Here is a 144,179-nt window from a genome sequence, read left to right as displayed (position 1 = left end):
TGGTTTTCTAACTCAATCAGCCACCACTACATATCCACCTGCTTGCTGCCCTCCTCCATCTACTATCTTAGAAGGCATCACTCTTCCTCCCCATGCTTCTTCACCACTTCCTCCATGTTGGAAACTCCCAAGATTTCTGTTCCTCTCCTTGATGTCCCCCTTCCCTGTAGTTAAGCTTCAACTGCAAAGTCCCATAATGGAACTCTTTTCTAACTATCTAGGAGAAGGACACCCACCCCTTTACTTATCTAGTCCCCAGAGACCCTTTATCTACCCAGTCCCAGTGTATGTATGAGTTTACACCTCCCTCTCCCTGCTTTTGGTACTGGGAACCTAACGCAGGCCTCGTGCAGGCTAAGTGTATGCCCTACTACTCAGAGTATGCTCTACTACTCCTCCCTTTGTGAAGGGAGGTTTTTTGACGTGTCCTCTTCAGCATTTATATGTGCCAGTGTTTAACATAGTATAAATTTTCAGCAAATATTTAGTGAAATGAACACATAGAAACAAATAAGCTAATCACTGGAGTAAACCAGTGAATCCAAGGCCAGCCTTGGAATAAGCTAGTCATTGGAATAAACTTGTGAGTCCAAGGTCAGCCTTGGAATAAACTAGTCACTGGAATAAACTTGTGAGTCCAAGGTCAGCCTTGGCTGCGCACAGTGGCACACACTTTTTTTTTTTTTTTTTTTTTTTTTTTTTGGTTTTTTCGAGACAGGGTTTCTCTGTGTAGCTTTGCGCCTTTCCTGGAACTCGCTTTGGAGACCAGGCTGGCCTCGAACTCACAGAGATCCGCCTGGCTCTGCCTCCCGAGTGCTGGGATTAAAGGCGTGCGCCACCACCGCCCGGCTGGCACACACTTTTAATCCCAGTATTCTAGAGGCCAAGACAGATAGGACAGACACTACTACTGTGAGTTCTAGGACAGCCTAGTCTATATAGCTAGTTCTAGGCAGCCAGAGCTGCACAGTGAGAACCTGGTTAAAAATAATAATAATAATAACAGCCTGGACTATACAGTAGGACCTTATTTTTAACAAACAAAACAGGGGCCACTGGGGTAAGGACACTTACTCCCAAGCCAGACAACCTGAGTTGGATCCCAGGAACCTACATAGTGGAAGAAGAGAACCAACTCCTGAAAGCTGTCCTCGGTTCTTTCAATTATGCATGTGCATGCATGCATGTGTGTGCACACGCGCACGCACACACACACAAATAAATAAATGTAATTTTGAATATTAAATTTAAAAGCCATTATTAAAAGTCATAAGGAGAGCAAGACCCTAATTCCAGGAGGAAAGGGACATAAAAGGAGCACATTTATCGAACACAAGCACAGCAAGGACCTCAGGAATCACGGTCTTTGTCCAACTCATCTTGCACACAAAGAGTAAAAACAGTTCGCTTCACACCACGCAGATCAGTGAAGAGCCGGGAAGCCAACCTCATCCTGCCATGCAGGGACGTCGAGGGGAGGAGGACCAGAATGAACTGGAGTTCCGTACAGCAAGGGTGCTGGGCACTTAGTCACTTCTTCTCCATTTGGGTTTCAAGGTGAGACATAAGAGCCAGAGGGACGCCCTTCTCCTTCATTGTTCCTGGGCCTGCGCCCATTCAACTTGCATCTGAGTAATAATGTCTCCTATGTGCTGTCACTCTCCAGGAGTCCTTGACTCTTCGCAGCAGATTTGTGGGAAATGGAGGGTGAGGGGTTGCTTTTTCTTAGAAGATGCAGAGGAGCTAATTTCCCTCTCTCCTCCCCCACACACATTTCAAACTCATCCATCAGATCTCGGCAAAGTACAACACTCAAACAACATGAATAAAAGCCTTTATATTAAATTCCTGTGGGCGAACCCTGCAGATGGAGCAGAACAATCTGATCCTAGCAAGTTAAATGGTTTGCAAATCACAATGTGCTGCACCCTTCAGATGTACCCTTCCCTAAAATAAATCACCTAGTATTATCATAACAGTATTTAGGAAATTTGCAAGTACATCGGCATGAAAGGGGTTCGGTTCAGAACAATCTGCATAGATATTTACATCTGTATGAATTCATTTCTTGGGTCTCCAGCCACTGGGAAACATGCAACTAATTTTTCATTTGCCTTGGGCCATAATAGATTGATAGGAACACCGTGAGTCAGGAGACGAAAGACAGGAGTGTGAAGGAAGGAGGAAGAGAGACAAAGGACCAGAGTCAAGACCAGTAAGGAGATGGCCTGTGCTGTGCCCTTCAGGAAGTAAGAGGGCATACAAAGGTCACAGGGCCAGGTATAAGATATCCTGACTGATAGTAATCACAGGAGAGAGAGAGAGAGAAAGAGAGAAAGAGAGAGAGAGAGAGAGAGAGAGAGAGAGAGAGAGAGAGAGAGCATGCGCTTCATATCTGCAGGTTCCAGTGGAAACTTGGAGGGCCACCATAGGAATTTGATCATCTGCAATTTTTTTTTTTTTTTTTTTTTTTTTTTTTGGTTTTTCGAGACAGGGTTTCTCTGTGTAGCTTTGCGCCTTTCCTGGGACTCACTTGGTAGCCCAGGCTGGCCTCGAACTCACAGAGATCCGCCTGGCTCTGCCTCCCGAGTGCTGGGATTAAAGGCGTGCGCCACCACCGCCCGGCCATCTGCAAGTTTTGTTATTTGGAGTAATCTTGCATGGATACAGGAAGGGAAAACGTATAGGCACAGGCATATACTACATGTACACTCATTGACACAAAAACACATCTCTTACCTCAAAAGGAGTAAGAGATTGTTCATTCTGGATAACAATTCAAGTTACCCCACATTCCAACTTCCAACATGATAACTGTTTCAGGAAGGTTTACAATAACAAAACAGAGGAAGTCATCAATCAAGGCACATTTTGGATACATTGGTGGAAACATCGGGTTCAAGTTAAAGCAGAGCAGGGTCTCTACTGAGAGGCCTCGGACACTATCTGACCGGCATTCTTCGGCTTTGGTTGGTGGTCTGTGAATGGAACACATTGCAGAAGTTCTGACTTGTTGTTAGTCCCAAGAGTGTCAGACCAGACACAAAGTAGAGGGGGGAGGAATGGCCATTAACAGGCGACAAATAGTCCGAGAGGAATTGTTAGACTCTGGACCTGCAACACGCCACCAGTATCTCCATAATGATGGAACTTCCAGTCAGCATTGCAGAAAGTGTGGTGTAAAGTGTGGCTCTTTCCAGGAATTTCTGTTCCCCATACCTACACACGTGTCTACATGTATAGCCATCCACACATTTATTGTTACGTCCATGCATTATGTATGTTCACATGTATGTGTACGTTCCTCTATACTTGTGTACATGCATATGGATACAGGTGTATGCATTTGTGTCTACACACACATACAGGTTATTACCAAGCAAAAGCTGCTAGTAGCTTGCTCTTATTTGCACACCATTTTCTTTCGTCTCAGGCCTCCGTACCACTTTGTATTGTTTTCCTGTCGTTGCTACGCATTTGAAAACAATCTGCCCAGATGAGAACTTAAAATTGGCACAACCTAACTCCTATGACAATTGACTCTCCCATCCAAATTCCTATGTGAATGTTTGTCTAGGTGTGAGATTTAGAAAATCACAAGCTATTGGCCTACCCAGCACTAGGTCAACCGTAGGCTCAGCTGCTGCCCCTTGCTAAGAGAGTGAACCATCTGTGCAAGACTTCTGGTAAGAGCAGCCACAACACACATGCCCTTCCAAGTGCAGCCTGCTGCTCTTACCCAGCCTGCCCACTGGCTCCCCCTCCATCATTCCACCCTATGCCTAATCCAGAACCACAGAGGAAAGGGGACTCTGTGGACCAGCGTGCCAACCTAGCTAACCAGCAGAGTGCCAGCCTATGACTCCATGGTGGCATTTTCCCCTCTCACTTTTGTTTCCTTTCTGCTCCTGCTAATTCTGAGCCATATCAAGGAACCATGATAGACGAGCTGGGAAGATTTCTCTCTAGTTTGGCAATATAGATAAAGTCGATGATTTTTATTTCCAACTCCCAAATTAAATGGGAAAAAAATGGGTTGAGTTCATGGTGCTGCTGTATTTCAGCCAAAGGTTGTTTCTCTAGTAAATATAATAGCTATGCATTTCTCAAGCCTTGAAAATTCCAAGAGCAAATCCTTCATTCTCCAGAAGCAAAGGGGACGAAAGGCAGCAGTTCAGCTTAGTACACTAGAGACCATTTAAATCTTCATTGTCACCCCTGGAACCAAAAACGTGCCTTCTATACATAGAACTATTTACTGTAACTGAACTTCATTAGTGTGAAAGATATTATTTCATCTTAAATGTTGAGGTCTTACAAATATAAAGGACTTGGAAATGGATGACTGCTTCTCTTGTCAAGCACATTAAACTCATCTCTATTTGATTTTTTTCGAGATTGTGAAGCACAAATTACCCAGAAGGTATCACTCTGAGTCTCTTCTCCAGCCTGTAAAGTCAACAGTTACAGTGCTAAAGTTTAATCAGCCCCATAAAATGTGACTCAGAAAGTGACCTAGTGTTGTGCCTGAAGTACAGCTCCTACATTAAAAGCACTCTCCGCTGCAGCCAGAGCAGTGTTATTGGAAGAGGCAACTAATAGATACCCGGACAAAGATGAGGAAAGGAGAGATGGGGGAGCGGGGGGAAGAGCCAAATGGGAGAGAAGGCCACACAGATCCCATCTCCCAGCATTCCCCTAAGGGGATGCAGTTGTATAGATCAATGCATAGGTTAAATAATAAAGGACTTTTCTATTATTTCAAGCAGAGGGTGCCATGAATTTCACAGTGAAACCAGACAGAGCATTTCCTTCCTTCTGGCACACACCAAGGATTCCAGTAGACAGAGAGGGTGATAAGGCCTAATCAGAGGTCAGTGGCAAATTTCAGCACTGCACCCACAAACTATTTATCAATAAACGAAACTTTGAATGGTCATCACACATACCAGGAATATAGATAGCCTCACCTGAACTCACACAGATTCGCCTTACATGTACATCAATGGTTTTCTCATTGTTGCTGTTCATGGTTTGGGTGGGGTGGATTGGTTTCGGTTTTGCTTAGCTTTGCTTTGACAAGCTCTCACCATGTAGCTCTGACTGGGCTGGAACTCACTGTGTAGCCCAGGCTAGCCTTGAATTCACAGAGATCTTCTTGCATCCACCTTCTGAGTGCTAAGATTAACGGTGTGCGCCACTACACCTGGCTTGTTTGCTCATTAGTAATAACTTTACACAAGTAAGAAGTTGCCACTGGTTAGAACTGAAGAGGCAAACTTAGAAAGCTAAGTTAAACCAGGCGTGATAATTTTATAACATAGAGGATGACTAACTAGTTCAAAGCCAGCCTGGGCCATATAACAAATGAAAAGGTGAAGTTAGTTAAAACACTGCCATTTTCATGGAATCATGCACAGTAAAATGCACCAATATCCATCTTTCTGTATCTAAGAGCGCCTGTGAACAATCGGAGATTCGTCTTGGGGGATATTTTTCTAGCCTTCCACACATCTATGCAACCAGTGCAGCATCCTTATATCCTCTGGACCTGTATAAAAACTTAAATGGGCACCAATCTAGTCTCTCTTAGACCATTTCATATCCCTGTTAAATCTTCCCTCCCCTTATCTACATATGTAGTTGTGTGGGCGCGCACGTATACATGTGCGTGGGGGGTGGGGGATGGCCCCATTCAGTTCATAGGAAATACACGTCTTAGAACCGAGATCAGTTAAAGCTTACCCATGGGCTCTGCTGGCAGCTACTTCCCCCCGGCCATTTCTCAGACGGAAGTCAGACATCAGCCCACCATGTTCCCCACACATCCATCGTTTCCAAGCGTCCCCACTGAAAACACCACTCACCAAGTACGAGGTGAGAGGCAAGCACACTCCACTCTCGTCTGTCTGGAGGAAGAACGGGAGTGGAAAGCACATCAGCGGTTCTCCTCAGACACCATTTGGTAGTCTCCACCCTGGAATTCTCTTACATCTTCAAGGTATGACGGTGTTTAAGAATCATCCACCTAGTTCTTGGCTATCTTTGCAAGTCTTACAAGGTAGTCAGTCTTGTCCTACCAATCTGTTTCTGACATCTACCAACACAGACTCTTGACTGAAACCACATCTCTAACATGGTCTTGTGCATTTGCATGTGTGTGCATATGTGAGTGTGCCCCACATTATCCATATAAATACGATCATTTCTTAAATGCATACTCCGATTTTACAGAATGTTTAGTAAATAAGCATTCTAGCTAATCTGAAAATTATTTTTCAATATAACTGTTAAAATATAACTATTCAGGACTGGAGAGAGGACCTAGTGGTTAAGAGCACTTGCTACGCTTACAGAAGACCCGTATACAAGTACCAGCACCCATATGGTGACTCACAACTATCTGTGACCCCAGTTCCAGAGGATGCAACAGGCATGCATGCGGTACAGGCAAAACATTCATAAACAAAGTAAAATAAACTAATTAAATTAAAAATATTCTAAAGTGTAATTATTTAAGTGACTTGATTCAAATAAGGTAACAGCTTAAATATGCTTTTGATCATCTCTCTTTTTAGTTTAACACAAACTGGGAAGAATCTAGGCAATCAGAAGTAGAAATCGCCGGGCGGTGGTGGCGCACGCCTTTAATCCCAGCACTCGGGAGGCAGAGGCAGGCGGATCTCTGCGAGTTCGAGGCCAGCCAGGAAAGGCGCAAAGCTACAGAGAAACCCTGTCTCGAAAAACCAAAAAAAAAAAAAAAAGAAGTAGAAATCAACCAAGCTGAGTCAATACAGGTTTTAAATCCATTATATGCTTCCTCTCTTAGAAACCTTAATTTTCCTTTTTCTGAGCGAAAAACAGTATTTTCTCAACTTTTAAGAAATCCCATCTACTGCTCCATCTTCATCATGGGAGATAAGTGCACTTCCTTCTTAGCAAGTCAGTTCAGAGATCTCCACACAGTGATCATTCATGCCTTTTAAGGTAAAGGGAGAGCAGCTTTCTTCCTCTACACCAGGAACAGACGGCTGAGGAAGTGGCCCATATCATATTCTGTACAAGAATATTTTAAGATACCTAAAGGAAACATTCTCCAATGGTCTGTTTTTATGTGTTCAATAGCCATATGCTCCTTTGTATGTGTATAACGTATGGCATAACAGATACCTACAATGATTCCAAGAGAAGGCAATTATCAGCACAAGGGGCTTTTACTGATTAGACTCGGAATGGCTCAAACCTGACCAGAACTCCAATTGGGCATTATTAAGAGTTTGATTTGGTCCCTGGGTATTTGTTCCTTTATATACAAGTTTCTGGAAAACATACATGCTCTCCCATGTTCAAGGGGATGCTGCAGTAGGCAAGGCACAAAACCAGTTTACATTAAAAAAAAAAATCTTCCTAAACTTGTTCTCATCCAAGAACTTTTCATACATTAAATAAAAACCTTCATTCAAACTAAATCCTCTAAGATATTTACAGGGCAGTAAATGTGACTCTCGTGAGTGGACAAGTTAAAAATAAAGAAAGCAATCTTACACTATAGATGGAGAAAGGGAACTTGAAAACAAAATAGGAGGAAAATTATTCTACCCTAAAGAGAAAAGGAAAAAAATAAATCATCCAACAATAAAAATCTCCACAATTATTATCTGAAAAAAAAATTGTCTTACTTGACTCTCATGCACACCAATATAGCCACAGGTGCAGGAGATGTGGGGAATTATTAAGCACAGAATAAAGCTACTGATGTCTAGAAAGCTTACCTTTCCCTCAAGGTCACATAACTACTAAGATGCCTTCATTTAATGTGTATTTGTGTGCTGAACCCCTCATTGAAAACAATGTGAGATCATAAAAAAATGAATGTATAATTACTGTGTGTTGAGTGATCAGTGAAAGTCTCACTACAGTGGTAACATTTAAATTTAGATCTATACAGGGTGAGCCAAGCAAAAATCAATAGAAAGGCAGAGGCAATGAATGTAGAGGCCTTGTGATGGGACAGAATTGTGTGTATTCAAGAACCAATGGGTATTGGGTTGGAGGTGTTCTGTAAGGAGTTCTGTGATGGGCAGCCTCCAAGATGGAGTCCAACGGCATGTGTCTGGTCCTGTCATTTTTGTGTTGTCTTCTCCACTGAAGTCTCCAAACTGTCGTCCTAGAATAGCAATGGAACACAGCATAAAAGGTGGTATATCACTCCTGAGATGAGGTTATTAAAAATTGTCATTTCTACCTTAGGTGCACTGGCTTTCTCTGTACACTGCATCATTTGCTAGATAAAACCATCTGTCCCCTCATGCGGGCCCCAGGCAGCCTAGGAAAAAGATGATGCAACTACCAACTATGTGGGTGAACTTAGAAGCAGATGATTTGGCCCAGTCAAGCCCAGGGTGGCTATAGCCCTAACCAACGCCTTGATTGTGATCCCATAAGAAACTTGCTAGCCAAACTCTTCCAGGATTCTTGTGAGATAATAAATATTTGTTGCTGTAACCCAGTAATTTATAATAATTTTATATAATAATAACTAATAGAAATTCTAAATCATGGGTGGATTCACTATCCTGTACTACTAAGTCATCTCAGAGATTCTTCTGTATGTCACTGATCCTTCATTTAAAATTCTATCATAATAAATTACCATTATACTGACATACATGGTTAAGCTATGTATAACATTTTCAGGACCTGGAACAAAAACGCAGATGGAATTTCACATATTTATGAATATTTAAAAGTTCTAAATGAAGCTATCTAGACATCTCTTAAAATGTACTTGATTTTATGTCTTGACAGATAAATATGTCCTAAGATCCTAGAAAACCAGTTTTCCAAAATTTGAAACTATCAGACATTTAGGAGATTAATATATCATTGAGGCAGGTCCAGGCCCCCTGTTTGCGGAGCACAGCAAAGTGTTCAGGGAAGGAATTGAGTCTTAGAAAAAGAACTTGCTCATTTGTTGATTTTATCATAACTAACTGATGGTATAGAATCATTGTTTTGTTTTTCCATTTGTAAAAAAAGTAGCCCAGCCCTTCCAATTTTCTAGTTGTTTATAGCCTGTATATTTTGGATGAATGTATCAAAATGAGCACTATTCAAATTATATGCTAATTTACATTTACACAAAGCTACATGTGGTCTTTTTCCATGTTAGCCTGAAGCAGAACGAGTATATCAATTTTTTTATTTTATTTTATTTTATTTTACAATACAATTCAGTTCTACATATCAGCCATAGATTCCCTTGTTCTCCCCCCTCCCGCCCCCCTCCTCTTCCCCCCAGCCCACCCCCCATTCCAACCTCCTCCAGGGAAAAGCCTCCCCCGAGGACTGAGATCAACCTGGTAGACTCAGTCCAGGCAGGTCCTGTCCCCTCCTCCCAGGCCGAGCCAAGCAATCCTGCATAAGCCCCAGGTTTCAAACAGCCAACTCATGCAATGAGCACAGGACCAGGTCCCACTGCCTGGATGCCTCCCAAACAGATCAAGCCAATCAACAATAGACTGCTGGCAATGGTCGAGAGACAGCCCGAAATGACCTACTCTGGTGATGGGATGGCCAAACACCCTAATTGTCGTGCTAGAAACCCCATCTAATGACTGAGGGATCTGGATGCAGAGATCCACGGACTAGGCCCCGGGTGGAGCTCCGGGAGTCCAATTAGTGAGAAAGAGGAGGGTTTATATGAGCAAGAATTGTTGAGACCAAGGTTGGATAAAGCACAGGGACAAATAGCCAAACGAATGGAAACACATGAACTATGAACCAATGGCTGAGGGGTCCCCAACTGGATCAGGCCCTCCGAATGGGTGAGACAGTTGATTGGCTTGATTTGTTTGGGAGGCAAACGAGTATATCGATTTAAATGAGTTTCTGAGAAACAACCTGTCTACCATCCCTTTGGCCTTATTCGGAGAAAAGGAGAGGTGTCCTGAGAGGAAATGTATTGGTTCCTGTGATCAAGCTCCAGGTGGATGTAATCCCCTCACTAAATCTCACTGGGAAATCAAGGTGATTCACACAAAACATTGGCTTCCCATGAAGTCCAGGGAAAGCTTGCATATTTCCAAGAATTATAACATGTAAATTTGGCCTATTCTCCTGAGGATTTTAACTATATATTCTCAAACTGTTCAGTGCAAACTCCCTCAGTGGGAACCCCAGTCAAGTAAGAAACAATCAAGAATTTAAATATAACAACAACAATAACGCTTTCTTTTTGCTGCAAATAACCTCTGATACAACCCTCCCGTATGTATCACAGTTTGAAAGGTCTTGTGCTCCAACTTGTGATTATTTAATATTATTTGTCTAGTCAGTGATTATCACTGTCAATCTGAATTTCAAATTTATCATATAATAAGATTATATGAACAACCTCATCAAGGGCCATTATACAATATCTCATATATTTTTGAAAATAATTCATTGATGGTTATTTTTTATAAGTTAAACCTGTTGTGGAATATTATTTTAACTATGTAAGGATGTGTTATGCTTGTTTATGCTGCAGAATGTTACTTTAACTGTGTAATGGTGTATTACTTTTGTTTATGCTGCATCTGTTTAATGATGTAAGGATGTGTGTTTAATTATGTAAAGATGTGTTGCATCTGTTTCACCTTGCCTGCCTAAGGCACCTGATTGGTCTAATAGAGATCTGAACAGCCAATAGCTAGGAAGAAAAAGGATAGGTGGGGCTGGCGGGCATGCAGGGAGAATAAACAGAAGGAGGAATGAGAGAAGCAGGAGGAGAGAAGGAGGGACACACCAGGGCAAGAAGCCAGGCAGCTGCCAGACACACAGACATGAGAAGCAGTGAAAGGAGACACACAGACAGACAGACAATAAGAAAGGTAAAAAGCCCTGAGGCAAAACAGAGATAAAGAGAAACAGGTTAATTTAAAAGAGTTAGCCAGAAGTGAGCCCAAGCTAGGCCAAGCATTCAAAACTAACAATCAGTCTCCATGTCGTGATTTGGGAGCTGGTTAGTGGCACAAAATTAAAAAGCCTGGTACATAATCTGAACCCAATAATCTTTAGAACTTGTAAGTAGACATCAAAATTTTAAGATCATCATAAACTTAATTTGCCTTCCCAAACATAGCACAATAGAGTAAAATACATTTTAATTGCATATTGAAAATATTCAGGATAGAAACCATAATGCAGTATCTGAAACATCAAATTTTTATATTGTTAGCCACAAAAGAAGATAGATGATGATGATGATGATGAAGAAGAAGAAGATAGATAGATAGATAGATAGATAGATAGATAGATAGATAGATAGATAGATAGAAGACAAATTGATAGATTACTGATAGATGTGTGTTTTTCAAAAATCCTTGGTAGGCAAGAAAAATAAGTCTCTTAGTGGACTTATGACACTGGGAATATTACAGCATCTATTCATTCAGTTAATCAGCAAGCAGACAGGCAATAAGCATGACTTGCTCACCAGGCTTAACTTTTTTTTTTTTTACTGATGGCTCTTTAATTAATTAATTAAATTTTTCCCAGCCCGATCACAGTTACCCCTTCACCCCTCCTCTCCTCCTAGTCCCTTCCCCAACCTTCCTTCTCCCCCCTCCATCCACTCCTCCTCCGTTTCTCTTCAGAAAAAGGCAGGCCACCCATGAATATCAGTCAGCCATGGCATATCAAGTTGCAGTAAAACTAGGCACCTCCTCTCCTATTAAGGCTGAACAAGGCAACCTAGTAGGAGGAAAGGGTCCCAAAAGCAGGTACCAGAGTCAGAGACAGCCTCTGCTCCCACTGTTAGCAGTCCCACAAGAGGACCACTGTAACATATGTACAGAGAGCCTAGGTCAGTCCCATACAAGCTCTCTGGTTGGCGGTTCAGTGCAATGGAAATTTCCAGGAATCTATGAAGGTGACCCTAAGACTCCTAGCAATGGAGGATATGGAGCCTGAACCAACCATCTCCTGTAACCAGGCAAGACTTCCAGTAGAGGGATTGGAGCACCAACCCAGCCACATAACCTTTGACCTACAATTTTCCCTGTCTATAAGATATGCTGGGGTAAAGGTGGCACAGAAATTATGGGAGCGGCCAACCAATGGCTGGTCCAACTTGAGACCCATACCATGAGAAGGAGCCCACCCCTGACACTTCCTGGATAGCCAGGACCCAGAGGCTGAACAGCCCAGAGACCTAGGATAGAACCAAACATGACTAGCAGGGGAAAAAAAGTCAATGAAATGATTCCTAGTGATATTCTGCTGTACTCGTAGATTGGTGCCTAGTCCAACTGTCATCAGAGGGGCTTCAACCAGCAACTGATGGAAACAGATGCAGAGACTCACAGCCAAATACTAGGCAGACGTCAGGGATCCTGTGGAAAAGGAGGAGGAGGGATTGTGGGAGCCAGAAGGGTCGAGGACACCACGGGAAAACCCAGTGTCAATAACCTGGGCTCACAGAGGTTCATGGGGACTTAAAGGACTTTTAACTTAAAGACATGGCTCTCCAAGTACTTTCTAACCACTGCAAGGGGAAAGTAAGTGTTACAACAGAATCAATACAGAAAACAGTGAAGGTACAAGGCAAAAATGATTGGCAACCTGGAGTTGGAGAATATTCTCTATGAGGCAGGAACATGAACACTGAGCCCAGAAAGGCATTAGAAATGTACAGAATTGAAATAAAATATTTCTAGAAGTAGGACAAAAGCCAATGAAGAATCGGAAGATTAGAATTGCTTGGCATACTCAGGAATCTGCAAGCAGATTGAGTAGGAAGTTAGGCCTGGAGATCAAGGTAGAAGAACATGTATAGCACATACAGTGCACACAGGAACAGACACACAGGTCATATAGTGCACACAGACACGCATACCAAGATCATATAGTACACATGCATAATAATAACAATGAAATAATAATAATAAATTGACTTTTTAATTCACAGGAATTAAAAATGTGAACTAAGAATTGCATATGCAACAAAGCTGATTACCAGGAACACACAACAAAGACAAAATGTTAACATCAAGAGTAAAGAGAGTGGGTTTCTCACAAGTCCTTCCTGAAGACCTACTGGACGATGAAGTTTAGAATATCAGGGTAGCCAGAGGACTGTTTCCATGCACCTGGGTAGAGTACATTCCAGTGGCTCTAAATAACACAAGAAGTACCTGATGTCACTTGTGTACCTTCTAAGACCATCATACCATCAATATTGTTATCAAGGGAATAGCTGTAGTGTTATGAAGATCAGGATTCAGTTGACACTTGCAGAGAACAGGGGTCACCAAACAATGGCAGAGCCAGGCAAAGGGAAAGCAGAGGTCATGGCGCTCACACTTGCTCTAATGATTTAATTTTAAATTAAAAAAATAAAAGGAGAATAAATTTTAAAATTTGAAATTTCCTGACAGAAATTTTAGGGGTTGCTTTTGTAGTTTTGAGACAGGATTTTTACCACATTGGCCTCAAATTCATAATCCTCTTACCGCAATCCCCTGATGCTGGAATTACATGTATAGGCCAACAAGCCTAGCTAAACTCATAACAAATACTTTGAATGCAAGCTAAAAGTGTAGGACTTCTAAAGCTTGCTAGAATGGCAAAACCGTAAAGAGTTCAGTGAACAATTATGATGAAATTAGGATGATGATTGCTCCCGAGGTTAAGGAGGCAGTTACGATGATAGCAGAACTATAACATGACTCTGTCGGTCAAAGGGAGACCTTTGTGGTCTATCTCCATTAAAAAAACACTGACGTTCTTATATTGTACAATTATACTGGTTAAAGATGAATACATGCATATATTCATGTATTAATATTGTATATTTAAACATTATTAAAAGAAAAAAGTATTTTCAAAGGTCACTAAAGTAAATAAAAACTCTTAGGCTTAAGGTAACTGATGAAGTTCTATTTCCTTACCTGGGTAGTAGATATTTGCCTTATTCGGTGTGTGTGTGTGTGTGTGTGTGTGTGTGTGTGTAACAGTTGAGACTGGTGGACATCCACTTTGGGTTCTAGCAAATGATGAAGGCATTGAAGAACTTAAAGATGAAAGGGGGAAATTGCTGAGCAAGGATTAAGTCAGAGATCCAAAGAAAAGATCCAGGTGGTCTGTGGTCATACCACCCTTTTTTAATATTTAAAAAAAATTATTCATTTTACATACCAACCACAGATCCCCCTCACATCCTTCCTCCTGCTTCCCTCCATCACTCCCCCCTCCTCCACAAGGGTAAGTCCTTGGACACTGTGACCAAGGCAACTCTTATGAAAGAAAACATTTAATTGGGGGCTGGCTTACAGTTTCAGAGGTTTAGTCCATGATCACCACAGTGGAGACTGTGGTGGGAGCATGGTGGCACACACGTGGCTAGAGCGGTAGCTGAGAGCTAACTCTCAGGCAGCAGACAGAGAGAAGCAACGGGCCCTGTGTGAGCTTTTCGAAACCTCCAAGCCCACTCCCATCGACACACCTCCAACAAGTCCATGCCTCCTAATCCTTCTAATCCTCAAACAGTTCCATTCGCCCCACCCCACCCCCGTGACTAAGCATTCAAATATATGAGCCTGTGGTGGCCATTCAAGTTTCCTATCTGTAACTGGCTAAAACCTTTGAAATGCTGTAGAAGATAAAATGTTTCTGGTACCAAAAGTTTGGACAGAACAAAAACAGAATGAAAACTTGAGCGTGGAAATGTGGACAGAAATCTGCTGAAAGCAGAGCAAGCTCTCGACTTCTCGTGGAGTGGAGGGAGATCCGTGTTTTATAGAAACCTCACACACATGGGCCTTCAGTGAGTGACGGGTTCACAGGCCCCCATCCTCCTCTCTCACCACCTCCTCCTTCTCCTCCACCTTCTCTTCCACCCCCTCCTCTTTGTCCCTCCTACAACCCAAAGCACTGGAGGACTGTCTTAAGAAACATAAGCTTCACTGAAGATGACAATGCTGTTTTCATGTTGGGTTTTCTCATGCAGGCTTCTCTCATGAAGCAATTCTGTGCTCAGAACATTTGGTAAAAAAAAATCTTACCAACACTCTCTCTGATTTAACTTTAATTTCCATTCCTAATGCTGCACTTAGCATGTAGTAGGAGCTCAGGAAACAGTTGTTGTAGTAAATAAATCCATGGACTATTATTAATATCTTTTCCACAATGCACACTGCCACTGTTCTTGGTAGACAGTTGGTATTCATAAAAGCAGACAGAACTAAAGCTTTCCAAACTTGTTAGAATATAAACATACCACTTTAGAAATTGCTTGTTCCTGGGATAATATTTTTAAATAATTATCACTGAGGGCATGGAGTAGGGAGGCTCTGATATTGTACGTGAAAAGATTACTCACTGAAGAAATGAATGCTTTGCAGTACGCACGCTTGCATAGGACTGAATTCCAGAAATTGAGAAGGCCCCTTCCCCCTTCTTCTCACTAAATTAACATAATTAATGTAAAGCATATACATGAGATGACTGGAAGAGGAAGAGGTTGGGTGAGTCACTGCATAAGGGCACCGGAAACACATCGTATACTTTACAAGAGGAAAAATTAACTAAGAAGAAAGTGGCTTCTACCTCTCCTGTGTTAAACAGATAAAGTTTGTTCTATCTGAGATGTTTGTGTGGTGAAGCACATTAATTGTTAAAGAGAAATAAAATATAAATAAATACTAAGGGTTCATTTCAAAAAGCCATTTCCTGGTATAGGAGGAGAGAATGTATAACTTCACAGTTTTATAAAGAGGAAACATGACTTTAGAACTCATGAGAGAATTTGAGTCTGGGAGTAGGGAGACAGGGCAGTGCCTTGGGAAGGAGGGAAGGAGAGAGATGGGAAGAGGAAAGAACAGGAAGATGGGAAGAACCGAGTGCTGCCAGGGACTCCAGTCTTGCAACATGCCATGTGCCAAACACATCTACAGTTACTCCTAAATGCTAACAAAACGTTGACCAAAGAAAGTTGATTCCTATGCCCTGAGGTCTGACAAGGGACCACTGAAATGAAGTGAACTGTATGCTGGGATGTCAAAGTATTGTTTTCAACAAGTTCTCTCAACTTCTCATTAACACATGACTTATTCGACCTAAAACTGAGAGCTAGCAGGATGGAAAATGTCCAAACACCTAAGTATCTAGAGCCATGTCAGAAAGTATTAGAACAATACTGTAAGATTAAAAACAAAAATAGTTAGTATCCAGGATGGTGATTTAAAAAAAAAAATGTTTCCTAAAGATAAATAATACTCACATTCCTACCAGGAAAAAAAAAGCCAAAAGTTAACACAAATGTCACAACCTGAAGTTTTAATAATAGTGAATAATATTCCCAAAAAGATCCATCCCATTTGGGGGCCAGGAGGGTTGCAAGTTATGACCTGTAGGCTTGCCACTTCGCCTTATAAATAAAGCTTTATTGGCACACAACCATACTCATTTGCTTAAACAATGGGTGCCTTCAAGCTGTAGTAGCAGAGATGAATCATTGTGACAGAAATTTTGTGTCCTAAAAATCTAAAATATTTTCTATGTGTCCTTTCAAGGAAATGCTTGCCAGACACAACCTAGATGACTTTAAAATAAAATTACTAAGAATGTCCATAAACAGACACCAAAAGGACATGCCATGGTGACAGTCCTTTGCTTGTTTCAATTGTTCCTTTATTTATTTATTATATTTCATCAGGGAATGTTTGGTTTTTTGTTTGTTGGGTTTTGTCTTTGTTTTTTGTTTGTTTGTTTGTTTGTTTGTTTGTTTGGGGTCTCACTATATAGTCCTACATGGCCTGAAACTCACTGAGCTCTGCCTGCCTATGCCTCCAAAGTGCTGGGATTAAAGTCATGATCTACTACACGGCATTATTTGTTTATTTTTAACTATGTATATATGTATGTATTTGAGTGTGAGTTTGTACGCATGAGTACAATGCCTTTAGGGGCCCAAAGAGGAGCTGGAGTTATAGGTATTTGTGAGCCACAAGACGTGGGTGCTAGGAATTGAACTCAGAGCTCTTAACCACTGAATCATCTCTTTAGCCCCTTGTTTCAAACTTTGAAACAATTTCTCATCCTAAAGTTAGAACTAGAGGTAAAGTTTTCATGCTTGTAAGACCCAGGCCTCCCAAGTGCTGGGATTAAAGATCTCTGTGAGTTCGAGGCCAGCCTGGTCTACAGAGCGAGGTCCAGGACAGGTACCAAACTACACGGAGAAACCCTGTCTCTAAATACCAAAAAAATAAATAAATAAAAAATAAACCCAGGCCTCAAGAGTAGAAATCCTTGGAAGCAGCCAGAATCAGGAGGAGCTCTGACAGGACCCACAATTCAGCTGCCCTGTTAAGAACAAGATTGCTACAGATGGCTGAAGGCTATTCAACAGCTACACAGTAGAGGCAGCACGAAGCCCACCAGATACTCTAGTCTTTCCCTTTCTAAAGCACAGTGATGACGTCATAGAACTAGTCAGCCCTAGGGTGCGTGGCAGTCACAAAGCCCAGCATTGGAGTCATGAAATCTGAAGTTGTTCAGCATAGTCTCAGTACTCTGAATGCCCCCTGGATCTGAATCTCTGCAAAATCATCATGTCTGTGGCAGGGACTTTCAAGCTGAGGATGCAAAGGAAGGCAGAAGCAGGCTGTAGATGTCCACAGCTGGGACACCCTGCCCCTCCTCTCCTCTTTAATCCCAGCAGCTGTCTTTCACCGATTACAAAATTAGTAATAAAATAAATAATAAAAAAACAAGTGTCCATCTCAATTGAAGGCCTACATGGGGAGGAAGTTTTCTTCTGGAGGGTGCCATGGTAGACGACCCATCCTCCAGGGCAGCACTAGCCAGACTTGGGGGTGGGAGAGCAGCAGCATGAAGCTAGGAGGAGAGTCTGTTGGGGGTGGGTGGCTGGAGTTGGGGGGAAGGAGTAGGAGGTGGATAGTACCAAAACACACCTATTAATTTCTCAAAGAATAAATAAATATTTTAAAAACCTATGTACATAATTGCCATATGGCCCAGCAACTCAGCATTTGTCCCATAGATAAGAAAATCCTGCACAAACATATCCATTGTGGTTTTATCCATAATAGTTGGAAACTAGAAACTACCATTCATCCTTCCAGAGGTGAGAGATGAAGAGCATAGTACTCCACATAAAAAAGGAATGTTATTGACATACACAACCTATAGGAATCTTGAGAGAATTGTACCAATGGGAAAGCCAAGCCTCACGTGGCACATACGATGATTACATTCTTTTTGAGGGCTGGGGGTTTTCAAGACAGGATCTCTTTCTGTAGCCCTGGCTGCCCTGGAACTCATCTGTAGACCAGGCTGACCTCAAACTCACAGAGACCCACCTGTCTCTGCCTCCCAAGAGCTAGGATTAAAGGTGTGCGCCACCACTGCCACCACTGCCCCCACTGCCCCCACCTGACAATATGATTGCATTCTTATCACATCTGTAAATAACACAAGACAGAGAGTAGACTAGTGGTCACCCGGGGTCAGGAATGGAGAGCCAGCTAGACTTGGTAGCAGAGGGAGATCCTTGAATGACAAAACAGTTAAGTATCTGGGTTACAATGATTGTTACATTAAGCTATAATCATGACAATGACTGAGTTACACACACACACACACACACACACACACACACACACACACACACAAACTGTGTGCATGCTTGTACCAATGTCAGTCTCCTGGTTCTGATATTGTGCTTTGATTATTTATGATGTTAATAGTGTGGTATACTGAGTCAAAATGCACATAATAGCCTTATTCATTTTTCAACTTCCTCTGTATGTACAATCATTTCAAAGTAGAAAAAAATTTAAATGCCCCCCAAATAACGTACATTTGTCTAAGATGTGGCAATACTCAAAATTTATCCCTTCCTGGGAAAATGAAGATTTGGTGTGACACCTTATTAGACAGATCTCCTTGACATTTATCACTTAAATTTAAATTCACTGTTTTCTTTTAGATTTTAACTCCAGGATCAAGTTGGAAAAAAAAACCCTACATGTAAATCCCAAAGTATTCTCTTTTTTTCCTGAAACAGGGTTTCTCTGTCCTGACTCACTTTGCAGACCAGGCTGGCCTCAGACTTACAGAGATCCACCTGCCCCTGCCTCCCAAGTGCTGGGATTAAAGGTCGGTGCTACCACGCCCAGTTAAAGTATTCTTTTATATGGCACAGAATATTTTAAGCAATAAATGTATATGTAATCTACCTGTCCATACTGAAAATGGATAGAGTGTAAAATATGGTACTTATGGGGAAAACTCTGGGCTATGCCACCTACTTTCTGTGTAACATAAAATAATTATCTTATAGACCAATTACTCATCTACAGAATTTTCACAATAACCATCTTTACAACATAGGGTACAATTGCACCATTAAATGGATTAACACATACACGGGTTCTAGAAAAGTGCCTGGCATACAGGAAGCATGTGGTAAATGGTGACTATTGCTATTTCTCATTGTTACCATACACCTGTGAACAGGTAGGTTTTAATCATTTTACATAATGGTCACATGACTTGCCTAAGACAGAAAAGAGAAGCATCTTGCTTCCATCCCAAACCTTTGCTGATATTCCTTGTATCCTTCCCCATCATTGACAATAATAACAATAACAGGTGACACCCTACTACATGAGGAAATTGTAGTAGGTAATTGGGTCAAAACCGTCCAACTAATAAGCAGTAAGATCAAAAGCCATTCCTGACCTGGGAGCGGCATCCAGGCTCTTACGGGCCACACTATAAATGGGAGGTGATTTTATTCACTCGTGCTGTACACAGTTCCTAGACCTGCTGTTTCCCAGATGGAGTGTCAGATTTGACAACAACAAAAGGCACGAACCAACCCGCGATGCCCGGTAGTTTGCAATCTAGGCAAGACAAGGAACTGCACAATCCCGTCAGTGTTGCCTGAGTGGCATGAAATAGGCACCCCAAAGCCATAGAGCAACTAACACAGTCTGCCCAACCAAACAGGCTATATGCAGGGCCACCCCTCCAGGTGAAGACAGAGAGGGAGGGATGGTCCAGGCAAAAGGCACACCTGTGTAGACATATGGGATCCAGTGAGAAGTTTGGTGGGGAGAGACTGTAATGTCCATGACAGAAGAATCGGGAAGCTGGCGAGGAGGACAGAAATTAAACCAAGGAAGGCCTATATGTTAAATCAAGAAGTCTGAATTTTAGCCTGTAACTGAGAGAAAGAAGCAAGGTTTCAATGCTATTTCAGTCTTCCTTGATGTCTTGAGCTGTGCTTCTAACCTCTTCAGAATGAGAGCCCAAGCTAAAGACACACTGTGATCAGGAAGCACAATTAGCAAATGACTCGCAGGCTGTAAGAAAGGCATTTCTCGATACAAGAGGTCACCTGAACAGCCATGAGAAGTGGTGTTTAAACATGACTCCTCACCAAGCAGGGCGGTACACACCTGTAATCTCAACACTCAGGAGGCCGAAGCAAGAGGATTCTGAATTTGAGGGCAGTCTAGACTACATACTGAAATACTGTCTCACAAATAAATTTTAAAGTAAACTCAAAATCAAATGAGTCCCATCAGCAAGGGGCAGTGTAGAGGATCTATGTTTCTGGGTATGCATGCAGTGTGTGTGTGTGTGTGTGTGTGTGTGTGTGTGTGTGTGTGTGTGTGTGTGAGAGAGAGAGAGAGAGAGAGAGAGAGAGAGAGAGAGAGAGAGAGAGAGAGAAGGAGATGGAGATGAGTATGCATGCAGTGTGTGTGTGTGTGTGTGAGTGTGTGTGTGTGATGAAGATGAGCCTAAATCAGGAACCACTGAGATGAAAAGAGATGCAGTCTTAGAACCATCAGGACTTGGAGACCAAGGTTGGTGCAGGATAGTCATGTGTCCTAGGAAAGATGAGGGAACAGCATGCCTCTTGGGAGTCAGAAAAAGACAGGAGAGGCAAGGCAACCGATGTGTGTGGAAGCCATCGCCAAACTGAAATGTACATGTACAGATCTGAACAAAGAAATCAGCATCCCCTAACACTGCTCGGCTCTTCTGCCCTCTCCTCCTCCTCCACAGTCAGAAATCGATGCTCCTCATAAGACTCAAATATTGCCACTGAAATATCACTGTGCCATTAAAAGTTATTTTCCCAGGCTTGGTGGTTTTAAGATTCTGAAGTGGAATGAATGTATTGTCCCGGTAAATTAGCTGCTGACTCTTCCCTGCCCTGTTTTCCCTCCTGCTGTCTCATTTGATTATTCCAGGCAGACCCATCTGTTTTCCTCCTTTGGCAAGCAGACAAGGAAGGAGGGATAGGAGTGATATTAAGAAAAAGGTAAAAGTGCTACAGTGCATCCTTGAAAGCCTTTCTGTGATAAAAGGACGGAACTTGGCCTAGGGAAGTCACAGAGTCAAGTTTAACTGCTTTCCTACCGGTGTGCTTTAGGAAGGGAGGGGGCAACGCATAACCTGGAAAGCTAGTTAGGCAATTATATTACTGCCAGAGAGTTTTATGAGACAATATCAGAGGGGAAGTAGAACGCAGCTATGTTAAACCACAAGCACGGGAGGAAAAAAAGATGGAGTCTGTGGAGGTAGGGGCAAATAAAGTGGGCAATGAGGAAGGCATTACTGTAATTGATGCCTAACCTTTCCCCTCTGCTGCATCTGAATGGGAGCAGAATGTCCCGTCCAACCTCAAGCCACCTGGAGCTTAGCAGGTAGACAGGGTCCTAGAGACAATGCCAGACAGGAGAGAGAGAACTGCTTCGCGACGGAAAAGTCGGGGCCAGTCAGTAACGGGTGACATGCTGTATAACCCCTCAAATGATGTATTTCAGCCTTCCACCGCGTCTGAAATGGCAGGTGGCAAAGCTCTGACCCCAAAAGAAAACAATTTGCACTGTTTGCACCCATGGGGGAATTCATGGAAGGTTACTTTTTCTTCACGCCTGGCAAGCACCAGTAGAGGTCACTGGGAGTAGGCACTTGGGGAAGAGAAATTTGTGTCTGCTGGGCCGCTCAGCTCAGTGGAGCCTTAGACACTCACAGGCTGTGAATTCTAATTCTGACTCTGCTGTTAATTTCCCATGGGATCTTGAAAAGATGCACTTCTCCAATTTCCTTCTTGGAGACATAGTCCTTACCAATAAATGATTAGGAAGTGGGCATGTCTCATTCCTCCCAACCAGCTCACCACATGGGGCCAATCCCCCAAATAATAAGTTAAGAATGTTTCTAAGTACAATTAAACTAGAAAATTAAAATACTGACATTTTCACTTCGACCCTAAGAGATTGATGTATTTTTCAAAAATAATAAGCATCAATGGAGTACAATGTCACAGTTCTTTGAGTGAAGAAATATGAAACAGTGTTCAAATGCCAGGCTTTATCTTATTCTTACTAAACTAAGAGAAGAAATGTTTTGTTGTGGTATGGTTTGGCTATTTCACACAGGGTTTCACAGAGCATAGCATGGCCCTAACTCCCATATTAGCCAAGGCTGGCCCTGACCTAATTGTCCTACCTCTGCCTTCCAAGTTCTGGAATTATAAGCATTCAATAACATGCCTGGCACAAGAAAATATTTCTCACTTATCTTTTTAATTCATGAGGGGTGTGTGCATGCCATAGTGTATATAAGGATGCCATAGTGTACATACAGAGGTCTGGGGACCACATGTAGGAATTGGTCTTATTTTTCCACCATGAGGGTTCTAAGAATCCACCCCATGTCATCAGCTTAAGGACCATCTCACTGATCCTCAAGAAAAATTTTAACATGTTAAGTCCTGAAGATACATGCACTGAAATTCTTCTCTTCCCCTGTTGTGACTTTCATTTATTTCATATTTATCAATACCTTCCATGCCTGACATTCACTGGGCACTCAAAATGCAAAGTGAACTAACTGTGATCAGACCAAAAACCCAAACAAAAGAGCCAGCAGCAACCATGGCCTGATTCCCTTTGCAGGAGATACCCAGAGTGGCAGACCCACTGGAACCCTGTGTAATCCTGACTACCTGCAGCCAGGAATAAGGATTGGGAATTACATCTAAATTTTCAGGCAATAAAAGCCAAGTTGAAAACCTTGTGTGGTGGTTATGTAACATTGAGAATGTACTTGCTGCCACTAAATGGTTAACGTGATTGACCTCATTTACTCTTTTCCAATTAACCCAGAACAGTCCGAGGATCTGTGTCTTGGGGTGGCAGGAAGGGGGCTCTCAGTACTCTGTACCCCTCAGGAAATCTCCTCTACATTCTTCATCATCTTACATTCTGACAATAAGAAGCTACTTGAGTCAGAGTACTGCCAGAATATTCAGCATCACCAGGCAGTGGTGGCACATGCCTTTCTTTAATCCCAACACTCGGGAAGCAGAGCCAGGCGGATCTCTGTGAGTTCAAGGCCAGCCTGGTCTACAGAGCAAGATCCAGGACAGGCACCAAAACTACACAGAGAAACCCCATCTCAAAAAAAAACAGAATATTCAGTATTGTCAAACATTCATTAGCTTGGGTGTTCACCAATGCCCTTTCCCACAGCTCAATTTCCCACATGAAACCCAATAGAGGAATTGTCTTGGCTCTGAAGTGTATTTTTCCACCAAAGTGCAGACAAGTGTGGCAGTTTCCAGCTCTACGCTCCTCTTGTGTAGTCTAGCACAGCAGAGTTTCCTTCAATTCCCTCACCTTCAGGACGCTCTTTCCCAAAGACAATTTGTCACTGATGGAGACACCATCCTCACAAGTGGGAGCAACGGCCTGGCCTGAGAAGAGAAAGGTGTCCTGACTGGATAAACAATCAGTGGCCTCAAGAAAGCTGAATTCTGCTTCTGCTTCTCACTGGATCACGAGACCAAGGTTTACCCTCCCAGCATCTCTCCATGTGAAAGGACAGATTGCAACATCCCCCATCCCCCAAGAACCTCACTGAAATTTAACAGATGAATTCCTGAGGGGACACACTATCAAAAAGATTTAAGCACAGCCACAGTATTTGGGTACTTCAGGAATTCAACCACTCTGGTTGGGATCCAAGACTAATCCAATGTATACAGCACTTTCCTTAAGTTTTTAGTGTTAGAGTCAAGTTGTTTATTTTAGGGTTCACTTGGCATCAAACTGACCCACAGGTTTCTTGTACCACTTTAAGAATGTAATCTAGGAGGCTGGAGAAATCAGAGTTTGGTTCCCAGCACCCTGTGGTAGCTTACAACCACCTGTAATGCCCACACTCAGGCACACACATTAAATAAATAAATAAATCTCTTTAAAGAATGTAATTTAGATGGTGATACACGTCAGCTTTGTAACTCACCTTAAGCTTCCTCTCCACTGGCTCACCAAGTTCACCGATGTCCATTCTTTAACCACGTGCCTTACGGGTCAAGTAGCGTCCATTCTTTAACCACGTGCCTTATGGTCAAGTAGCGCTCGCAGCCTCACCTCTAGTGACAGTTTGAAATGGGGGACTTCAGATCATTGCTTTTTGTGACAGCCCATCTATACACTGTGGTGAGTCTGGCAACATCCTGGCCTAGCCCATACTGCCAGAAACAATACTCCAAAACTATGACAGACAAAAGGCCTCTGGCCAGTGGCAAATGTCTCCTGGAAGGCGTAGCCCTCCCTTCCCCATCAAGAACCATAGCTGGGCTAGAGAGATGGCTCAGCCGTTAGAGGCTCGGCTCACAACCAAAAGTGTAAGAACCAAAGCATGGGACAACTGGTTTCTAGCTGCACAGTGAACACTGAATAACTCTTGCATCAGCACCATCATTTGAAGCTCCAAAATGACCATAGTCCCTCTTGCCTCCTCCATTTCAGGGTGCCCTCCCTCCCTTGAGGGATAGCATAACTCTTACCCAGAAGTCTGTTCTCCTATGGAGCCCATGCATGTGGTATTCTAAAAATTATCTGACTCAGTCCCTTAAACACGCCATCGTTGCTGAAAAGATCAAGCTATAAGTACTCAAATCAAGCTTGAGGGAGAGCTTGAAGATGATGAGGTTTAGATAAAATCAAAACTGACTAGAAACCTTCAATACATAGTGAATCTACAGAAACCCTTCCAGAAAACTCAGAGCAGAGAGAAATAAAGTGTACAATCTTTTCAGAAACTGTCACTGACTTCACATGGTCTCAACCCAAGGTCAGGGGACTCAAAGGCACTGCCCATGTGTCACATCCCATATCAAAGCCCCTAAGCTTTTACAGGAAAAAAAAAAAAAGATTCTTTCCAAAGCCATTCCTGTCTGTGTGGCCAGTTTGTCTCATTTCAGTCTGGATGGAACTCTTTCCCACCTCCTTCCTCCCTGACCAGATTCATAATCCTTGCAAAATGATGATGTGATTAAAATCCTCGAAAGCCTGGGGTTTCAGGAAGCTGACGCAACCTGTTTGTCTCTCGCCTTCACATTTCCCAGACCCTCTGATGAGTTTGGGGGAGTATTTCTTCCCAAATGCCAAAGAAAACATGGCTTTAGAGAGAAAGCCATTTCCCCACTTCCGGGTGCTCTCCACCCCTGCCATATTATTAGGCCTACAAATGAGGATGTTCATTTTAGGTTAAGATAAATCTATTTTCAAGTACCTGGAGCATGATCTGAGGAAGGTCAATTTTACGATAAATTAACAGCTCTATACATTCTCTTAATTGAGTAAGTAGCCATTGTGTTTTCCAAGGTAAGAGGCAGGTAAAGTCCAGGGAGTAAAATTTCAGTTCTTCCATCTCAACCACCACAGAGCATTGAGAACAGGAGCTGAAACCATGTGCTTAAGCCCAGACGAGTATTGTTAAATGTGACATGCTCAATTTATCATTAGTTATGAAGTGAGAACGGATGAATACACATTCAATTTAGTTCAGCTGCTTTCTTCATTTATCACACTCTTTCATCATCCATCATCCTCCCCTACCCTTTTGATTTGAACAAATAACACACTTTCATAAGTTTAATCTAATTAATCATAATTGTAAGGTAATGTTCCCTTAATGAACCATACATCTGATTTTATAAAGTTTGCTGCAATTTTAATAAAATGTGTTTCAGATAAAAATCTGCAACTGTTCTCTTTGAAGTCAGACCACCTACCTCATCATTTCTCTTCCTCTACTCCCTGTGGATGTATGTACACACACGCGCGCACACACACACACACACACACACACACACACACACACACACACACACACACTGTTTTCTAGGGCTGATGAAGATACAACACCCCTGCGAACCATCAGAGCGTGTGGTCTTTTATAGAACAACTTCTTTGGTAAATTGCAAAGCATTCATGGTTTTATGAGGTAATGTAGAACGTTAAGAAAATTAATAGAAGAACAGAGGGGAAAGTAACAGGGCTGAAAAGGACTCCTCTCCACCCTTACTACAAATCTGAAGTCAGGTCTTGATGGTCACTATAATGATAAAAACTCAGCCGTGCTTGCCTGGCCTGTGTGAAGCACGGGGTTCCATCCCTAGCGTGTGTAAACAGGGAGTGTGGGTGCAGCACTTGGGAGGTGGAGACAAGAGGATCAGGAGTTCAAGGTCATCCTTGAACTATAAATGAGTAACCAATTCAAAGCCAGCCTGGGCTGCATGAGACTCTGGGGGTGGCGGGGAAACTATACACTGGAGAAGCGGTCACCTGCGCGTGGGACAGTTGCTGTTGTCGCCTGCGAGTTATGGTACAGCTCTCAGAACCACTCTCTCTGGTGAAGCTCAGAAAAACAGCTCATGGGAGCGATGCAGACTAGATCTGCTAAGTCTTTGTTATTCCCTGCGTTTGTGTGGGAAGAATGCATTGCACCTTCACTGAGCCTGTGCAAGCTTTGGTTACGGTGATGAGAGCATAAGAGAATGCCTAAAGCCAAAGGACCCATTTGTAACACGAGTTGTTAGAAGGTCTTATTAATAAAAACAAACCCAGAGCCAGGTATTGGGGTGAACGCTGGAAGATCAGAGGAACAGAACAAGCCACAGCTAAGTTCACCTTGCCAATTCCTCAGCTGATCCTGTTTCCTCAAACTGGAAGCCTCTGTGTCCTCATCCGAATGGATCTCAGCTGAACTGCTGCAAAAAGCCTCAAAGCTTAACCAGCTCTAGTTCCTGGTCCTCACGCCTTATATACCTTTCTGTTTCCTGCCATCACTTCCTGGGATTAAAGGCGTGTGTCACCATGCCTGGCTGTTTCCAGTGTGACTTTGAACTCACAGAGATCCGGATGGATCTCTGCCTTCGGAATGCTAGGATTAAAGGTGTGTGTGCCACCATTTTTTGGCCCCTATATCTAGTGACTGTTCTGTTCTCTGATCGCAGATAAGTTTATTAGGGTGCATAATATATTGGGAACACATTATCACCACACCCATTGAAGCCCTTGCCTTCAAACCTCTCACTTTAAAGTGGAGCAGCTGAGTCAGCAGAGGTCAGGGGTCTAGCTCGTGGTAGGGGGCAGTGGGATCAAGGATAGACTCCCGGCAGGCATTCTAGTGCTATTTCCCATCAGGTCTTCATGTAGTCCCCTCCACACCACAGCCACCTCCCAGGTCTCTTAGCTGTTTGATCCACTGCCTCTCGTTAGGAAGAAAAACAGAAATTTCTTAGAGCCTGGGCCATAAATTTCATAAGCAGTAGCTATAGTATAGCACTTTATGAGTTGCGTGTCACACTGGCACTCACAGCCGCTCATGCCCGCTTGCAAAACCTAGGCAGGCTGCAGTGAGCATGTGCCTCCTGCCTAGCAATGCTGCCTTTGACTGAGTGCTGCTCTTTACACTCCCTCCCCTGGGCCCAGGGACCACTTCCCCTTTACAATCTCATTAGTGACACTGGGACCATTTGCCCTAGCTCTCTCCTTGCGTTCCTGACATTCTCAGGCCAGGATTTTTCTTAAATGCCCTTTCTCCGTGTGACGGCAGGACAAGATACTGGCCAAACTGAAGAATCAATTAACATAAATATAAAGAATAGGACCTATTAGTCATCCCCTCACTTTATGGTTTAAGGGCTGAAACCATCCAATAGTCCTGACATCCACCTTGGCAAAATGCTTCTCTGGCCTAGCACTGATTACAAATTTCATTCATTATCTACTGTGGAGCGGGTCTCATTAGAGATCAATGCATAAGAAATGACCACATCCTCACCAGCAAAAACACATGGCCCAGGTTAATTCTTTTCCAAACAAAAACCAAATCAATCTGCTGACACTACACTTCTCACACACTGATCAGTGTGAACCTCCAGTCTTTGGGTGGACTGTGATGGCAACTTAGCCACACCCATGAGAGAGTGGTTTTTACAAATCCTTGATGAAAAAAATTCCATGGCCAGCAATTTGCTCTCAGTTCATAATCAATGTATCTCAGCTGGAAAATTTGAGCCATTATAAGAACAAGGCATTATTAGTTAATAAAAATAATGCTATAGAATACTACTACCAAATATATCACTTTTTCTAAGCCAAGCTAGAAGACAGTATTGTGGCATTACATTATTTGGAAATTCATACGGCTATATTGCCTTTAAGACTAAATTGCAGGGACCAGAGAGATGGCTTGGGGTTGAGAGTGAGAGACCGGAACTCAGTTCCCAGTACTCACAGGCAGCTCACAACTACCTGTAGTCCCAGCTCCAGTAATTCTGACACATCTGGCCTCTAAGGACACCTGTTCTCAGCATAGCAAGGCCTTGTTTGTTTCTTTGTGTGTGTGTGTGTGTGTGTGTGTGTGTACACGAACACATACACACACACACACACACACACAAATTTTAAATTACAAAAACAAATCTTTTTAAAAATAGATGGTATATATATAGATAGATAGATCAAAATGTTAGCACTGTGTGCAGTAACTATGGGGATAATAACTCATTTATTCCATGAACCACTAGCACTCATTTGCTGTCACTATGTCAGACTTGGCCTGCACTATTTGCTATTGTCTTTGGTGCTTCCCGTGTACCCAGAGAGAACTACAGCTCAAATAGATACCTTCGGACAAGTGAAATTGAGTTTTCTTTATTTTCATTCTATTCATTTATAGTTGCAGTTCCCTACAAGGAGTGATTATTCCTTTGTGATAAGAAAAGCAGCAGTAAGTGTATTTCCACGTGTTATCTCATCAAGAAGTCTTGACTTTGGAATGTTCTCCTAAGAAACAGTCACAGCTAATGCCTTAAAGAGCCTGGTGAAGAGTTCATTCATCTGGGAAGTCACTGGAAATTAGATAAGAAACTTACATAATGCAAATCAGATATCACTGCTGCTCAGCATGCAAGCAGGTGTCTCTCTCCCAATCAATAGCTAATTGAACAGGTGCTGCGTACCAAGCATGCTAAAGTTCCTTGGGATGGAGGGAGAGGGATACAGTGAGAATAACATGAAAAAGAGCCTCTGGCTCCGAGGAAATGACACATTTTATTGGCGGAACGGAGCCCATGCACATGTGAGTCCATCTGCAATGCAATGAAATGTGAGGCAACACCTGTAAGTTAAGTGCAGTGGGAGCCGGAAGACGAGAATGAAATGCAATTAGTGTGGGGGAGGTCAGGGGAGGCTGCAAAGGGAGCTGACACCCTTAGAAGATCCATAGTTGAATTTTGATAGATGGAAGAAGTAGGAGGTCTTTTCTACATTTAACCTTGAATTAAAATAAAACTAATTCCCAATAGGCTGGCATTTAATCACTGCAGAATCAAAAGGCCAAGCAGGCTCGCTAAACATTCAGGGACAGATTTTTTTTTTTTCCTAAGCCAGAGGGCATGCAGCAGCAACAACAAATTACAAACTTTGCCCCAGAGTCCGCTGCTTGCTCAAGCCTCCCCTGCCTGGCCTGCAGAGGAGCGGCGACAGGTTCTGGGCATTCAATTTGCTTTTCTCCAAAGTGCATTCCACCACCTGACTTGCATACCCATACGTGATTATTTGCTTATTGTCTGTTTCTCCCAACCAGAAGGAAAGCTACAAAAAGGCCAGGTCTTTTGTCTGTTTCATTCCCATTTGTATCTTCCACACCTGGGACAGTTCCTAGTCTATGATAGACATTCAATAAGTCTTGTTAAATAAGTGAATGCCCCCCCCCCCCTACCGCGGGTGTAGCTCATCGCAAGGTATTCTACACTGGAGAAACATCCATAATACCAGAACAGTCCCACAAGACACATGACCCCTGTGAGCATGTGGATTTGGATCAACAAATTCTGAATATGCCACACGAATGTTCAGAGGTCCCCACATTCATTACCCTAAGAAGGATATTAGGAAGCCTGGGTCAAACCCTGCAGAAATTCCATCAACATCATCATATTTCCACAGTCCTTCATCATGTTTCCACTTAAATGCTGATTTATCCTTGTCCTGTTTAAAGCACTGTTCTACAATAAAGAAAATGTTCTCATCCCAGGTTCACAGGAGGACATTCCCACACCTTAGCAATTCTCCTATAGCTGGAAATGTCCCTGTGGGTCCTGGTGCATCTGTGTATCCTGTCTGACTTCATGCTAGGATGGGGCCTGGTTATAAGCCAGAAAGGCCAACTGTGTGACCAGAGAGCAGAAGTTTTGATCCAAGGGAGTCCATGCGATCTGCAGTGAGGGAAGGACAGATAGAACTACAGCCAATAGGGAATCAATGGGAGACCATTGAGGGCGGGGACACAATAGGACAGATAGAATTACAGCCAATAGGGACTCAATGGGAGACCAGTGAGGGCGGGGACAAACATACTCTTAGGAGATCATTTCTTAGCTGATGTGGGGCCCCAGGTTTAAGCTCCCGCAGCAGAAGGTGGAGGGGGTTCAGCACAAACACTGGGTACTGAGGCTTGGGTGAGCTTCCTAGTCTGTGCAACCACTGAGGAGCTGGAAGAGGGGTCTACCATGATTTCACATGTGAAGTACATGGAAGGCTGTGTATTCCAGACCCTCTAGATCTCACCAAGGTGTGTCCTTTATAACGAAACTGTCATTGTAAGTGGGCTATCCTGGACAAGGTGTGGAAGCCCCTGTATTTGTAGCGCATTGGTCAGAAGCACATCTGCAGCTAGCACTTAAAGTGAGAGTCACCCTCGTGGACCCTGTGCCCTTTTTTCCCTTTTCTTTTTTCTTTTCTTTTTTTTTTTTTTTTTTTTTTTTTTTTTTTTTTTTTTTTTTTTTTTTTTGGTTTTTCGAGACAGGGTTTCTCTGTGTAGCTTTGTGCCTTTCCTGGAACTCACTTGGTAGCCCAGGCTGGCCTCGAACTCACAGAGATCCGCCTGGCTCTGCCTCCCAAGTGCTGGGATTAAAGGCGTGGGCCACCACTGCCCGGCTTTTTTCTGTTTTTTAAGACAGGGTTTCACTGCACAGCTTATGGAACTCCCTATGTAGACCAGGCTGGCCTCGAACTCAGAGATCCACCTGCCTCTCAAGTGCTGGGATTAAAGGCCTGTGCTACCACCATCCAGAGGACACTGCACCTTTATCCTGTGAGGTCTGCACTAACTGTCGGTGGTCGGCATCGAACTTTATTACAGTGTCCAAGCCTGGGGCACAGTTACTCATCTGTAAAATGTCACATAAATGATAGTAAGAATTTAGTTAAATAACATATCACCTTTGGATAACTATTGCTTTAAAACCCCCCAATCAACATCCTTGCCAGAAATTATGATATGTATACTGTCATAGATTGTGTAGGTAGGAAAGCAATTTTTATATTAATTTCTTAACAGTACTTTAGAATAACACTCATTTTCTTGTCTCTAAAATGGGGATGAAAATCTATACCCCATGTGCCTTAAAGTACCATTGTAAATAAGTGGCAGGACAGTGGTGGCCCACACCTTTAATCGGGAAGCAGAAGCAGGCAGATATCTGAGTTTGAAGCCAGCCTGGTCTACAGAGTGAGTTCCAGGATGGTCAGGGCTACACAGAGAAACTCTGTCTCCAAAAGACAATAAATAAAGAAAGGAGACTGTCTTTGAAGTGTGTGCTCACTGTCAGATATGGATTGTTACGATAATGCATCCTAAGAAGCTATTGGATTTGAGTCTATTATACAAAATAGTTGTTCCGTATCATATCCACTCACAAAGCCTTTCCCACTACCTGGTCAAAATTTATAACGTGTTAGAAGCCAGTAGAGAAGACTGGGATTCTGATCCTGGGAAACCTTCACAGAAGAAAGCTGGGTCAATTTAAGACAGAAATAATTGAACAATCCCTTAATGTCTATCTCCTTTGCTAGGATATTTTGATAGAATGTTCAAGGAAAACTAGAAATTGAGTTAATAACAAGGTTGTTTAATGAGCAATTTTATACTAAGATGCTAAATATACTAATATACTAAATAAGTTTAATTAATTATTTCATTTCATAATGAGTATGTTATTTTTGGCTTTCCACAATACTCTAGACTTTTTAATGCTGCAGTCCAGAGATGCTAACAATTTTCCCAGGGTCATGGAGCTATCAAGGCCACCTGCAAACAACAATCTGGTCACAGACAAAAGTAGCTCATATTTACTTAGCGCTTCTGTGGGTCAAAGCCTCTCAGCATTTCACGTGCTTCCTTCCTCTCCTCCTCCCCCAAACTCTGTGAGGTCATAATGCTCACCAGTTGAGGATCTGGGAAACAAAGATGCCACAGAGCTCTTCACAGTCACTAAGAAGTGATAGAGCTAGAGGTCAAGCCAAGAGACACACGTGAACTCACCACGTACCCCAGCAACTAAGTGAGCTCAATGATACTTACCTTGCTGGGTCGGTGTGGAGATCCTGAAGGGGGCTCCAGGCAGAAGTGCTGAACTCCATGTGTGGCAGAATCTAAGAAATATGAATTGAATTTGCTCTTAAAGAGCCAGCTCTTAATTCTTGATCAGACTCTTTGCCTGACCCTGATGGGATAAATGAGGCTCAGAGTCTGTTATGGTTTCAATGTGAAATGTCTGCCACAGTTCACAGGGTTGAGCACTGAGCACCCTGCTGATGGCACCATTTTGGAGAGTTGAAGAATCTTCAGGAAGTGCAGTCTAGGGAGAGGAAGTAGATTGTTGTGGGGAGGTCATGAGAGCTGTAACCCAGACCTGCTTCTGGTCCCTGTCCCTCGCTTCTGCTCCACATGGGGAGTCACAGCCACTTGCTCCAAACACTGCAAATGCCTTTTACTCTGCCACGCCTTACTATCATGATAGACTGGAGCCTCAAACTGTGAACTTCCCTTAATGTATGCCGTGTGTCTAGTCACAACAAGGGAAAAGAGACTAATAAAGATTGTAATATCTATTTATCAGAATGTCAGTAAAAATCACTAAGTTAGAGTGTGGTTGAGATCTTGGGACAAGTTTGGCCTTATAGGGCTTAAGGATTATGTGATCTAAGGCATACCCATAAACAAGTAGTCACCTCACCTAGTCTTGGTCCTGTCAACCCAGGGCATCTGGTCACCTTATCTATATAACCTCCCTTTTAAGTCAAATATTCAGAATAAAATACTGTAGTCTTCCACTACATCTTAAAGTGAAGGGACTATTTTAGAGAGTCAAACTCACTGTCAAGTATGAGAACTACAATGCCTGAAATATAGGAAACATTCTGTACACATGCATCAAGTTGAACTGACAAATGAAAGAGGCGAAAATTATCATCCTTTGTCATTTTTGTTGTTATTTCTCCATATATGGAAATTGACTAGGTTTCTCTTGAAACTAGATTACTTTAAATTTTTTAATTCTTTGATATTAGGACACATCCCATCTAGATGAGCTCAAATTCATGGATGTCAGTGCATAGTTAGTATAAACATATGAACTCTTTCTAAAACCTGTCCTAGTAGCTGAGGAAACAGATCATCTTTGCCTTTGGTCCTTGCACTTCTCAGCAAATGGTCATGTACCAATGTCAAATCTAAATAGTCAAAGTACTGAGTATTGCTTCCCCACATGGTGATGGCGATCCGTGATTAGTCTGCGCTGTATAACTTAGTAAAGCACACTGTTTACATACGTGTGAAGTTGAGCTGTTACAAAGTGCCCAGTTGTGTGGAGCAGAAGTAGAGGAACCAAGTTCACATAATTCAACCAAATGCTTGAGAGTTTTGAGGGTTTAGCAATCAACTATGTTATATTGTCTGCACAGTTTCAAATTGCTGACTCACAGATGGACTTGTGACAAATACTTCTGTCCACTTTATAAAAGACTTTCCAAGCAGCTACAGTGTTTCATCCTCTTTTTGAACCTTACCACAGTGTTTCACACATTGAGCCAAGTATAAATGTCATTAGATTGAAACATGGTTATTTACTTAGATCTATAATATATGTCTGTATCTGTTCCCCAAAGGATAGAAAGCCTCAGTTTAGTGAATGGAACTCATTTCAATAGTGACAAATTAGATCCAACATTGGCACGGTTGTTACAAACGAAATCTTAAAAGAGAAAGACTGACATGAAACTAAGCCAGTTCAAAACATTTTGATTATAATCAGTTCAAATTTCCAAGCGATCTTTCCTATGGAGGATGGCCTACCAAGCAACTTTATGCTCAAGTGAACCACAGTTGAGGATAATCAGAGCAGGCAGAGATTTCCCTTCCTGAAACCCTAGTGTTAGGGCCAACCTGAATCAACTCCCAGCTCCACAAACTGAAAGACAATGGTGAGAAGCACCATTTGCCCACTCTGAATTAACTCATAAAGAATATCACAAAATGTTGAAAGATGAGTAAATGGATTCAAAGATGCAGAGGGCAGATGGAGCTAGACTAACAGGCAACAGGTTCATGTGAGGAAGAAATGAAGAGCAGAGAGACACAATTCCTGTGTGTCAATCTCTACAAGTATGTAGAGATGGTCTCTGCTCAGCACAAACCTGTCCTTTAAAAATAATAAGTATTATCTACCTCCTTGTGAAGGGTATCACATCATTTTCATAAAAATAGTAAGTAGGATAGCCATTTGCTGGCCGAGGGTATCTATTTTAAAGCATTCCTGCTTTGGCAAAGTTTGATTCTGCTGGGCACACTCTGCTACAAAGAAACCGACCAAACCTTGATGATTACTAAATAAGAACATAATTAATTATTTCTTCAACTGAATAGTCCTGAATTCTACCACAAATCAATCAGTTCTTCTAGCCTAAGAAGCTCTGACTCTATTTTAGCTCAATGAAAACAAAATCAATGAAGGCCAATTATAGCTCATCTCGTTAGAGTATGCAAATGGTATGCCATACAAATGTGCAGGAGAGGCTGGAGGAACAGACTGTGGGCTGCTACTGGCCCCTAGCTGCCCAGGACTCACAGAACAGCCGTACCTAGAACCTTCCAGCGAAGGCCAAAGTAGCCTGCCTGCCCGCCTTTCTTCCCACCTTCCTCCCTTCCCTGACTATGTCTTTGGAAGCTCCCATGCAGAAAGCTCCAAACTGGATGATGGAGGCTCTGGTGCAGGTCGGAGAGCAGATATCTGATATTCTGGGCTATTGATCTTTAGTCTAGCATAATATCTCAAAGCTCTTTTTTCTTATCATTCATAAGCCTACAGCCTGATTATGTGGTGCCTGGAAATTTCTAAACAAGGATAATGTATATGTCACAAAAGGCCAAGCAGGCCTCAGGGACAGACACAGGGTTGATATGCAATGAACACTAAAGAAATACAAAGTAAGACTAAGAGACCCACATCCCAGGGATTCCCTGGCATCTGCTGTAGCCTGCTCACGGATTTGAAATTCTTACCAACCGGACCTCTCTAAGGGTTATGGATTGAGACACTACATCTGTAGAGGGTCCCTACTGAAATGCAAAGCAACAGATGAGAAGAATGGGCCCCTCAACAATTAGTTCCCAAACATCAGGTATTTACACCCCACATCTCCCCCACCACACCCCACTGGAGTACTGCCCTGTAGTATCAATTATTCACTTGTATCTCTGAGTCTGAAGTACTCTGAAGTTGACCTCTCTCAATTTCCCCAGGAATGTCAGCTGCAGTTGGGACACACACACACCCAAGCACACTGCTGTGCCTAGTTCATGGGTGTCCTAGGAGTGCATAATTTGTGCAATGTATCATGATTTCAGAGAATATTAATACCAGGGAGATGTGAACCTTTAGATTCTGGAAAACAAAGTAATATTTTTCCCTATAAATCAGCTCACATATTTTACTTAATAAATTTCTTTTTTAAAGAAAATGTAAACACTGCCCTGGAAACCAGTATCTTTGGCATAAACAACAAAGATGTATAAATAATTGCAAGTAGAATAAAGGAATAAATTTAAATTCTAGCTAATATAATTAATCATGGTATATATTTTTATTTATGCCCCCCTCTTGTGTGTATATTATACTTATATCAAAAAAAAGCCCAAGAAATGATTTTAGTTCCAAGGGCTTTGAACCCAAAGCCTATACTTGCTTTAAAATGGAAAAATAGCCAGATATGGTAGTTTCTACCTGTAATCCCACATCTCAGGAGGCTAAGACGGAATAATCTTGAGCTTGAATGCAACCTAAGCTAGCTTGTAAGACCCTTCCTCAAAAAAAGAAAGAAGAAGAAAAAGGAAAGAAAATAAGAAAAAAAAGTTGAGGCTGGAGAAATGGCTCAGTAGTTAGGAGCACTTACTGATATCCAGAGGACCCGGGTTCAGTTCCCGAGACCCCACCAAGTGGCTCACAAGACTATATATAACTCCATCTACCTCCTGGGGCTTAATACCCTCTTCTGCAGTCTGAGGGCCTGCACACATGTGACATACGTTCCTACAGACATACAAACATACACATAAATAAAAACTATAAAAATAAAATGTTTAAACGCCAATAAATAATGAGAATTAGTAGTTTCAGAGAATTAGAAGAACTCTAGCAAGAAAGGAAAAGGAAAGGAGCTCTCTCCAGCAGCAAACCTGGAGGATTTGGGGGGCAATTCAGCAGGAACTCATTCATCAGGAAATCATTTTCGCTCTGTGTATCCATGTTTACTAGCGCCCAGTCATATATCCTGGGCCAGCATTCCACGGTGTCACTCTGTAAGCACCATTAACCTTTTTAGAATAGGTTTGTAGGAAGTCAGACTGTCCTTTTGGAAAACCACATAAAGGATAGTAGGTAATGAGACAGGAAAGGTGGGCTTTGGTGGCTGTGTTGGGAAGAAGCCTAAAGGGCCAGAAAGCCATTGGGGGGACGTCAGCATGAGCTAAGAGGGTCCTAGACTTCAAGAGGCAACACAAACTCCCCCAAACCTGGACAAGAGGTGTCCTGGGATGCTCCTGTAGGAACAGGAGCTTATCAGATTTTGGGAAGAATTAGAAATGAGCCTTATGGATCTATCAGTTTGGGTATCAAACTAAAAGTATCAATGAAAGGAATACCAGTCTCTTGCTGATTTGTGGGATTGTTGCTTTTTTTCATTTTTTTAAAATGAGTGTTTTGCTAATTCCTGAGTCTGACCCAGGAAAGGCTTTGCCACTGTCAAGGGTCTGAGGCCTTGGGGTCCTTGACATGGCACTGCCCACATCACCAGCACATGTTTACTCAGGACTTCATTCCTTACACATTCACTTAGGGCTTCCTCCACTCCCCACAGGATCTCACGACACTGCCCAGGCTGCTCTTGGAATTGTCCTGGAGTCCAGGTTGGCTTTGAACTTATAATTCTCTTGCCTCAGCTTCTCAAGTACCTGAAACAACAGGCCTGAGCTACAAAGCCTGGCTGGCCTTATTCTTTTATCTTTTAAGATGTGTGTGTGTGTGTGTGTGTGTGTGTGTGTGTGTGTGTGTGTGTGTGTCATGTGAGTGCAGGTGTCTGGAGGTCAGAAGCCAAAAGGAGGGTGTTGGGCCCCTGTAGAGCTAGAGTTAAAGGGGTTGTGATTAAAGGTTAAAGGTAAAGCCTCCTGATATGAGTGCTGGGAACTGAACTCAAGTCCTCTGGAAAAGCAGTAAATGCTCAAATCCTGAGCCATCTCTCCATGGCCTCTAATTCTCTTTCCTTTTACGGGGTGAGGTGATTGCCATATTTGTTGGTTTCGTTTTGTTTGTTTTTCAAGAGAGGTTTTCTCTGTGTAGCCCTGGCTGTCTTGGAACTCATTCTGTAGACCAGGCTGGCCTTGAAATCAAAGATCCTCCTGCCCCTTCCTCCTGAGTTCTGGGCTTAAAGGCGTGTGCTGCCACTCCCGGCTCGCCTGTGATTTTCTTACTATCAGTATATACAAACTCCATCGTGCTCCTCTCTGGGAAACAGGAAGGACAACTAGCCAGAACAGTCTTCACAATAACCTTTCTTAGACATCTCTCTTGTGATATCTCTTTCTTAAAACAAAACAACCCACAACCCACTTCTTTTAGCTGACATTACGGCTACACAGACAGAATTGAAGAAGCGAAGGCAGGCCAGGGGCAGCTTGCTCTACAAGCTGGTATTCCTGATCAAAATAGCAAAAGGATAGGAAAACGCAGAGTTCAGCCGGTTGTCCTGGGACTTTCTGGGTGTTGTTGTGCCATTCGTCACTTTCTGGTCATTTGCGTCTCCTTAGTGCTCCCTTCTATCACACAGCAAACAAAATCCGTAAGTACACTCTAACTACCAGCTGATCCCCACCGAGTGCCAGAGCGTGAGTCCTTGCCCTTTTCCTGCTGTACTCCTGTTAACACATCCCTCACTCATGTTCCCCTTTATAATAATAGCATTACATTTTGCTGACTCATATTCAGTCTGTGGTCCACCACGTTTCAGCCAATTCTTTCAGTACCGTGGATGTGAACCATCGGGGCCGCACACTTAGATACAGACTCTGATTTAAATCACCTGCCTCCTGCCTGCCTTTCACCTTTTCATTCTCCTCAGGTCTGCTTTACCTGTTCCCACAGCCCCGCTCCGCTCGCCCAATCATGCAGAAAGGTTTTTCAAAAGGCACTGAGTGCCCTGTGACCTTCTGATGTCATCTGTGAGCCTCCTCCTTTCCTATCTAATTAAAGGACAACACTCCAGTCTTCTTACACTCCTGGTGGAGAAGAAATGTTCTATTTCGCCTTTGGAAGTTGCGTGTCATTTCCTGCTTTAGTAATTCCAACCTTTCTTCCCTGAACTTTCCACAGATATTTGTCCTTGAAGTGCCCGCTCCCCCGGGCTCTTTCCTATGTCAGATGCAGTGCCATTCTTTCGGTAAACAAACTCGATTTTTTTTTTTTTTTTTTTTTTTTTTTTGCCTACCTCCCCAAATTCTGTAGATGTGTATGTGAGTCTGTTCCTCCCTTGGCCCTTGACAAAGTTCTGCTGATGCCCTTTGAGAACGCTCATGATTCGGTCACTAGGTGACAAGGAACACAGAAAGAGCCTAGAGATCATGGTAGAAAGCCCATCGTTGCAACGCTAAGCATGAACCCTACAGTGAGCTCTGGTCTGGAGTGCTGACATGTCAAGGGACGGTTATGATCCTAACAAAGGTACCATTTGGGGGTAACTGCTGTCAGGGTTGGTTAGGCATTCAGGTGCAGGGAGTGTATAAGAGATCCCAGGCCCATGGTGCAGCTCAGTGGGAGAGAGCATTCCCTTCCCACATAAGCCCTTGTTTGACATTGCTGGGGTGGGGCGTTTCTTTCAATTTTCCTAAGGATTTGTGAGAAAACAGGCCCAGCTTTTCAAAGTCTCTTTTAAAAAGTCCAAGTCTCACCAGGCATGGTAGCACAAGCCTTTAATCCCAGCACTTGGGGGCAGAGGTGGGCAGAGCTCTGTGAGATTGAAGCCAGCTTGGTCTACCTAGTGAGTTCCAGGACAGCCAGAACTACATAGTGAGACCATGTCTCAAAAAAGAAGGAAGGAAGGAAGGAAGGAAGGAAGGAAGGAAGGAAGGAAGGAAGGAAGGAAGGAAAAAAAGAAAGAAATCCAAAGTCTCTCAACTGTGGGCTCCTATAAAATAGTAAATAAATAAATGAGTGAATAAATAAGTAAGTAAATAAGAAAGAAAAGAAAAAAAGTTTAATACTTTCTTACTTCAAGAGGGAAGAACCAGGACACAGTCACAATTTGAACAAAGCAAAATCAAACCACAACAGCACAAATAATTCAATGCCCAGTGTCTGGGATTCACTCACGATCTGCTGGGCTCCTCCACGGGGCCTGGGTCACTTCTCAGGCTCCACCCTCAGCAGCACACACAGCTTGTCTTATAGACTCAGACCAGCTCCACTCTACTGCTGCTGCTGTTCTCAGAAGTCACCTCATAGTACTGCCATCTCCAAAATGCTGGCGTCTCTTCCTCCACCTGGGCTGCACTTCCACCAATAGCCTCTTTGGGGCTCTCTTTATGATGCAAAGCCTCAACTTTGCTCTATAGCCTCTTCAGTCTCGGGGGTTTCCACTGCTACTCCAGCCGTGTTGCTTGAGTTTTCCTGCCTGGCCCACAGTCAGGGCAAATCTCTCTCACCTGCCAGTCCCACAGCCGTCAGACCCGACCAAGTAAACACAGAGACTTGTATTGGTTTCAAACTGTATGGCCATGGCAGGCTTCTTGCTAACTGTTCTTTCAGCTTAAATTAATCCATTTTTATAAATCTATACCTTGCCACGTGGCTCGTGGCTTACCGGCATCTTCACATGCTGTTTCTCATCTTGGCGGCTGGCAGTGTCTCTCTGACTCAGCCTTCCACTTCCCAGCTTTATTCTCCTCCTTGTCCCGCCTACACTTCCTGCCTAGCCAATGGCCAATCAGTGTTTTAATTATTGACTAATCAGCAACACATTTGACATACAGAACATCCCACAGCACAGCCGCACCATTTCCAATGGTCTTGGTACATTGGCGTCTCACAGCCAAGCCTCAGCTGCTCTCCATGACCCCTTCATGCCTTCGAAACCACCTGAGAAACTCTTACACTTGACCAAGTATGGCTGCCAGCACAAGGTACAACCTGGGCCACCTCCAAACACAGATTCTCTGTGTTCTCAGGAAACATTTCCCAGATTTCACTTCAGTGATACTGGTCTCTTCTTAACCACAGCTGATTCTTCAGCCCCAGCTGACCAGCATCCATTTTTTCAGCAAAACAAGGTTTTACTTTAGAGATCCTGGTCTCTTTTTAACCACAGCTGAGATTCTTCAGCCCCAGCTGACCAGATACCACAGATTCTTTACACAGATGGCCCAGTGAAGTGCCCAGTAGAGTCTTTGCTTGCCTCTGAAATGTCACAAGCCAGGCCTCCACTGTCTGCACTGCTCTCAACATTCTAATCTTCTAAGCTCCTACAGAACAGTCTACTGCGCTCTCAATACTCAACGGTTCTTCTAGTCCAAAGTTCCAAAGTCCTTAAATAACTCTCCCCAAAGCAACATAATCAGACTTCTATCCAAGTCTCACCATGCTTCTGCTTCCAGAGATTTCACTGCTCAACCCAGAATGACTTCCAATGGCATTCCACTCAAGTTAAGTTCCTGGGAAGAATGCTGGTCTTCATAAAAGTCCAAATAATTCCAATCCTATAATAGAAATTCATCATGGGCATTTTTGTTGTTCTGATGGGTGAGTATATTAGTAAGGGTTCTCTAGAGGAATAGAACTTACAGAATGAATATATATATATACATATATATGGGGTTTATTAGAGTAGCTTACAGGCTGTGGTCCAGCTAATCCAATAATTGTTGTTTACCAATGGAAGATCCAAGAATCCAGTAGTTGTTCAGTCCACGAGGCTGGATGTCTCAGCTGGTCTTCAGTGTATGCCAGAATCCCAAAGAAGTAGGCTCTAATGCCAGTGAAGGAATAGACTTGCCCGAGAGAGCAAGCAGGAAAAGAGAGCAAGCTTCTTTCTCCCACATCCTTTATGTAGGCTGTCAGTGGAAGGTGTGACCCAGATTAAAGGTGGATCTTGCCACCTCAAAAGATCTGTATTAAAACTGAGTCTCCCCACTTCAAATAATTTAACTAAGAAAAAAATCCCTCACAGGTGTGCCCAGCTGCTCTGGCACAGATATAGTCAAGTTAAATACCAAGAATAGCCACCACCACAGGGGCATTGCTTGTGTGTGTGTTTGCTTTAGACAGATATCACTATGTAGCCCAGACTGACCTCAAACACATGGAAATCCTCCTGTTTCTGCCTCCCACGTGCTGGGATGACAGGCCTGAGCCCCCATGCCCAGACTTCCTGCTGCTCTTTCTATGAATACAAATAAAAAAAAAAAAAAAAAGAGAGAGTACACACCCTGCTTTCCTCAACTAAACTTCCATGGCAACAAAAGGCCATAGATCCCCTCAGCTTCTGCTCCAACCTGTCTGCCCAGCCGTCTTGCACTGCTGAAGTTGGGCCAATAAAAGCCACATATCTCAGACTCCTTTGCAAACATGTTCGGTGAGACTCAAATTCCAGCCTGTGTTGTGTGGAAGGGAGACACATCCAGCAGGTGCAGATTCAGGGAGCAGATCACAGCCCAAGCTAGTGAGGCTGAAGCCAGAATCCAGACTCCAGATCTTAGCCCCAGATGGATGTCTCTGGGGTTTGCATTAAAGGCAATGGCTTCCTGACCTCAGACTCACAGCTAAAGTAGCATGACCCTGTGACTAACAATAGGTCCTGGGGCCTGCTGGTTCTCCAAGGGCCTGCCTATGCCAAGTCACCTTGGGCTGTCTTTTGGGAAGCCACTATACCTCAGCTCTGATCCACATACACTCCCTCTGCTGCCTTTCTCTTTGTCAAAGGACTGAAGTGATTTTCGTTACATGCAACTGAACGCTGAGAACTCAACCCAGGAGTTAACTGCCAAAACTGAGTGCCCTCTGCCTTGCCACAGACAGAGTCCTATCTAAACAAGACATGTATTTCAAGGATTCTTATTTTATGCTACTTTAATGACTCCTTAAAAAGAACATAAAATTCCTTTTATGTCTCTTTGTCCTCTCTCCCCCATTTTTAGTCAGCCTCCATTTCCTGGGTCATGGTAAGCTCCTTGAAGTAGACGTGTTAATGCAAGGGCAATAAAAAACAAGACGTGCCTTGAAAATATTGGAAGAGGTCTGAGTGAGGCTGGGTGGAAGCAGGAAATTCCATTATTTTACTTTGGTACAAAGTATTTTGTTTAAAGATCTCTGCCTACTCCCAGATGGTGCCAAACATCAGAATCTATCAGTCCAGCCTTCATGAAGACAGACCACGAGGTGTTGGAGACGGGCCTTCCAAAGTTGCCTGAAAGAATGCAATACCTAGTCCCCTCTTTTTGGTTTTGATTTGCCATTTTTCTTATAGATAGACCAAGCTGAACTCAGATTCATAATCCTCCAGGCCCAGCTTCACAGATTGGGATTACAAGTGCATGCCACCATTCCCCGATCCTTTCTCTGCAGTTAAGCCAACTATCATCTTCCAGCATGTAGGGCAAAGTGGTTAATAATAGCAATGATAATGCCCCTCTTGGTTGAGAGCAATACCATACAATAGTTCGGTGGTTGTTTCCAAACCTCACATCGCCCTGATACATCTTTTCTGAGAGAAGCATGGCATAAAACCTAAAAAGGAAACAACATAATTAAAAAAAAAAAAAAGAGATGCAGAGTAATTATTTTATCTCCAGAATTGCTCATCCTTCCAGCCCTTATTTGGTTCTTAACACAAAGAAACCACACCCCTCAAGGGACTACACCTCGGGGGAGATCAGAGACTTGTTTGTGTATGGATCGGACACAGTTCTACAGAAGATGGCCCACCATGCCGTGACCCACACTATTATTCCAAGAACCCTGTCTGAACAGCTCTCAAGATGCCAGAGCCTACCTCTTTTAAAGTATGCCTCGCCTTGTTCTGGTCTCCCTGTTGCCTGGATCTGCAGTTCACCACTGCTAATTGTTAGCCATGCATCCTCACCCCAGCTGTTTCCACTCACTGTGCCTTGGTTTGCTCATCTTTTTTACTTTTTTTTTTCTGGTTTTTCCAGACAGGGTTTCTCTGTGTAGCTTTGTGCCTTTACTGGAACTCACTCTGTAGCCCAGGCTGGCCTCAAACTCACAGAGATCCACTGCCTCTGCTTGCCGTGTGCTGGGATTAAAGGTGTGTGCCACCACCGCCTAGCGGTTTGCTCATCTTTCAAAGGAGCTGAAATGATCTCAGGGTCGAAGAGGAGACCATAGAGAAAGGCTGTGGATAGCTGCTGGCCTGCAGTTAGCACTCAGTGTGTGTTATTTGGGTTGTGGTTGTCACATTATGACTCTAGTATCACATCACATGTAAAGCATACAGGGCACTAGAGAGATGGCTCAGCTCTTCACAGTGCTTCCTGCTCTTGCAGAGCATGGGAGTTCAGATCCCAGCACCCACATAGGGCAGTTCACACCTGCTGGTAACTCTGACTCCGAGGGATCTGATGCCTTCTTCTGCCTTCCACGGGCAATGCACACATGTGGCATCCATTCACTCAGACAGGCACATGCACGTAAATAAAAATAAAAGTAACAAATCTTGGAGGGAAAAATACACAAGTTACTATTTCCAAGAGTAGGAAGAGACTCTTTTTTTTTTTTTTTTTTTTTTTTTTTTTTTTTTTTTTTTTTTGGTTTTTCGAGACAGGGTTTCTCTGTGTAGTGTTGTGCCTTTCCTGGAACTCACTCTGTAGTCCAGGCTGGCCTCGAACTCACAGAGATCCGCCTGGCTCTGCCTCCCGAGTGCTGGGATTAAAGGCGTGCGCCACCACCGCCCGGCCTGGGAAGAGACTCTTAAGATATACCCTTCCCATCCTGAAAACAGATTGTCGCCAGGGTGGTGACATATGCCTGTCATCTCAGCTACTTTGGAGGCAGAAGCATGAGGATCACAAGTTGGTTCTACTCACCAACCTAGCTAGACCAGACCTCAAAATTCTACAAACCAAAGGTCTGGGAGCTGCTCAGTAGTGAAGCATTTAACGTGGACCAGCTTGGGTTCAAGTATCAGTACCTCGCCAGAAATGTAGCTCATTCATTGTGGTCTGGCTTGGTGTCAGCTTTAAACCCACCCCTGACTCCCCAAACCTGGGGACAGCAGAGTTTGCTTTGATAGTCTACACTGACTTCTAGCTCCCCCAAGTCAGAAGGTTCGATGCATTCCACTGGTCTCCCAAAAAATAAGTCCCTTTGTAACAAACTGTGCCGCACCACCCACATCCCAAGTTCAGGACCAGAGGATTCATTCCTGCAGCCTGAGGATGCCACTCACCCACAAGCCTTGGCTCGAGCCCCTTGGAACCGCCTCCTATACCTCACAACATCCGCATGACCAAAGCTTTGCCCTCTTCTCACATAGCCTGGGATTTTATTGAGTACTTAGTGTAAGAGTGTAAGGTCTAGCCTTAGATCTCCAACTGGAGACAACACCACAGGGGCATCCTGGCTGCAAAGTCCCAAGTTCCCTGGGTCACCACACCACATCTTCCCAACCTCTCTCCAGCAGTGACCAAAACCCAAAGCATGCTCTAGCAACCTCTACCCCACTAAGTTTAGACTTTACAGATGCTTGTTGCTCGAATCCTAATTGGTCTTAATAAAAACCCTGAACCAGATAACAGGGTGAAAGCTGAAAGATCAGAGAAGCAGAGCAAGCCACAGCCACCACCTCTTACCTCACCAACTCCTCAGCCTGAAAGAGAGTGAGTTCCTGTCTCCACCTGCCTTATAGTCCCTTCTCTGCCCAGCCATATCATTTCCTGTGTCAACCTTCCTAGTGCTGGCATTAAAGGTGTGTTCCACCACTGCCCAGCTCTGTTTCTGTTTTAGACTGGATTAATCTCATATAGCCCAGTGTGGCCTTGAACTCACAGAGATCCAGACAGATCTCTGCCTCTGCCTCCTGAGTGCTAGGATTAAAGGTGTGTGCCACCATTGCCTGACCTCTATGGCTAACTCTGTGGTAGCTCTGTTCTCTGATATTCAGGCAAGCTTTATTTCCTAGATTACAAACAATATATCACCACATGTGCTGTGGGTTGAACGTGTCTCCCCAGAATGGATATGTTAGGCACTCAGTTCCTAATATAATAGTGCTGAGAGGTAGATCCTATGAGAGGACATTGGATGAGCTAGTGCCACAATCCCAGGCGTAGATTAGATACCGTGAACACAGTGTCCTCATAAAGGATGAATGTGGCACCTTCTCTCTAGGTCCACCTTTGCTGACCCTTCCCCATAGTTCTGTCTTGGGCTTTACAGTCTGCAGAACTCTGAAACAAATAAATTTAGTTTCTTTGGAAATTACCCAGTCTCTGAAATTCCATCCACAAGTAGAAATGGCAACTAAGATAGATGCCACAGAATCCATTTTGTAGACACAAGCTTCAAATTTGCTACATGTCTGTCTTCAAAGCTGCTCCAGAGCCCCTGGCCCTCCCCATTCAGCAGCAGGGTCTGTGTTGAGTTCCAACTGGAGAGTGCCCACCAGCTCACCAGTGCTTTCTCCTCTTGTTTGGTCTAATCTACTCAGTAGCTTTGGGTTTGCAAATGTTCAGGTTGGAAGTTGTTCACCCCTCAGGGTCCTCGGGCTTTGGTTTGGGATTGTTCTTACAAAGCCTGCCTCCTGCCTTGCATAGTTGGATCCTTTCTCAGGAGACCTCCCAGTCCCTGATGCAGACAGAAGTCTGCCAGGCTTTCTCTAACCCAGCTGCAGACACGCTCATGTGCTCACACAGCTTGGCCAGTCCACTTGATTTACCTGTACTTTTTAGTGTCATTTTCTGGTAGGAAGAGAGTATAAGTACTTGCCATTTGAGTCAAGAAGTGTCTCATTCTGACAAGTCTGAATAATTTCTAGGAGCTGAGATGGCTCAGTGATTAAAAGCACTGCCTGCTCTTTTAAAGGACCTGAGTTTGATTCCCAGCTCACAAAAATATCCGTAACTCCAGCTGCAGGGGATCCAACACCCTTCTGGCACACATGCAGTATACAGACATGCATGCATGCAAAACACCCACACATATAAAATAGTAAATAAAATTGTAAATTAAAAAAATAATAATTTCTAAAATATTAGACAACTCTTCGTTCTCTTTAAAGCCAAAAGAGCGGCCAATGAGGTAGTTCAACAGGTAAAAGCAGTTGCCATGAAACCCAGATACCTGAGTCTGCTCCTAGATTCCATAGTAGAAGTATAGAACCAACTCCCTAAAGTTGTCCTCTGACACCCACACATAAGTACACATCATGCGCGCACGCGCGCGCGCGCACACACACACACACACACACACACACACATAAATAAATAGTCAAAAGAATAGTTTTAGCTACAGAACCCACCCACGTGAGGGTAAACTCAATCCATCTGCTCTCCGGCCTGTGCACAACTCACAGCTTCCCAGTAAGGGAGACATGACAGATTTGCCCTGTGACCCGAGCAGGCACTTGGAATGTCTCTCTTCTCCCCAGAGCTCTTGGGGAAAATCAGCCTCCAGCTCTGGAGACTTCCAGGTGCAGGAAAGCCAATGGGTGGGGCTCAGGCAGGAGGGAATGGCAAAGCAGTAGGTGGCATGGCTCTGTGGGCTTGGAGTGCGCATGTTTAGCTCTTCCCACCACAGGTCCCTCCTCTGTGCTCTGCTAAAAGCCACTACAGTTTCTGCCCCAGGTGGAATGAGCAAGGCCCCTGCTTTCCATTCTGCTTCTCAGTCTGTGAGAACACACAGGATTGTATGTGTGTCTATGTGCATCTGTGTGTGTTCATATATGCTTGCATGTGTACACATGTTCAGGACAATGTGTGTGTGCATGTGATTGTGTGTGCATGTATGTGTACAAATGTGTGTGCTTATGTGTGTATATGTGTGTACATGTGTATGTGCATATGTGTGTGCATGTGTGTGTCTTATTTGTGCACATGTGCATGTGTGTATATACACTAATGGGGGAGAAGACAAACTATATCCCAAAGGACACTCAGTCCCTCTCCCAGAAAGCTTATTACTTCCGAAAAAGTCCAAGATCATCCTTTGTTAATATGGATCAAATTTTAAGCCTCAGAGAGGCAGTATATGGATGTGCTGTGCTTTACATCTGTGCATCAACTAGAAAGAAGTTCTTATAGTTCTTATAGAAAGGGTACACATCTAAGGATAGTGAGAGTTAGAGGAGAAAATCCTATCAACACAAAGAGAAGAACCACATGGTGACAATCCATCCCACAATGAATGAAAATGTTACATAGTACCATTATCCAGACTACCATGTGCCGGGCCTTGTGCTACATTGTTCATGTTCTCCCTGAATGAAAATGTTACATAGTAACATTATCCAGACTACCATGTGCCGGGCCTTGTGCTACATTGTTCATGTTCTCCCTGAATGAAAATGTTACATAGTAACATTATCCAGACTACCATGTGCCGGGCCTTGTGCTACATTGTTCATGTTCTCGCTGAATGAAAATGTTACATAGTAACATTATCCATGACTACTGTGTGCCGGGCCTTGTGCTACATTGTTCATGTTTGCTCATTTCATTCTGATGACCAAAGGATAGTGAAAGAATCAAGCCTTGGTTACAGCTGAGAACACAGAGGTTTAAACAGACTCTCCAGGAAAGGGTCCCAGCTGAGAGACTGACTCCTTTCCCATCCACTCTCCGGCCATTGGTGCCTTCCACACCTTCATAACACAAGTCCACTCCTTCTTCTTTCAGTGGCCCTATCTGATCCAGGGGCTTCCTGGTTAAACCAGAGGATGACACACCTGAGCACCTGGGACATCATACCAGCCTGGCTTCTCTATAGATAGGATGCTCATCCAGTCACAGCCTGTGGTAGTTTGAATGCAATTGGCCCCCATAATCCCAAAGGGAGAGACATTATGAGGAGGTGTGGCTTTGCTGGAGGAAGTGTAACACTGTGGGGGTGGGCTTGGAGGTTTCCTATGCTCAACACCACCCAGTGTCACAGTCCACTCCTGCTGCCTTCTGATCAAAATAGAGCCAGCACCATGTCTGCCTGCACGCTGCCATGCTCCCCACCATGATGGACTGAACCTTTGAACTGTAAGCCGCCACATCAATTAATTGTTTCCCTTTATAAGAGTTGCCGTGGTCATAGTGTCTCTTCACAGCAATAGAAACAGCCATTGGTCTCTTTTCTCACATCCAAAGGCCCATGAGCCTGGCCTTGTCAGAAGTTACAGTATTTCCAGCCTTCTAACCAACCATGGCAGCAAAGACTGGTATGTAGAAAGTCCCAACTCACTTTAATCTTCAAAGCTCTCAGTCAAGCCCAAGACTTACCTAGAAGGCTGTGCACAAACTCTCTCCTAAAGCCTTCCTTACACAATTGTGTCTTCTGAGACACACAGTAAATATGTGTGTATTTATAGCCATGCATCTAGGCATTAGGTCACAGATGCACAGCAGATATGATGGTCCCATAAGATTGCCTCACCTGGTGACACCATAGCTATTCAGTGTGTGTAAAATCAGTCCAAGACATTCCTACAGTAGTGAAATCCTGGGAACACAATCCTCAGAGCGTATCCCTTTATTAAAGCAGTTCATGACCTGGAATTTCTGAACTTTGGGTAGTCTACTTTTAGTTAAAAGAAAGAGAGATTTGCGGGCCTGTGGTGGTATTTTACTTGTACTGAAATGTGATTTTAATTGTATGTTAATAAATAAAGTTGCCTGGGGGTCAGAGCTATTAGAGCCATAGCAAGTGCGTGGCGGCGGTGGCGCACGCCTTTAAGGACCTGGAGGGCGGTACATTCAGGCAGTGATGAGGCAGTCACATGTTTGGGTTTACAACCAATGAGAAGGCAGAACAGCTAGACTATGAAAAGACATACGCACAGGAAGTAGCCCCTTTTTCGGAGAGCTCTCTTGGCTGAAGAGGATCCCTGAATCAGGAAGGGTGAGGCTCTTAGTTCTGACCTCTTGGCTTCTCTGAATCGGCTCTGTGTTTCTTATTTAATAAGACTGTTGGTTACATCTACACGGGCCAATCAGTCTAGCAGGATCAGCAAGCTCTAGATTCAGTGAGAGACCCTGCTCAAAAAAATAAGATAGAGAGTGATTGACAAAGACACCCAACGTTGACTTCCACACACATATGCACACATAAACATATAATAAATAAATAAATGTCTTTATTTCAGATCCAGCAGGGTGGTTCACTCCTGTAATCCTAGAATTTGAGAAGCCAAAACAGCAAGATTACTAAATTCAAGGGCACCCTGGGGTACACAGCAGTTTCCAGGCCAACCCAGATACAATATAACATCTTGTCTCAAAAGAAACAACAACAAAACAAAATTTAAAAATGGCCTAAAGATATTACTTTTCCATTTGCTTTTCAAAACCCTCATCATTACTTCCTGAGTGCTCAAGAGATAAGGAGAGGCAGGCTGAGGGAGGAAGAAGGAAGTCAGACCCTCCCTGTGTGCATCCACTGTGGACCACCAAGGGATAGGCACTAAACCGTACCTATGTGATTTTAGCAGCACACTGTGCGCATGTTTTTTAAAAAATCAATTTTTCTTGAGAGCCAAAGGGTTAAGAAAAGGTCACAGGCACAGTTGGAGAACCTGAAAGCCAGGCATTCTTTTTGAGAAACCATCATAGCTTAGGGATCAGTTCAAGACATCACAGTCATTCAAAATGATGTCTTACATGGACTGTCTCGTCTGCAAAATGAATTTACCTTTTCATTATTATTTACTGAGTGAGCCAGTATTTCATTTGTATGGATTTTATCCAGCAACTAGGGGGGAAAAAACACAGAAAATCTAATAAAAAGATGAAGCGGCTGTACAATATCTGAAGTCTGTATCCAGCCTTTGGAGGTCACATTTCTGTCCTTTTATGATGTTCATTTTAGAAAATGAAAAGGAATGCATACATATGGAGATGGGCTGATTCTGTATTCCAATCAAAGGCAACTTTGACCCGACAAGTGTGGAGATGCACTTATCGGGAAGGACAGCGACAAGGTAGTGGTAAAATAAAATGACAAGCTCACAGGATGGGTGGCCTCCTTGGTTGTCATTTGAGTAATAATACAGATTCCCGCCTGCCTACACAGGTGTCTCAGCTCTCCCCACTCAGGATGGGTGATGGGAAGAAAACACAGGTGGATTAGGCACCGTGTGACATCACCCTTGGAGAAAACTGGACCCTAGAAAGTTCATTAGGAGTCCCCCACTTTTTCCAAGAGACCGTCACTAAGGCCCCAATGCTTTCATTTCTCATCATCCCCTGGTAATTCTTAGGTGAGAGAGTTTCACTGTTACACGTGTAGTAGACAATATCATTGCATTGTTCTACCCTCTAGGACATAGTTTATTTTTAAAAAATACATAAAATCTTATGTGCAATGATTTTAAACCTGTGCACCCCAAGAACTAAGGCCTCTTTGAAAAGGAGCTGTGTTACTACTCTACATTCTTTTAGTGACTATATATGGGGAGTATCATGGCCATGATGAGGACTCTGGATTTGGTCACGAGTACATTTCTTTTAATTACCAAAATTTCTGTTGTATAAGTGTTCTTAAACTTTGTAGTTGAAAAAGAGAGTCCCTATACTCTAAAAAATAAAGAACCACCTGCCAATTAGGGACAGTAAGGTGGAGGACGCAGAACCCAGAATTCGTCTTACCACAGGGACCCAGAATTGTTGTACCACGGAGGCTGCCTTGCTTTTGGGTTACAGGAAAGTCACTTGCCTTCTCTCTACATCCAGCTCGGCTTTGGATGGGTTAGAACAGGTAGGTAGAAGCTTATTCAGAAATGTAAAAAAAAAATAAAATAAAATGTGTTTCACAACCTACCAGTCCCTCCCCTGCTACATTGCTACAAACCATGACCTGGTACCCCATGTTAATGATACTCACGTCTCAAGTAAGTATCATACCTGGAATCCCAAGTCACTAATGAGGGGTTTCATTCCAGTCCTGTCTCCAGTGGTCAGTGCTTGACTGTCCTGTGTTCCCACAGCTCTCTCACCACCCTGCGGTGCTGGGACAGTAAAAGGTCAACCACCACTGCTCACAGCATCCAGACCCACACAGCTGTTCTTCTTCTGATCAGCAAGGCAGCTGGGCCTCCGTAACCAGCCAGATCCACAGCATAGGGAGCTCTAACCCCAGGGGCCCAGCGGGAGAGAGTCCGCAGCCCGTCACTCATTGGACAGTTAGAGCTTGCCAGCACAGAGGCCAAACCTGGTCCACCAGTCACTAGAGGTGGGGAGGTGGGGAGCTGCTTTATAAAATAAACCATACCAGCTGTTATAAAATCCCCAGGTCTGGTTTACCTGCGAATGATTTGTCCCATTCTGAGTAAAATCCTCACTTGAGCTAAAAATCAAAACAAATTCAAAGGTAAAACCTCAGTAGCTCTGAAAACAGTAGAGTCTGGCACAATGATGCCCCTGTCATCCTAAAGGTAACTTTGTGAAACTCAATACAAGTGGGCAACTTGAGCCTCATCTCAATAGATATCAATACCATCATCACTTCTGTGAAATAACATTAAAGAGGAAAAATAAAATATTAACTGGTATTGACTCTGCATAATGCTTATGTGTATATTAACAGATACAAAACATTATTTTGAATAATAAAGATGTCTTAACATATATTATTTTTGGTAAACCTGGTTACTTTTGGAAAGAAATTGGGGTGGGAGAGAGACACATGAAAATTCAATATAAGCTAAAGTGAACCCATTTTAAGCAAATGACTCTGTGATATTATACCATAAAATGCTCCCTTGGAGGCCCCGGCACCCTCAGAACTGACCATCCATAATTCAGTGACCATTTCTTTATCTCAGTACGGCGGTCAGTCCCAGTCATTGATTCTGCTGTCTCCGTCATCTCTGTTCTTGTCTCTGCCCAGACCGTAAGTCGCAAACTGTTACAGAACCAAGAAGAGTGCATCCCCACTGGAGATGGGTACAGCTCCCCAAATGTCTAGTCAGATGGTCCCATCCATCAGAGCAGCAAAGACACAAAGCCAATCAAGAGCGGAGACTCTCGGCGTATGTTAATGCTGACCTTCTCTCGAGCAACATGCTCTCTCTAGCCTCCACACATGTCTGATCGCCAGGGAGTTGTCTAGCTACACGAATTTTTCACATTTGTCAGCTAAATCAGCGCTCCAAATGCACAATGCAGCACTTAGAAACATTATGTGAATTTATTAAATTCTCTGGAGGACTTTGGGTCCATAAAGCAGTAAATTGATTACAGGGAACTGAGGCCATAATATTTTCATCAGCAACAAAAGCAGTCATGCTCCCATATTGCCCATGGCATGTGAAGAGACACAGTGCCTCAAGCCAGCAGGCCGAGAATCGCCTGGCAGGCAGGAGAAGGCTGTGGGAAGCAGCAGAATGTGTCATTTAATTCGTTCCTTTTAGAGTCACAGCGGCGTGCAGAGACAGCTCACCCTGCAGAAGAAAATGCATGAGAAACACACGCAGCTGTTGCTGTAGGGATCGGGCTGCGAATGCTTCCACGACCACAGTCAATGCCTCAGCTGCTCATCACTGCACCATAAGATAGCCTGTCGACTTCGCTACCGAATGACACCATTTTCAATACCAAACATTCCTAACATGGTCTGGTGTCCGACAACCCTCCCTCCAAACATAAAGGCCAGCCCTCTCATTTTGTAGGATGTCTGGCATGCAGGAAGTGATTACAGGCACTTTGCCCTATGTTCTGTCACCAGCTTTGAAACAACTTTAAGAGCTGGGAACTCTGGCTCCTGCTTCTCAGTGAGGACACCAAGATGTAGCATAGGGAAGCCATTCTATCCAAATCACAGGCTGGTGATTGATGCTTCTTCCCTCGGTGTGTACCAGGATGCTGTATGTCCAAAGACACACTGTTCAGTGGCCCCAGGTTACCGCTGCTCATCTCTTCTCGTCGGACTCTGCAGAAGGTAACTGGGCATCCTTCTTTGCCGATGTCTGGGCAAACATCCACCACCTCAAGCCTTCCTGGGTAAACAGGCACCAGAGGTGACATTTCAAACTCTTCACTTGAACCTGCTTCAGGGTACGATTATCAAATTCGGGTATGATAAATGATGAGGTGTTTTAAGCTAAGCCTAGATGTGTATATGTGTGTTCCATGTAGGCATACATGTTTGTGTATGTATGCGTTGTTCATGCAGGTGCATATACACGTGTGTGTGTGTGTGTGTGTGTGTGTGTGTGTGTGTGTGTGTGTGTGTAGACCAGAGGTCCACATGGGATGTATTCCTCAGTCACTCTCCAGTCTATTTTCTAGGACAGAGCCTCTCACTGAACCTAGAGTTCACAAATTTGATGACGCTGGCTGACCAAGCAGCTCCAAGGACCCACCTTCCTCTTGCTGTAGCATCCTCCCACCCCACCCCCAACCCACACTAGGGTCACAGATGCACGCTACCACACACCCAGCTTTCTGTGTGTGTGCTGGCAATCCTAATTCAGATCCCCGTGCTTCTGCAGCAAGTACCATACTGGCTAAGTCACCTTCCCAAAGGCTCCCCAGATTAGATTTTGATAAACATCTGCAACAACGATGGTTGTGTGGGAAGGGTGAACAGTGCACAACTGTGTTGGCCGCTCTTTTTTCTGGTCACTTCCAGGCTGAATGAAGTCTCCAAACTGGGGAGGGCTGGCCAAGATGGCCACAGTTGGAGAGCATATTGACTCCTCTCCTTGTACTACACCCCTTGGACTAAGTTCTCTGACTGTGATCGAGAAAAAGCAGGGTCTCCTTAAAGGGGAAAAAATAAAAGGCTGAAATAACTGTTCGTTAAATTCAGCTGAAATATTAAGAGACTCAGCCAGACTGGGATGTAGCTCGGTTGGCAGGGTACTTGCCTAGAACACACAGAGCCCTGTGTTCAACCCTCAACACCACATTAAGCACCTATAATCCCTGAACTTGGGAAAAGGAGGCAGAAGGATCATAAACTCAAAGTCATCCTTCACCATGTAGTGAGTTCAAAGTCAAGGCCAGCCTAAGCTACATGACCCCTCCAAAAAAAAAAAAAAAAGACAAAGAAGAAAGAATAAAAGAAAGGAAAAGAAAAGAGATCCGCCATGTGTCGAGTTACACATAGATTACTAGGAATCACTTTGTTTTCCACTTTTCGATATAGCAATCGAGCAATTTGCAAACATCGTAGTTTACCTTAAAGCTATACATTCAAGCAGCTTGACTTTTTAGCAAAACACACCCACTATCCATTATATCAGAACTTTGCACCATCTGGGTCCTTTCGGAATATCTTTCGAAAGGGAGCCATCCAGGCAGTCCACACCAGGCAGACAAGCACCCTGGAATTCCCCACCATCCTGTGTTTCTTTCCCATTACGCTGTCCCCTGAAATGGCAACAGTATTTCCAACTGTTTTTTGCTTATGTGGAGGTTGCTGATCTTTTTTCCTTCGTTTCCGCTTATCAAATACTAAAAAATCCTATCAAAGGCTCCGAAATTAGTCTAATATTTTGAGACTAATGTTGTGAATGCTTTTGAAATTCAAAAAGCTTCTGATGCCACCTAGTGGCAAGATTGTCACATTACACACCATCATGTCCTCTGCCTGGAAATTCATGAGCTGCTGAACTCTCTCCTGCTGAGAAAGTTTCACAAGTAGGTACACAAACAGAATGGATTGGAGAGACTTCAGATATAAATGCCCTTTTGTGTTGTAGGGAATTGATTCCAAGACCTTGCTCAATCAAGGCTGTTTTTTCTCTGCCACTAGCCATGTCCCCAGTCCTTACAAAGACTTTCTTCGTTACCTTAAGGACCACTACTGCCCATTCACAATATCTGCTTTAAAAAAGTGTGTCATCTCCATCCTTTTTTTTTTTTTTTTTTTTTGGACCACAAAGTTGCAAAAAGCAACAGTTTCCTTCAAGCCTGACACCAGCTCCAGGTGGGGTTCGCTGAAGCATTTCACACCTGAGTTAAATGGACTCGGAAATATCATTCCATGTTCTGTAAATGTGTTTTCCTTACCAAATACTCAAACTAGCTTTCCTAATAATCATGAAACTAAGGGTTTTTTCTAGTATGAATATTTACTTATCCCTGGTAAGAACATTCATTTGACAAATATTAGCTGGCCAGCTAGTTTACTTATATCACAGTGGACCAGCTGACCTTGCCTTGCCAACATGGATTATCGCTCAGGAAAAAGGAGATACAACCCAAACAAGGAGGCCCATTTTCTAGTGGGAAAACAGCTGTGGAGCTGCAGAGTGGAGGCTCCTAACGTCGCTCAGAGTCAGTTGAGGACAACCATGGCGGTGTGAGAACGATCACTATTGGTAAGTCACCCTCAGCAGTTGGAAACCTGGATAAATACTTCTAGCCACACACGTGGTTCCCACACCGAAGACCCACATTTCTAGCTGGAGACTTTTACTTATCCATTTCAACAGGGCTGGCAAGATAGGGAGCTCTCAGCATCCACCCATCCCTGCCCCCTAATGCCATGGTTACAAGCATGAACAGCCATGCCTGGCTATTTATGGGATGCTGGGGATTCAAACCCAGTCCTCTAGGTGCAAAGCAAGCAGTCTCACCCCTGATCCATTTTACCAGACCCAGCATCGGTGTCTATAGTCCCCAAGCAGCCTTCAATCAGTGAGGCATGGAAACTGGTGGATAAATGACTTTACTTTATTGACACACACCCACCCACATACACCCTGCCACCAATAAATGATCCTGAGGTATTTTCTAGTCAGACTTTCGGAATGTTCCCTAAGGTATGTAACAGAACTTTGTGATTGCAAAAGGTTTAATAAAATGACATCCATCTTTCCCACAAATGTTGTGAGACAATTGTTGATCAAGAACACGGAACAAAGCATATAGGAGAGTAGACGCCATATTGTAATATTGAGGGATATTATCTTAATATAATTTATTAGTTCTTCAGAACCTTTATACATGTATGCAATGTATTTGGTAACATTCACCCCCACCAGAAGAATGTGATTTTCATATTGGGTAAGTGCATCACATTGTACTCAATCTAAGAATAAAAGCTGCTTGGATTTTGAATCACAAGTGATGGGGGGGCCAGGGGGATGCTGTGGAAACAAGGCCTATCCATTATATTTAAGGGGGACATGCCAGCTTCCTGAAGCCAGGCTCCCTGGGGGGGGGAGCAGAGACTGAGCCACACTGTCTAGGTGACCCCTGCTGTGAGTGATACTCCTCCAAAGAGTAGGCGATAAGGGACCAGAAAGGGGAGTGTCACATGCTCCCTACAGTTAGGCTAAACCTGCCACAGCAGGAAGAAGCACCCCCTCCCCCATCTACCACCAGTTCACCCTGAGTCAACATGCTGAGTTTTGCTAGGTCAGTGACTCTCCACCACCACACTCGACATAATAAATTGTTTTTAAAATTTTAATATCTGTGTTTTCAATACTTATCCCAGGTGACATTGCTCCCCAGTGAAGACCACAGTAATCAATGGCATGAGCAACGATCATTAAATCAATATTCTGTTTGACATTAATAAATAGATTTTAACTACATAGTACCTGCCTATAAAATAGAAAGTGTTTTGTTCTGATTTTTATTTTAAGTGTTTATTGAATCCCTACTATGTGACAAACTATTGCATATTTATTTAATGCTCACAAGGTACTGTATTCTCTCTACTCAAATGAGGAAACAGAGGACTCTAGAGGTCAAGGAATTTGCTAGAGGTCATTCCAGTAATAAAAGAGACATTAGAACTCAGGCCTGGTCAATCTCATGTCGAAACCCATGCTCTATGCACTACCAATCCATCCCTCCCAATCATTAAACTGAATGTCTGTTTTAAAGATGAGTCCTTTGGTTTGCTTTAAATTGCTTGAAAATTGCCAACAGGACAATGAGCTTCCAAACCAGCAGTGAATAATGCAAATTGATTTCAATACTCTCCTTTGTGATCAGTCTGCCTTCAGGTGCATCCACCGGACTCTGCTTGGTACAAAAGACCAGAAAAAAAATAAGGAAGAGGAAGAAAATGTCCCCATATATTTGAACAAGCTGTTGCTAAACATCCTTTGATCTGAAATCAATCACCATCATTCCCCTAAGTCTTGAGGCCCCATTTATCCCTCTTCTCTCCATCGGCAAGGCTGTTTCTTCAGAGGCTTCAGAGTTGAAAGCTCCAGCTATGAAATACATACACTTTTCTCCAAATGCTGTAAGCAGAGCACGTGTGTGAATCATGGTGCTAGTATAGTTCCTTCCTTCTTAGTACACGTCTTTAAGTGCAGAGAAGTCCAGGACACAGTCCTTCACCCTAAAGTGAGACCTAACAAATATTTGGGCTCAAATCAGTGATTCTTGGGAGCATTTGACTAAACCCTAAAGCAAGACTCCTTCCAGAACCTTTAGAGGACTTTCAAAGATAAGCTACATGAACTCAAAACAGATTAATATAAACAAACTGACTTTAATCATCAATTTTTTTCTTTTTTTAAAGATTCATTTTATTTTCTGCATGTGAGTGTCTTACCTGCATATATGGATGTGTACTGCATGGCTGCCTATTGCTTGAAGAGGACAGAAGAGTGCGTCTGATGCTCTGGAACTGGTTACAGACTGTTGAGAGCTACCACGTGGGTGCTGGGAATCCAACCCCAGAAAGCTGGCATGTACCCCTTAAATATAATGGATAGGCCTTGTTTCCACAGCATCCCCCTGGCTCCCCCCATCACTTGTGATTCAAAACCCAAGCAGCTTTAATTCTTAGATTGAGTACAGTGTGATGCACTTACCTAATATGTCTCCTCTGGGAGAGATGAGCTCTTGTGTTGTCCTCATGAAAGCTGGGACCTTTCAAAGCAGCATGCCTGGGGAGAAGGCTAGGGCTGGGCATTTGCAGTGGGACAACGTGGGATGAGTTTACTCTTTGAAGTTTTCCCATTTTCCCAACAAACATTCCCACCACAATCACGCCTCCTGGGGTAACATAGTCCGTCCTGTTTCCTCTGCCCCCAAACGCAGGAGATAGCCATTGGATTCAAGTTGGCTGACCATGGTGTCCTACTTACCTAACTGCATGACTAACATGTGACCCAACGAGGCCAGAGTCTTAAGGGTTTTTTTCTCTGTATAGATGAATCACAATGTGGAAAGCTATTTGATTCGAAATTGGATTTTTTTTTTTTTTTTTTTTTTTTTTTTTTTTTTTGCAACAACCTGTCTTCCTGAAGTGTGACTAAAACCAGGTTGGAATAATGAAAATGGCAGGTTCTAGTTGACCCTGAGTCCTGGATCTACTTTCCAAGGGTTCGGTTCCCACAGCAATTCCATAAGTTCCGTTGGATCTATTGAATCCAGTTGGAACAGGTTCCCGTTCCAAGTTTTAAACTTTATCCTGGCAAGTTAAATTGAACTTGGTGTAGTCGCAATGCTGAACAGAGTCCACAAGATGGCGCCGAAAGCATTCTTTCCATAGCTTCCCAACCAGATGTTCACCCTGATAGCCACAGTCTTCTTACTCAGGCCAAAAAAATCATATTAGGATTTTTAAAAAATCTAGATGATTCTGAATGCACTCCAGTAGTTACATTGTGTCTCGTGGGGCATCCTGCACGTAATGGTTTAAAACAAACAGATGTGCAAAGGTGCAATGTGGTCCTTTCTTTCAGGACAGCATCAGCCTGCAATGTGTTTAGACTTTGCACATCAAAACGCTCTGTGACAGGGGAGGTCACAGAGCCCCCTACTACTCACCTATCCACCAACCTTATTAGCCTCCCTGTCTTCATGGCCAAAGAGAGCTTTATTTTAAATTTGTTACCTATTGGTATATCACAAGTCCGTGTCCCCGTCTCCAGCCTAAATTTAGAGCACCAGAGCCTGAGAAGTCCTCTTAACGCTTGCCTCCAGTTTTCAGTTAAGACAACTGCACATAAACACCAACTATCAGGTGCTGTCATTGCATGAGGTTTGATGGGAGTCTATGAGAATGGAAGTTCTTGACCTCTTGGATAAACGCAAGGCTCCTACCACCACAATAAAAGGTTTGTATACTCTACAGAGAAAGACTTTCCTTCTTGGCTTGCTGATCCTACTGGGTGAGAATAAGACCACTACCACATTTTTTAGCCAAATTTAAAGGAAATTTAGCCAGGACAATGAACACTGACCACCTTCATACCCGGGATTTCCAGAGAATGGTCGCGAATTATGCTAGTCCAGTGCTTATATATAAAGGCAAAACCCACAAGGTTGCTTACTTCCTGCCTTGGTCCAATCGGGAGCAAGTGTATATCCTGACATACTTCCTGCCTACGTACCTCCTGCTTACGTGTGATCAAGCACCTCCTGTGCAGTCGGGGCAACCAACCTTGTTGACAGACGGGAAAATATGTGGCTTGTCATCTTACATGAACAACAGCCCCCAGTATTCCAGGAAGTCATCTGCCCTTGGACAAGTGGGGCTAAAAGGTTAAATAAAGTCATTTTTGTTTTCTAGCTCTCCTAAGCACAGTAATTAAAACTTAAAACATAACTTTAGCCCCAGTAGGCTTCCTTTGGTAATAAAATGCCACCATCACATGTTATGTTCTGACCACCGTTTATAATTTTGCTTTTGACCATTTTACATTTATTTAATCTATTTAATTGTTTCTCTCCTTCCCTATGGCTATCTGTCTCTACGAGGGAGGAACTGTATTTTGTACCACTAGGTACTTTTCTACCTAGTAAAGATGCTACTAAACTTAAGCCTTAGAGAATATTGTTTTGGGTTGTTGGTTGGCTGTTCTGGTTGAGCCAGGCTCTCTCTCACTACACGGCCCGCACTGGTCTCAGGCTCACAGTCCTGTGTCATCTTGAGTGCTGGCTCTGTAGTCACACACTGGGTTCAGAACACACTTTCTACTGAAAACTCTATGCCCTCTGGGATAGGAGGCCATTTGTTTTTCTGAGAAAGAGCTCTTGTCTAGTCTGGGGAGGTCACAGCACGTGTGTCCCATCTGTACACTGCTTTGGAAGAGCCACTGGGCTTTACACGGGCCATCTAGAGAAGACAAATGTCTCCCAGAAGCATGTGGGAAAGCTCACAGACAACATATCGACCTATCTTTGCCATTGTCAAGGGGAAAAAAAGACTCCATTATACAAAAGGAAGGTATTTTAAGAATCACTTCAAAATATGCACCCATTAACCTCCTCACTAAATATGTGTGCAATATAGCGATGTGTCTTTTGCAGGAGCTGACAGTTAAATGTCAGACCAGTGCAGAGAGAGGCATTTGGCTCGAATGCACAAGGGCAGCCTTGAATCACTCTCTAGTTCAAAAGGAATGTCCTCCAGCAAATGTCACCCTCAGCTCAGCCCACTCCTAGACGCCTTGACGGGATGCTCTGGAAGAGAGCTGGGCAGGAGATAGAAAAATTTAGGCTGAGCCCCGTCACTAACCTACACACTGACCTCAACTCAAATAACAACCACTCCTTCTCCGGTTACCTCAGCGTCACTGTGAAGACACTGTCAGCAATTTACGACAGTTTAAACTTTGACGAATGTTTCAAATAAGTTGTTGCATTCGATCATAACAACTTTATCTCCATTTCTGAAAAAGGAAAATGGATAAACAATAAAAAAATTAAACAAATAAGTTGCTACAATAAACAAAACCCAAGAAGTCTGTGGCTTAACATCATGAGAGTTGTTTGTTTCTCCTCACTCTTGTGTAATCCAGGAGTTCAAGTCCCTTTATGAGGTAAAATGAAGTGCCCAGGCTCCTTGGTTGTGCAGCTCCTCCAGACTCTTGGACCTTGGCCTGTCTTCCTCCACCAGGCAGACAGGCCAAGAGGGTTGGAGGAAACACGCCCACTTCTTCACTTCCTCCTGCTGGAAACCACCCAGACGGCTGCCAGTCTCTTCTGATGTTGAGAACCTGTCAATGGCTCCATTCAGATGAAAGGGGACATTGGGAAATGTGGCCACTGGCTAGGAACTGCTTCCCAGGGACAATACAGTTCCCTGGAAGAGGAAGGGAACTGTGGTGAGCAATCTGAGCCCTGGCGAGCAATCTGAGCCCTGCTCCACGGAGCAGCTGGGCCACCGCTTCAAGGCTAGGGACTAGAAGTGGTAGGGGTCAGCCACCTACTTCTGAGCAACCAGTTACCACAGGCTCAGCCGCTGAAAATAACACAGAATTGTTTTTTATAGATGCACCGGGTCAGGTGTCTGGATGTGGTTTAGCTGGGTTCTCTGGTGCAGAGTCCGAAGCTGCAATCCAGATGCTGGCCACCGGAGGCTCAATCAGGAAAGAAGCCATGTTCCTACTCACACGGCTCTTGGGGGTCCCAGGACCCTCGCAGCTTTGGATTCACGGCAGCCTCCTTCCTCAACACCAGCACAGGAGGAAGGAATAGACAGAGAAGCAGCAGGAAAGACAGACAGAGACTCTAGTACAGTGGCTCTCAACCTTCCTTCTAATGCTACAACCCTTTAATGCAGTTCCTCATGTCGTGGTGACCCCCCCCCCACACACACACACACCAACATAATTCTTTTCATTGCTACTTCATAACTGTAACTTTGTCACTGTTATGAATCATAATGCAAATATTTCTGGAGATGGAGGTTTGCTGATGGGGTCTCGACCCACAGGTTGAGAGAAAACCAATGCTCTAGAGTGAGTCAGCTAGCAAGAAGGAATGGTACAGAATGTAATGCCTGTGAGTTGCAGGCGTCCTGACTCAGGTCTTCATGTGTAGACAGTGAGCATTCTTAACCACTGAGCTGCTGTGTGTAGGGGGAAGAGGAAGGGGCAGCCAAGTTTCAGATGTAGCCAGAGAAACCAACAGAGAAGGGGAATGGAGAACTTAGGAGATGAGAGTCACTCCATTAGGAGGCGCTGTTAAGGGGCCGTGATGACGAAGAAAGGCGGCGGCGGCGGCGGCGGCGGCGGCGGCGGCTGTGAAAAGGGAGCAGTGAAACAGAAGAAGAAAAGTAACCGAAGTACAGCAGCTGCGACTCCATCTCTCATCCAGGCCCTGCGAACTCCACTTTTTCATTTAAAAATGAGGATAATGATTTACTTGTAGGATTGGAATTCCTGGTGTGCTGAATGAAAAGCAGCGATTACAATGAATTTTGTACTTAGAAACGCTGAGAGGCGGCTAATGCAGTTGGCCGCGTGCCCACGACTTGGCTGAACAGATTCCGTGAAGGCAGCGGCAGGTGAAGCTTTCCCTTCCAGGAAAGCACGCGACTCTCTTGGCTTTAGTAGAAAGTCCATTACAGAGGACTAAGTAAAGAGAATCAGTCACTCGTGTTTGAAGTCAGAACTCTTGAAACCATCTTCCTGCACATCTAGCTCTGCCCTCTTCCTGCAGAGCACAGGGGCTACAGCCAACCCTTCATGAGAAGGAGCCAGGGCTTGAAACCCACAGTCACCCATTTGGGGCCTGGTCTGGTCCTCTACTTCAAGAGCTGGAGACATCTAACCCAAGACTAAAGAAAGAATACAAGATCACCAGCAGACAAGTTGAGGTGGCCTACGATGGGACAGAGAGAGGGTCAAAGCACTCAAGTAGGAAGATATCGCTGTATTGCCCAGAAAACATTTTTCTGCAAATGACCAAAGGATGCATGCATAAATGAATGAATGAATAGTTGCCAAGTTTTTGCTCAGAAAGGTACACTATAGGTGATTGATCCAAAAGCTGTTTTGGTTTGTTGCCATATGATCCACTCTGTTTTTCCCCCTAGGCCAGCCTAGAATAACTGAGTCCTTCCATCATGTATTATAATGGGTCAGCAGCAGTAAGAGGGCCAAGGGGATGGGAACCCAGACTTATTTGTTCTTCATGTAGACCTTTGGGGTCTGCCAGCTCTCAGTTGCTTCCTTCAGGCCTGCCTCAGCCATATGTACTTCAAATCTTTCTGAGACTTGATCTGCTTCCTTTTCAGACTTCCTTCCTGGACTTTATGTTGTAGGAACTTGTCCTCTTGATCAGTTTACGGGGATCCACTCTCTTAAGTTCATCGTGAATTGCAGAACAAAATCTCCTGTACCAGAATGTACAACTTAGAAGAAGACTAACTTATCTGAGGCCCACTCCACAAGAGGGAACTCATGCCTGGTACTATAAACCCAGTCAAAACCCCACAAAGTCTTGGGTCCTAGGGGAGACCTTAGCGCATCAAACTGCCTTCTAATTATCTATATACACCCACAGACTCTTAACCAGAGAAGTCTCCCTTTACACTGAACAGAGGTGAATGCAGAGACCCCTGACTCACAGGATCCTGAGAATGAGTGACAGCTGATGGTGACTGACAGTTGACAGTTCAGCCCTAAACAAGATGTTCATACAACCCCTTAAGTCTCAGGGATCACTGTCTAAGAGGGAGCAGAAAGAATGTAACTGCTGTAAGATAAGCACCACATGTCCATGGCAATCATGAACCCACACCTCTTCGGTTACTGGCACTGGGACTACACAAGACTGTCCCAGCCAACTTGTCAGCTAGAGATGGGAGAGGGCCTCATGGGACCTTACCACTTACTGCTGAACTGTGAGCAGCTAACAGATTGTGGGGGAGGGAAGGCACAGTATTCAATTTGTGCACCCACCAGGTACCGCTGGACAGTTCCAAATCCATAGTCACACAGGTAGAGTTAACCTCATGGAAGATGAAACAAAAGCCAGGAATATGGGAAAGAGATTTGTAGGGGTGTAGAAAGGTTGGCAGTGGTGGGAGGGAGGTAATGGGGGGGCATGTCAGAATATATTATATATATATATATGTAATAAATTTTTTTTAGTAAAATTTTTCTTTAAAACATCATTTAAAAATAGAAGAAATTAGCCGGGCAGTGGTGGCGCACGCCTTTAACCCCAGCACTCGGGAGGCAGAGCCAGGTGGATCTCTGTGAGTTCGAGGCCAGCCTGGGCTACCAAGTGAGTCCCAGGAAAGGCGCAAAGCTACACAGAGAAACCCTGTCTCGAAAAACCAAAAAAAAAAAAAAAAAAAAAAAAAAAAAAAAAAAAAAAAAAAAAAGAAGAAATTGCAGAGAAGATAACAAATTTAAAGGTGTGGGCATGTAGCAATCCTCAAAACTTCTATTATAACACCATTTACCTTCTTGGTAGAAGTTAAGGTTTGGCTTAGGATTTTGACTTACTCATAGTCTATGAAACTGGATTTTCTTTTAATGATGGAACCAACTAGTTGACAAAACCACGTCAGAAAGAAATTAGTTCAGTACTAGGAAGTAAATGTGACTTGCTCTAAAGCAAAGCTGAGGAGCATTCACAGAGCTACTTGGAAAAAAATGTACTCTTAAAAAAAAAATTCTAATTTGGACACCGCTTCAGTGAGCATTGTGCCTTTCTTAGCAGAGTGACTTTTGCTGCCGGGACACATGACTGTAGCTCAAGACGACCTCCGCACAGTGTTTAAAATAGCAAGCCAGAATGAACAGAGCACGAAGAAGCTGAGCCAGACATGTGCCAGAGGAGTCAGGCTATAAATAGAAGAAAAGAGAATGGAGGGGAAAGGTTGAAGGCACAGCCAAAGTGCTTTTAATAATCTAGACTGATTCCCAGGGCACGGTGAGAAAATGGATTCTTTCTTTCATCGCTTTGAAATACTCATTTTATGTGTTTATACATCTGGGTATGAATGGACACGTGTGCGCAGAGTCCAGAGTGTGGGGAAACTGCCTTGCTGTGGGGGTGCAGACTCAGGTGCTCCTCCTCATGACGGAGCAGCAAGCAGTTTTATCCACCGAGCCATCTCTCCAGACTCCTGCTTCTTACATCATTTTCTTTATTCCTGTTGGATTCTGAGTGGTTCTGTAAAGTCGAATTCCCTCCTGATAACAGGCATAGGTCTCCTGAAGCATGAGCTGCTAACCTGTTTGCCTTCTTATGCTCCCGGAAAGGGAAACAGCAGCATTGTGGAACCTCCAATTCCCAGGACAAAAATGTCCCTTAAAGTTCCTGTTCAAGTGAATTATCCCCTTTTAGGTCCAGATATGAGAGTGAAGTGTCCCACACCAGGATAATCACTCTGCATGCAGCTCACACAAATGTGGGTTTGGTGCTGAAGGGGCAATTTCCCTCTGCCTACCAGGAGTTGACTCACCAGTGAGATATTCAGGGCCTCAATAAGTTTATTTCTCTCTGTTGTCTCTCATAAAAGGGGAAGTCGACTTCTGGAAAGGCTTGCTCCAGTCCTTATGAGTTTTCAGTGACTCTCCCTGGCTGTCTGCCCTGCACTGAGCAGTGGACATGTGCTGAACAGCTGCCAGAGAATCTGGGCACCACAGTAGTGCTCATTGTCCCAGATGATACCCACACTGCCTTCTCTGCAGCAGCGAGGAAATTTCCAGAAGCTCCTGGGCACAATTGCCTGTCTAGAGTCTAGTTTGATTTAGTTAATATTTAATCTAGGATGAGGGCTAACGTTATGTTTTAAGTTTTAATTACCGTGCTTAAGAGATCTAAAAAATAAAAATGCCTCTAACCTGTAAGCCCCACTTGCCTAGGGGCAGATAACTTTCTAGCATGCTGGAGGCTGTTGTTCATGTCAGATAACAAATCATGTGCTTTCACATCTGTAAATAAGGTTGGCCACCCCAACTACACAGGATGTGCTTGGTCACATGTAGGCAGGAGTTATGTTAGGATGTCCCTGATTGGAGGAGGGTAAGAACTACGTAGCCTTGTGGGTTTTGCCTTTCTAAGCACAAGACTAGCATAATTTTTGGATATTCTCTGGGAATCTCAGATATAGACATAGCCAGTGTTCATCATCCTGGCCAGTATTTAATAAAATGTCCTTCAAATTTGGCTCAAAAAAATTGTGGTAGTGGTCTTATTCTGGCCCAGTGGGATTAAGACTAGCTTAATAGTCTTATATCCCAAAAGTTATTCCAGGGGAGATATTTAGATTCTGTAAATATTCAACAAAGTTTGTAGTGGGTGTTTTGTATTTTCAAAGCTAAAATTGGGTCCCACAGTGAAGTGGGGGGATGGGGGAATCCTACAAATTACATATTCCTCCTCTAAGGCTGTGTTCCATTTTTGTTTTGTAGAGCTCGCGGGCTTTCTACAGCGCAGCAGAGAATCAAAGGCGGTAGAGAGAGAGGGGGGTGGGTGCAGGGGGTTCTGAGCCCCATCCCCGATCCAACGGAAGTACCGTCTTGTCTAAACCAGGTCTGGTGGTGCACCCCCAAAACCCCAGTGCTGGAAAGGGAGGCAGCACCACGGAGAGCTCGGGTCTTGCTCGACTACGTACTGAGCTGGAGACCAGCCTATGATGCATAAGGACGTATCCAAAGGTGTTGGGGGCGGGGTTTAACTATGTTTTAGAGTTTTAAAACCTCTACAGCAAAGAGAAAGGAAAATGCGGAGCAGGAGAAGAGTCGGGGCACTTTGGGTACAGGACGGTGACAGTTGATATTAACAGGGTCTCTGGGCATGTCCGTGAAGGAGTTCCTACACGTGGTTAGCTGAGATGGGAGTACCACTCTAACTGTGAGAACCACTTCATTTATTTGGTCTGTGGTCCCCATACTCAACGAAAAGGAGAAAGCAGACTGAACACCGGCCCTCATCGCCCTCTGCTTCCTGGCTGCGTACACAATGTGAACAGCTGCCTCACATTCCAGCAGCCACGACTTCTCCACCATGATGGACTGAAATCTCTTCGAACTGTGAGCCAAAATCAACCCTTCCCCCCCTTACATTGCTTTCGTAGGGTATTTCTCTTCAATGCTGTGAGAAAAGTAACTGACACCGGATGTGTGCTACACAAGCATGTGTACAATGTGCACTAATGGTGCGTATTTACAAAGCCATCTGTTTTAGGACCGTTTCATTTGCGGCTCCCTACAGGAAGAGCCCTCTTCTGCCTAAGTGCATCCCAGTTTACTCTGGCTTAAATAAGGGAGTGGGTTTTAGTATGCTTGGAAAATCCGAGGATTCTCTGGTTTCCAGTATTGTTGAATATCAGACCATGTCATCTTTTCCTATCCGCTCCACCTGTATTGGACTTGGTTCCAGAATAATTCTCCTGGTGGCAGCAAAGATCACTCTGAGGACCTTTGAGCTGTCACCCAGAGATACAGAAGAACCAAGTCTCCACTTGAGGCTTGCAGGTTGGGTTTCCACCCTTAAGCCTCCTTCCGTGAACAACACAGTCCTAAAGCCATAAATGGGCAGAGCAAAGGACCTCCACACTGGTGGTAGGAAGGTTGTGGTGGACCAGCGAAGTTGTCAGGGCCAGGCAGAGAAACTCCATAGAGAAGGACTTCCCAGGACACCAGAGCTAAAATAGGTGAGGTGAAGGACCTTGCACTGGGATAGAAGGACATCCTTACTGAGAAGGGCCAGTCTGGAAGGGGGACTCAAGCTTGCTGGCTGCATGGCAGGTTCACCTAAGATACGATCTGCCTCTCCTGACCTGTACAAGCAGACACAGAGTGAAGGGAGAAAGATGCCCAAGTGGGGGAGGGTGGCAAGAACTATGAGATGGATTAGTAATGAGTAAATATCAGGATATCAGGGGTAGAAAACAGATTCCTCACTGGAAGAAGAGACTTACAATACAGAAGGTGGAAAAACTCAAGTGTACCATGTGGTGCTATATTATGTACCCCAATAAAGCTTGTCTGGAGATCAGAGAACAGAGCCAGTCACTAAATTAGACATAGAGGTCAGGCAGTGGTGGCACACACCCTTAATCCTATCACCCGGGAGGCAGAGATCAATCCATCTGGATCTCTGAGTTCAAGGCCACACTGGGCTACATGAGAGAAACAGAATCAGAAAGTGGTGACGCATGCCTTTAATCCCAGGAAGTAATGTGGCAGGACACAGAAAGGTATATAAGGCATGAGGAAACAGGAACTTACTCTCTTGAGACTGAGGACTTCCTAGAGGTAAGAACTTGTAGCTGGCTTGTTCTGCTTCTCTGATCTTTCAGCTTTCACCTCAATATTTGGCTCTGAGTTTTTTGTTATAAGACCCTTTAAGATTCGTGTTACAGTACCCTGAAGTGTTGGATTGGAAATAGTTACCACACTTTTAAAAGAGATAGAAAAAAAAGGGGAGGAAAAAAAAGAAGAAGACTGATGATTAAGAGATAGATGATAGATAGAGATGATAGATGGATAGATAGATAGATAGATAGATAGATAGGTAGGTATTTAGATATAGGCAGATGATAGAGATGATAGGTAGATAGATGATAGGTAGATAGAGGATAGATAGAGATGATAGGTAGATAGATAGATAGATAGATAGATAGATAGATAGTATATAGATGTAGTAGATGATAGATAGAAAGATAGATGATAATAGATGTAGAAAGAAAGAAAGATAGATAAATAGATAGAATATAAAGAAATGATGTTAAATACAGAGGATAAAAAAATAAGTTGCCCAGAGATGATGCTGATGACAAACGATATGTATAGATGATCAATAGCTAAGATAGAAATGATGATAGGCATAGATTATAGGTATAGATCATAGATGATTGATAGCTAGGTAGAGAGACAAAAATTCAGATGCAAGTTGTGTGTGTGTGTGTGTACATACACTCCTAGCTCTGTCCACTGACAGGGTTATGAGAACAGCAACACCCCAGGAGCAGTACATACACCAGTACAAACTTTGGGTTCTACATACCATTTTCCACTGAAGGAAACCAAGCCTCCAAGGGAATAGTTAATGGGGAGGGGCATAGAATGCTCAGAACAAGCTCGGAACAGCTCATGCCTAAAAGGTGGAACCTGAAATAATGGGGTTATTCAGAAAGACAGAAAAGCTAGGGGCTCCAGAGGTCAAATCTGAGACAAACTGTACATCAAAATAAGTAATGTGGACAACAGATTTTAATGTACTGTATGAAGAAAGAAGGGATGAACTAGAAGTTTTCAGAATGAATACTTAGTTTCAAATATCTCCTCCCAAATGACTCTTATTAGAGAAAGTATAAAGTTTGCAGTATGAAAGCTCAGCAGACATTACCTGCTACAGACCAGATTATGTCCCTCCTCCCCATAACTCAGGCTGAGGTCCTAACCCAGCACCGGAAGCCCCTCCTCCCCATAACTCAGGCTGAGGTCCTAACCCAGCACCAGAAGCCCCTCCTCCCCACAACTCAGGCTGAGGTCCTAACCCAGCATCGGAAGCCCCTCCTCCCCACAATTTGGGCTTATAAGAAGGGAGATGACATACAGAACACAGAGAACAGAGAAAAGCCACATGAATAAGAAGGCAGTCATGTTCAAACCTTTACCTTCAGAACTATGAAAAATTCATTCCTGGCATCTTGTTATAGTAGTACTAGACAACCAATACATATTAATCAAATGCCAGGAGTGAACACCCTCCTGAAGGAACAAACGGAAGCATGGACCACCTAAGAAGATGCGGTGGGAAGGATGCACATGTCTTGTTACTTCTTCCGAAATGTAATGCCTATGCCAGACTGTGAAAACATACCAGAGGCACCCAAGTCAAGGAAAATATACACAAATTAACCAGACTATCATTTTCAAAATTATCAGTCATGTGGACCAGCCAATGAAGGACGGAGGAATGATGATGCATTTACCCATTGTTTAAGCAAAATAATGGTCAAGCTACAGTCCATCCTGGAGCCTAGGACTAACAGGCTGACCCCAGGTACGCCTTGCCTAAAATCCATGTAATAGCTAACATGTCACCTCACATGAGCTCTTTCTCCACAGAGACTAGGTGAAGCTGCATTTTCTCAAACATTTGGCACCATTGGTCAGCCAAATTTCCGCAGAACTTTCTAAATAGGGATGGATTCCTGGAGTCATTTCTCCTCATGTCCTGAGCAAAATTGTGGTTCTGAAGGAACAATCCCTGAAGCTACACACACCAGCACTGAGAATTCTGATAAAGGTCAGATAAAGAGCTCAATTGGTGCTCAGTTTTAGCAACAGATAGGAGCCAGGGCTGCATGTATCAAAGATGGTTCCCACAATAATCAGACTCCCACCACAGTCAGAACCACAGGAGACTCACAGCACAGGAGTATCTTCACAGACTGGCGGGCTCCCTGCTTGTAGTCAGAGTCTGAGCCATGGACACTGTAAGGAGAAAACCACAGACCTTGCAGCTTCCTTCAGCTGCTTCCTGCCACAGGGTCTCTGTGTCCACTGTGTGGAAATCTCCTGAGTTCCATGTGGTAGTTCACGTCTTCCTGTACCTCACCTACCTTGTTAAAAAAAAAAAAATGTTCTTCAGCAAACTATTAATTTGAAAACAGGGTGGAGATGTAGCTCAGTTTACACAGTACTTGTCTCCCATGCCTGAAGCTCTGGTTTGATCCCCAGCACTGCATAAAGTCAGGTGTGGTGGTGCACAACTGTAATCCCAGCCCTTGGGGGGTGGAAATAGGAAGAGCATTGGTATGGTGATATTTTATTTGTATTAAAATATTATTTGTATGTTAATAAATAAAGTTGCCCGGGGGTCAGAGCTATTAGCAAGCCATAGGAAAGCAGGGCAGTGGTAGCGTACGCTTGTAATTCCAGCACTTGGTAGGCAGAGCTGGGTAAGTCTCTGTGTGTTCAGGGATACAGCCATTATTGGATACACATGCTTTTAATCTTAATACCAATCATGGAAAACCTGGAGGCCTATACAGACAGGCTGTGAGGAGGCGGTCATGTGGTTGGGTTTACAACCAATGAGAAGGCAGGACAGGAACTCTATATAAAGACTTTAACACAGGGGTAGCTCTGGTTCGGAGAGGTAGGACCACCGCAGGAGGAAGGGTAAGGTTTTAGCTCTTAGCTCTGACCTCTTGGCTTTCTTCTTTGCATTGGTTCTGTATTTATTATTTAATAAGAAGGTTGGATACATCTACACATTGGTTCAAGGCCAACCTCAGCTACCCGGCAAGTTTGAGGTCAGCTTGGACTATAGACTATAGGAGACCCTCTTTCTCAAAACAATAATAATTTAAATAAAAAAAAGCAAACACAATAAAACCAGCAATGACTCTAAAGGAGTACTTTTGCTCTTAAAATAGTAGCCAAATCCAGATTAAAAGACAGGATTGAGGTAGAAACCATCCATTCCCTGTAGCTAGAGTTTTCCTGCCTGGCCCACAGTCAGGACAAATCTCTGTCACCTGCCAGTCCCACAGCCGCTCAGACCCAACCAAGTAAACACAGAGACTTATATTGCTTACAAACCGTATGGGCGTGGCAGGCTTCTTGCTAACTGTTCTTATAGCTTAAATTAATCCATTTCTATTAATCTATACCCTGCCACGCAGCTCGTGGCTTACCGGCGTCTTCACATGCTGCTTGTCATCGTGGCAGCTGGCAGTGTCTCTTTCTGCCTTCCTGTTCTTTCTTTTCTCCTCTCTGTTAGTCCCGCCTATACTTCCTGCCTAGCCACTGGCCAATCAGTGTTTTATTTATTGACCAATCAGAGCAACACATTTGCCATACAGAACATCCCACAGCAATTCCCCACTTCCAAATGTGAGCAAGACAAGTGGCTTGTGTCAAACTTTAGTGCTAAAAGCAAAAAAATAAATAAATAAAAATAAAAAATAGCACCCCCACCGAGGATTTAAAACTACTCGGCAATTAAAATGAATGAAAGGTAGCCGGGCGGTGGTGGCGCACGCCTTTAACCCCAGCACTCGGGAGGCAGAGCCAGGCGGATCTCTGTGAGTTCGAGGCCAGCCTGGGCTACCAAGTGAGTCCCAGGAAAGGCGCAAAGCTACACAGAGAAACCCTGTCTCGAAAAACCAAAAAAAAAAAAAAAAGAATGAAAGGCTTAGAGCACCACATGGATTCATTTCAAAAATATAAGGCAGAGAAATCAAAACCACAAGATGGGGCAAGGGTTCATTAGAGCTGCTAGAACTTCCCTGACTTGAAAACATTGATCCACAGATGTAGAGCCAGATGCCCAGCCACTGAGTAACAGAAATGCATACCGGACACACCTTCACCATCATGCCCCCTCCCCACCAAAATCCCCAAACCCACCAAAGAGTAACAAATCCATCAAGAACAAATGTTTTCTTTTTTAAACACATGATGTTACATCAGACCGTTGTAATCCACAACTTGAGAGGTAGAGACTAACCTTGAGAGGGCACCTAACCTAAGGTGCCAATCCCAGACTGTAGCCTTGTCTTGCCCATCTCTCACCACATCCTTCTATCCATCAGGAGCTTTAGGTTGGTAACACCATATTTCAGAAACAAAATGGAAGACAGCTGTTCTCACAAGAAACCAACAACCCCCATCTTTGATTTGAAGATGTCTATAGGATTCCTTAAGACACACACACACACACACACACACACACACACACAAGGAATGACAGTCACCAGGATTGTGTGAGTAAGCCAAGGACAGTCTGATCACACAGAAACCTTCCTGAAGATGGCTCTCTGCACAGGCTGTCACACTACTTCCTGTGTCCACTTCTCCATACAGGACTTCTCATCCAAGTCCAGGGTATGCCATGGTAGGTCAAGAACTCTCAGTGTTCTTCAAACCTGCTGTCTGCAAACACAGCCCAGACAAAGTGCTAGAATGAAAAAACGGGCAACCTCAGAGCTCAGATAATGAGTCTACAGGAGGCTTAGGTGCAAGGTCATATCTGATGGAGTTTTTCTACCGAGCCCTTGATACCTCATTTATGGTAATGAAGATTCAGAAACGCCAGACACTGAATCCCCCTCCCCCCCCAACCTCTCTCTCTGCATGTGCGGTTATGTTTGAGATGAAATCTCACACTACAGCCCAAGTTGGCCCAGAACTTACTATGTAGACAAAGTCAGCCTCAAACTCACCACAATCCTCCTGCCTCAGCCTTCTGAGTGCTGGGATAACAAGCATGACCCATGAAGCTTTGAAAACAGTAGAAGTAGTAGTAGTTCTTCTAAAAGGTCTCCTATAGTCCAGGCTGGCTTCAAACTTACTTTGTAGCCAGAGATGACCCTAAACTTCTTTTTTATTTTCGATTATGTCTGTGTACCTACATGTGGGTGTGAGCGTCGGATCCCCTGGAGCAGTACAGATGGATGTGAACTTTCTGATACATGCTGCTGAGCCATCTCTTCAGCCCTGACCTTGATCTTCTGATCCTGTCTCCAGAAATACCCCACAGAGCACAGTGTTTCTAAAACAATGTTAGAGCTAGGGATACAGCTCAGTTTAGAGTGCATACCTAGCATGCACCATGCCCCAGACTGGGTCCCCAGCACTGCATATGATAATAGTAATAATAATAATAATAATAATAATAACAACAACTAACAATAGCAATAATATAAATAGGTATGGGGTGCAAGCCTGGAATCCTGAACTAGGAGGTTGGGAGATAGAGGTAGGATAAGAAGTACAAGGTCATCCATGGCCACAGAGCAAGTTTGAGGTCAGCCTGGACTACTTGAGACCCTGTCTCAAAGAAATTTTTTTTCATCAAAGTAATATTAGGACCAGACATGATGCTGCACACCTTTAATCCCAACACTCTGGAAGCAGAGGCACACTGATCTCTCTAAGTTCAAAGCCAGCCTGGTTTGTACAGTGAATTCCAGACCTGCTAGAGCTACAGAGACCCCGCCTCAAACAACAACAACAACAACAAAGCAAACAAACAAAAAGCTTAACAACAGGAGAGTTCTAAGGTTCGTGATCCAAATCTCAACAGCATTAGCGTCCCAAAAACACACGGAGCAGCAAAGCCATCCTGCAAGAACTCAGAAACTAATGTAGATGGAAGTCCTAGAGAATGAGCGGCGTTCTGACTGAGGTAGCATGCCATTAACTAGCATAAGTGCCAGCATTATTATTGTCCTCACATGCTCTATGAAAGACACATTTTATCTGTGTCCAAACACAGCAACTTTTCTGAGAACTGGAACATGAAATGGATTTAGTAATTCAGGCCTTACTGAATACTAAAAGTAAAAAGAAACAGGAACCTCTCTTTCTGAGAAAAAAAAAAAACAAATAAATCAAACAAAGGATCACTTCAGCACAGTTGTACATGCTGATTCTCCAGCACAATCACCCTAGTTCGGCTTTAGGGAGAGATAAAAACCTAAGCAACAGACCCAGAGGGACACCCACTGACCATGAGGGGTACCCACTGGCCTGAGGGAAACCCACTGGACATAAGGGACACCTGTGCTCGGTTTCCTTTGGATCTAATCATCCAGAGGAGTACTGGTAGTGTGTTCCAGGCCTGCCTATCTAGTCAATTACATGTAATTGCCTGAGTTCACCTGCAAAATACCCCCGGCCTGGGGCTTTAAGGTGGGATTCAAGGGCCAGATTCCAAATGGGGAGGCCACAAACCAAGGTGAAAAAGAAAGTGGTGGCCGGTGTTCTGGGCTGTCTTAGCTAGGCTGACTCTTGCTGTGATGAAATACCAGGACCAAAAGCAACTTGGGGAGGAAAGGGCTTATTTCACTCAGCTCCATATGACAGTTCCTCATCCAAAGCAGTGAGGGTACAAACCTGGAGCCGGGCGCTGAGGCAGAGGCCATGGAGGGGTGCTGCTTACTGACGTGCTCCCTGTGGCTTGCTTGGCCTGCTTTCTAACAGAACCCAGGACCACAGCCCAGGGATGGCCCCGCCCACCATGGGCTGGGCCCTCCCACATTGATCACTGATTAAGAAAACGCCCCACAGGCTTGCCTACAGCCCAGCCTTATGGAGACATTTTCTCAGCTGAGGCTCCCTCCTCTCTGATGACTCCAGCTTGTGTCCAGTTGATATAAAACTAGCCAGCGCATGATCCAGTAAAATTTGTCACTGAAACAAGAACCCTTGTTTGTTACAGGAAAAGGGGGAGAAGCAAGGGAAGAATAATTCAACACTCATTTAAAAATATAAAATTTATTCATAGTCAGTAAGACAGTTCACTTCCTGTATAGGGTCACTCCTGAGCTAACAGCCTCGAGAGCTCACAGCGTGATATATTGCTATCAAATATTGCTCATGCTATTGGACTCGGAGAATGCTTGTTTTCCCTTTAAAAAGGTTAAGGCTCAGTTTCCAAAAGATAATTAAACCACTTAGTTTTCTGCTTAAAAGGCTGGGAACGTTTGGGACTAAATCACTGCAGTGAGGTTGGTGGGGTGGGAGGCAAGCTCCTTCATACTGGAGATAGTGTGATTGTTTCTTTAAAGGCTCCTTCCCTTTGAAAAACATGTTTTGCTACAAAAAAAAAAAAAAAAAAAGACAAAGGAGATCTCTAGCATACAAACAAGAAAAACTAACGGTGCTTTTCCCACGGTGGCTGGATTAAATGTGTTGTGGGAACAAACATCACTCCTACATGGTTCTTAAATGAGTCTAACCAATCAACATCTCTCTCGTAAGACTCGAGGAAAAAATCATCTCCATTCCATTCCTTTCAGATCAGGTGACCACAAATTTGTCCTTTCCCCTAAAATTAACCCTCCATTTTTCTTTCAGCCTTAGAGCAGAATGTAACCATAGTTGTGGCCATAATGGGAACGTACTGTGGTGTGATCCCACCACTTACAACATTGATGCCAACAGCTAGGGTGGCGGCACATGCCTGGAATCCTAGTACTTGGGAAGTGGATCCAGGAATAGTGAAGAGTTCCCGGCCAGTCTTGGGTGAGTTTGAAGCCAGCCTAGGCTACATAAATAAGACCCTATCTCAAAAAAAATAAAAAATAAAAATAAAAATAAAAGAAATGAAAGGGAGAGGGAATCAATTTAGAGAGTGTGGAGCTGTTTTTGAGAATTACCTTGTTAACAAGCTCCAAACACACTCTAGAAGCACTGGTTTGCAGACAAAGATTCATTTAATCATCAATGACACGCCATTTTTACAAAAGGCAGAATCTGCTTCCACTCAAGAATCCGCCTTACAATTCATTGAACCAACACTATAACAAAATGTCAAAAAGGGGGCGGGGGCGGGGGGCACCTATGGGTTCTGCCTCTCGTGTGAAGAGGTAGAGAGACAATCAGCCGGTAGAAAAGATTAACAACAAACAAGCAAAAAAACAGTACAACAAACGATGTTACAAAATTTCCCGTCTGAAGGCCAGCTCTGGGAAGTCAGTTCATCCACGGCGCCTCAGTCCAGCTCCAGGTTGGGAGAGCCATTGCCCACAATCATCTTGCTGTAATTCTTCTGTTGTTCTTCCTTAAAGGTGTCCTTCACCTTTGCCCTCTTCAGACCTCCGTCCCTGCGAACAGAAAGGCACACATAGCAAAGATGCTCTGCCAGGGAAGAAATGGGGCCATGGTACCATGTGCCTTGTGATACCAGGACGCTTCACAGAAGCAGGAAGGGCAGGTTCTGGCCTCGCTCTACAAATGACCAAGTGTGTGTTCCTTTGAGCAATGGGCATGCTCTCTGAGCTTGGTAAAAACGGAGCGGAATACTGCCTGCGTGCCATTTCTGCCTAAATAGGCAGACGTTTTCTGGTGCTGGGAATTGAACCCGGGGCTTTGTGCATGCTAAGCAAGCGCTCTACCACTGAGCTACACCCCATTCAATATTTAAACAGAAACAAGGATTATTAAAGCCAAGAAGTTTCTTCAGATTCTTCCCTTGGAAAACCAAACATTGGTTTTTCATTGGCTGTGGCTTGCCGAGGAACCCCGTGAAAAGTTGTAAACACACACACATGAAATGATAAGAGTGTTATTCATTCATGGGTTATAAACACAGGCAATTTTCTTTAAAATAAATTATTTAATAATTATTTGAATCTAACCTTATGCTTAACAATTTTGTTTTTATTCAAAACGTATGTATACTTTTATACTCCAAAGCAGATTCAAGATAAAACAAACAACAGAACTGTAAGCTGCATTTGACCAGAAGTTGGCACAGTAGAAACAGCCATCCTCCACTCAAAGCTTTGAACTCTCTCCAGGGCTGTGAACCACAGACCTCTCTGTGTTATAAGGTAAGGGCTCTGAGTGTCTTTCCTTCTTTGGACGCAAGGAACTGCAAACTCTAAGGGCTGGAAGGAGACCGGGCTACCAGGGATTGCTCCTCCCCCATTACAATACTGTAGATTCTAACTCCTAGGGGGAGGGGGCTGAGAACTTGTTTACTTTCTATGCGGACTATTGAACTTTAGCCCAGTTAGGCAACTTCTAACAGTGCCGAATGATCATGGGTTACACAGTGAACTCAATGCCACCAGGACAGGACTTGACCTTCAGACAGACACCTGCCTGACGCCAGTGCAATGTTCTGAGAATGGACCACCGTCCACAGACTTTTTCAGAGGGTCGGGTATGGGAAGTTCCCATGAAATAAAACTGTAGGTTGTGGTCGGGTCCTAAGAATTGTACACACAAGCCTCTTCTCTCCAAATGAACCACCTCTAATTACCTGTAGCATTTACACGGATTTTGAGTAGTGAGAACTAAAGGAGGAGAGAGAAGAAGGACCTTTTTCTTTTTCTAAGGCCTGAACTAAACTGGACAGTAACACAGACGCACTGCTTCTGATGTTAATAATGCCTGTTCCTAAATCTCCTGGCATCGCACCCAGGGAACCACCCCAGCTATGATCTCTCGCCTCTAGAGGCTTCAAAGTTCTATCAAACTCCCCACTTCACGGCAGATCTTAGTTCTTTAGGAAGGCGTAGCCACATAATAGCCAGCTTAAGATCATACAGCAAAAAGCCAGGCGTGATGGTATACGTCTTTAGTTCTAGCACTCGGGAGGCTGAAGCAGGTAGATCTGAGTTTGAGGCCAGCCTGGTCTACAAAGTAACTTCTAGAACAGTCAGAGCTACATGGAGAAACCCTGTCTCAAAAAAACCAAAAAATTAAAATTAAAAATACCACCTCCCCCCCCCCCCAAAAAAAATCACAGCAGTTCTCATTCATCTGCAAAGAAATCAGTCTAGACGTGTTCACTCATACTCAGCAGGTGAGTGAAAATATACCTGGAAAGGCAGGAAGGCTTTTCCGTTTTGGAAAAACAGGCCAGGTAGTTAAAAGGAATATTGTTTATACAATGGCATATGATTCAGTAAAAGGAAATGGAAAAGTTCAAAGGATTTGTTTTGGTGTGTTTTGTTTCTGTGAGACAAGGTCTTACTCTGTTGCCAGGATGGCCTGAAATTCACTATTCAGCACAGGTAGGCCTGGAACTCATGGGAATCCTCCTGCCTCTGTCTCCTAATACTAGGACTAGAGGTAAAGATCATTGTTGACAGAATCTGACAGTGAGTCTACCCCGTGGCTGACTGCCTGTGCTTGCTCTCTCTGTCTCTCTCTCTCTGCTTGCTTCTCTCCCTGCCTCTGAGACCACAGAGCCAGCCACAAGCTTTTCGTGACAGCTTCAGACAGGGCTAGCATGCCGGGTAAGAGGAAGTGCTGGAAAGAGGTTTTAAGAAGAGAAAAAGAGGAAGACAGCTACACACATGAACTTGAAGAGTCACTAAGACACGTTTCGCCTCAGGCCTAGAGTTTTGTGATGTTACCCTGTTTGCCAGTTTAACATTTCCAGATTAGATTGCACGATGTAAAATGCTTATCTTAGCCTGCAGCTTGGAACAAATCAGCTGCTGTCAGTCAAGAATTCATACTTCCAGGGACTCATCTAGCATCGACTTTCACCTCCCATCAATTTCCAAAATTTGGCTAATCAGCATACTTCTAAATGACTTTTTTTCCTATAAAAATTAGTGTCAAAAAAGCAGTGTTTGCCAGAAATAGGGTGGGGTGGTATAAATTAACTGGTTTCAAGAGAGGTGAATGGGCAAAATATATTTTAGTGATATGCCCTACTATTGGATAAAGGAATATAAAATGCTAGCCAGCCCATCTTTAAAGATGTAGCCCCTAAATAATCCTGGGCCCCTATGCTGAGGATGTTCTTGGTTGCTATTAACACGGAAATCAAATCCTAGAACAACACTACAATTGCCTCAATTGAACTCATCATATAAAGTGTTTTGAAACATCCAAAAAGGTCATAGAGACTTCACTGAATTTGCTGAACTTGACACACAGACCATTTGATGACAGCCCACTCATACAAGGATCGACCTCCTACCACACAGTGGGTCTAGTTAACCCTCCCTGTTCACTGCTTTACTCCGAATATTTCTATCCTCACAATTTATAGATTGAAGCCAAACTCCCAGGGTGACAATATTTGACAATGAGGACTTTAGGGCATCATTAGGGTCAGGTGAGGTCAAAAGGATGGGGCCCTTAGAATGAGGTTAGCGCCCTCATAGCAACAGGTACTAGAGAACTTGCTCTCTATGAGCTTGAACAAAGAGAAGGTCATGCAAGAAATGGAGAAAGCGGCCTTCTGAAACACAGGGAAGAACCCTCGCCAGAAACGGGCTGTGCAGCATCCGAAGCTCAAACCTCTAGCCTTGAGAACTTAGAGAAAACAAATTCTGTGAAGACACCACTCTGTGGTATTGTGTTATGGCAGCCCAAGCTGACTAATGCACACCCCTACATTAACCCACCTCAGAAAAAAAAAGTGAAAGAAAGCTATAGTTATCCATCACCAAATGCTCCACTTCCTTTCTTCCAGTTCTTAAGTGTTCTGATACAGTTACAGTGAAACACAAACAGCCTGCCCCCAAACCACGCTCCCTTTCTCTCCCTTCTTCAGTAAAAGAACTCTCATTTTACCTAAGAACATGATCATCCAGAGCAAACACTGCATCGCCCAGTTTCCTTTGCAGCTAACTGCTGCCCCGAGACTTGCAGCACATAGATACAAGTTTAAGTTACGTGTGCAATTGCTAGCGTGTGCGCCTAGGGAGATGGGCGTGTCCCTTTTCAAAGGCCCCCAGCCGGCCATTTGCTGTGCACTCTTGGGCCATGAGTTAGAAGTGCCTGTTGAGGTTGGTATAGGAATAAAGGAGAAGCCGTTAGCCAGCCTGGACTCTGGTGCTTAAGTGGGAGAGTAAAGCCTTTACCCTAGTTAAGTCTTTGTTACGTACTTCTTGCTAAATCTATAGCTAACCAGTGCGGCTTTGTTGACTATACAGAGAGTGCTTCTGGGAGGACTCTTACCAGGGAAGTTCAGTCAGCCCCCCTTGGACAGCGATGGCCGATTTAACCCTGTTTGCAAACTGCACCGCATCTTCTCCTTCCTGGGTAAATGAAAAAGTTACACATCTTGAGTATGAAGTTTTCAAACACCTTAAAATGTCTCGTAATCATTTTATTTGTTTTTATAGAACTACATACATTACTAAGAAACAACCCTTTCACTACGAATGAAGAAAAGCATGATGGGAGGAATGGAAAGACCCAAGGCTTTAGGCAAAGGTTTTCTTGCCTTTATCTAATTAAATAAAGCATCAAAGACTGGAAGTTATCTCAGTAATACCTCTCTGGTCATGGGAGGCATGTACCACACATCGCAGACGATGGCCCAGCTGGTCATTATTCGAAGCAAGTAGCTCACCATGTTGTATTTACTACTGTTCCAGAATGCATCGCCAAACTGGGGGTTATACTGAGAAAAAAAGAAAGACAAGACATTCCAGCCATGAATTCCATGCCGGCTTCTCTCATCCAAGTCAGTGTTCTTTGGGTGGTAAGATAAATGAGCCTATCAGACCCCAAGAGAATTTACTTCACTTGAGAGAATTTTTCACAAGAACTAAGCCAGTAGAGCCCAGAGTGCTAACTATGAAAGCTGTTGATATGACTCCGCACTTAATTAGAAAGTCAATACAAGCAAGGATCAATCAGGTTTGCCCACCACTAGATCCTGAGTATTAATACAACCTCTGCTGCACAGTCATGTTGTCTGTCTGTCTGTCCATCTTCCTATATCTATGCATCTACCTATCTCTGTATCTAAGTGTCTCCTGCGGATGAATCATCTACCAGCTCTCCATGCATGTATCTATCACCTGTCTAGACAGAATGAGCACAAATGTACAATGTAAGAACCCAAAGAAGCTAAATACACAAGTGTTCTTCACTCTTGCACGTTTTAAATTTGTAACAATATCAAATAAAGTTAACAATCAAATGCTCCCCCTTTTAAAACTCAAACTTTACCTTTATTGCCACTGGATATATGGTCCCTCCAATTTCAAAGCTTCCCTTTTTAAACATCATGACTGAAGTATTGTTGATGCAGGTACCTGGAAGAGGAGATGTGGAAGTGAGTCGCTTTTTAAAAACAAATTTTAGAGGGAACTGCTCTAAGGATTATTACATTTGTTTATGTGGGTGCATGTGTTTGGAGGTCAGAACAACATGAGGGAGTCATGCCTCTTATACCGGTGGGTCCCGGAAACTGACCTCAGGCCATCAGGCTTACAGGCAAGCTCCCCTACCTACTAAATCATCTCGCTGGCCCACAAATTAATTTTCTATAATCTAAAACATCATCAAAACTGTAGATACCTTAGTGCCACTCCACAAGTCACCTTTCTTTAAAAATAATTTACAAGTAAGTTTGGAGCATATTTAACAGCAAACTTTCACTTTGCCACTAAAGGCTCAGCAGTAACCCCATCACAGCAATTGGCGATTTTAATACATTTAAAGAATAATACCTACAAAGTCATAGACCATGCTGCTTAATACCACTATGGAAAAATGGCTTAAAAATCAAATAAGTGCCAGGTGGTGGTGGTGCATACCTTTAATCCCAGCACTCAGGAGGCAGAGGCAGGTGGATCTCTGTGAGTTTGAAGCCAGCCTGGTCTATAGAGAGAGTTCTAGGACATCCAGAGCTGTTACACAGAGAAACCCTGTCATCAAAAAGCAGGAAAAGAAAAGGCACCCGTCCCTTCCTCTCGGAGTGCCAAACCTAGAGTGCTCCTCAGATGGTTGGCGGCCATCAGCCGTAGCTTGGCAGGCAGTCTCTTACCTTCAGGGAAGATTAATATGGGCAACTTTTTCCTATCAGCGACGTGCTCTTTCAATCTGTAAGGGGAAATAAAGGATCTGTGAGTCGATCTTAAGAAACAAAGAGACAGAGAGAGTTTTTGTTTGTCACATCCCACTAGCCGGAAGAAAAAGTCGTAAGAGAAGTAAGGGACAAAGAGAAAGTGATGAAGGGCAAGGGGATAAGGAGATCGGCACACTTTCATTTCCTCTGGAGTGAGTGGGTTTGGGTCACTTCAGCCTACTCTGTCTGTGACAGGTGACAGGGTCTCATTCGCTCAGGCTGGCCTTGAACTCACTACATAGCCACAAATGTTTACTCCTGACCTCCCGTTTCTACTCTCCAACTCCTAGGAGTACAGGTATGCACTACCAAGTCCAGCTCTTCTGGCTACTCTTAGATTTCTAGATAGCCAGGTGCCATTAGCACTCTGCCCTTCTTCTCTGTGTTGATAATTCCTTGTGTGAAAAAACATGGGAGTTCTGGTGGCGCACGCCTTTAATCCCAGCACTTGGGAGGCAGAGGCATGCAGATCTCAGTGAGTTCGAGGCCAGCCTGGTCCACAAGTGAGTTCCAGGACAGCCAGAGAAACTCTGTCTCAGAAAAAAAGAAAAAGAAAAGAAAAAAAAGGAATTCTGATCATGCTTGATCTGTCTGCATTATGGTCATTAGGTAGGAAACTCCTTTGATGAATCAGGATGATGACCTTTCCTATGAAATCAAACCCCTTAGCCAGGGATAGCAATCCCAGTGCTCAGGAGGATGAGGCAGGAGGCTAGCACAAGTACGTCTAGCCTAGGCTCCACAGAGAAGGAAAGGGTTTTCATGAGGAACACCTGCATGTGAGCATGGCCTTTTCAGGGAAAGCTTTTCCTCAGCTTTGTTCCTAGTGAGTTCATCTCTATGGAGCCCCAGAAAGGCACTCCCTCCCTCCCTTTCCATGAAGACCTGCTGTGGTTTGGATGTACTCCCTACAACCCTGTGTTCACGGTTCAGCTGCCGCCTGCGGCGCTAAGGAGTGACAGTGCCTTTAGGAGATGCGGTGCATGTTCTTGGTGGGAAGACTGAGACCCTGGTCCCTCCACTCTCTCTTGCTTCCCTGTTGCCATGAAGTGAACAGATCTCCTCTGCCATAAACTTGGAGTTTATTGTATAGTCACGAGCCCAAGCACAAGAGCCAAGGAACCACGCACAGCTTACCCCAAAACCAGGAGCCAAAATCAACCCTCCCCTACTAAGCTGATTGTGTCTTGTGATGGTAATAGAAAGGCACAGCTGTGGTTATCAGCTCTCTGGTAACTAGATTCGGAGTGGCAGTGGCCATTCAGCAAAAAGAAAAAAAATCATTTATTCAGCAAATAAATTATCGGTATTTTTCTCTAAGTTCTCAAGGTGGTAATTTTAAACTTTTAAAAGTTCAGTGATTGTACTCGAGTCACAGCAAAACAGACATTTGAGCTTTCCAGTCTGTTTATATGCAGCCACATATCCCCCTGACTACAGAACTATTACTTCAGTCCTATTGATGACTACAGAATAATAGAGTTTTGATGATTTTGTTTTCATTTTAAGTTTGTTTTTTGTTTGTTTGTTTTGTGTTTTGTTTTGTTTTGTTTTGCCCTTTGGCCAAATGATCCAAGTCAATCAGCTTCTCTGTTACTCCAATGAAGGCCAAGGAACTGCACTGTTTACCTCTTAGTAACCAGGTGTCGGTCCTTCATTTCTGAGCGCTCAAACCAGACATGTGGACAAGCCTTAACCATGGCTCTCTGAATGACCCCCATCAATCCACCATGAACCTGTCCAACCTAGAAGAATCAGGACAGACAGAAAAACATAAAGGTATAGCCAACGAAAAACTGCTAGGGGTCTTGTCAAGAGAGGGAATCCTATTCACTCAGAGAGAAGACTGGCTGCCTTTTACTAACAGATAAGTCTAAATCTAGTCAAAGTATCTGCAAAGCCCAATGCAAGCCAAAACGTGCTCTTCAGCAGCTAAAGTCTAGCTGGACACTAAAGTCACTTTGCTCCACTGGCTGTCCTAGAACTCTGAAAAACAGAGATGCCTCAACTTCATCAAGATCATGGAAATGCACATTAGAGCTACAGTGGACTGTGATTTCAAGTGCACCCGAATGTCCAGGATTTAGCCTTGATACCACACTCTGCTGTAAGGCTTTGGGGGAAGGAATGAGGACATTAACAGCTGTCAAGATTACATATTCAGTTACCCCCCATTTTAATCATTTCTCTTCTAGAAATTCTCCCTGAAAACACATCAGCAAAATGAAAATACATACTCAAAGATTATTAGCTATAGTATTGTTTATTACTACAAAATATTGAAAACTACCTAAATGTCTAAATAACCAATAGTGTCAATGAGGTGGTGGTGGGATGTGTGTGTGTGTGTGTGTGTGTGTGTGTGTGTGTGTGTGTGTGTGAGTGAATGTGTGTGTGTGAGTGTGTGTGTGAGTGTGACTGTGTGTGTGCATACACATGCATATACACAGTAGAATACTTTGCAGCTGAACAAAGGACAAGGTTGACCTACAGGACTAATAAGGAGTGATGATCTCCAGACAATGGTGTTAAATAACAAAGGCAAAAGAACAGAAAAGTGTGTCATCTTTGGGCAAGAGGAAAATGAAATGATACGTCTGCATTTTTTAAAAATGAAATGATACGTTTGCATTTTTTTAACCCTCAAGAAGAAATGAGAAGGGATAACCAAGCAACAACGTCAGGAACCTACAAAGAGACCAACGATATTCTGAGGTCTTCGGTTTCAAATGTATTACCATCAATTCTTTGTTGGCCAGAGCACAGGAGAAAGAGGGGGTGGTCTCAGAAACACAAAATCCTAGTTAAACAGTTGCTACGGTTTGAGCACATGCCCCGGAATCCATGGACTGGAAACTGAGTCCCCGTGCAACAGTGCTGGAGAATGGACTTAATGTGAGCAGTGTGGACCACAACAGCTCTGCTCAATGAACAGTTAGAGCCATCATCAAAAGGGCTCTTGCTGAGGCTGGAGAGATGGCTCAGCAGTTGAGAGCACTTGCTGCAGTTGCAGAGGACCTGGGTTTGGTTCCCAACACCCACACAACAGCTAACCACTGTCCAGTTACAGTGAACCCACTGCCTTTTCTGTCCTCCTAGGGAGTTGCATGCCTCTGATGCACAGATGTGCATACAGGCAAGACATTCACACATAAAATGAAAATAAATATCTCTACGAAGTGCGATGCTCTCGGGAGCGGACCTCCTTTTGTAATTCCAGGCCTTCTCACACGTGAAGACAGGACAATCAGATCTTCACTAGACATCTTGACTTTAGATCTTCAGCCTGCATGGTGAGCCAATAACTTCCATTCCCCACAAATTACCCCATCGGCAGTACTGTTAGGTCAGCACCAGATGGACCTGAGACAGGCAGGCCAGCCGCCTAGGTCTCTGCCTCCCCTACCTACAATGAAATCTCAGGCCTGACTTAACTGCATCACAGAGAAAATCAAATACAGTGGGTGGAACGTGCATGCCCACATACACAAAAGTGCATGTCCACACACACAAAATGCTGATGTGGGATGTCCAGGCCCGTTCGGGGGCTCTACTGAGGGCTGCATTGGGTGGGCTTTAGGGAGGGTACCTAAATATTGAGATTATATACAAAATTGTGTTTGTATGACACATATGTATGTTTTTTCCACTTTTATTTTTCAAAGTATATAACTATCAATTGATTCCCAATCTACCAAAAGATAAACAACCAATTCCTATCTCTTTTCCTGAAGATGACAAGATTCTTTAGGTTCAAGAAAAGTTCACTTAAATTAATGACGTATTAAAAAAGGGCTTGTCTAAGAGTTATCTATTCTCAGTATTTTATTTCACTTATTTATTTACTTTGGTAGGAAAATGAGTATGTGTGTCAGGGTCTCACTGTGCAACCCTGACTGGCCTGGAACTTGCCATGTAGTCCAAGCTGGTCTCAAACTTACAGCTATCCTCCTGCCTCTCTTCCTCCTGAGTGCTAGGATTATAGGAATATGCCTCCATGTCCAGGCTGTACTTTTTTCTGGTTTTTCGAGACAGCGTTTCTCTGTGTAGTTTTGGAGCCTGTCCTGGATCTCAAGCTAAAGACCAGGCTGGCCTTGAGCTCACAGAGATCCTGGGATTAAAGGCGTGTACCACTACCGCTCGGCCTCAGGTTGTACTTTTTTGTTTAGACTTTTTTCCCCTTTTCTGGCAGTGCTGGAGATAGATCGGGGCTTGACATGTGCTAGACAAGTATTCTACCACTGAGCCACGTCTGAAGCCACTGACTTAAGTAAACATGTAGCAGTAAGTGGGAATTTTTGCAAAGGCCTTGTTGATCACAGAACCCACGGGTAGTGAAAACCAGTGTACATGCTGGCACTCCCCACTCACTCACTCACAGCACACACAGTAATACACAGACCGGTAAGGCTTTCCCAGAAAAGCACCCTAGGCCACCAATATCAATCTGCAGAACTGACGGGTGAACCAAACCTGACTTCGGCCTCACAGCCTGACCCACCATCCATAACCCACAGCTGTGAAAAGAGGAGACAGCCCAGGACACTCATCTAGTATCTAGTCATCCTGTTCTCCACACCTCCTTAGGACACATTTAACCAGTGAGCAGAAGGGGAGCTTGAGTCAGCCTCCGGGATTCACCCAGAGGAAATGTCAAGACGACCTGTCGGAGCAACAGAAGATGTGGGGGGAACCCCAGAGTGGGGCTCCTCTTCAGGCCCAAGGAAGGGCACTGGGGACTTGGTTGTGCTGTGGACTCTGTGGTTAGGGCACTGGGGACTTGGTTGTGCTGTGGACTCCATGGTTAGGGTACTAGGGACTTGGCTGTGCTGTGGACTCCATGGTTACTGGATTTTCTGCTCTTTCCTTTGCTTTCTTTGGAGGCTGTGGTCAAAATCTGAGAACTGGACTAAGACACAAGTATTCTGCCTTCTTTGCCAGATCCTCATTAAAGAGACAGATTTTTTTTAACTGTACTTATCTCCCTGAAGAGAGAGCTAACTGGCTGACTGGGATCTGTAAAACTCTAAAGAGGATGGCTTTAATTTCATACAGTATAATTGAACACCGGCCGGCATGTTCAAATCAACTTTACAAAGTTCTGCCAAGGTGTTTTCCCACCTTCTCTGTTACAGCTGTTTCCCTGCACTAATTGTTCCTTGTGTAAATTACTGCAGAGCCTATGCTGCTAAGTCCCAGACAAATTCCCAATACGAAACCCACTTCCGAGTTGGCGATCCGGCAAACACACATACGTGAAATATCATTGAGTTGCTCTTACCATGGCATAACAGCCATCTGTTGTCAAGATTAAGACATCGATGGGCGATGTATGGTTGGCAACACAAATGCCTCCCTTCTGGGGTCTGTACTGCCTGCAATTAAAATAACCGTAAGTACTACACCTCAGAAAAAGCTCGATATTTTACAGAACAGCATGTAAAGACTTATCTTACTTAGGATTTTTTTTTAAAGTTTTTAGGTACACAGGTCCCATCTTTAAAACATTATCCCCGTGTAGTATGATGAGTTGTGTGAGGAACCATGACATTCTCTTTATAATTCATATTTTGCTTATTTAATCACAACTATTTCGATTAATGTTGATTGCTCTAAGTATAGTATGCTACTTTGTTGAGACAGGGTCTCTTGTAGCCTAGGCTGGCCTCAAACATCTGGTTCTCTTGCCTCAGCCTCCCAGATGCTAAGATTACTGTGTGGGCCACCACATTCAACCAACTTAAAATAATAACAAATTTTAAAAAAAAAATAACATTGAATTAAGAGAAAAGTATTTCAAAATCAATCACAATCATTTTAATTTAGTTGATTATTTTCCCTAGCTACTTGTATTCTCCGACTGTGGGTAAAGAGAACAGAATAAAGCATTTCATCTTAGGAACTAGGTAGAGAATTTTAGACATGGAGAGACTAAGTGTGGAAAACAGGCCTCTGCCTCAGCCATACCCCAGGACTGCCATCAGCAGCGTTGTGGGAGCCCACACAGGTTTCCTAGTGAGATCTGAGCTTGCTTTACCCAGCAGGGCTGCATAAGAGGATGATTGGACCACGGACCTGGGTACCAGGTGTTTGGAAGGGTCTACACTTGGCTGTATCAAAAAAGGTCTTTTGTCTCACCCCTTGGCATTGTTATAAAAAGCCTTTTTGAATAAAGTTCTGGGCCAGTGAATAAGGATCCAGGTCCTCTTGAAGCTATCCTGTGTTTCTGTCTTTCCTCTTGTCAACTAGGTCTCTCTTTCCATCTAGTATCTCTTATCCCTCTCTCCTCCTCATAGGAACCCTGTAAAAGGTAGGGGCTGGTCCCCCACACAGCATCTTCAAATTGAGCCCAGCTCAAAACCTGACTTTGAACCTGTACCACCCTTAGCAACCAGATCCAGAGTTCTCATCATTCATCTATCTTATCTATCCCATGGGATAGCAGTGTCCACCCCTCAGGAGTAACCTATGAGAAGTTCACCCCCACAGCACACCATAACTATCCATCTATGAACACTGCTCAGTGTTAATTTTTGTCTTCCTTCTGAAAACCCAAGCAATGATGAACACAGACGTTCCCAGGTCGGGGCAGCCACGGCAGACACTCACTTGTTATGATAATGAATGGTGCCGGACAAGGACCTAACGCAGATCCTACAGCAGGTCAGATGCACCAGTTCACTCAGCCAGCTTTTGAGGCTGAAAGAAAAAGAAACCGTTCTGTTATTTTGTTCTGGGTACTCATAAGAAACACAATGAAAGCTTCAATGTGTGGCTCACAGCAGCATCCTGTGTTCTGCTACAGCAGAGTGGTTCTTGCCAGCTCATCTATGCATTTGCGAGGCCCAACGTGTACCAGGAGAATTAGACACAATCCTAGCAGGAAGGAGCCCCCACCCCGCTAGATTCTAATAAAGTCCTGAAACACCAGCTGAGGTTTCTTTGGTCTAGACCTCCCAGGCTGCCAGTCAAAGACTCTGTTTTTCCTATGGTTCCCTCAGTCCACTTTCTTTCTTCCTTTCACTTCTCCTTTGAAAAAGCTACTTTCAATTTGAACAGAAAAAAAAAAATCAAAGACTATGAAGATGAATTCAGTAAGAATTCTCATAAATGGCTTGAGACCATAATATTAATGAGCCTACAAACTAGTCAGATTCTAGCTTTGTGGACACGGTGGGGTGGGGGTGGGGCGGGGGTGGAGTGGGGGGGATAGTCCTACATAGGGTGAGGCTGGATGGAGGGAGACACATCACCTGCTGTCCGGGAGCTGTCCAACCAGTGTAGTTCCTATGATCAGCAAACTGATCCCAATGAAAGCCAGAGTAACCCTGAAAAAGAAAAGAAGGCCACTGTAAACATCTCCCGGACAGTGGGGACACAGCCTAAAGAATTCACTACTGCAAACATCTGCCGGACAGTGGGGACACAGCCTAAAGAATTCACTACTGTAAACATCTGCCAGACAGTGGGGACACAGCCTAAAGAATTCACTACTGCAAACATCTGCCGGACAGTAGGGACACAGCCTAAAGAATTCACTACTGTAAACATCTGCCAGACAGTGGGGACACAGCCTAAAGAATTCACTACTGTAAACATCTGCTGGACAGTGGGGACACAGCCTAAAGAATTCACTACTGCATAGCAAGTTCAGGGCCATCCTGGGTTTCATGAGACCCTGTCTCAAAAGGCATCAAATAAGCAAACAAAAATTAAAAGTTCTAATATTGCCGGGTGGTGGTGGCACACACCTTTAATCCCAGCTCTTAGGAGGCAGAGGCAGGCTGATTTCAGTGAGTTCGAGGCCAGTCTAGTCTACAAAGCCAGTTCCAGGACAGCCAGGACTGTTACACAGAGAAATCTTGTCTTGAAAAAAGCCAACCCCCTCCCAAAAAAAAGCTCTAGTATTTCCTTCCCAAATGTCAACACATAGTTTAGTGCACCCCCAGAATACTTGAACCCCACTTTGGAAGCACTGAGTTAAGGTCCTAGCAATAGTATATATGCCATCCTGAATTTCTCTGTTTATCACAGCTGCAACAATTCCCAAAAGACAGTCTAAGCCAGTGTTAGGACACAAAGGAAAACACACACACACACACACACACACACACACACACCCGTGGAAACAGAACTTAGTGACTTGCATCTGTCGATACTTAAGCAATGCCTAAAACTTACAAGTAAACACATTGTCTCTTGTGCTAGATCTGAAGGAGGCCAGTATCACCCGCCTGGTCATGAAGTGAAGTTTCAATTCATATGTCAATGGTAGCTGGCTGGTAGCAACTCCTGGAAACTATGGTTATGTCCAAGAAAATGAAAAAGATGACCAACATTGTGGCTGGTACACAGGCCCGCTCCCTGCCATCACCATAAAGAGACATGGCCACACTGTCATCTCCCTGCTGGGTGTCATCTACTGTCTTGAGGTCACGTGCTGATGAGGCAGCATTCAAGCCTCAAATCAAAGGAGGATCCAGGTATGGGAATCTTTACTAAGAACTGAATGGCGCTGGGCGGTGGTGGCGCATGCCTTTAATCCCAGCACTCGGGAGGCAGAGGCAGGTGGATCTTTGTGAGTTCAAGGCCCGCTTGGTTTACAGAGTGAGTTCCAGGACAGGCGCAAAGCTACACAGAGAAACCCTGTCTTGAAAAACCAACAACAACAAAAACAAGAACTGAATGGCAGTGATAGAATTGGATGGAACAAGTACATACTACTGAATGGCTCTTCCAGTGCAGCAAGGGTCTCTGGGACTTGTTCTCTGCTACACACCTCTCAGTTCTACACACCAAAGAGAGGCTATTCCTGCAGGCAGCTCTTTTTTAGTTGCTGCTCTGGCACATATGAAGCTAACTATTTTGTGTGTGGAGGTGAGGGCATGTTCCTGTGTGGACATACACAGGTGGATGGAGATCAGAGCGCAGTCTCTCAGTCCATTGTTCAACCATCATCCACCTTGTTTTTAAGATGGGCCTGAAACTGGCCAAGTGGGTTAGAGTGGCTGGCCATGGAGCCCCAGAGACCCAACACTTCCCCAACACTGGGATCACACTCATAGGCCACCACACTCAGCTCATGTGAGGATGGAATCAGGTCCTCATGCTTGCCTGGCAAGCACTTTATTGACTGAACTACCTACCCATCCCCCTCTTGTTCTAACTTCTCTTTTGCCTCCATCCTCAAATTATTTACTACTATAAGAGGAAAGGAAATACACACACACATACACACACACACACACAAGGATGTGGGGGCGTTGAACGCACTCTTCATTTGGAAGAAAAAACTGTAAAAGGAGTGTACAGGTAACAGACACATAGCGGCAGGTCACACCTGGTGGCGTCTTCCAACCGGGAAGAGGTGGAATCCATTCCACATACTCATAAGCAGCCATCGCACACATAATGAAGAGGGAAGCTGGTGACATCACCCAACCAGGCAGTGACTTACCTCAGAGGGAGCAGAAAGCAATAACGTATTAGGACACCCAGCACCCACACCATCGTGAGCTTCGGACTGATGTACTGAAAGTTGACGTTGGTTCTTGTGAGGAGGTTCCATGATACGAGCTCCTCGGAGGAGAACCTCTGGGTCACTTCATCTTCCACAATGGCTTCCAAGCCCTTCTTGGAGAAATAAAACACATCAGAGAGCTCGAAGTCCCTTCCTCGAAGACCAGAGAGCCCTTTTTCCATGGGTGACTCATCTCTTTGGATGATACCTTAAAAGAAAGCATCGGGACATGAGAAAACGCCATAGGAGCGATGAGTGATTGCCTCAAGGGGCAATGTTAACTGCACAGAACACAGAAAACAAGCTTCAACGTGAGCGACGTGAAGATGTTAGAGCAGCAGTCATGGTGGGGAAAGGTGAGGCCACAGCATCTCCACAGAACGACCTCTACCCAGCAACTTCATAAAAATTACTTAATGAGAGGCTGGGGTGTATGTTCGGTGATAGAATGCCGGCCTAGTGTGTATAAGGCCCTGAGTTCAATCCTCAGTACTGCCAAAAATATTTCATAAGAAAACTACAGCCAGGCATGGTGGTACACACCTTTCACATAGGCACTCAGGAAGCAGAAGCAGACAGATCTCTATGAGTTTGAAGCTAGCCTGGTCTACATAGAGAATTCCAGGTCAGCCAGAGCTACATAGTGAGATCCTGTCTCAAAACAAAAGGAAACCACAGATATTTCAGAAAAATAAGCAAAGCGCAACTAGATTGATAGGAGCAACCCGTGTTAGTAAATAGGTAATTTCACGTCATGATAGAGCCTGGTGACTGAAATGGTACCCTCATATCCCCACTGTGTGAAGTGGAACAACCTGCAGCCGGTTGTAAAAGTGACTCACTAGGAAAACACTAAAAGAGTTCTGCTGAGGATTGGTAATCCTGCTCCTAAAATGTTCCCTAAGAGACACAGGGAAGACATTCCCTGCAGCACTTTACCCAGGGATACACAGCACCACGGTTAATATGGCTCCAGTATCAAGTGAAAAGAGACCAGATCTTAAACATAGCTAAGTTAGGAAATATATTTACGTAGAAAAACACCAAGTAGAAAACATGCTTCTCTTGGGGCAACAACATTAGATTTTCTTCTCCACTTAAAGAAAGTAATTCAAAGGATTTTCAAAGCCAAGTTTACCAGAATGGGATGTTTGCCAGAATGGGATGTTTCTTTCTTTTTCTTTTTAATGTTCTGAAGGAATAACAGCAGGTGCATGGGGTGTGGGGGAGTGTAGGGAGCCCAAGAAGTCCTGAGTGAACATGTAAGGAGTGGATGGAGTCCTGAGTCAATGTGTAAGGAGTGGATGGAGTCCTGGGTGGATGTGTAAGGAGTGGATGGAGTCCTGGGTGGATGTGTAAGGAGTGGATGGAGTCCTGAGTGGATGTGTCCTGCTGGCATGGGCACAGCCATGTCAAGGACACCAGTACCTCACACCCACGGATACTGGCAAAGCCTTCCTGGAGTGAGGCTCAGAGGATGACAAAGCTGTCCTCTAGCCCAGTGGTTCTCAACCCCTTTGGGAGGTCACAGATCAGACATCCTGCGTATCAGATATTTACATTACAATTCATAACAGTAGCAAAATTACAGTTGTGAAGTAGCAATGAAATAATTTTATGGTTGGCGGTCACCACAACATGAGGAACTGTGCTAAAGGGTCGCAGCGTTAGGAAAGTTGTGAACCACTGCTCCAGTCCAAGTGATTGGTCGGTATGTGTAAAAACTGGCAACCTAGCTCCCTCCCAGATGACTGCAACCTGAGACTGCCCACCTGCGGACACCTCCTACCGGGACCAGCTGACTCCTCCCTGGGTTGTTCAGAATGAGCGCCCTGAGGCGCTTGTTGTCAAGTAGGCTCACTCCATCAGAGCAAGCACAGCGAGCTTTCTGTACATTGGTCTGTGTGTCTGTCCTTTCTTCATGCCCTCACGACCCCCGTCATGTCAAGTCCCGTCTGTTCTGGGTTCCGGACACAGCGGGAGAGAAAGGAAAAGTGACTTGAAATTAAAAGTCAGGTTGTGTTTACAGCAGTCACCAGCTCCGTGGGGTGTGTGGCTTTTGTATAATGAAGAAGTTGGACATTTTTAGTTTCCTTACAGGACTACTAACACACACACACACACACACAGAGAGAGAGAGAGAGAGAGAGAGAGAGAGAGAGAGAGAGAGAGAGAGAGAGAGAGAGAGAGAGAGAGAGAGAGAATGTGTGTGTGGTTTTGCCTAATTGTTTTATCTAATAACTTGATTATAACTTATTATAACAATAAAAGAAGTTTATTATCAAAATAATTAGAACAATAAATTATTTTTTTAAGTTAAGCCAAATCTTTCTTGCTTTTTGTTAGTGCCAGTGGATGGTCCAAGGTTGTGTCCCTACCGAGTTACCCTCTTGCTCCACAGGCTCTGCAAAGCCTCTAAGGCAGAGCACTCTGTCCAAGTACTGGCCAATACTGAGCAGTGCAACAGTTTCAGTATTTAGCAACCTATATATTTCTTAAATATCTACCAGGGGAAAAAGCAAAGCTAGTCAATAAATCTCTGAATAAAATACACCAGGGACAGTCGATATACCTCCTAAAAAGATCCTTTCTGAGAAAGGCCAGAGATGAGAGAACGCAACTGTGGGTTGATTATGTCACCGAGCTAAGGGAGAAGAGTCTGCCTACAGGGCAGCTTGCCAGCCCCACCCACCTGATATGCAGGATTTTTTCTGCCCCCATCTAGTCTGTTCCCTGCAACTCCAATAAAATGTAATGCAGTTCTGTATTTTTAGTTAAGAGTCTTTCAAAAGTGTGTGGACAGTTGCAATACCACAAGATCAACAAAGAAGATGTCTAGCATATACTAAGACATACAAAAAGTCAGCAGGAAACATGAACTTCAAAGCTCAGTAAGAGCGGCTAAGAACACAGCAAGAGTAGCCTTTATGACTCAATACTCTGAAAAGACGTGCAGCTTCACAATAGCCCGAGAGACGTACGCTATGCCACAACAACACAGTCATATCAAGTGCTCTGGAAATGGGAACCAACAGGGATATAATTAGTAAAACTGTACTGGAAAGCAAGTCAGCACTGTGGAGCAGAATCAAACGTTCAGAGAGTATGACTCAGGAATTCCACTCAGAGATTATTATAAATTACCAAATACATAGAAAGGCTACAAAGATGTGTCATCCCACCCAGATTTACCACATTCACTTTGTTATTCTATGTATAAAAATAAGTTTTTTCAGCCGGGCGGTGGTGGTGCACGTCTTTAATCCCAGCACTTGGGAGGCAGAGCCAGGTGGATCTCTGTGAATTCAAGGCCAGCCTGGGCTACCAAATGAGTTCTAGGAAAGGCGCAAAGCTACACAGAGAAACCCTGTCTCGAAAAACAAAAAAAAAAAACAAAAAAAAAAAAAAAAAAAGTTTTTTCTGGCCCACTTAAAGTAATTGTGCACACCATGTTCTTTATCTCTCAACAGACATTTCCTCGGGATGCTTAACCAGAACAAAAGCATCAAAATCAAAGAGGCTGGCACTAATGCAATGCTGGTGCCTAATCTGTCTCATTCAACTTTTTCACTGTGAAAAAAATCCCACTAATATCCTTTAAACCAATTTTTTTCTGATCCAATATTCAAACCAAGTTCCTACATCACATTTACATGTCAAATCTTTTAGCTGCCTTAAATATACTAAGCTTCCAACATCTCAAGATATTGTTTTATTTACTTATTAAATAAAATTTACTTAAATAAATTATTAAATAAAATTTATTTAAATTACAATAAATTTATTTATTAAAAAGGGTGCTGAGCATAAATATGATAAAACCACAACAGGAAAATAAAAAATATCTGCTATCAACAGACACATAATATCTGAAGATGACTTCTACTATGAACTAGATGCTATGGGGAGGCACCATTCCAAACATGTCACTTTCCTCCTGAGATACAGTCACTATTGCAGGTCAAACTTATGCATCCAATTTGCCAAATTATAAACTTCTGACAGAAAAAGAAAACTAATGTAATCAATATACAGTGAAAATATGAGTCAGGCATCAAATTGGAGGTTAGAAAAGACGGATTGAGAAAAGAAAAGATTGGGCACTAAAAAGTGTCTACAAGGAGACCAAAATTTACCACACACACATCAAAGGAATACAAATACAATTTTTACACTATCATTAAAGAGATCAGGAGTGCCGGGCAGTGGTGGCGCACGCTTTTAATTAATCCCAGCACTCGGGAGGCAGAGCCAGGTGGATCTCTGTGAGTTCGAGGCCAGCCTGGGCTACAGACTGAGATCCAGGACAGGCTCCAAAACTACACAGAGAAATCGTCTCGAAAAACAAAAAAACAAAACAAAAACAAAAACAAAAAGAGCAGGAGTTGGTGGAGAGATGGCTCAGTGGTTAAGAACACCAGTTGCTCTATCAGAGGACCCAGGTTTCGTTCCCACAGGCAGCTTACAAACATCTATCTATAACTCCAGTTCCAGGGGATCTGACACACTCTTCTGGCCTTCAAGGGCACAAGATATATACATGGTGCACAGACATACACACAGGTAAAACACCCATACACATAAAATAAAATAATAATAATTTTTAAAGAAAGTCTGGTTATTTCTAACAGATCAGTCCTGATCTTTCAGAGCCCACACTTCTTAAATTGGCAAACACTGATTCTAGAAAATTTTTCCTTTAATTTTACAACTCAGTTTAAGGAAATAAAGCTGTGAATATTTGAACTTTGTCCTTATACAAAATGCTCAGGCTGAGCCAACACAGACCATGCTTGGATAAAAAGAAAATTAGAGCTCTCTCTCGGTCTAATGCAAGAGATTAATTGCACAAGCTGGCCTGTGGCCCTCTGCCTTTAGCAAGTCGTTGGTACATAAATAACGCCACATGTGAAAGGCCTGTAGAAAGGGAGGCAGAAGTTAAAACCATCTCAACCATAATTAACTCTAAATTAGCTGAGTGAACTTTTGGAATAACTGCCTGGTTATAAATCACACTAGTGTTCTGTCCTTTGGTTATAAAGGGAGCTTTCTAAGCCACCGATTAAGAAAACCAGGCCTACTGCAGACCCAAAGAGGACAGGGTAATTACACACATCAGTAGAACCTTAACCTACCAACATTCCAAAGGTCAGAAGTCCATTATTCCAAACACACTCTCTCATTGAAACCTGGTTGATCAAGAAGCCAACTCAGTCATAATCCTTTATCAAGAGAACAGGCAGAACTGAGGGCATGGCTCAGCCAGCAGAGTGCTCGCCTGGCATTCAAAAAGCTGTGGGTTCGATCCTCAGCATCATACAAAAGCGGAAGTGGGGGATAAAGAGGTGGCTGTTCCTCCACAGGACCCATATTGACACCCAGCACCCACTTGGTGGCTCACATCTTAGCTCCAGGCTCAGGAATCAATCCTATCTTCTTGCTCCTTGGGTACCAGGCATAAATGGTACATCAGCATGCATGCAGGCAAAACTTGAATACACATAGAGTTAAAATTTTAATTAGAAATCATTTTTTAAAGAGTGGAAGTGGCTGCACACACCTGTAATCCCAGCGATTCGGGAGGGGGAGGCCAGGGAAGTTCAACAGCATTCTCAGCTTTAGAGAAAAAGCTGGGTTACCTGACACCCTGTCTCAAAAAACATTTTAAAAAGTAGGCCATCAGCCGGGCGGTGGTGGTGCACACCTTTAATCCCAGCACTTGGGAGGCAGAGGCTGGTGAATCTCTGTGAGTTCGGAGTCAACATGATCTACAAAGTGAATTCCAGAACAGCCAGGGCTACACAGAGCTGTCTCGAAGAAAAAAAAAACAAAAAGACAATCATCTACCCTAACATTGTTTATGGAAACACCTAAAATTAAATCCGGTAGGGATTTAACAAGTGTGCACTTTTCAGGGGAAGGCTAGAGCTTAAGAACATTCTGGGAACTGGTAAGTTCCATTTCTTGATCTAGACCAGTATTTTTCAACCTGTGGATCTCGACACCTGAATGGTCCTTTCATGGGCGTCACCTAAGACCTTCAGAAAACACAGATATTTATATTATAATTCATAACAGTAGCAAAACTACAGTTATGAAGTTGCAACAAAAATAATTTTATGGTTGGGAGTCACTATATGGTTGAGACACTATATTAAAGGGTCTCAGGATTAGAAGGTTGAGAACCACGCTTTGGATGGAAGATAATTAAGTTCCCTTTGGAAAATACAAAATAATGTATTTATACTTTTATACTCTGTGGTAGTTTGAACGAAAATGGCTCCCATAGGCCCAAAGGGAGTGGCACTATTAGGAAGTGTGGCCTTGTTGAAGTAGATGTGGCCTTGTTGGAGGAAGTGTGTCACTGTGGGGGCAGGCTTTGAGGTCTCTTTTGCTCAAGCTTCACTCAGTGTGACAGGCAGTCTACTTCCTGTTGCCTTCTGATCGAGAAGTAGCCAGCACCATGTCTGCCTGCACACTGCCATGCTCCCCACCATGATGATAATGGCCTGAACCTCTGAACTGTAAGTGAACCACCCCAGTTAAATGTTTTCTTCATTTATAGGAGTTGCCATGGTCATGGCGTCTCTTCACAGCAACAGAAGCTCTAAGACAGCCTCCTTCCTACACACACTGTTCTCCTATTTCATCCCCAGTTACTAAGAAAGTGGGGCAGGGAGGAGTTTACAGATCGCAGAGCCTTTTCCTGGTGTGAGGGGATACTCTGGTTTGTGGACTGAGTAAAGGTCCCTCCCTACAAAAACCCAGTTTCCTTCTGAGCCATAGATATGAGCAGCCTGATCTTAAACAGACTGAGAGAGAACACTACAACAGATAAGTGTATGTTAAAGCTGTGCAGAGAGCTGAAGAAATCCTGTTGGGATTTAAGAACAGGAATACTTAATGCCAAGGGAGTGGCCAGGCTGATGTCCAGTGACTTAGCTGTCAAGATATGAACGTTGACCCCATCTCGTTCTCCTGGTTGTTAATTGCTATGGACATTGATATGTGAATCATTGAACCAACTACACACAGTGTAATCACAGGTTCCTAGGCCACCTTCTGCCATTCTTTTTCACAATGATTCGGCCGTAACTAGGCAAGCTAGGCCCCAGATTCACCAAGTCCAAAGCATCCCCTGGGCCACTGGTCAAGTCACAGCTTCAGGGCTTACACTAGGCAACCCGGCTCTGCCTGCTTCACAGTGACTCTTGGAGTTTCTGGTGATCACTTCATTCTTTGCCAAATACTTTTTTTTGTAATATATTTTATTGCTATAAATTTAGTCAATTTATGATTGTTGTTACTTGATTTTGTTTGAGATAGCATCTCATATCCCAAGCTGGCCTTGAATGAAGTCGCTGTGTAGCTGAGGATGACCAGGAACTTCTGGTGCTCCTACCTCCAGATCACCACATCTGGGATCACAGACATGAACCACCACATCCAGCTTCTGCAGAGCTGGGAACTGAACCCAGTGTTTGTGCATGCTAGGTCATGTGAGTGTAGGTACCTGTGCAGGCAAAAGAAGATGTCCAGTCCCCTAAAACTCAAGTCACAGACTATTGTGAGTCGTCTGAAGTGGGTGCTAAGAACTGAACTCTGACCTCTGGAAAAGCAGCTGAACTGTAATTTTAGATTCTTTTTTTCTATAACTGAAATGCTGAGTGATCTCTCCAGCCCCAGAATACACTGTTACTTATTTGTAAATTCTAAACTTTCTAGGTCATTTATATGCTTAATCTACAATTCATCTGAGTTTTAAAAATAGTTCAACAAACCAAGTATGATGGTTTATAGGTCACACCTATAATCTCAGCACCTGGAGGCGGAGGCAGGAAGATTGAGGTCCTGTCCCAAGTCAAAACACAAATACTTCCACAAAAGAATCCCCAAAAAACAGACAGATGAAACAAATGTATCAAATTCTTGATAAATGGTTTATATAAATTAAAGGTAGGCTGGAGATTGGCAAACACCACGTGCTGACAAATTCTACCTTTTACCTTCCTCCCCTTGCTAACAAGCCCTTCGATGACATTCCTAAAGCTAGCCATCAAAGTCCAGTCCCTTATTTGGCCACTGATCATTCCTGAGACTGATTAGCAAGGTCCAGCTACCAAAACACCAAAGTCCAGGAATCAGAATTCATTGTTTTGACTAAACTAATTAAAATATCCAATCAAAACTTACCAACACATCCCAGCTCATTCTGAAACAGGCCTCCCCTCTTTCTTCTCTAACATGAACCCTTGCGAAGCTATTTGCTGCTGTTTCTGCCCGATTCAGATTCAGCTACTCTTTGCCTTGCTTAATATAAGAGATCTCTTTGCATTCGGTTTGTGCTTGGAAATTGGAGTTTGAGTGTGTTCTGTGCCTAATCTGGAATCCAGAGGGGAGCACCTGGTAGTACTGAGTCCTTTCATGAGTGATTAGTATTTGCTGCTAGTGAGCATGTGCAAACATTTTAGGATACCATTGGCACTTTCTAATAAAGCTGAACAGTTAGTTGTTTATCCTACAGTCAAAGGATTCACCTGAATATCTATTACAACAATGTTCTCAGCAGCCCTGTTCCTAATGGTTAAAAACTAAAAATAAACCAAATGTCAAACAATATAACCACAAATAAACAAACCCTCAGTGTCTGTGTAAAGGAATATACCAGTTTTAAAAAATCCACTTCATACAACAGAAGGAAGCCTCCAGACAGTCTGCTGAACAGGAAAGGAAGACACACAGAGAGTGTACAGCATGACTCCACTTACATAGATTTCCAAAACAGGAAAAACTAATCAATGAGAAACCATCCTAGGCAAAGTGAAGGATGGAGAGTATACACTGGTCATGGACTGGAAAGAGGAGGTCCAGCTTCCCACGTAGCCCAAACCTTAAATCTTAACTATTCAGCCAGCACTACAGACTAAGACACTGTCTTTTACAAAGGTCATATCAATCTTGAAATATCAAAGTTTCAAAATTTAAATCAAGCTTGACTAAAAGAGGTAATGGACCTGTGTTCATTGCATAGAAAACTAACTGGGTATCAGATGACTTGAAAGCCTGCCAGCACCACACGCTGATGCTGAGAGATCCTGTGGGTTGGGTCCAACGTAAGTGAGATTAGAGCACACACCTATTTAGATACATGAGCTCAAGTACACATGCTGATTTGACATGAGTCAGCAGAAATGAGGAAGTTACTCAGTCAAGCAGATCAGTACCAACGTCACGGGGGAGGCCGAAAGAGGAAGAGATATAAATGAAACACAGATAGGTTCCAACGTAACTAAAGCCATACCGGGTTTTGTGGGGGAGCATGTTGCAAAAACTTTTAATTATGTGGTGTATGTGTGTTTAAACTAGGTCTATGTAGACCAGGTTGACCCTGAACTACCATATATCTACCTTCCTCTATGTAGATCAGGCTAGCCCTGAACTCAAATAGATCTGCCTTCCTCTATGAAGCCCAGGCTGGCCCTGAACTCACATAGATCTGCCTATCTCTGCCTTCCAGTCACAGGGATGAAAGGCATGCACCACCATGACTCACAACATGAATTATTTTATGTATTCCATCAAGTAACCAGAACATGTCCTCTTTACCTAGTCTCAATTTCTTTTTTTAATAATTTATTTTTATTTTATGTGCATATGTGTTTTGCCTGACTGCATATCTGTGTGACGGTGTCGGTTCCCCTGGAACTGGAGTTACAGACAGTTGTGAGCTGCCATGTGGGTGCTAGGAATTAAACCCAGGTCCTTTGGAAGAGCAGACAGTGCTCTTCACCACTAAGACATCTCTCCAGCCCTAGTCTCAATTTCTTATCTCTTAGTATCTCTCTCCTTCCCCAACTCCCCAGTCCCAGAGAAAACTGAGAATGTACCTCAGTGGTACAAGTGTTTAGCATGTGCATAACTCTAAGTATCCTCCTCTGAAAACCAAGAGAATGTCAATGGCTGTAATGGGGTACCATCATTGCCTATGACCTGAAAAATAATGTCCTTCACTACACACGTTGGACTATCGCCAAAATGAGTTACCTTCTTTTAAAGGCCCATAGTCCCGCTCCTCCATGATGCTGCCTCACCGCTGTATGATTTTCAATATACTGAAATATGAAAGAGCCAGAGCGTATCCTCTGGCAGGGCTGACTCAGGTGAAGTAAACAGGCCCATCTGGGCTGTCGGGTACCAGGAGCTCAGGAGCCCTCACTTCATCCCAGAAGCTGTGTGCCCTTCTCTCTCTCCTCTTGAAATTGTTCACCACTGTCTCTGAGAAGTTACAGATGGAAGGGTGCACTGCTCCTAGAGGGGCCTTCTGGAAACAGTCTAAGCAGTCAGTATTCTTCTTTATAGCTAATCCAAGCTCTGGGGAGACATGCTGGGAAACCATGCATCGGACCTAGGAAAGTGAGGAAAGCTCCCTCACACTACTCTGAGGTTACCACACAAAGAAACGGGAAGGACCCAGCCTGAGGTTTCGCCCGTCACCAAGCCATCCACATATCACTGCACAAGCAAAGGATTCTCTTTAGACCCAGGACCACTGAGCGCTCCTCTCCCGGGCCCAGGAGTCTCTCTCTCACCTTAGACACACACCCCATGTGCCCCAGCTTCTCTGCACAGCCCACTTGGACACTGGGTCATCTACTGGCTTTATTTATTTTTTGGAGGGCGGGGGGAGCTTCAGAAAGAACACAGAAGTGGAAAATAATGCCACAAACTTCTTAGAGAAAAAAAAGGAGAAAGAACTGAAGATCTTTTCGGCTTTCTAGACCCATGGAACAAGTGACCCACCTCCTATAGGTGACCCCACCATTGCAGAGACAAACACAGCCAACAGAAGAATCTTCAGTTTTTCATAGAGAATTTATGCCAACTGAGACAATCAGGAACTATAAATAAAAACAAATAAATGAAAAGAGGGACTGAGTAGCTCAGTGGTTAAGAAAGCTTGCTGCTCTTCCAAAGGATCAAAGTTCAGTTCCTAGCACCCATGTAGTGTGCTCACAACTGCCTGTTGACTCCAGCTCCAATTCACAACTGCCTCTTAACTCCTGCTCCAGGGGTTCTGTTGCCCTCTACTGGCCTAGGAGGGCATCTGCACTCATGTGCACATATCCACACATTGATAGGCAAGGCAGGAAGTCAGTCAGACAGACAGACACACACACACAATTTCAAAACAAAATAAAGCTTTAAAAATAATTGTGATTTTATAGGTATATATGTGCACGGAAGGTGAAGTGCTTGTGGGGGCCAAGTCATCTGACTCTCCTGAAGCTGGAGGAAGAATCCTCTTCAAGAGCACACACACACTTAATTCTTTTTTAAAACGAGTTTCATTATTTAATGAAGCTCACACAATTCTCAACTGTATAACATATACTAACCTGGTCCAATTTTCTGATCATTTTTAACTAATAAGGAGATTTTCCTTACATACAATTTAATTATGTGATTTTGACTTAAGACAACATTTTTGTTTCATCTTTTAGAAATATGAAGAAAAGTAAAGTTTACTTCCTCTAATAATTAAACAATTTTAGTGAGACTTCCCTCATTTTTCCCCTGGATTTGAAAAACAGCCATCTCAAATCTTGCTAATTTTTCTTTTTGTGTGTGCATGCATGTGTGTGTGTGTTCGTGTGTTCTCTGTGTTTGTGTTCTGTGTGTGCGTGTTCGTATGTTCTCTGTGTGTGTGTTCTGTGTGTGTGTGTGTGTTCTCTGTGTGTGTATGTGTATTATTGTGCGTGTTCTGTGTGTGTGTGTTCTGTGTATGGTGGGTGTATGTGGTACATGAATACGAGTATGCAGGTGCATGTACCCATGCTCAGGAGGCCATGCAGAAGCCAGAGCAGAATGCCAGGTGTCCTTCTTTACTGCTCTTCCCCTTATTGCCTTGGGACAAGGTCTCTGTGGACCAGAAGCTCCTGTTTCCAATAGGCTGACTGTCTCTCCCAGTCCAAGCACAACCAACCCAGGAACAGCCATACACAGCTCTAAACCGCCATGCTGTGGGGGCCTACTTATGCCCACCTATATAACTTTATTCCTATTTGCCTCTTCCTTCTGTTGACTAACACACCCTCACAGACAGTTAAGCTTTTCCTTCATTTCCCTAGTTTAAAAATCATCTCTACAAGGCAGGTTCAGCATCAATTCATCCATCCAAAATGATTCCATCCCATGAAGCACTTAGGGACTGTCTTTCTCAAATTAATTGTATGCATACATTTGTGGAATTCGATGACACATTGACACATTGCCTAGCTCTCTTAACACTTAGACACTGGTAAACACCACCCCACACTGAAGCTAGAGTTATGTAAGGACACGCCCAACATCACCACAGTGCAGGCTGAGACTGCTAGGTATGTGGAGTTGCCGAGCAGCCATGGTTCTCAGTGAGGGATGTTTCTCGAGCAGCATGTTTGAGCCTTGGAGCTGTGGGAGCCGTCTTGGCATCTTTCTTGGTTCTAGTTTTTCACCAGTGGCTGTCCAGTTTTCCTTCCTCTGACATGTTGTGGCAAGCCTTTCTCTATCATGTAAATAGCATCATTGTTAAAAGAGCATCAATGAAGACTTGTGGGGTGGGGGGGTGTCCTCTGTTGGAGAGAACAGGATGCCTGCCCTGGATACCTACCTAACATTCCCCTGGCTGGGTCAATCACCTGGGCAGGTGGGCTCATCTAAACCACACAAGAGACCGAAGGAATAATTTCCCTTTCAGGAGACGTTATCCTTCCCTTTCCCGAAATCCTGCCCCTACAGACCAAGCAGCCATGAGGTGCTTCTCAGGCCTGGCTTAGAAATGTACAACTTTTCCTTTTTCGTTTTTCCATCGCTTTCTTTCCGATGCTGGCCGGAACCCAAGTATGTTTTCCCTGATACTTTGGCTTCCTTACTATTTTTTACAAAGCTACCCTCACTGCTATGTGGCTGCTTGTCTGACATCCATGCTGGCCTAAACAGCCTGGCTATGTTTTCCTCCTTCTCTCTGCTCCCCTCCTCCAGGCAGCTGCTGAGATTTACAGCTTGTCTGCACTGGGGTGTTTTTCTTTTTCTTTTTTTTTTTTTTTTTTTTGTGTGTGTGTGTGAGTGTGTTTTGAGACAGGGTTTCTCTGTGTAGTTTTGGTGCCTATCCTAGATCTTGCTCCATAGACCAGGCTGGCTTTGAACTCACAGAGATCTGCCTGGCTCTGCCTCCCTAGTGCTGGGATTAAAGGCGTGGGCCACCACCAACTGGCTTGGATATTTTTCTTTTAAACTCTAAAAAAATTGTCCTCCTGCTGACACTTAAATCCATTCTTATTTTATTTATAAGACTAAGAACTCGGAGAGGGGACCCCAATGTCCTCTGCATCATCATCCTTGGGTAAATTAGGTAAAATGAAGCCCCCCAGGTCAATGGCTCGCTTATCAAAACCACCAAGATTTAGTTTAACTTTTTATAGTAAGTATGGCACCCAGGGCCTTGGGCAAGTTAAGTATATGCTCAACCACTTAGTTGCACTCCCAGCCTCCAACATGACTTTAAATTCTATTTGTTTCCTATATTGTTTAAAAGCATGATTAATTTAAGAGCATTCAAACAACTTCATTGTACTTTCAATTATGTCAAACTGATCAATATAACCTCAAACAATGAAATCAACTATGTGCCCAAACCAGTTACTCAGCAGGTTGGTGACATCATCTACAAGCTAGAACAAGGCTTCATCAGGAAAGTCAGCACCAAATTAGCTACCTGTGACATCTGTCTGCAGGACTGGGACATGAATGCTGAGGCTACATCTTGGTTTAGTAACAGATCTCATCAATTAGTATCTGCAGGGTGATGGATGGTGAATGGGTTTGTTGACCCTCTTACTTACTAAGAATGAAAAGACTCAAATGCTTAAACTCAATAAATGTACCTTCTATCATCTTATTTTTACATGGTTTATATATCTGTTAATAACCAACCAACCATACACACACACACTTCTTTTTATAATTAAGTTATTTTCTGCTGGTATCCCTTGGTTTTCAAGACCCAGATAAAATTACTGTTATAGAATAAATGGTTATATACCCATAAAATCCACACATTGAAATCTAATCCCCAATGTGAGGGTATTTGGAGATGGGACATTTGGAGGTTGATTAGGTCACAAGGGTGGAGTCCTTGAGAATGTCCCTCAGAGAGCTGGGAGATGGCAATCATGAGGACCTCAGTTGAGATCCCAAAGATAGAGACTGTATGACTGTGGTCAGTGAAGATTCCTGCATCTCACTGGCTAGCCCCACTAGATGGTGGATTACTGGTTCAATGAGAGACCCTATCACAAGATAGATAGATAGATAGATAGATAGATAGATAGATAGATAGATAAATGGATAAATAAGTAAATGAGATGAAGGCAGCTGAAAAAGTTGTTTAATGTTGACTGTTGGCCTCCACATGGAACACACACACAACACACACACATACACACACACACACACACACACACACACACACACACACACACACACACGAAGACCTCAGAAAAGTCCCTCGTCCCTTCTGCTGCCTAAGGACATGGTGAAAAGGCCCTTGTCTATAGCCCTTGAACAGAACTGTCTAGTCTCTGAAAGTGTGAAAATAAATTTCGGTTGCTTCTAAACCATCCAAACTACCAAATTTTGGTATATAAGCCAAAACAGATTAAAACTCATGCTAAGCTAGAAGTATTAGAAATTTACTTTTTTTATTGAAAACAACTGAGAAAAATCTACTTCCTTTTTAGTCATTGTATGCTCTATGGAGGATATTTATAAGACATCATAAAATGTGAAACTTTTTAACCCAAATGAGTATTTCTATGGAATTAGCCCCGTGTTTTGAAGCATGAAAGGCAGGAATGGGTTGTAGACATTATAATCAGTTGTCGGTCAACACCACAGAGAAATCAACAAGCATTTGAAATTACAGGCAAGATTCCAATTTAGCAACTCGCTCAATACACTGTTTATTTTTATTCTGGCTGACAGCCCACACTCACTATGTTGCTTTCTACATAGTTAACTCAATTAAACAAGAAATTCCACAAGAAGAAAACATGTTAGACTTTATGGTTTGGTATACATTTGTAGTGTCCTCAATTACAAATAACATGAAAAATTGAGAGACGGGGTCTCTCTATGAGTTCTGGCTAACCTGGAATTCACCGTATTGACCAAGTTAGCCTCAAACTCAGAGATCCATCTCAGAGTACTAGGATTAAAGACGTGCATGGTCATGCCCAGCCCAATGTTAAATATTCTTTTTGAAACAGGATCTCTCTATGTAGCCCTGGCTGTCCTGGAAGTCTATGTAGACCAAGCTGGCCTAGAACTCACAGAGATCTGTCTCCCCAGTGCTGGAATTGAAGTTGTGGAGTCAAAGTCAGACACCAGTGATTAAGAGTTCAACCTCACAAAACCACTTCAGGTGACCATATCAATTGGTTATGGTAGGGATTCCCAAAATCAATCCCTTCTGAGGTTCATCAATCTGTAGGAATGACCACCAGAACTCAGGGATACTCTACTTGCCACCGCTGATTACTAGAGGAACATTTTAAAGGATACACATGAACATCCAGAAGGAACACAAAGGACAAGATTCAGAAGGGTCTCAAGCATGGGCACCTCTCTCTGCCCTCTGGAATGGGACATGCCTCCATCCCAATACCTGTAGTTGTTTGGCGATCCGGGGAGCTCTTTGAACCCCGTTCATTGGAGGTTCATGGAGGATTCATTAGATAGGCATGATTAATCAGATCATTAGCTACAACAGATTACTCTAACCGTTAGTTCTTGTGGTGGTTTGAATGAGAAATATGCCCCCATAAGCTCAGTCATTTGAATACTTGGTGGCACTGTTCAGGAAAGTTTATGAAGTGCCACCTCACTAGAGGAAGTATGTCCCTGGGGCTCTGCTGAGAGTTTAAAGCCTTGCTCCCACCTTCCAGTTCACTCTGCTTCCTGTTCAAGGTATGATCTCTCAGCTTCCTGCATGCCTGCCGCCTGCCCCCATGCTCCTCGCCAAGATGGATTCTTAGCCCCCTGAAACAGTAAACCCAATAAACTCTTCTCTGGAGATCGCCCTGGTCATGGCATAACTAATAACCCCTATCCCCTGGGGCTGGATGAAGGGTCATCAGCTCCATCCTGAAGCTATGCAGGAACTCCAGCCAGCCATTCCCCTGTGATACCAAAAGATGCATCAGTCAGGGGTTCCCAGGGTGATGCTCGAGACATCGGGAAAGGGGTGAGGAGGGCAAACAATCATTTCTCGCTAGGTCACAGCGACAGGGGCAGAGGAGGTGCCATTCTTAGGAGAGTCGCCTCAACCAGCTGGATGAGAAGCTGGTGCTGACCAGAGGCACAGGCAGAATGGCAGGATTCTAGAGTAACGGGGGGGGGGGGGGGGGGGGGGGGGGGGGGGGGGCACTTCTGCACAGGACAGATCCGGGTTCCTTTTCAGAAGGCCTTGAACCGGTGGTGCGATCTGGATCGAGCTGCTTGAACTTCTTCCCCCAGTTTCCTCATCAGCAAAGTGGGGGCTAACAAGACTTCTCTCATACAAATAAAGTGCATCGTGTTGGGAGCAAACATTTCAAATGATCAGTCTGGGAGTGGGGCCACCAGACACACGGACATTCGGAACCTAATAAGCCAGAGGTACGCAAGTCTCTGATCTACTTTAAAGTTCGGGAGGGCCTAACCTGCCTCCACCTTTCCTTAGGAGCACACTGCCTTGCGTGCCAGTGATCTCTGTTAAACATGCTACTCACATAGACAACCCTCTTCTACCCACACTGTCCTGTCATCCTGCTCTTCCCCAAACCAACCACTGAAAATTAGAAACCAAGCTCTGCTGGACACAAAAGTCAGCCATGATAACAATGGCGCACACTAATAGCTGAATGCATTACTGTGGTAGCTGAGGATGGGCGGACAAGGGAGGATCAGCACACCTTCCAGGTTGTCAGATGGGCGTGCCCCGCTGTTATCTAGAGGCATCAGGCAGGAATGCTGCTAAGCATCTTACAAGTAGGAGACTGCTCCCCACAACGAAGAGTCACCCAGTCTAAAACACTTACAGAGTGGAAGTTCACAAGCCCAACTCCCCAAGGAATACCTTTCTGTCAACAATGCCTTTGTTCCTCAGGTTTAAATTCTAGACACCACTCAGGCTGCAGGCAGGTGTGTTTTGAAGGAGGTAAACACCAAGTCCGACCCTGGGACAAGTACCTAGTTTCCATTCCTGTAAGACTACCGAGTGCCATTTGTCAGAGTCGTGATTCAAAGCTGAGGGCCAGGAAGCTGGAGAAGGAATGCACTACCACACCCAGTCTGTGAGTTGCTGGGGATTGAACCCGGGGTTTCATGCATATTAGGCAAGTACTCTACCAACTGAGCCACCTCCCCAGGCCCAGCTTCAGATACCTTTACAGAAAAAGCTAAAGCTAAATCCCTACCTTGCCACCTCCTTCCCAGAAGACCACTCTCTTGCAGTATTTCTCATTTCCATATTTATCTGTAAATGTTTACATAAATATGTAGTATCCATACTCAGTGGTAAATTTTAATGTGTGTGCGTGCGTGTGTGTGTGTGTGTGTGTGTGTGTGTGTGTGTGTGTGTGTGTGTGCTTGGATTTAAACTCAAGGATTCTCATGCTGGGCATGGTTGTGTATGCCTTTAATCCCAGCACTCAGGAGGTGGAGGCAGGCTGGTCTACTTAGTGAGTTCCAAGACAGCCAGGGCTATACAGAGAAATCTGTCCTGGAAAAAAAAAAAAATTTAAAGTAAACCTAACCCTCAAGGGTTCTCACATGCTAAACACTGTACCACTGAGCAGCACACTCTCAGCCCCTGTGGCAGGAAATTTTAAAGAAATGTGATCACAGTATATATTTTCTTTTCTCTTAACGTTGGGATTTATCCACTTTGTTCTCTCCATGTAAGTCCATTTAATCTGCTCTGGCTACTATACAGTGCAGGAGCAAGACCTTGTAAATAAACAGTCCCCCTGAAGTGAAAATGGGTCATTTCCATGTTTGCACTCATCGCATACACTTGTGTCAAGGTCACCTGGTGCATCCACACTTGGAGTTCGGGTAAGCTCAATATCTTACAAGACCATGGACTGTGAGTTAGAGAACAATTTTCAGCTTCACTCGGTAAGTAGTCGTGCTAGGAAGGTTGTCAACTTGAGTTTCTCACTCTCCCTCACCAACCATAGATCCTCAGGCGTGGGCCCCTTCCCTATCCTTGACAGGTGTTGGCAGGCCCAATCTCAGGGAGATCTTGTCCTGGTAATCACAACTGCTGTGAGTTCAAAGCCATGTCATGCCCGGAGTCAGCTTTCCACACATCCCCCTGCCTTCCTCTGACTCATGTGTCCTTTCTATTCCTCCTTCTATCTCGGTGTTTCCCGAGCCCGGGAGGGGGATGATAAAGACGGATGTCCCATTTATCGCTGTCATCTAGTCTCTGGACCTTGACCAGTTATGAATGCGTCTTTGCAGCCACTGCTGATTGCTGCAGAGAGAAGCATCTCTGAAAAGCTCACAGAACACTAGTGTGTGGTAAAGGACTAGTTATTTAGAAAGCAAGTTGACAGGCACATCATGTCCATTCATCTTATCCTGATAGCTTAATATCCACTAGTATACAACTGTAAACAGAGGCCAAGTTTTCCTATGCTGATTGCGTGGACCCAAATAAATATATAAAATCTTATATTAATTACAGAATGCTTGGCTGATAGCTCAGACTTACTGTTAACTAGCTCTTACATTTAAATTAACCCATTTCTATTAATCTATGTTAAAAAAAAAAAAAAAAAACCTCATGATGAATATAAGGCAAGTTTGAACTACATCTGCATTCCAGACCAGACCGGGCTGTAGAGTTAAACCCATGTCTTAGTTACTGTTCTATCGCTGTGATAAGACATCATGACCAAGGCAAGTTCCAGAGGAAAGAGTTCACTTGGGGCTCACAGTTCCAGAGGGTTAGAGTCCATGACCATCATGGATGGGAGTAAAGCAGCAGGCAGACAAGGAAGGTTCTGGAGCAGAGCTGAGGGCTCACATCTTGAGACACAAGCATGAGACAGGGAGAAAGACAATGGAATGGCATGGGCTTTTGAAACCCCAAAGCCCCCAGTGACACACCTCCTCCTCCAACAAGGCCACACCTCCTAATCCTTCCCTAACAGTTCCACCAGTTGGGGATCAAGTATTCAAACATATGAGCCCCCGGGGGCCATTCTGATTGCAGCCACCACACCCTGCTTTGAAAACTAACCTAACAGGGACAGGAAAGATGGTTCAGAGGTTAAGAGTGCTCCATTAAATGTATTATACTCCATGCTTTAGGGCAGTAAGTACTGGGTGTGTATTCAGCAAGTTTAAACCAAGACAGTAAATAGTACTTACATCAACTTAGCCCAATTTAAACAGCCTATCGGGCTAAGGTATAGCACAATGCTACAGCACCTGATTAACATATATGAGACCTGAATTTGATCATTAGGACCACCAGGGAAAAAAGAACAGACTATCAAAAACAACTTAGTAACTTCCCCAGAATAAAATAAATGTTGATAAACAAATGAAATTTCTCAAAATTTTTGTTAACAAAATATTCTCCCACACTTCCTGTGAATTTAACAGGTTATTAATGTCTCATAACTAGTGTATACAGGCTATCAATGTAGTTAGTCAAATACCTCATAGGAAGAACCGCAGAAGCCAAATTAGAAGGAAATATTAGGCAACCTGAATTCTGAACAAGCTTCTCTCTGTACCACTTCTTGTTCTTTTCTTTTTTTTTTTTGGTTTTTCGAGACAGGGTTTCTCTGTGTAGTTTTGCGCCTTTCCTGGATCTCGCTCTGTAGACCAGGCTGGCCTTGAACTCAGAGGTTAGTTTTGCCTCTGCCTCCCAAGTGCTGGGGGATTAAAGGCGTGTGCCACCACTGCCCGGCTAATACTTGGTTTCCTGCTGAGTGCTTAGATGGGCGAAAAGGCTGGGGGCCTGAGGTTCAAAGTAGAAAAGAAATATATATCAGTGAGCTAAATTCTCAGTAGGTTATGTAACCCCAAATCTCCCTGCATTGTGCCCGCTGAAGTTGTGGAGGCCGAATGCATTCCTCACAGCAAACAGTTTCAAGTAAGACCAGAAACACACTCAGGAGCAAGGCCAGATGGATGTGCCCAGCTCTGTGGACAGTACTTGCCCTGGATGTCTCACTCACAGATCAATGTCGACTTCCCTCATACCAGCTGACTCTTTTGGTAACCATTCTGGAGTCCCAGCGTCATAATACACTTATACTACAATTCACCTGCTGCCGCTAAAATTTCACAAGAAATTACACTAATCCAAAAATGACCAATTCAAGCCTAAGGTTGTACTTGAATGAAGGACCCAAAGAGTGTGGCCAGCCACTCTTCTGGGTGTCCAGGTGAGATAGCACACACCTTTAACCCCAGCACTCAGAAGACAGAGACAAGTGGATTTCTGAGTCCATCCCAGTCTACATAGAAGAGTTAGTTCCAAGCCATCCATCCATCCCTATCTTTCCCTTCCTCCTCCTGCGGCTGTAGCTACTTCATGTAAAGCTAATACCCAGGAAGGGAGTAATTATATTCCCACCAACTAAACGCCAATATAACAGTCACTTGAAGGGGTTAACCTCCACCTATATATTAACAATGAGAGAAAGGCCTCTAATCCCAAGAAGATGCAGACAAGGGAAGATCCTCCTCATGAGCGTATCCTGAGCCCAATCAATGACACCATCTTCTACCACCAGCACAGGAAAATGAATGTGGCTAAAGACGGAAAAAGGAGGTCGTGAAGAAAGAAGACTATGGTGGTGAGGCCGCTTCTTCCGCCTTCCAGCTCTGCGCCCCTTGAGGAGCTTCCAGCGGCGCCATTGGGCCAGAGTGTGTGGAGGTTCACCGCCTCTGGGGTCTGTCGCAGCCACTGTGAGGAGGGCCCGGGGAAGAATTTGCCATTTTTGGTGTAAAACAAATGGCTTCGGATCTGGATTTGCTACTTCTCTCTTATAGTAAGGCACCAGCTAAAAAATGAGGATATTTAATTCATCCCTTTAACAGAATGAAGATTGTTTAAGAGATGTGATCTGAAAATTGGATTAAACTCTTAAACTCTTATTACTAAATAAAATTGTAAATAAACTAGTGACATAAAAAAATGACTTCTCCATGAAGATAATATTTCCCTAGGTTCACTTGCAGATGCCTTATATAGTAAAAGCACAGAAGAAATATAATACGAAAGGCACAGAACTGGTAGAGAGACCTGGTGTTTCATAAAACATATGCTTCCCTAAATAAAGGCAGCAGAAACAATCCGTGTGAGCGTGCAGAAGATAAGTAGTTACCACCCCTCCCTAGCCAATCTGTGCCTCGCAGGTCCTCCAAATGTATTATTATTGGGACAAATAATTCAGAGGCATGTCAAAAATCACACCGCCTGGGGCCCCAGGTCTGCCTGTGACCCTTGCCTGAGCTGGATGGCTCCGCACCGACTTGTGCTTCTATTGGCTCCAGTACAGAGACATGATGCTCCGCAGCCGGAAGATTGCACCAGCCAAGCACACGAGTACTCAGTGTGTTTCGTCACCCTCTACTGTCTGTCTAGGATTGTGACACCATTTCCCTAATGACTCCAAGCACTGGATGGATCAACAGGGAACACACCCCGTAAGTTCAGGCTTCCTAAACATAGAGTCAGAAGTGGGGCAGAGGTGCACGGCATGCCGTCGTGATTAATGTGGATTAATGCAGACACAAATGAGCATGGAACACACAACTCCTCTTACACTGTCTTTTGTTTGTTCACCTATTTGAGCACCTGTCACAGGAGCGTATCGGGTGACTATCTCCAAACATACACGCATTTTAATGAACTTAGGATCCCATACACGCCAAGTTTAAATGTCACAGATGCTCTAATAACTTAGAGAGTTTATTCCGATTTCACAGGCTAAAGGACAGCCACTCTGGATTAAATTTCATAGGTGCTAGCCTATTCTAAATTATGACATATTTTCGCCACCTCTTTCTTTTGAGGGTCTTGTGTAGCCCAAGCTAGCTGCAAACTCTAGTCAAAGACATCTTGACCATCTCTTCTTTCTGCCTCTATCATCCTGAGTGCTTGGGATTACAAGTGTGTGCCACTTCCTTAGCGTGTGTGGTGCTAGGGATCAAAGCCTGGGCTTCATGTATGCCACACAAGCAATCTACCAACTAATTTCCACAGCTCCCAACAGCATACAGTTTCTACAGTTCCTCTGTGCAACCCTTCAGATGATAAATTTCTTACAAAGTACCTGACCATTTGACCATTTTCCATACTAAGTAAGAGGGGCAAGATTTTTCTACATTTTTTTTATTTAGAAAAAAAAACCCGCAAGTGGAAATAAAGGCAAGTCATTCGAAATGAGTGAGCATTTAAACTCCTGTAAAAACTTGGTGGCAGCATCTGAAACCACTGCCCAGGTCAATTCTAAGCCATCGATGATGCTGGAATGTGGGGGGCACAGCTGTACCCATCAAGGCCACAAAGAGGGCAAGAGACCCCAGAGACCCTCCACAGCACTGGCTACTGTCTCCTGTGTATGCAGAACTGGCCCAGCAGCCCTCTGAGGCCCAAGCCAGGAGCTGTACATGGATGGTGAACACCTCCAACAGCTAGGGGAAAGACAGGAAGGGAGGATACACTCCCACTGTGTTCTGGGAGGCTCACTGAACGCAGTGGGAGAGGGTGTGTGCTGTGCGTGACGGGACACCCCCTCAACTTCTTGTGGGCCTTGTTAACTAACCTTGGGGCGAGGTAAAAAAAAAAAAATCCCACGTGGGCAGCACCAGTGAGGGAGACAAAGCTTTGCTCCTTAGTTAGAGACAGCCGTCTCAGCCCTCGGGAATCCCCCCAAGTGACAGACAGCAAGGCTAGACCGAACACTCCATCAGAGAGGCTACAGGGCAGGTGAAGGACCACTCCGGGCCTTTTTGAAAACACTTTTGATCCATTTGATGATCTAATTCTTTCTTATTGTTTAGTCACTATTCCTATAAAATTTGACTTCCTAGGAACCCAGTGCCTGAAATGATTGTCAGGAGTCTTACTCCCACTGAAACTGTTTCTTTAGGCACATAAATAAACAAGGACTGGTTTTAACTTGTTTCTACCAGAAGCTAACAGGGGTCATAGATTGCATGGGAGAAAGAAGATTGCAGTCAAGCAGCCCTGGGAAAGCGTAATTTAATTTAAAAAATCTCTCTCTCTCTCACGTGTGCACTCTTGTTTTTCCAATTTTTTTTTTTTTTTTTTTTTTTTTTTTTTGTGGTTTTTCGAGGCAGGGTTTCTCTGTGTAGCTTTGCGCCTTTCCTGGAACTCACTTGGTAGCCCAGGCTGGCCTTGAACTCACAGAGATCCGCCTGGCTCTGCCTCCCAAGTGCTGGGATTAAAGGCGTGCGCCACCACCGCCCGGCACCTGTTTTTCCAATTTTTTTAAACAAGGTCTTAGTAACATAGTTCAAGCTGACCTAGGATTAGCTACATAGCCCAGGCCACTACCACACATGCAACCACCTACCTCAGCCTTCAGAATTCTGGGGGTTACAAACACACACCCACCATGCCCAGCTAATACAGTCTTTACCTCAGGACTTTTCCAGACCTTTGTCACCACACAACAGTACTCTTCCAGAGGAAGGGGACAGTATATAATGCCTCCAAACATTTCCCCTAGAGTCTGACTGTGTTATTACTGGGGTTTGGGGGTGCTGGAGACTGAACTTAGAGCTTCACATACATGAAGTATATACTCTACCATCGAGATACAATCCTAGACAAGAGTTGTGGTGTTTTTTTTGTAAACTTCTTTATTATTTATCTGAATTATTTTTCATTATGTGTCTGTATGTGGTGTGTGCACATGAGTCCAGATGCCTGTGGCAACTAGAGGTAACTCCAGATCTAGAACTGGAGTTACAGGTGGTTGTGAGCCCACCCAATGTTTGTGCCGGGAACGACGTTTGGGTCATCTACTTGCTCTTAACCACTGAGCCATCTCTCCAGCCTACAGTTTTATTTCTTGTGCAGGATTCTCAATTAGCCTTCAGCAGTAAAATGTATTCCAAGGAGTGCGCTTTGAGAACATCTGATTAGAAGTTGGAATGAAACCCTGATAAAATCTCAACTTCTAAATTCTAACTCCCAGGCAGTCCGATTAGTCTTCGCTATGGTTGGGATTAGTCTCTGCTGCAGTTTAAGGGTAAACCTCAAAGGTTCCTGTGTTAGGGGATTGGTCCTCAGTGTGGCAGCGCTGAAGTGCTGTGGACTTCCATGAGGTGGGGCCTCAAATGAGTTCCTGGGTCATCAAGGTGCTGCTGCCCTGGGAAGAGACTAAGGCTCTGCTTCTGCAGCCCTGTGACAGTACTTGTAGCTATGAGTCGTTCAAGCTTGAGACAGACCCCTGAGTCACGGTCTGCTTCTGGCTCACGACGGGAGAGGCTTCCTCCTCCCACCTACCACCTGAGCTCCACCATCCGGCAGATCTTCCTGGAACTTAGAGCCTCACCCTGCTCTCATAGCTGAGTAGAGTAACCCACCCGTGTCTTGTGATAGTGATAAAAAAAAAAACTGACCAACAGCCCTCCCCCGACCCTCGTGAAAAAATTACCAGTCTCAAAATCAAGATGTAAATGATCAAAGTAAAGCAAAGAACTTACTGGTTCCATCAAAACATACACACAAGCAAAGTCAAAGGACAAGTCAAAAAACTAAGATGAAAAACATAATTATCCTGCCAGGCGGGGGTGGCGCACGCCTTTAATCCCAGCACTTGGGCAGTAGAGGCAGGCAGATCTCTAAGTTCGAGGCCAGCCTGGTCTACAGACAGAGTTCCAGGACAGCCAGGGCTACACAGAGAAACCCTAAACCAAAACAGAAATAATTTTTTTCCTGTATTTTCAAATTAACAAAATTTTCAATGTAAAGATCAGAAAGCTCAAACAACAATAATATATGTATGAAACATAGAAATTCTATTGTGTAATAACTGAATAATTACAATGGCCACATAATCTACAGCAACTGGAAAATGTAGCAGAGACAACAATAACTCCTCCCCCCTCAAAAAAACCACGCACAAACAAATAAACAAGTAGTGAGTATGTAGCACTGTGAAAGATTGAACCACACCAAGTCCTTGATTATATGTAAATGAGCTGAATACTCATGTTAGTTTGTAGGGGTACTGTAACAAAGTACACACTGCCTGCCTGTATCTCTTCTCATCCCTGACTACATCTTTAAAGCCACAAACTCCCTCTTCAAATGCAGGCCTTACAAGTAAAATAATACATGGAAGAACCCAGAGAGGAACTAATACATACTGCCCAACCCTCCTGATAACAACTCAGGCAGCTACTGTTCTACAGTACAGACAAAGCGATGAATAACCTTAGACACTGCTGTACCACCAGACTGTTTGCAGATTTAAACAATCGTAATAAAAAAAAAAAAAAAAGCAAGACTTACCCACAGAAGCTGAGTTTTTAAGAACTGACTCCTTTGGGGCTCCTTTTTCAATTCGTAATGTGGCCCCACTGTTCAAAACAAGAAGCATTCATTGAAATTCTTCCATAGACACATGTAAACACCGAAACACACTTATTTAGAAGTGACGTTAAAAACTAAGGCTGGGCACCGTCTGATCAGGGGAGACACCCCAGGGATTCTCTATGCACACTATTGCTAGTGTGAGAGCTAAAGTTACGTTTTAAGTTTAAATTACTCTGCTTAAGAGAGCTAGAAAACAAAAATGCCTCTAACCTGTAAGCCCCACTTGCCCAAGGACAGATGACCTCCTGGAATGCTGGGGGCTGTTCATGTAAGGTAACCAGCCACCTGTTCTCCCATCTGTAAACAAGGTTGGCTGCCCGGACTGCACAGGATGTGCTTGGTCACATGTAGGCAGGAAGCTCATCAGGACACATGCTTGCCCCTGACTGGACAAAGATGAGAAGTACGTGGCCTTGCAGGGTTTTATAAACACCGAACTAAGTCTCAGCCATTCTCTGGAAATCCCGGGTATGGACCCAGCCAGTGTCCCCAGTCCTGGCCAGTATTTAATAAAGCTTGCTTCAAATTTGGCTCAAAAACTGTGATCGTGGTCTTATTTTCACCCAGTGGGATTAATTAACACGCGTCTTTTGTATGCTCCTATAGCTGTCTGTCACTGATGACGCCCCAACAAATATTTAAGTTACTTCTTGAGAAAGCGGTGAAGTAAGAAAACAGGTTATGGCTGTTTTCAACAATGTCTGGGTCAGAAAAGAAGGCCCACCAAAACCCAAGCCAAGGGAGCAGGGCAAAGGATGCAATTCTTTAAATGCTGTGTTGAAAAAAACCACTTGCGCTTTTTAAGGTATGATGTCAAATGGTAAATAATATTACAATGCATAAGAAATGTATGGGGCTAGAGAGAGTGTTCAAGAGCATTGGCTGCTCTTCCAGAGGACCCCGGTTCAATTCCCAGCACCCACATGGCAGCTCACAACTGTCTGTAACTCCAGCTCCAGGGGATCTGACACCATCACACAGACAGACATGCAGACAAAACACCAATGCACATAAAATAAATAAATCTTTTTTTAAAAATGTATGAATAGGGAGATGGGCTGCATGTAGCTCAGGTGGCAAAACTGCTTGCTGGCCTTGCATGCATGAAGTCCTGAGTTCAATTTCCAGCACTGAAAAAACAAAAATCAGTAAAAATCACCAGAAGACCACCTCACCTCTTTTTTACCTAATAAAATGCATAAGGAACATGTAATTGGGAGGGTACATATTGGGAAGTGAAAGACCAGGGAGTATTAAGTATCAGTTTGTTCTGAATATACTTAAAAGTATAATGAAAAATGCCAAAATTGGACTATCCTGGGACTCACTCCGTAGGCCAGGCTGGCCTCAGAGATCTGCCTGCCTCTGCCTCTTAAGTGCTGGGATTAAAGGCATGCACCAACAAGCCTGGCTTCCAAGGTCTTTTGGGTTTTTTTGTTTGTTTGTTTGGGTTTTTTGGCCGGGGGGGGGGGGGGGGGGGGGGTTGTTTCCAGACAGGGTTTCTCTGTGTAGCTTTCCACCTTTCCTGGAACTCGCTTTGTAGACCAGGCTGGCCTCGAACTCACAGAGATCCGCCTGCCTCTGCTGGGATTAAAGGCGTGCACCACCACTGCCCAGGCCCAAGGTGTTTTTAATGACCACTTTAGCTCATTTGTTTCACACACCAAAAGTCACAGGATCCTCTAAGTTCCTATCACAAGGGTCCTGTGCTAATGTGATAATGGTGTGTTGGGGGGGGGGGGGTAGGAGAGACACATTTCATGCAGCGACATGAATGCCCATCACCACACTGAAGAAAGATCCCAAGATGGGTTTTTCATATGTTTCTTTGGGTTGGGGTTTGTTTGTTTTTGAGACAGGGTCTAATATAACCCAAGGCTGGCCTCAACTCCCTAAGTAGGCAAGAATAACCTTGAACTTAAAAAAGAAAAGGGAACTAAACTCAATGCTGGAGCATTCCAGGCAAGCACTTTAATATTGACCCCAGCCCAGCCCCTCAGCACTGACCTTCCTGCCTCCACCTCCCCAGCACCAGGATCACAAACCACACCTGATTTATGCAAGCCTGGAGATCAAATCCAGAGCCGCATGTGAGCAAGTCAAGCAGTCTACCCCCTGAGCTACAGCCTGCCCTTTCTTCGTGCGTTCCCTATGCATTTCTAATATTACTGTCATAACCTAAAAGGAAGCAGGTGGATTTTTTTTCAGCACAGAATTTAAAGACTCTGAAGATACTGTGCCCCATTCCTGTTAGGTAGTCTAGGTCTTGAGTTTAAAATTTAGCAATTAAGGGCTAAAGATGTAGCTCAGTGATAGAATGCTTGCCTAGCACATTCAAGGCCCTGAGTTCAATCCTCAGCAGCACATAGATGATAGATAGACAGACACAGACAAGACAGATAGATGACAGACAGAAAGATAGATACATAGATGATAGATAAATAGATAAACAGATGATAGACAGATACATAGATATGTAGATGATATATAATAAAGATACATACATACATGTGTAGATGATAGAGATGATAGATACATAAATACATTGATAGATGATAGATTGACAAACAGATAGATGATAGATACGTAGATAATAGAGACAGACAGCCAGATACAGAGATAAATAGATTTATCTTTAAAACCAATTAAAATGATATCTAAGGTTACAATTCAGATACTAATATCTTTTTCTTTCAGAGACAGGGTTTCTCTGAGTAGCCCTGGCTGTCCTAGAACTCAGTATGTAGACTAGGCTGGTCTCTAACTCAGAGATTGGCCAGCCTCTGCCTCCCAGTGCTGAGATTTTAAAGGTGTGCACCACCACACCCAGCCTAGATAGTAAAGTCTAAATTGACTAACCTGAAAGGAAAGGGAAAGAGCAAAAGAAGAGGTCAAGTGCATTGTAATAATAATTATATATAAGCACCATGAAGGGACAAAAAGATAGATTAATATGCAAAAAGAAATTTGGAAGGCTCGATGTATATGTTCAAACAGAGAGATTAAACATTTTGTTTTTCCAAATAAGCAAGAAAACAACCAATAGAGAATAAATAGCCTAGAACATCACACCAAGGTCAAGGAGTGATGCCATCAGGGCCGTGCACAGCAGCACAGAGCCATGCACAGCAGCACAGAGCCATGCACAGCGGCACAGAGCCATGCACAGTGGCACAGAGCCATGCACAGCGGCACAGAGCCATGCACAGCGGCACACAGCCATGCACAGCGGCACACAGCCATGCACAGCGGCACACAGCCATGCACAGCGGCACAGAGTCATGCACAGAAGCACACAGCCATGCACAGAAGCACACAGCCATGCACAGAAGCACACAGCCATGCACAGCAGCACACAGTCATTCACAGCAGCACACAGCCATGCACAGCAGCACACAGCCATGCACAGCGGCACACAGTCATTCACAGCAGCACACAGCCATGCACAGCAGCACACACACAGCCATGCACAGCAGCACAGAGCCATGCACAGCAGCACACAGCCATGCATAGCAGTACAGAGCCGAGCAGGACTCTGCCACCTAACTTAGAAGACCTAAAAATAGAGCCCCATCCTCCAGGCTTCCAGTGGCCCTTCACCACTGTGAAACTCCATGCTCATCAGGCTGCATCCTTTCTATTCCTGTTTGGGACACGGGCATTAAACTCTGGATTCCCATCTTCTCAACTGAGGTAAAGGTTAATTTCCATAGTTTCTCCCTAAAGCTTGGACATCTATTATCATTTTTTTTTTAAAAAAAGATAGTATAAAATAAATTTGTGTGAAGAATCAATCATTATTATTCTTAGAACTCACCTTTCTATTGTGGTCACTTAATTTTATATTTCCTAGAAAGGCACCTTAGACTAGAACAATTATTGCATATGCATGATGGAAGATGTGAGCATTTTTAGTAGGTAAGAGCTCAGTTGTGTACCCTCCAAAATTCACATGCTGAAAACAGAAGGTTTATATTTGGAGATCAGATCTTTAAAAGATGTGATGCAGTTAAAACAAAGCCCTTAACATGAGCCCTGACGAGTGATCTAAGAAGAAATTTTGACCCCCCCAAAGAAATACCAGAGATAGTGCTAGGGAGATGGTTCAGTGGGTTAAAGCATTTGCTGTGCATGTGTGAGGATTTGAGTTCAAATCCCAAGACCCCACATAAAAGCCAGATGTGTTGGCAAGTAACTGCCATCCCAGCTCTCCTATAGGATAGATGGGAGGAAGAAACAGGAGAATCCACAGAAACTCAATAACTTCATGCCCACATCATGAAAACCACTGACTGTCCCAAAGACAGAAGATCTGACACCCAAGGTTGTCCTCTGACCTGTACATGCATGTCACAAAGGCACTCACATTCACACACAAGGATGTTCATGCACACACTTGTCTACACACACTTTGTGTGCACACAAGAAAAAAAGAAAAATATCAGCCGGACAGTGGTGGCGCACACCTTTAATCCCAGCACTCGGGAGGCAGAGCCAGGTGGATCTCTGTGAGTTTGAGGCCAGCCTGGGCTACAGAGTGAGTTCCAGGAAAGACACAAAGCTGCACAGAGAAACCCTGTCTCAAAAAAACAAAAAAACAAAAAACAAAAAAAAAAAGAAAAGAAAGAAAAGAAAAAAGAAAAATATCAGAGATGTGTGTAAAAACAGTGAGAAATGAAGCCAGTCCCGTGGATTCCCTGACCTGAGACTTCCAGTCTTCAGAATCCTGAGAGAGAAGGTAAATCTCTGTTGTTTAGCCTGCTTGGCTTGTGTCACATACAGCAACATTCTTCAAAGAGCAAATCACATCCCTCAAAGAACAGGACATTTGAGAATGCATAAGGTTTCCCCATTTGAGAGAACCAAGTCTGCAAAGACTGTTCAAGATAAGCAAATTTCAAGGTTGGAGAAGCAATTCTTCAAAGCCAACAGGAATCTGTGTAGACAACTGCTTGGGAATCTGTGTAGACAACTGCTTGGGGATCTGGGAAGACAACTGCTTGGGGATCTGGGTAGACAACTGCTTTCCAGTGCATGCTTATTCACCACTGAAAGCGAAGAGGCATTGCAGCCTGCCTGGTGTCAGGGAGAATTTGTCTTCCTATTATTTCCCAGCTGAGACTTTAAGCTCTTGGGACATCTGTTTCATCATCTCTCTAAGGAGGGTCAATACCAAAGGTGACAGTAAAGATCATCGAGCCAGGCAGAGTCTGACACAGATCTGTAAGCCCAACTACATGGGAGGCTGATGCAGGAGGATCATAAATCCAAGGCCTGCCTCCACTAACTCTAGTCACTAACTCTAGTGATTAAAGACCAGCCTGCATGACTTACTCTGTCCCTATCTCAAAATACAAAGTAAAATGAGGACTTTGGAGACAGCACATGGTAGAGAGCACTTGCTAGCATGTGCAAAGAGCACTTGCTAGCATGTGCAAGTCCTTGGGTTCGACCCCCAGTATGGGGATGTGGGGCACATGGGGGAGCATGAAAGGAGGGCCCCTGCCTGGTGCCCACCAGATGGTTGGATACAAAGCAATTCTAATGAACTGCTCCTTCCTCACATACCTCACTCTTGGTTTAGGTGCCACAAATGAGCAGTTCCCCAAGACCACCAGTGTGTCGCCCAACAGGAAACTATTTGTCTTTTACCATGCCGGCTTCTCCACCCATGGCTGAGCCCCACGGTAGTTCTTCTGGAGACTCTTCAAGGTAATCTCAGAATGCTTCTGCCTCAAGACCATGCAGACAAGAGGACCCTGAATACAGAAGCAGCTTTACCACCCTGCTCCTACACCTCACCTCAGTCTTCAGGCCCTGAGGAAAGCTAAAAGGCACAGATCTGTCAGCGTCTTACCACTTAATTTCCAAAGCCTGTAAGAGGCAAATTCACTTAAGTTTGTTTCAAGCTAGATTTAAAGAAAAAGATCTCATGTATTCCAGGCTATGGAGATGAGGACAACCTTAAATTTTTTTCTTTTTTGAAAATTTTATACATGAATACCATATTTACATCATTTTCATGCCACCCTTTCCCACCTTCCATGTCCCCCACCACTCCTTCTCAAATTCATGATCTCCTCTTCTTTAATTATGAGTGATCTATTGTATCAGTGAATGTATATATATATTCCTGCCTCCACCTCCCAAGTGCTGAGATTATAGGCATGCGCCGCCTTGCCCAGTTTATGTGGTACTAGGAATCAAATCCAGGACTTCATGCACACCAGGAGAGCACTCTACCAACTCACCTACATCCCCAGCCCTCAAGTCTGATTTTACAACAAGCCAAAAGCTTGCAAAATTATAAGATTCTCACCCTAGACAATTATAACTTCTTCTAGATAATTATAACTGTAAAGAGTCAAGGACTGACTAAAGATGGAGAAAGAGATAAGGAAAACAAACAAAATCATCTAAAAATTCAAATAGTAAGGCTTACAAAAATAACACCTGGCTGTTATCTGTAGCCAAATAAGAGCTTCTTGGCAGAGTCTATCCTACGGCAGGCTGAAAATCCTGACTCCAGATTCAACTGAAAACCTGATTCTACCCCTGACAGCTGCATGCTACTGAACTCCTGCCCTAAATCAATAAGAATAATGACAGGCCCCTGTGGAATTAAGATAAATGAAAAGCAGCTTTCCTTGATTGCCATTGTTCATTATAAACAGCCTGGGTCTTCTAGCACACTGATTCTATTTCCAACATCAGAGAGGGTGTCTTTATACAAACTTGGTAATAGCCTCCTGGGAATCATGGGCATGCCTCTTCCAAAGGATGGAAAATCTTTGGTGGATGGAGGAGAGAGTAAAGAGATGACAGAATGAGCAATAGGCAAGAAGAGTCAGCTGAGTGAGTGTTCACCTTCAAAGTGAACACATTAAATCTTAGTCTTGTGAGCAGACAATACGGTGTCATACTGTCCCAACCTAAACTCTACTAAAACTCAGCACCAACTCTGTGTCAAGCACCTTCATTTCCTCTCCTAGCTTAACCCTCAGAATGATCTAATAGGATATTGGATCGGTACATGCAGAAACCAAGGCTGTGATAAAGTGACCCACCAGAGACCACAGAGCCAGAAACATGGAAGAACTTGTCCATGCCTTCATCTTATTCCTCCAAAAAAGGAGGGAGGTTACTCCTTGTTGTCCCTACTTTATTTGCATCTAGCCCTTTCTTTTGGGGTTGGCAAAAGAACCCAGGGCTGTGCCCACGATAAGCACTCTACTGAGCTGTATCCACAGCCCCCTCACTTCCTTCCTGTCCATAATTCTATATTCTCTTTCTGTTCCTTGTTTCTTTCTACTCATAAACCTCAGACCATGGAAGAGCAATCCCTCCCGACTCTCACCTTAATGGCTAACCTTACAGTTAACTTGGATGTTGAGAGCAGTGGCACCTTGCAATGTTTAACCTACACTCCTGTTGGATAAACATGAAAACCTCACACACACACTAGAGATTCTGACGATACATTTGACCATCGGGGGATTTCTCCTGAGGACACCTCCTCAGTCTGAAGTTTTGCTTCTCAGCTTGTATCCCAAAACAATTTCCCCCAATTTTAACTAATCTTTGGCATACATATTACCTAGCAGATTCTTATATACCCTTTAGAAATCACTGGTCAAAAGACTCACTAAACTGATTCTATCCCAAATATTCAAGCCCTTGTCTTCAATGCCACACCAGAGACATGTATTCATATCTAGGGACATCTAGCAACAGAGAAAGCAGAATGCAGTAGATGCACAAAAAATAATTATATGTATTCAAATATACATAATGTATATGTGTGTATATAATAGCAAATATATAAAATAATGTAATATAAATATAATATTTACAAGTATGTAGACAATAATATAATTATATATAGTAATACTGATATATAATTATATAAATATACAAAGAATAATATAATACAATAAATAAATAAACATAACAATTTTTAAATTAGAAATATTTTCTTTAAAGGAAAAAGCAAAGCTAGAATATTCAAGGCTACTATCACTACCTTAATGCCACACTGCAGGGAGATCCTGTCCTACTTAACTCAGAGAAGGAGGGCGGGAAAGGAGACATGGAGTGATAGCTCACAGAGAATGTACTGACTCCTAGACTCTCTGAGGGCATGTACAGTTCAGCATGTGTGGAGGTCAGAGGACAACTTGTCATGCTCACTTCTCTACCCTGCCCTGTGGGTTCCAGGGATCAAACTCAGGTCGGCAGGCTTGGTGACGAGTGCCATTTCACCAGGCTCCTGGTTTTTTTTTAGGATAGGATCTCACTCTGCAGCTCAACCTAGCCTCAGACTCCCAACAGCCTTGCCTCAGCCTTTTGAGTGTTGAGATTATAGGCATGACCACTATGTCAAACAAAAGGAAACGTTGATATTTCTAACTTCATGCTGGTGTTTATATGTGTTATATTGATATGCTTTAGCAGATCAAAAGGTTTGGTTCTGTTTCTACCCGTTAATAACTATCTGTAACTACCTGTTAATGACTATCAGCATATACTCATTGTACATAGTGATGGGTTTCATAAGGATATTTTCATTCAGATGCATCATCTACTTTGACCACAATCACTACATACCTGCTACTCTCCCCTCATTCACCCTCTCCCACTAGCTTCTTCCCCAGATAGTCCTTTCCACTTTCATGCATATATATATATATATATATATATGTATGTGTGCATATATATTTCTACACACACATACATATATGTGTATATATATATATATATATATATTCCATGTAGTAAAGAGAACATGTAACAATTAAAAATAATAATTCTTAGATCCTGTCTCAAAAAAACCAAAATAATAACAAATAATTCTTTCTTTTTAATTTTTTAGACTTATTTATTTTATGTGTATGGATGCTTTGCCTGCATGCACACCTGTTCACCACACATTTACAATGCCTGATGAGTCCAGAAGAGAACATTAGAACCCCTTGGAGCTGGAGTTACAGGCCACATGGGTGCTGGGAATAGAACCCAGGTTCTCTGGAAGAGCAGGTAGTGCCTTTAGCCACTGAGCCATCTCTCCTGCCCCAATAATAACAATTCTTATGAGCCATCAAGATGGCTCACAAGATGTTGTTTAAGACAAGTTCTCACTCTGTACCCTAGGCTGTCCTCAAGCTTGGAGCAATCCTCCTGTCTCAGATCTCCTGGTATGCTAGGATGACACGTGGTGGTTTCAGCGAGCTAACTGACAATATATATAAATATAAAACAAGCACCACAGTAAGCTCTTCAGCAGGCATCCAAACCCAATTCAACCTCTAGAACTTGAGTATGGTCCTTTAAAAAGCCACCTATTAACAATAAAAAAAATTAAGATAAACACACAATGACAAGGCCAAATGACCTTTTTAAACAGCATATAGTCAGGCAATGTGGCACACGACTTTAATCCAAGGACTAACAAGACAAAAGCAGGCAGCTCTCTGTGGCTTGCTTTTGTTTGTTTTTGTTTGTTAGTTTCTTGAGACAGGGTCTCCTTGTGGATCCCTTGCTGACCTGTAACTGGATATATACCCAGGCTGGCATCATACTTAGAGTTCCTCCAGGCCAGCAAAGCTAAACAGTGAGACTTGTTCTCTCTCTCTCTCTCTCTCTCTCTCTCTCTCTCTCTCTCTCTCTCTCTCTCTCTCTCTCTCTGAATATGTGTGTGTGTGTCTGTCTGTCTGTCTGTATATATCCCCCAAAGAACATTCTTGAGACAGCCTAGAACCAAGTTAACTGAGAACTCACCGAGGAATGGGAGTAACAGAAGCACCAGCTCTATAAAATTAACTTTGTAGACTGTTAATGCACAGCAAACTAAAGATGTCCTAACACTAAAGAGCTGTCATGATTCCACAGGAAATTATCACTGCACTTGGAGAAAGCAATCCACTGCAGTGAGCCTAGCCTTCCAGAAGTCTCTGAAACAGCTAGCACTGTTGTGGGGGAAGAGTGTTAACCCTGGGGTCACACCTTTCCTCCCTGATGAGTCCCTGTGAGGAGCTCCAGGCAGCCATGACCGACAGTCAGCTGATTCACAAAATGAATCTCTATCTAAATTCTGTATGGGGAACGCCCCCTAACCTAACAACTTAGTAATGAAGATGACTGCTTACATTACCTCCCACCCAGTGTCCACGATCAACAGCATACCCGCTTTAACTAGAATAACATTGCTTAGGAGAAACTGGGAGGATCAATGTGCGAAAATGCCACCAGACTCACTGCTTTGGACACCAACTTAAAACCAATTCAAAGTTCTGGAGACGAGCGTGGTGGGTGAAGAGCTTGACTAGCGTAAAGACTGGAGGTAGTGGTGCGTGCTTGGAATCCTAGAGCTTGGGATTCAAATCCTAGAGGAGAAGGGATTCAAATGTGTAAGATCATCCTCAGCTACACAACAAGATAAGGTCAGCTTGGGCTACATGAGATCCTGCCTCCCCAAAAAGAGCCTTTTTTTTAATTAAAAAAAAATGAAAAGAAAGTAGACCTCTTTTGAAAACAAACTTCCCCAATTATCAAGAAACTCACCTCTGACACTACATATCACATCAGTAATTCAAAATATGAACTTGGGAGGCCAAGACAGTCTGAAGTCAGTTCAGATGTCAGATGGGACTGTGTACTGAGTTCTGAGTTCCCGGCTAGCTTGGGCTATAGTATGTGGTGCATGTGTGGGGGTGGGGTGTATTGTATGTAGTGTGTGTGTACACGGTGTGTGTAAGTGGTGGGGGGGTAATGTGTGCTGTGCATGCTGTGTGTGTTTGGTGTTTTGTGTGTGTGTGTCTGTGTGTGTGTGTGAGTGTGTGTGTCTGTCTGTGCGTGCGCGTGCGCGTGTGCATGTGTGCGTGTGTGCATGTGTGCGTGTGTGCGTGTGTGCGTGTGTGTGTGTGTGTGTGTGTGTGTGTGTGTGTGTGTGTGTGTGTGAGTTGCTTGGGTTTAAACTCATACATATGTGGAGAGAGAGAGAGAGAGAGAGAGACTATCTCTGAAGTTTCTTTCTGCTCTAGATAGTAAACTCAGGGCCCTGTCAAACAAACTCAAGGTCAGAGCCTGGATTGGCAATCAGCTCATCAAACGTAGTAATTTGCCAGCTAAGAACAACCAGGTGGTGACTCCCTCCTTGCCATATCTTTAGCTGTCCAAAAAGATTAAAGCAAGAAAGGCAGTAATAAGCACCTAGAAGCCAGTGTGTATGATTCCCCTTATCTGGTTCTCCAAAGGGCACTGCTGCCCAGGAAACCAGCCCAGTAATTTCAGGAGCACGGGCTGGAGAGGATCATCTGCCATGTGTGGAGTGAGCACGTTAGAATGTCTAACGGGGGAAGAAACTAAAACTCACAGTGTGACAACACTGTGTAATGGTGACAGGAAGAAAGGACAGACAAAAACCATGAGGGCTGGCTGGCAAGGTGGTACACGCCTCTTCTGGGAGCCTGAGGCAGCAGGATCCAGAGTTCAAGGCCAGTCTCAGCTACATGGTGAGATGCCATCTTGGGGAAAAAAAAAGTGTGAAGCAGACTGGAGATAAAGAATCTAATATAGCTTCAAGGATTCAACAAAGAAATAGCCACAAAGAGACAGTCCAACAGGATCTGGAGGAAAGCATTAGCAGGCAGCCATGGGCTAGAGATATGCATCTAGGAACCACTCCTTTACTAAGAAAAGGCAGAGCTAAGTCCTATAGGAGGACAAAAAGTACAGGCCAAAAAAAAAAAAAAAAAAAAAAAAAAAAAAAAAAAAAAAAAAAAAAAAAACATACAAACTAACAAAAAACCTGCACAGCTGTAGGTGGTGGTAGAGACACTGGAGAAACGAAGACAGCAACCATACCAGTCATTTAATCGTAGCAAACACAGCACACCTAACACACAGGCACCCTGCTGAGGGCTCCCTGTACTGATGTGTTTTAAAACAACTATGTGGGGCAGTGTGGTAGCACATGCCTTTAATCCCAACAGTTGGGAGGCAGAGGCAGATAGATCTCTGAGGCCAGCCTGGTCTACAGAGTGAGTTCCAGGACATGCTCCAAAGCTATACAGAGAAACCCTGTCTCAGAAAAACACACACACATACACCCCTAAGTGGAAAGCTAAGTGTGATGCCTCTTATCCAGAAAACCAGAACCTCAGGAGCCTGAGGTAAATGGACTGTCAAGAATTAATGAATTTCAAAGCCAGCTAGGGCTCCAAGAGTGACAGCCTATCTCAAAACCAAACCAAGGGTTGGGGATTTAGTTCATTTCAAGGCCCTGGGTTCGGGTCCTCAGCTCTGAAAAAAGACAGACAGATGAAAATGATATGCAAATAGGTGTTGGTACTTCTACTTGGTAGATGAGTAAATAAAGTACAGAGGTCAGATTACCTTCTTAGATCAGATACTAAGAAACAGGGATGAGAGTTGGGTACCAAATCTAGGCAGATCTGTACAGCATGCGGGGGCCTCTCTTCATTAAGACCACTGCTGTTTCTCACACTAAATTCAAACAAACCTTTGAACTCTGAATCTCACAGCTCTTGCCCCGCTGCATGGAGAGGCCCTCTGAATTTTACTAAAGACCTGGATAAACTCAAGCTGAAGTGGAGTGTGGAAACTAACCGAAGGCCCAAGCTGAGGGCAGAGAACCTTTGCGAGGGTCCCTGGTTAGATAAAAAAAATCCCCATGACTCCACTAAAACAAAATCAGATTCTTCTTCTGCCACCCAGCCACCGGTTTCTTATCTTGGGCATGAAGTGGAACATGATGCCTCTGTAGGACCTCTGAAACCTGGGGCTGTAAAAACTCGAGGGAAGTAACAGCTCCAGAGGCATAGTGGGTAATAAATCTGCTGATACAGCAATTGGCTGTCATAGAGTTCATCCAGTAAGTAAAAAATAGCAGCGATGACAGAACCCAGGTGGAAGGGTTCCTGTGAGGTGGACTGGTGCTCTTGGTTGGGATCAGCCTGGCTCTCCCCGCAAATAGCGACGCAGTCTTTCTTGAAACAGCACATTAGAAACTGAAATACTCTCTCGGGTCCCTGCTCCATCCCCACTCCCCACCCCTAACCCCTACCCCCGACCCTTTGCTCAAAATGCTCCCACAGTTCTAAGTCCAGGCACTCAGCCGCTCCCGGCTCCCTAAGTTCTCAGAGCAGCCGGGGCTCCACATCCTTCCCGGCACTCACTCACCTCCAAGGTTTTCACCAGGATCTTCATGTAGATCTCCGAGATGCCTAGAGACAATCCGAAGGCCGAGGGCAACAGGATGAGGCCGACCACCAGCGTCAGCCAGGTGGACAGGAGCTTCATCGCCAGGTCTGCGCCCTCCATGTCTCGGCGCGCCCTCTGGGAGAGGTCCCCAGGAGATCCGAGCGAGGTAGGTAGCTATCCGAGTCCCAGGCTGTCCAACGCAGCTCGGAAAACACAGCCAAACACCGCGTCCCACCTGGAGCTGGGCTCCGGGGCGTCCGCGCTGCCCGCCTCACTCCCTTGGCTCTGCAGAGCGAAGGGGAGAGGGAGGGAGAACTCTCAGAACTACCGCGATCTCCTTCCCCGCTCCTCTTGGGTCCCCGCTGTCCCCGAGGGCTAACTCTCCACCAGAGGCCCAGGCCAAGCTGTGGCCACCGCCGCGGGAGCAGACCTGAGTGGCCGGGCGAGGAGACCCAGCTGGCGGCGACCTCGGGGACACCCTGGCGCGGTCAGAGCTCACGAAGGCAGCCAGGAACGCGCCCCACCCCGGGCCTGATTTCCTCCGGGTGGCGATTGCGACAACCCCGCGGTGACTCACCGAGGCCCTGGGGCAGTGAGGATCCCTGCAGGTTCCCTGCACCTCCGCGTGGGCTGCGGGCTCTGCGGGTAGCCAGCCGCTTGCTTTCAGGTGCCGGGAGCCCTTTTTCTGCACTCTGCCCTTGCCCCACCCCCCTCGCCACCCAACGGGGAGCTTCCCTGGCACGACCGCGTCCCGGGGGCACCGCTGCCTGGAGAGCCGCCGCCCTCTGCCCCGCCTCTCCCCCGCCCCCGTGCCCTGCGCTCCCAGCGAAGGTCCTTTGGGGAGCAGACTCTCCATCTTCACCCATAGAATGAACCCCTGACGCGTCCCGGAAGCTGCGGGAAATCTCGTTTTGTGAGCGTGCCAAACGACCTCCAGGGAAAGGCTTTCCGGAGGAGGAAACTGCAGGGCAAGGTGAGCAGTCACACGCCGCCGCTCCTGGCTCCCCCACATCTCCTTCCTTACCCTAGCCAGCCGCAGGGTTGACTCTTAACTGAGCAGGGAAGGAGAATGGTCGTTCGCTCTCTTTCTCTGCACAAGTCGCCTTAACCACCCTGCCAACACCTACCTGGCACAGAATAGACCCAGAAGACTGGAGTGGCAGTGTCGCAGGACTGTAATTCCAGCACTCGCACTCAGGAATCTGAGACTGGAGAAGGGTCTGGGCTGTGCAGCATTCCAATAGTCCGCCTAGGGCTAAATAGCCAGATCCCTTAAAAGGGCGGGCGGGGGGGGGGGGGTGCTGTTTGTCACTCCCCTCCCTGGAGGAGATTCCAGCCTAAGCTTCCCTGGCATACACCCACATTCAGAGCACAGACTGCAGAAAATGCTGAGCAAATGCTAACCTTCACACAACCCGCACAAGCTTCCCGGGGGTCCGCGTCCCACGCCGCTAGGGTGCTAGCGGTTACCAGAACAAAGAACAAAAATTGCTGCACGTGTATTCCGCCACAGCTCAACCAGTTTTAAGAATAAGCCTGAGAAGGGATGCCGACTGAAAGCAGTAGCGGGCCAACTGCCGAGGGCTCAGACCATCACTGAATCGGCTCTAAATTCTTAGGACCAAACTCGTTGAACAGTTGACAGTCGGGAATTATTCGGGGAGCTGTGAAAAGTCGGAGGACCAGCAAACTGAATAGAAAGTGTTAATAGTAAATATTGCAGAGAAAGCTGCTGCCACCCGCAGGGGGCGTGGAGGAAGACGGAAGCGCCTCTGCACCTCCTACCAGCAGCCCACACTTTCCTCACTAGGAAGTTGTGAAGGAAAAAGTGTCAGGAGCTTATTCTCAAAACGTCTGGGGCCAGTGAGACCGCTCATCAACAAATGTGCCTGCTGCCAAACACACTGAACTGTTTGGACCCCCATGGTGTACACGGAAAACCAATCTACCCCCTGACCCCAGGTGCTCCAGGACATGCCTCACACACACAAGATAAATAAAACATAATTTAAAAATTGGTTTTTGAGGAGCATCTACCAGGCACGATAGGAAAAACCTGTACTCCCAGCACTAGAGAAATGGAGGAGCATCTACCAGGCATGATGAGAAAAACCTGGAATCCCAGCACTTGGGAAATGGAACTCCTCTTGGACCAGGAGTTCAAGGCCAGCATGGGCTGTATGAGACTGTCTCGAAAACACAAAAGAAACATCTATGTGCAGAAATAAACATTTCTAGAAGCTGGCCAACATATCTCTGTGTATACATGTGTGATGTATATATTTAGCTCACAATCTAGGATCTACTCGCTCATTTAATACTGTCCAGGTAAAATATCTAGCCTCCCTTATTTCCTCCAACCAAAATGACTAAGGGAAGCTGAACAGTCCACCCATAGTGCCCCCTGCAGAGGAAACACACAGGCAGCCCTTGTTTCTGCTAACACACGGGGGTGCTGAATGCATCCACACCCCAGTAAGTTTTCTTGTTCATAACCAAACTTGTGGTTTGGGGTTTTGATTAGGAATGGCTCTGTAAGCAAAGCTGGATCCGGAAATCGGAAATGTGCAACAAGGGCAGTGTTCCTTCTCACCTGAACACTGCAAAGTCAGAACAGTCTTGCAAAAGACACAGGCTCACCTTGGCAACCTTAGGAAAGGAGAGGCTTTACCTCCTAGGAACCTCCTTCCCTTCCTGCCTGGAGTTTTTACCTTAATGGAAACAGAAATCTGAAATCGAGGTGTCTGTCATGCAGGGTCAGGCTCCCCTCTAAAACCCTAAGGGAGAAGCCTCTTCAAGCTTCTGTTGTTCACAGAGGCCTTGGGTTTGTGTAACTCCAGTCCCCCCCTACAGTGCTGGTGTGACCTTCTTGCTAGGCAAACTCTACCACTGAGCTACATCCTCAGCCTTTTTCTTCTCTTACAAGGACATTTAATCCTGGCTTTAGGGCCCACACTAATCTAGAAAGAAGTTATCTAAAAATCCATCACTATTTAGGCCTGCATGATGGCACACACCTTTAATCCCAACACTCAAGAAAACAAGGCAGGTGGGTCTCTTTGAGTTAAGGCCAGCCAGGGCTACATAGTCAGACCTTGACTCAAAACAAAACAAATAATACTGGTTACTGTGGCTGAATAGGACAGAGAAATTATAGGGACACAAGAAGGGAGAGTGGCCTTTCATCCCTAAGTCTGAGTGAAGTTTCTAGAACTCCAGCACAATTAACATTTCATTCTATTTTGTCTTCCTTCCTTCCTTCCTTCCTTTCTTCTTTCCTTCCTTCCTTCCTTTCATTTTTAGACAGGTTTTCACTCTGAAGTCCTAGATGACCTGGAACTTGCCCTGTAGAGTAGGCTGTCCTTGAACCCACAGAAATCCACCTGCCTTTGCTTCCTGAGTGCTGGCATTAATGATACAGGTCATCACCGATTCTCCACCTGTGTCTCAACCCCTTTGGGGGTTGAACAACCCTTTCACAGAGGTTGCCTAAAACCATAGGAAAACACGGATATTTACATTATGATTCATAACAGTAGCAAAATTACAGTTACAAAGTAGCAACGAAAATAATTTCATGGCTGGGGGTCACCACAGCATGAGGAACTGTGTATTAAGGGTCGCAGCATTGGAAGGTTGAGAACCACTGACAAAGGCCAACACACCCAGCCCACAATTGACAATTTTTCTTTGGGTTTTAAGACAAGGTCCATGTTTCTGAATAAAACCATGTGCACTTTTTTTAAGATAAGATTCAGTTAATAGTAAATGCTCAGTCTGAAATTTGTCCAGATGCCTGTTTTTCACCTCTTATCTGGGGTGTGTGTGTGTGACTGAGTCTCACGTATCCCAGGCTGCCCTCAAACTCACTCCATAGCTAAGGATGACCTTCCACTTCAGAGTCTCCTGCTCCTACCTCCTGAGTGGTGGGATGACACGTATACACTATCTTGTCTGGTTCACGTGGTACTGAGTAGCCAAACCCGGGCTTCATGCATCCTGGACAAACATTCTACCTACTAAGCTACATTCTCCAGGCCCTTGGCATGTACTTTAACAGCATCCTTTTTCACTCTCAAAGTGTTTGTGTTTTGGTGATAAATCAATACTCCCTTTATGCTTTCATAATTTCTAACATCCTTCGCAATCCTAAAATATTAGATTTTCTGGCACAACCGACCGTGAAGCCTAATCCATTCATTACTGTTCTACCCTTAACCAGTGCTTGGGGATTTGGAGAACTTTGTCAACACCTGAGGCTGAATGAAACAGTCTAGGAGATTTAGAGAAAGGCATCTCTTTGGCCTCGTGTTTTACAGGAATCTGTCTGGTGAGGTTCTGGGCTAAGGAGACTGCAGGGTGGGGGTGGGGCAGTCATGTATTCAGCTCTGCAGTCTGAGCTTAACACAGATCAGGGAATTCCGGGGAGAGGCTCTCCTTACAGATGCACTGCTTTGGGTTAGATGCTGACAACAACATCTCCATGTTGGGGGTTTTGTTCCTTAAACACCAGTGACAGCCGATGCTCTAGAAAAAGATTCTCCTGCACTATGTTTGAGTTTCAGCCTCAACTGTCATCAGTTTGGTCTTCTGTAGAGGGGTAGAAGGAATCGTGTTCCACTTGGGGAGCTGTGGTCAGTATGCAAATAAGGAAACTTAAGAGAGAAACCTATTCTAGCAACTGCTGATTTCTAAGTCATTTCAACTTAAAACAAGAAGGGTAGGCAAGCCTGCAATCTCAGCCCTTGGGAGATTCCTGTTTGAAGTCAGGCTGGGCTATATATATATAATATATATATAATCCTGTATAGGAAGAGGGGAGGTGGGGGAGAGGGAGAGAGGCAGGCAGGCAGCTGGGAGTGTAGCTTACCAATAGAGTGCATATACAAGGTCCTGGGTTCAAATAAAATAGCATACTAACACTTATTTATTTGTCTGTTTGTTGCAGTACTAGCAATCAAACCCAGGGCCTTGCACATACTAGGCCAATGCTCTACCATGTGTTATATCCCTAAGATGAGAGAAGAGAATCACTTTTTAGCCTCTCTCTCTCTCCCCTCCCTCAAGTGGTCTCTATACCCACCTCCACTGCCAACATCTGTCATTCTGGGTTAAGCACAACAGTAGGAGAAATAAATGTAAAGATCTGCTGTCGGGAGGAATGAATGCACAGGCTATGAGGAAGGAAAGCTGGAACTCTGACCCACCAGCAGTTCAGTCAGAATTTCTTCTCTGGAAAGGCCTCGGCTCTGACTGTAGAGCTTTTGGACCAATTGCCTCAGACTGCCTGGACAATCCTAGGGCAATCTTTGATTTACAGATGTCAGATATACAGACAAAATAACTTTATAGTGACATCTGGGATTAGCGTCTGAATCAGTAACTAGGGACTGTAGCTGGCCCGCCAGACACATGAAAAACATCAACTATATGTGCGAGACAATGAGGGTGAACACAAGGTTATAAAAATAATAGTTTTGACATTGTAGACCCCCACCCACTGAGAAAGAATGGGTGGTCTTCCGGGAATCCCTATGACATGTACCTAGACTTTGATACCTTCTTTGTCAAAGTTGAGCCAGAGTTCGGAGGTGTTGTTTTGACCTGTCTTTTCTCAGGGAGGTTTGTTCCAAATGGTATGCACAGATGGGCTAATAAAGTTGCTTGCTTTTCTCTTGTTAATATGTCTCCTTTTTGGAATGGCTCAGTTGCCTTTAGCCTACTGGCTATGGGTGGGTTAGGACTTCTGTTGGTCTTTTCTGTGTCGAACACACAGATTGCAAGCCCAGCGCCACTTTGAGATCTTTGGCAACAGTTAACTCTGCAGCTCACACACGATTGAGCCTGTATGATAATGAGTATTCAAAGACGATAGGTGCTCACCAACCTAAGTCAGAAGCTCATTTATTAGAAAAAGGGGGATCTGTAGGGCCCTGCCCCCCCCCATTTCGGGTAACTGTTGCCTTGCTTGCTGACCATGACCTTGATATCCTCCCTATGCTAATTCCCTCCGGGGTTTCAACCTCCTGAATGCTTAAGGGAAGTTCCTTGTCTGTGTATCCTACATAATGGGTGTTAACAGCTTAGATGCAAGATTTCTGCCCTCCGGGGTTCTCCCATGGTGCTGTAAACCTGTATTTAAGACTCCCAGCCGGGCGGTGGTGGTGCATGCCTTTAATCCCAGCACTCGGGAGGCAGAGGCAGGTGGATCTCTGTGAGTTCGAGGCCAGCCTGGGCTACAGAGTAAGTTCCAGGAGAGGCGCAAAGCTACACAGTGAAACCCTGTCTCTAAATAAATAAATAAATAAATAAATAAATAAATAAATAAATAAATAAATAAAATATGTCTCCTTTTTGCCTGGCAGTAGTGACACATGCCTTTAATCCCAGCACTCAGGGGGCAGAGGTAGGCGGATATCTGAGTTCAAGGCCAGCCTGGTCTACAGAGTGAGTTCCAGGACAGCCAGGACTGTTACACAGAGAAACCCTGTCTCAAAAGAATAACAAAGACAAAATGTGTGTCTGAGTCTTTCAAATGTTGGAATCATAAGTGTGAGCCACTATGTCTGGCCATGTGTTGGGAATTTAATCCCCAATGTGAAATGTGACATGTAAGAAGTGATGCCATAATGAAGAGTCTCTCCCCATAGAAAGATTATTCTCATTATTGCAGGAGTTCTTGATTTAAAATTTTGAGTTTGGGCTGGAGAGATGGCTCAGAGGTTAAGAGCACCGGCTGATCTTCCAGAGGTCCTGAGTTCAAGCCCCAGCAAACACATGGTGGCTCACAACCATCTGTAGAGATGAGATCTGGTGCCCTCTTCTGGTGTGCAGGCATGTATGCAGGCAGAATACTGTATACACAAATAAATAAATAAAATCTTTAAAAAAAAATGAGTTTGAGCCAGGTGGTGGTGATGCACGCCGTTAATCCCAGCACTCGGGAGGCAGAGCCAGGTGGATCTCTGTGAGTTCAAGGCCAGCCTGGGCTACCAAGTGAGTTCCAGGAGAGGCGCAAAGCTACACAGAGAAACCCTGTCTGGAAAAACCAAAAAAAAAAATAAAAATAAAAAAAAAAATATATATATATATATATATATATATATATATATATATATATCTTTAACATAAAAAAGACAAAGGAAGCTTGGGAAGTGTGCAATTCTCAGACTGAAAGCAAAAGGCTGAGACCTCACTTGAATCCTCAGATACCAAGGCCAGTGTCTAAGGACCGGAGCCATAGACCCCAGAGATCACTAGGTCCACACATTTAATTTTTTTCTGGTTTTGTTCTCACTGTCTCCTTGGCCAATTGGATGGTACCACACACGTTCAGGGAGGGTTTTCTTACCCGCTCTACTGAGCCTTCCACCTTCTCTGGACACACCTTCACAGGTACACTCGAAAACAATTCTTCACTGAGTTTCTTAGTTACTTCTCTAGACACATGGCCAAGGTAACTTACAGAAGAGTTTACTTGGGTTCACAGTTGACCATCATGGATGGGAGTAAAGCAGCAGGCAGACAAGGAAGGTTCTGGAGCAGAGCTGAGAGCTCACATCTTGAGACACAAGCATGAGACAGGGAGAAAGACAATGGAATGGCATGGGCTTTTGAAACCCCAAAGCCCCCAGTGACACACCTCCTCCTCCAACAAGGCCACACCTCCTAATCCTTCCCTAACAGTTCCACCAGTTGGGGATCAAGCTTTCAAACATATGAGCCTCTGTGGGCCATTCTCATTGCAGCCACCACGCCCAGTTTCTAGGTTTTCTTTAGTCCAGTCGAGTTGGCACCTAAGATTAACCATAGCAGACGTGACAAGGCTGGAAAGCTGCCGACTGAGCCTTCCTAAGCTCAGCGACCTCCCTTGTGCCCATCTTACTTGGCAGTGAGTGTTCCAGGACCACTGGCTCACCTACAGAAAGCTTAAATAAACCTCTGGGCCTTAGAGTCAGATAACAGGGAAGATGTGGATTACAGGAAGGCACGTAGGCTCCCTTGCTTCTAAAGAGTTTATGTGAAGGCTAGTAAGATTGGGTTGTGTAGTAAGTACAACGACTATGGAGTGCCTAATCCACAGTAAGCATGCACTCGGCAAGTTGCTTAACTTCCATAAACACCAAAGCTTTCCCCTGATGACTTGGCTGTAACAGTTTTCCCAGTGGTTTGCTTTGGAAAGAAAGAGCGCACAGCCACAACACACAGTATTCTCTCTACTCACTGCCTCTCTCCTTGGCCAGCCAACTTTTACAGTACACAAAACCCTGACAAATCTTTGGTTTTTTTTTTTTTTTTTTTTTTTTTTTTTGGTTTTTCGAGACAGGGTTTCTCTGTGTAGCTTTGCGCCTTTCCTGGATCTCGCTCTGAAGACCAGGCTGGCCTCGAACTCACAGAGATCCACCTGCCTCTGCCTCCCGAGTGCTGGGATTAAAGGCGTGCGCCACCACTGCCCGGCTCTGACACATCTTTGTACCGAGTAATTTAATAAAAATAAGCAGAGAGCTTGCAGAATCGATTAGCCAGTAAAGTCTTCACTGCACACGCAGAGGATGTGAATTTGATCACCATCACTCACCTAAAAAGCTGGGCATGATGACAGGTGTCTATAATCCCAGTGGTTGAAAGGTGGAGGGAGACAGCGGAATCCTGAGGGTCACCGGCCAGCTAGCCTAACCAAATCAGAGAGCCTCAGGTCTCAGTGGGAGATGCTGTCTCAAAAAACAAGGTTGATGGTTCTAGAGGAACAGCATGCATGGTTGACCTCTGCCCTCTGCACACACACACACACACACACACACACACACACACACACACACACAAAATGTATGTGTGCACACACAAAACACAAGCAAAGTAAAATTTAGACCATGAATCTAGGATGAAAAAAATGTATAATAAAGGCCGGGCGGTGGTGGCGCACGCCTTTAATCCCAGCACTCGGGAGGCAGAGGCAGGCGGATCTCTGTGAGTTCGAGGCCAGCCTGGACTACCAAGTGAGTCCCAGGAAAGGCGCAAAGCTACACAGAGAAACCCTGTCTCGAAAAACCAAAAAAAAAAAAAAAAAAAAATGTATAATACTGGATACAGCTGTACTGTATCCTTTTAAGAAAACCCTGATCTGCATAGTATGGCCGCACACGAGCACCCTGCAACATGTAGCAGGGCAGCAGGGCGCTGCGCTGTCCCGCGTCAGAGAAGAAAGTTTGAGGGAAGAGCCGGACTTTTATAAACTGAACCGCTTCCACCATCAAGCTTCCTAACAAATCCTGACTTATCTTCTACCTTAAATTTTGTGTGTTTGCTGAGGTATTCATGAGTGTGAGGGGCACACTCACCCGTGCGTGAGTACGTGGAGAGCAGAGGTCCATGTTGGTGTCTTTTCTATCATTTCCACGTATTTTGAGACAGGGTTTTTCACTGAACCTGGGATATCTTTCATCTAGGCTGGCTGGCTAGCAAGCCCTGAGGATCGCCTGGCTCTGCCCGCTCCACCCACCCCGCCCTGTCCTGGGATTACAGGAACCTATGGTGGTTACACCTGGCTTTTAGCATTCCGAGGATCCAAACTCAGGTCCTCCAGCTTGTGCGGCAAGCATCTTACCCAGTGAACTATCTCCCCAGCCTACCTTAAATATTTTCCAAAATCTCAGTCTCAGGCTTGGCCCTTTGACACACTCTTCACATGGGGAAGTTGTGCTGATGTCGCAGTGCGCAGCTAAGTCTCATACTATACTTCCATGGGCAGCTGAATTACTGGCTTCTTAAAACTCTAGTCTACATTTTTTTCCATGAGGGGGTCAGGTATTTGAGACAGGGTCTCTCTAAATAGTCCTGGCTGTCCTGGAACTCAATATGTAAACCAGGCTGGCCTGGAACTCACAGAGATCAGCTGCCCCTGCCTCCCAAGTGCTGAAGTTAAAGGCGCGCGCCACCACACTTGGCTTCCCATTTGTATTATGTGCTGCTTCCAATCCTTCAGTTCTTCCTCAGCTGCTGCTTACATGGAACCATCCATTTGTCCCACCTCACTATTTGCAGTTGGAGTATAAGGTTTGAATTATTTGTTTAAAATGGCCATCAAGGGCAGGGGAGATATCCTAGCAGGTAAAGGTGTCTGCTACCAAGCCTGAGTTCAATCTCCAGGACTCACATGGTGGGAACAGAAAATTGTCTTCTGACCTCCACATGCATGCCCGTACACACACACACACACACACACACACACACACACACAGGCATGCACGCACACACACTAAATAAACATAATAAAAAGTTAAAATGGGTACCAAATGATGTTGGGAGCCCAAAGGTCCTTGTGTCCACAGAGCACTAGGGAACCAGGAATGTTAAACACACAGGGGCCTCTCCTTAATGAAGGAAATCTCTGTTTTCCTGCTCAGAAGGCTCGGAGTGGATTTTCAGGACCTGGTGACCTTTTTGCTCTCTGTGGAGACAGACCTCATCCACCTCTTGCTACAGAGGCAGACCTCACCCAACCCCCAAGAATGATTATCCCAGACTCTTCCAGCGGTTTACTTCCCTGACTGACACCTGCCGGGACCCCTCCAGGAGCCATTTGTCCGTAGATGCTAACGATGTAAGAAAAATATCCCACAGGTTCTGAGGCCACTGGCTGAAAGGGTTGTTGAGGACAAGGCCACACCCCATGAGAGCCACCACCCAGATTTCCCTCAGATGCTCTTATCCTTCCCGTCTGTCATCTGAGATAGAGAGCTTTGGGGCAGGAGATAAGGAAGGGGCGCAGTGTACCTTTCTGTAGAGGAGGAAGACAACGCTTCCTTCTGCCCTGCTTCAGTCATTGGGCTCTGAGGGGGAGACTATGCACCACGGTCATGGACTGAGACTTCAGCGGTGGCTGTTGTTTGGGAGCCAGAGAAACTTCTCTAACAGGCCATTTCAGTTTTACATTAATCTTTGTTTCCGTATCTACAAACTTTCCGCAGAGATGGGCCTGTTGCCAGGCCAGGAGCCATGTTCTGCCTCCTTTTCCCTGCAGAGGCTATATATCCCAGAACACCACCACAGTCCTGAGGACGGCAGGTGTGGTATAAACATTTTCAAGCCGCCAGAGTTATTAGTAGAATCATTCATCATTTTAAATTCTGCTTTCTTTGCTGTGTATTTAACAAAGAATCTAGAGATAAACAAAAATCAGTCGCCTTAAACCTTTTTTTAGAGCTATTGTCTGTCCATGAGGATAAATAGAAGAGTGACCATTACTTAGTTGTGTTTTCTCTCTCCTAGGAGAAATACTGAGAAGAGCAGTTAGGCTGAGCAGACACTAAGCATTGGACGCTTCCACAACTGCTGAGTGGGAAGTCATTTAATGTAGCACTTGGAAGGATGAGGCAGGAGATATTAGCTTGGGTTCAAGGCCAGCCTAGGCTACATAGTGAGTTTCAAGACAGTCTGGGCTACAGAGTGAGATGTGCCCCCACCCCCTTCCACCCTGTTAGTATTGACCCGCCCCTTGGGGCCGCCCTGTGTCCTGACTTAAGGAAAAAACCCTCCCTTCCTCTCTCTCTTCCTCTCTCTCTCCATTCCCACGAGGTGTGCACCCCGACCCCTCTCCTCCCCGCCTCTTTCTTCCTGCCTCCCTCTTTCCCTACCTATCTTTCTCTTCATCTCTCCGTTATATTATTTCCACGTGGACGCAGCGCCTGGGGTATGAGTGACTGTCCACGCCGTTGCCCGCCCTTGCATCTGCCTGGCATGTTTTCCCTCCCGCGTGGGATACCCTGGCCCGGCCCGCTGGGTACCTCCCTGGTGCAGTATCATAACACACCCCCGCCCCCATCCCGCCCCACCCCACCCCATCCCACCCCCGACAAACAAACAAACAAACAAGGCTGATGACATGGCTCAGCAGGCAAAAATGGTTGCTGTACAAGCTGACCACCTGAATTCTATCCCAGGAACCCATCCTGGAAAAAAAGAACCAAAAGTTGTCCCCGGAGTTCCACAGGAGCAGGCAAGCAGGCCTCCTTCAGGAGGGAGCATGTGACTTCCTTAACTCCAGGTCCAGGGCCTCTGGCGCTCTCTTCTGGACTCTGAAGACACGTGCATCATATGTGCACAGAGCTCTGTGCAGTCACACACATACACCAATAATTAAAAAATAGGAAAAAAAAGGTTGGGGATTTAGCTCAGTGGTAGAGCGCTTGCCTAGCAAGCGCAAGGCCCTGTGTTCGATCTTCAGCTCAAAAAAATAAAATAAAATAAAATAAAAAACAAAATTTCAACAACAGCCGGGCGGTGGTGGCGCACGCCTTTAATCCCAGCACTCGGGAGGCAGAGCCAGGCGGATCTCTGTGAGTTCGAGGCCAGTCTGGGCTACCAAGTGAGTTCCAGTAGAGAGGCGCAAAGCTACACAGAGAAACCCTGTCTCGAAAAACCAAAAAAAAAAAAATTTCAACAACAATAAAAACAAACTCAACTTTAAAAGCATCTCCCTTTTCTGTGTGTACCTAGAACTCATGTGTTTTCATGTTAAAAACATTAATGACATATAATTATTACAATAGTTTTGCAAGCAGAGTGTGACCCAACAAATTTAACATTTCTCTGTGTTTACATGTTTTTATTTGCTTACATATTTGTTCAGAGGAGAAAATGTTAGGGGGACAAAAATCATCTCATAAAAATTTTAATGGACTCACTTCTTTCATGCTACCTTATAAGTAATATTTCTCCTTCAGTCTAAACATGGTTTCCAAAGGAAGAAAATATGTTGAAACTCTTTTTATTAATCATTAATAATATGTCTTTTATGTAAATATATCTGTATATATGTAAATGCACATATGTGACAAGGTCTTGCTGTGTAGC

General features: G+C 44.2%; 1 protein-coding gene and 2 long non-coding RNA genes across 3 annotated transcripts in view; 1 reads left to right on the top strand and 2 right to left on the bottom strand.

Annotated features, from left to right (window-relative positions):
• LOC128108664 (uncharacterized) overlaps positions 1-40,359 on the bottom strand; it is a 251,201-nt gene extending 210,842 nt beyond the window's left edge. The window contains exon 1 of the long non-coding RNA XR_008217574.1: positions 40,091-40,359. This is a non-coding gene — a long non-coding RNA (uncharacterized LOC128108664). The remainder of the gene's footprint in view (positions 1-40,090) is intronic.
• A 35,467-nt stretch (positions 40,360-75,826) lies between these two features.
• Gpat3 (glycerol-3-phosphate acyltransferase 3) lies at positions 75,827-132,059 on the bottom strand. The gene is made up of 13 exons (XM_052735521.1): positions 131,905-132,059; positions 131,299-131,612; positions 118,023-118,090; positions 92,360-92,630; positions 90,156-90,230; positions 89,512-89,601; positions 88,184-88,277; positions 84,532-84,647; positions 82,822-82,877; positions 82,002-82,087; positions 81,319-81,447; positions 81,000-81,079; positions 75,827-77,173 (listed from the first exon to the last, which is right to left on the bottom strand). The coding sequence occupies exons 2-13, from the start codon at positions 131,445-131,447 to the stop codon at positions 77,062-77,064; spliced, it is 1,326 nt and encodes a 441-aa protein (XP_052591481.1). The 5' UTR covers positions 131,448-131,612; positions 131,905-132,059; the 3' UTR covers positions 75,827-77,061.
• A 127-nt stretch (positions 132,060-132,186) lies between these two features.
• On the top strand, positions 132,187-133,578 carry LOC128108663 (uncharacterized). The gene is made up of 2 exons (XR_008217573.1): positions 132,187-132,300; positions 132,841-133,578. It is a non-coding gene; the product is annotated as an uncharacterized LOC128108663 (long non-coding RNA).
• The last annotated feature ends 10,601 nt before the right edge of the window (positions 133,579-144,179 follow it).

This window comes from Peromyscus californicus, unplaced genomic scaffold (genome assembly GCF_007827085.1).
Source record: "Peromyscus californicus insignis strain IS unplaced genomic scaffold, ASM782708v3 Scaffold_13__1_contigs__length_99412109, whole genome shotgun sequence".
Taxonomy (NCBI): Eukaryota; Metazoa; Chordata; class Mammalia; order Rodentia; family Cricetidae; genus Peromyscus; species Peromyscus californicus.
This window is presented reverse-complemented; position numbering and strand designations above follow the sequence as displayed.

Bases quoted from the DNA above. Each gene is read 5' to 3' on its own strand.
- Gpat3 (XM_052735521.1), bottom strand. From the start codon at position 131,447: ATGGAGGGCGCAGACCTGGCGATGAAGCTCCTGTCCACCTGGCTGACG. The intron at 118,091-131,298 runs GTGCCGGGAAGG...TGTTTTGAACAG, and splicing joins AAAACCTTGGAGGTGAGTGA to TGGGGCCACATTACGAATTG. The intron at 88,278-89,511 runs GTGAGTGTCTGC...TTTTAATTGCAG, and splicing joins ACCATTCATTATCATAACAA to GCAGTACAGACCCCAGAAGG.